At 32.7% G+C, this 113,090-nt stretch overlaps 4 protein-coding genes and 3 long non-coding RNA genes across 7 annotated transcripts in view; 6 read left to right on the top strand and 1 right to left on the bottom strand.

The window, feature by feature from the left end:
- Positions 1 to 6,355: 6,355 nt before the first annotated feature.
- Positions 6,356 to 42,703, bottom strand: LOC117693158 (serine-rich adhesin for platelets-like). Its single transcript, XM_066072425.1, has 10 exons — positions 42,253 to 42,703; positions 31,177 to 31,801; positions 30,716 to 30,856; positions 28,156 to 29,972; positions 27,379 to 27,495; positions 13,162 to 14,056; positions 12,701 to 12,841; positions 10,126 to 11,942; positions 9,362 to 9,460; positions 6,356 to 7,420 (listed from the first exon to the last, which is right to left on the bottom strand). Exons 1-10 carry the CDS (start codon positions 42,701 to 42,703, stop codon positions 7,158 to 7,160), a joined length of 6,366 nt encoding a protein of 2,121 aa, XP_065928497.1. The 3' UTR covers positions 6,356 to 7,157.
- Positions 42,704 to 45,608: 2,905 nt separating this feature from the next.
- LOC105339221 (probable cytochrome P450 49a1) lies at positions 45,609 to 80,213 on the top strand. The gene is made up of 10 exons (XM_034479806.2): positions 45,609 to 45,723; positions 49,087 to 49,244; positions 70,100 to 70,328; positions 70,713 to 70,891; positions 71,922 to 72,111; positions 73,243 to 73,423; positions 73,825 to 73,988; positions 74,822 to 74,903; positions 78,984 to 79,202; positions 79,665 to 80,213. Exons 1-10 carry the CDS (start codon positions 45,674 to 45,676, stop codon positions 79,782 to 79,784), a joined length of 1,572 nt encoding a protein of 523 aa, XP_034335697.2. The 5' UTR covers positions 45,609 to 45,673; the 3' UTR covers positions 79,785 to 80,213.
- LOC136271806 (uncharacterized) lies at positions 52,040 to 55,447 on the top strand. The gene is made up of 2 exons (XR_010709800.1): positions 52,040 to 52,840; positions 55,151 to 55,447. It is a non-coding gene; the product is annotated as an uncharacterized lncRNA (long non-coding RNA).
- On the top strand, positions 60,783 to 64,044 carry LOC136271775 (uncharacterized). The gene is made up of 2 exons (XR_010709768.1): positions 60,783 to 61,486; positions 63,744 to 64,044. It is a non-coding gene; the product is annotated as an uncharacterized lncRNA (long non-coding RNA).
- A 5,832-nt stretch (positions 80,214 to 86,045) lies between the features above and the next one.
- Positions 86,046 to 90,152, top strand: LOC117692309 (uncharacterized). Its single transcript, XR_004603742.2, has 3 exons — positions 86,046 to 86,203; positions 87,520 to 87,657; positions 87,980 to 90,152. It is a non-coding gene; the product is annotated as an uncharacterized lncRNA (long non-coding RNA).
- Positions 90,153 to 91,590: 1,438 nt separating this feature from the next.
- LOC105326181 (probable cytochrome P450 49a1) lies at positions 91,591 to 101,809 on the top strand. The gene is made up of 10 exons (XM_011426049.4): positions 91,591 to 91,695; positions 93,247 to 93,404; positions 94,730 to 94,955; positions 95,494 to 95,672; positions 96,677 to 96,866; positions 97,667 to 97,847; positions 98,212 to 98,375; positions 99,207 to 99,288; positions 100,615 to 100,833; positions 101,268 to 101,809. The coding sequence occupies exons 1-10, from the start codon at positions 91,646 to 91,648 to the stop codon at positions 101,385 to 101,387; spliced, it is 1,569 nt and encodes a 522-aa protein (XP_011424351.3). The 5' UTR covers positions 91,591 to 91,645; the 3' UTR covers positions 101,388 to 101,809.
- A 7,829-nt stretch (positions 101,810 to 109,638) lies between these two features.
- The window catches only part of LOC117692307 (probable cytochrome P450 49a1), a 14,529-nt gene continuing 11,077 nt past the window's right edge, over positions 109,639 to 113,090 (top strand). Inside the window, exon 1 of the mRNA XM_034479814.2 lies at positions 109,639 to 109,761. The gene's annotated coding sequence lies outside the window, so the exon portion shown is untranslated. The remainder of the gene's footprint in view (positions 109,762 to 113,090) is intronic.

Below are 113,090 nucleotides of genomic sequence, written 5' to 3'. Positions count from 1 at the left end.
ACGCTGAGGGTAATAGTAAATATTATTAACTGCGTCTTAACCAATCAGATTTCAGTATCTAACATGAAAGTATAACAAATTAATATAAACATGTTAATTGTAAAAACCAATGACAAATTGTAAGGGGTGTATTTTGTCTGACAGAGTTTTTATATCTCTTGTTGTATTTGTTGGACGGGGCACAAATAAATTTTACTAGACACGATTTGGTTTGAACAACAGATAAAAACATATTGGTTTCTCCTGTCCGAATATGGATGACCTTTTGTTACAATTTTTATCATTGTTTTCACATTAAATTACTCCATCAAAAAATCTAGTTTTCCAATTCTTTTTCAGATTCAAGTATTTTTGATGACAATAGAAGATAAGCTTTTGGAGTTAAATTTTGCATAAGTCAATTGATATTAACTTTTGTTTGTAGGTTTTTCTATTTTACCTATTCTACATGTATCTATTGCACCAATATTTAAATTAGAAATCTTTAATACGTATTTAGCCTTGAGATTATCTTTATACAAATAACTTTCCCGGAATCCCCGCTGCTTTCAGGGCGTGAAGTTTGCTTCCAAGTTTTTAATAATTGGTAAACTGTCGTCTGATACATACTTTCCTTGATCTATGCGCGTATTTTGCTTGATTCTTTTTGATTTGTCCCATATCAGATTATGTATATAAAGTCTCTGAACATATCACGTGTAATCTTATTCAATGTACATTATCTATTTTACCCAGAGTTTTGATTAGAGACATAATTCATCAAAGTCAGTGAATTTTCTTCTTTTCCCATATTTCAACGGCTTTTCGATGACATGGTGTATTTTCATTCAATTTTCTTTGTAGCTTTCGTCTTTTTAATGTCCGAAAGGTATTCCTTAATGCTGAACACCGCTTGTAAATAGGCACCGTCACACAGGTACCTGGGGCTCGTAACATAAAGGATACTTAAGTCTAAGACAGTGCTTAAGTAGGACTTATGTACATTCTTAGACTTAAGTCCGTAACTAGAAGAGTGCTTAGCTAAGACAATTTACCCAAAAATTAGGCGGTCGGTAGAGGTGACTTAAGTATGTCTTAAGTATTGTTTCACACATTTAGAAGTTTTATTGTTATTAATTATTTAAATTCAGCATATGATTACAGAGTATTAATCACATGATAATATTTACACAGAATGAATATCTTAATATTCACCAGTATAAAAATGTTGATTTAATTGATATAATATTAATAGTGGTCTTAATAATCTGTCACATTTTCCATTAACCGGTAGTATGCAAGTGGACTGCTGAATAGGTTGTAAACACGTAATGGTCGGTTTACAAGAAGTGCCTGCATATATAAACTCGCAAAACTTGAGAAACTATATATATAAAAGAAGGACGTTCAAAGATAGAAAAACCCTAAGCAATTTTAAAGACGACGATTGCCTCATTTCAATATATCGACTTAATGAAGGAATTATACCCAGATTATGTGAATTGCTTTATTGGTGAGGTAAGACTGATGTAGAACAAAATATAAAAAGAAATCCACTATATAATTATATCAAGTTCTACGGCATCGCAATATTACGCCACAAGCAGTCTTCGAGAACGACCAAAATAGTGAATATTCGTCAAAAATAACAAGCATCAACAATAGACTGAATATATTCTCCGAAATCCATCGCTTTGAGCTTTTTAAAAATTTTAGGCACATGTGTATATATATATTCATGCCACCTTGAATGTTGTGTGTACATTTACATCTACCCCATCTAGTATCAAAGATGTCATGCACATGTATCTATAAAAACCAATACATTCAAATTCGGCAAAAGAAATGAAAAATACGTTTCTACTTTTTAGCATTAAACATGACTTAGCTAAGACATTGCTAAGTTTGCTTTATGTTACGGTATAAGACATACTTAAGTAGGACTTATGTAGGTCCTAAGATTCCGCCAAAGTCCTACTATGACCCTACTTAAGTCAAAATCTTAGCATGCTTTATGTTACGAGCCCCTGATATATGAACCTTTCGATTTCGTTACACCCGATTGCACACCTGGAACTCGTGACCGACGTGTAGCATTCCCGTCATGGTCTTTGGATTTTCGGCAGTTATTTCTTATTTTATGTGCGAATATTGTTTTGTAAATAGTGCATTGACCAATTCATTTGATGTTAGTATTCTCCTGGCTTAAAAAAAAATCCTTAAATTTTGATAATTCCATTGCAACCGAGTAACACGGCGATGCAAGATGTACTTCCACACAGGCGAGACCTTTACAACTAAGTATTTTTCAAGAACTGTTTAAAGGTCTGCGCTTTATATAGGGTTGTAGGAACAGCAATGACGAAAGAGAAATATGACGGACCGTGCCTATTTACGAGCGGTGTTCAGCTTTAACTTGTGACAGAATTATTCGCTGCTGTGCAACCTAATGTATTATATATTAGATACTAAAATTTAAATTGAATATCTAAAGCACTTAAAACTTGTCAACGTCACGAACAATGAAAAACATATTTTCCCAGAACATCGAGACAACGAATCGAAAAAAAGGCGTGGTGTGTGTATTTTCTCTAAAGAGTTATATCTTTGAAATGTTCTCATTTTATCCTGAAAAAAATAACAGGAGAAAATTTTTTCATCCACAATGCAGTGGAGCTTCTGTACACATATGGTACACGTTTGGTTGTCTTTTCGATACTGAGTGTTCTCTGAAAACGATGGTTGTCTAGTACCAATAAACAGACAACAGAGTTGGAAAAATCAGTACATTGAAAAAATGTGTCGTGTGAGTGCAAGGTGATTATAATATTGCACATTTATTTTGATGAAGTCAGTTTGTCTTGTCAGGCTTTTGATGCTGTTTGAGTCTGACAGTCTGTATATTCATTTTCTTTGATTTTATCTCTTGTGCGCCAAATAATATTATACCACGCCGTGAACGCCAGGCAAAATTTGAAAGGCTTCAACGTTGCATGATTGTGAATACCATAAAAGCAAGCGTTAGCAAAGTTTTTACATCAAAATGGAACGTAATACATATTTTATGGTGCCAAATTTTAAGTTATTAGAACATTTACTATGGATGAAATCATCAATAAAAAGATTGAGTTTTAAAAAAGCAAAAGAGTTTCTGACCACCACGTGTAATGAAATCACATGGGGGCACTCCATATACGACCGCGGAACATTGGAAATATACAGCTTACGTCAATTTCACCTGTCACGTGCAGTCAAAACATTTAAAATGGGCGGAAACAAATTTACGCGGACGTTTGAGAAAACATTGGATTGAAGCTGTAATTATAGGAAGTTCATTTTTATCTCTAACTTGATATACCTATATCGATCGAAAAACATTTTACTTAGAATTAGCAAGGCGACTGAAAACATTTTATTTTATCAGTAGGTACATAATCAGCAAATATAAGAATATCACTACATGTATTTGGAGGTGTTTTCGTTTGGTCGATTGGAGAAAACTCGCATTTTATTTTTTTTAATTCTGCCTTTCTAGCTAAATGTACGTTCATAGCCCGAATGAAGCAAAGAAAAGGCGTTTTATTGCTTGTGTATTTACACACATTTCTAATTTTTTTGTCCAATTAAAAGTGAGTAAAACGACGTTTATTTTAATTATCAATAAGAACTTATCACACAAGAAGCTTCAAATGTTTCATGTCAAAGTTACCATAGTGACTGTACAACTTGTAATGCAATGGACATGCATGAAGAAACATGTAACGTGAAAACGTGTTTGAGGTATATCCCGAGGTATCCCGAGTGACCCGGGATGCATAGTTAATGATGTCAGATTCTCCCATTATAAAACTCCTTAAGAGAAATGATTCCGTTTTTGTAAGTTTTTCCGAGTGAAAAATTATCTGTCAATGAATAAATCTTGAATTGTGTTTCCATTTTATCAATTCGATTCAACTACACTTCATTCATATGTATGACTATTTGTATTTATAAAAAAAAATCGCCTAAATATGACGGAAACAATAACTTGGGACATACTTTTAAACATTAGATAAAATGTTATCTTTCTTTCTTTATTTCCTCCCTTAGGAGATTGTGGCATGAAATTTTACAAAGAACAATATACAAAAATCATTACACACACACACACACACACACACACACACACACACACACACACACATACGTGTATCAACCCCTTTTTGGGGACCTTGTCAAAATATCTCAAATTGGGGACCAAGAGATTTCACATCATAGTTGACATTGTTCAACTCATTTTATTCTGTTTGTATCCTGATTTGAGTAGATAAAGTGAATCGTTGTGTTTAAACGAAATATCAATGGATTTTGAAAACGGGGACCCGGAAGTGCCAATCTGAGGACTTGAGTGTAAAGTATGGGGACCCTGCTCCTTATAATCAAACAAAACTGAGGACCTTATCTAGATTAGACTAAATTCTTAAAAAAAATAATGGAAACGTTCATTGCAGAAAAAACTTACACTACCAACGTTAGCGTTTTATGTATTTTTTCTGCAATGGTGCCATCTTAATATCCCACATGGATCCCCATTTTTTGAGGATTCATACAATGATATATGATTAATTGATAATTGATCATTTCAACATTCAACAAATGAGATTTAAAACGTTTGAAAAATGTTATGTGATTAAAATCTTAAATCGCGAGGAATACTTGTACCGATAACATAAAAACCTGAAATCCTAATCCTCTCACATAACTACGTGTATAGTTTGGGAACTTAGGCATGATAAATTTATTTATTTATTTTTTAAATATATTTAACTGAGGGCCAATAACACACACAGTACACCTTTTGATATTGACATATGAATCCAATTTAAATTAAACTGAGGACAAAACACACACAGTATACACTAAACTCAGGACCTAATACACACGGTACAACTTTGGGGACTTACACATGAACAAAGTATACACTAAACTGAGGACCTAATACACACGGTACAACTTTGGGGACTTACACATGAATAAAGTATACACTAAACTGAGGACCTAATACACACGGTACAACTCTGGGGACTTACACATGAATAAAGTATACACACTAGACTGAGGACCTAATACACACGGTACAACTTTGGGGACTTACGCATGAATAAAGTATACACACTAGACTGAGGACCTAATACACACGGTACAACTTTGGGGACTTACACATGAACATAGTATACACTAAATTGAGGACCCAATACACACGGTACAACTTTGGGGACTTGCACATGAATAAAGTAAACACTAAACTGAGGACCCAATACACACGGTACACGTTTGGGGACTTACACATGAATATAGAATACACAAATTAAACATTGCAGACTTTAACAAATATTAAGCTTTATATTGAAATTATGAAATATAGACGATTAAAGTCACAATTTACTGAACTTTCAAACGTTTCCAGGGCAATTTTGCACCTTTTTATCGCCGATCCTACATTCACCACTAGAAGCAGTGTGCATTTAGAGAACATTAACATGACAAATTATGCTGTAAAACCTTCCGAGATATCTAATTCTGGTCCTAATACTGAATTTAAAAAAATCATACATGTACAATTGTAATTTCTTTTCCACTTGGATCCACGGATTGTCAACATCCCCACTTATTCATTATGCTTACAAATCTGCCTGATAAGAAACTACAGTATTGCGCGAAACTTAAATGGCAATAAAAATTATAATTTATAAACTTTTGTTCAGAGTATGTGCTAAAGGCTATTCAAGGTATTAGCTGAAAGTTGCATTATTCTTCTTCCGTATTTATTATAAAAAAAATAAGTATTTTAATGTCATTCAAATCAAAATTTTAATTGTACGCAGAATGATCACAATACAACGTTTTGGCAGCACAATAAATTTCTGAACATTACAGCTCATGTGAGCCTCGTATTAACATATTTACATTTTTGATGTAATGAATAAATTTCTTACTGCTCTACAACAAATTAACACTTATATAAGTAATCAAAATTTATTGGCAAATATTTTCATTATCTCCAAATCATCCCAAACAATCAAATACCTCGTATGTATAGTGCATGTGCATACTAGCTGTAAACGATGCATCATTCATATCATTGTCAACTCTCAACATCCACAATGAAGTAATTCATTTCAACAGTATGAAATATGTCAATATCTACTTCTCCAACATTTCATCAGTGCAATTTGTGAATTTACAAATTCAAATTATTCAGAGTTTACTAATGCTGTCAGTGCTCCAAAATGCTCCAAACCGAAATTGTAAAACACTATATATATATATATATATATATATATATATATATATATATATATATATATATATATATATATATATATATATATATATATATATATACACACACACATGTACATACAACATATTCTCTACATTTTGATTAAAATAACCAATTCTTATATATATCATTAAAACATTTCAACAAATCTACAATTCTTGTGAATGCAGTACACATTCTGTTGTTCACACAACTATCATCAATGCACATCAACAGTACAATTAATTTTTATATAGCAAATCTAGCTCATTAATATAATTTGCAGTATGCAAAGTTACTAAATATTTTCTTAATTTCTAGTACATTATATATTTGTCAAAATCTATTTCCAAACATCAAATCAAATCAATTACCAATTATTGTATAATTCATACAAATACTAACTGTAACCATAGTCATTCATACAACCAACAATGAAGGTAGATATACCGGTACACAATTTGCTCATTAATACTACATGTCCAGTCACTGTAATATTTATTCCAATCCCTCTGTATTTCAATGACAATGCTAAAATTAATCAAGGTCTATACCCAAAATATCTGAAAAAAAAAATTTTGTCATTTCAAGTTAATGTCAACTAAAAACACAAAACCATATTAGTTTTACAGTTGTATTAATCAATTCCAGCTAAAGTTATCATGGCCCTTATTCCTTAGTTATTTTACAAAGGTGAATGCTCATCACAGCAGCAAACATGACAACAGTATGTATTGGTAAAGCTATACATGGAGTATTTTCTACAAATTTGCTAATCCTCACACTTCTGTGCTTTATACAATATATGAAAATTGATGTCCACAAGCTATAATGAACTTGTAATTACTTTATTATCAAGGTAAATAAAGACAAAAAATCAGCATTTTCTTTGTTTTTTTATAAGGTTGTACACTTGATCTTTCACATTTCTCCAAGTTCTTTTGGAAAGGATTTTATCCTTTTTTAAAACATTCTCGATATCGTTCTTGCCAGGAACTTTGGACATTGCAATAAAATGGGAAAAATGCTTGTTGACTGAATTCATTTCAGATGGATTCCATGGTTTTTTCTGTGTTTTGTGACGTTTGCCTGCAGAATTTTCATCAGTAGATCTGCCATCAGAGGGTGCTTTCCTTTTCCCTAAAATTACGAGTTTTAGAATATAAATTGGTTGATGATATGGTTGGAATGTGAAAAATGCAAATAACTAAGAAGACATACAGAACCGCAACATTTTTTTTCACAAGATAAATGATTTACGCACGATAGGACAGGCTTAATGCATGATAGAACATGATACATGCATGATACAATAGGATTTATACACCATAGGAAAGGATATACTATGCATGTTCATAATTAACGAATAATCACGATATATGATCTTCACGATTTACCCGAAAATGGCATAATTTGATAAAGAAAATGTAGGAAATAAGAAATATTAAGCAGAATTTCATTTTATTAAAAAAGTCAAATTATTACGAGCTGCGTCGTTAGAATAAATTCATTGGAAAAATAAACTAAAATGATGTATGAATTATCTTTATCAATAATCAAAATACAATGCGTGTTCTTTAATAATATATATTTACATTTTCCAGTGTCTTTGCCTGTGATAACACTACTTATCGATTTTGTACTATATAACTCATAATACAAATGACGCCAAATTGAGGCACCAGCGGGGTTTGTTTATCTATATTTAAATATTTAATCGGACGATGGCTTAAAATTATATAAATATAAGTAATAAGGAATCATTCTTTGAATATTATGAGGTGATAATTTTGGTCGTAGCGTGATCAAATCTATCATAAAGCCCTTCGGGCTTTATTGGATTTGATCACGCCCCGACCGAAATTATCACCTCATAATACTCAAAGAATGATTCCTTATTCCTTATATAATCTATCTAAATATTATCATTTTTTTTTATTGAATTAAATAAACAAATTAGATGACATGCAAGTTAATGTTTACACAGTAATTCAAAACACTCTCTGCGTACGATTTAATATGTCAGACATACAGTTACATATGTTATCTTGTTCCAAAGAATTTTCGATTGTACACATTACCCTATCATCTCCAAATGTTACTTATGTCTTCTTTTTAAAAATATCTTTCGACTTAAGAACTTCAATACATATAGCTTAATATTGTTAATTTGATGGAATGTTTGATAAAGATTTGCATTATTTGTTCCAATATTATTGTTAACGGAGCGATGAACGACTTATAACTTTAAAATAAAATAGCTTGCTTACGAAAAGGCAGGATACAGCTAACACGATAGGATAAATGGAGAAACTGATAAAATATAACGATAAACCTGATAAGATTACTGTACGTTAGGATAGAACAGTTTACACGCGCGATACAATAGTATTCATACATTGATAAAGGATTGTAAAAAAAATAACTTTGCAGGTACCATAATTTCATATCTCATTCTGGCTAAATATTTTTAGAGAAGTAAAAAGGAATTTGTCATTTGCATCTATCATACATGTATATGTAATATGAAAGATACTAAGTATATAAAAACTTTCTGTATAAATTACATGGTCTTGACATGTACTTGATTTTTGACTGAAAATTCTTCACATTATGAGCAGACAGAAAATATGGTAATGCCAGTGATGAAGTTTATCAACTATATTCATGAGTCGTATTTAAGCTTTGTTTTTGTCTTGTTTTAAGAAAACAAATTAACTAAGAAAATTGTTTTTTTTTGTAAATCAGAATTTGAAATCTTTCCACTCAATTAGAAACATATTTTCTAACAAATATATTCTTGGGAAAAATGTCAGTATGATAATTAAAATAAATCTGTTGGGAACTGTTTTGTTATGGATGGGAGAGATGTAATAAGTTGTTCAAAGATGCATATTGTTCAGGAAACATTTAGTTTAAAACTATGACCCTGTGTGGACTGAAGCTTGACTGTTAATGTACCCAACATTTAATCTTGAGAACTGCTTTTTTTTTCATGCATCTAGTTTAAAGTAGAATTATAATATACCAGAAAAGGAGAATATACCAAAAATAAATGTGTACTGAAATAAGGGTACAGACCTTGAGCGCTTTTATTATGAAGACTGTCTTTATCAGTTTGGTAATTCATTTCTCCATCACTCTCATCAGCACAGGACCCGTCAATTTCCTTTACCTCCTCTAGAAAAAATAATCAAAAAACGATAAGAGTAAGTTATGAACATTAATTCTTATATCATATATACAAGAAATTAGAATTCTTACCTTCATTAACTAATAGGAGGCCTACAGGCCTTGACAGTCACCAGTGACCTGAGTACCATATCATTTAGATTAACCTGGCTGAGGGTCTCATTTTTGCATTTTAAGCTTCATTATGGAGTCTAAACCCTAATCCAAATTTTAATTTTGGTTAAAAGAAACTTGCAGACTTTAACGGTAAACTTTTATAACATTCAGTTTTGCTAATAATGCACACGTGCAGGTAATTCCTAAATTATGGCAGCAATATGTTACATGTACCCATGTGAATTAATTGACCTAAAAAAAAGTCATTCACTATACGGCCAAATTTATCTCCCCCCCCCCCCCCACGAAAAAGCCCCAACCCCTGCCCCACTCCCAGTGAATTTCACAATTTTACAGTACAACAGTCCACAATAAACATACTATACTAAACCAAATCTAAAATCAAACGTTATCAAAAGTCTATAGATCAAACATGCACAGGAGGAATAAATAATCACCATTGAAATATAACAAATGAGTTCATTTTAATAATCTATTCACAACACTGAATCCTTCCCTGTCTATATGCCTATCATCATTTAAAGAAAACAACTCACCCTGATTATTAAAGAGCATCTCTGTGACATTTTTCCCCTCGTTAATGAGCATCAACATCTTGGAGATCTTTGTTTTTTGAATGATATCCAATGGTTGCCGATAAATTTCTCTGTGGACTCTTATGTCATGGCCAAGGAATTTGGCTAACTGATCCTGACCGTTTTCACTAAGCTCATGGATTTGTGCCATTGTGGCAATGTGTTTTCTGAGGTTTGTATAGGTTATAATGTTTCCATAGCGCAATTCTATTTTCCCACATATTTCATTCAATACGTCACTTGCCCTTAGTGTTCGTGTGGAGGGTGATGGTCTAGCAAATAAATATTTTCCACATACATTTGCATCACTTCTTTTCTGCATTAAGAGATCAATGCATTTAATCATCTCTGGAGTAAGTAATATTGCAACTTTTCTTTCCTGTTTGCCTTTGAGTTCAATTCGAGTCAAAGAACGACAAAGCTCAATTTCCACGTCTGACAAACTTGATTTAAGTTCGTCATCATAGGGAACACTGTTTTGTGCTTCAATAGCTTGCTTGTAATTGTCTACAGTAATACGCTGCACATCGCCTCCACGCTTCCTGTTAAAGAGAGTTATGTGACATAGTGTCATCTTTGCCAGCTCAATGTAGAAAGCTGAATCATTCGACAATTTCATCAAAAGTTCTTTGATTTTTTCTTTTAGGTAGGAATTAAGCTTGTACACATCCTCGCATAGAGGTAACATTTTTGGCGCATTATACTTTTTCTCACTCAAAGTTTGTCGTGCACGGGAAGAGATGAGATCGTTCCAATTAGACTCATACAACTGAATGAAAGCTGAACCATTCTCTTGTTTTGTTATATCTGACTCAATAATTCCATCTGATCTATAAATCCTTGCACATCGTTGAAGACTATACCCTATTTTCAGTGCCAGTGAAGGAGTTGCATACATATGTGTATCTTCACTAAATCCAGCAAGGGACTTCACACATGACACAACATTGTTAAATTTCTCAGGACTAAAACAATCCTCAATCTTCTGGATACCCCATTCAGGTGTCTTTTTGGCTTCTCCAATTAGTCTGCCTAGTTCTCTCATTCTGCAGCTGATGTGGTTAGATGTATGTTCCTGGATGTCCTTATTTTCATACAGGCGCTTTCCAAATTTCAGTATGAGTGGATCGCGATATATATACATATAAATGTCATCTTGAGACATGGATAATAAAACATCTTTGTAAAATCCTCCATTAATATGTTCTGGAATAGGTAGTAAAAAACGACCTTCTTTCACTCCTTGATTTTTTTTATCAGTCTGCTTACTAACACATGTCTTAAAATGATCACTCAATGAAGTTTTGGAGTACAAACCCTTGCAACCACTACATGGTATAAATTCACTATGTGCTCTGGTCTTCTGCTCTCTATACTTCGGTATTAATGTTCCAGTTCCATTTTTCAGAACGTTGAAGTTGTGATCCCAGTCTCCTTCATTTCTTATTGTTTTCCAAATTTCTTTTCTTTCGGCACTGTTTTTGGGTAAGGAAAGAGCCTTAGCTACAATAACTTCATTTTTGTGCATTGTTTCCAAGTGTCTAGCCAGTTTTGGGTACAATTTTCCACAAAATTTGCATGCATGTTTTTTGTCCCATTTCTGCTTTCCTTTCTCTGTGTTGGTTTTCTGTACAGTGATAGTTTCCAAAGGGATAGATATTGGCACAACAATACTTCTCTCAGAATCATTACTGTCACTGACATAATCGGGAGGATTGGATGAATCTTTCAAATGTAGCAAGGAATGAACTGCATTGTCATCTGTATCACTAGAACCCCTATCAAAAGGAATTGTATTAATTCAATCTGACAAATAGCAAAACTCATGTTTCTATAAAGTTCATTACTGATGTACTTAAATTTAGCAAATTCATAAAAATATAAGAAATACTAGACATGATCTCATTGCGAGCAACAAATAGGTTTTCTGTTTGATTATGAATTAATGACAGGGTTCAACTAATATGTTGACATTATTTCATTTCTAAAATTTAATAAATCCACCTTAATTGGGCAAAATCATAACAAATACAATAATTTTATTAAAATCCAAAAATCTTAAGAAGGGCTTAACTAAAAGCCCGAATGATTTTATGCATTACTTAACAAAAACTGGAAATTAAAAGGCTTAATATAAAACAAATCATTTTACTAGGTACAAATTAACAATTCTTCGGAATCAGATTTGGTACGAGTTACTATATTAATTTTCTCAGACTAATTTTTGGCCCAACACTGCAGAATTAAGATTTCCAAAACTGCAGAATTAAGATTTCCAAAAAAGGTCATTTTTAAGAGGCAATATCCCTGCAATGTGTTGGAATCACTTCCAGTGACATTCAGAAGTGACGGACAACCTGCCCATAATCAAATTTGGTAAGTTTAAAACATTTTTTGATGAAGAAAAAAAATCCAATTTGAAATTTTTTTAAAACAGTTTTCCAAAAATGCCATTTTAGCAGACCAGAAGTGACGGATGATCAGGGTATTAGCTGAAAATAAGGAATCTACAGTATATTCTTGTTTTTGTACATACCTAGTTTCAAAAGGGATAGATATTGGAACATCAATACTTTTCTCAGAATCATTACTGTCACTGACATAATCGGAAGGATTGGATGAATCTTTTAAATGTAGCAAGGAACAAACTGCATTGTCATCTGTATCACTAGAACCCCTATAAAAAGGAATTGCATTAATTCCATCTGACAAATAGCAAAACTCTGTTTCTAAAAAGTTAAGTACTGGTGTACTTTAACCAATAAATTTATAAATATAAATAATATTGAATTTGCTATAGGTATGTTAATTTTTATAGTGATTACTAAACAACAAATTAAGACTGATGAACCCAATTCTGTATAAAATTCAAATCATTAATTATACTCTTATTTTTATGCAATCCTTTATAGACTTTACAGAACCTATTCTTGTAAATAATGATCAGGTAGAAAAAAAAGAATCTGCAAAATTCCATTTTTTGAAGTGTCTACTTACTGATCAGTATCTTCTGAAGGTAAATAATCAGAATCATTGGAATCCGAAAAAGAAAACTCATCATCATCACCAACAAAATCATGGTGTATAAAGCTGTCAAGTTTCTCTGGAAAATCTGTGGCATTCCCAGGTACACGGCTGTCAAGTTCCTCTGGAGGATCAGTGGCATTCCCAGGTACACGGCTGTCAAGTTTCTCTGGAGAATCCTTGGCATTCCCAGGTACACAGCTGTCAGGTTTCTCTGGAGAATCCGTGGCATTCCAAGGTACACTGCTGTCAGGTTTCTCTGGAAAATCCTTTGCATTCCCAGGTACACAGCTGTCAAGTTTCTCTGGAGAATCTGTGGCATTCACAGGTACATTGCTGTTAAGTTTCTCTGGAGAATATGTGGCATTCCCGGGTACACTGCTGTCAGGTTTCTCTGAAGAATCCCTAGTACTCCCAGGTACACTGCTGTCAACTTTTTCTGGAGAATCTTTGGCATTCCTAGGTACACTGCTGTCAAGTTTCTCTGGAGTATCAGTGTCATTCTCAGGTACACTGCTGTCAAGTTTCTCTGGAGAATATGTGGCATTCTCAGGTACACTGCTGTCAACTTTTTCTGGAGAATCTTTGGCATTCCCAGGAACACTGCTGTCAAGTTTCTCTGGAGAATATGTGGCATTCTCAGGTACACTGCTGTCAAGTTTCTCTGGAGAATATGTGGCATTCTCAGGTACACTGCTGTCAAGTTTCTCTGGAGAATATGTGGCATTCCCGGGTACACTGTTGTCAGGTTTCTCTGAAGAATCTGTAGCACTCCCAGGTACACAGCTGTCAGGTTTTTCTAGAGAATCTGTGGCATTCCAGGGTACAGTGCTGTTAAGTTTTTCTGGTGATTCCGTAGCATTCCGAACTAAAAAAAAGAATATATGTATGTCACTTTTGGACAAAAATAAAATTAATTAAGGTTGTCTAACCAATCACGATAAACAGTTTTATAAAAAAGAATGCAACATAATTATAAGATGAGGGCTTTATTTATTTAACTGGCATGGTAAGAAAAATCAAATTTAATAGCTAATTATGTAAATTAATAAAGAGGACTTATCTAAAATCGACAGGGGTCTTTTTGAGTATCCGAATATCTAAAATCGACAGGGGTCTTTTTGAGTATCCGATTGCAAAGTTGTATAGTGAAAGTTTATTTTGAAGCTGACAAAATATATTTTATTAATATTTCTATTTAAATTTTCACTTAACCAATTGGTCAATGAAGTTCCTAGTTTCACTTGTTCTAATAAGATTTTACGTGCCCCAAGCAATCGAATAGTTGTGAATATACCGGTAAATCCCTGAAGTCTTTATTCTTTATTACTTCTATTTTTTTCAATGTTATTCAATTTATTGTAAATGGACATGTATGTATGACTTCTAATAGCAGCTGTATGCTTGCAATACAACAAAGTGGACAACTGAATCTTTTTTACATGTCTAAATGGTAACTGATTAAACTGACAAAACTTAAAATGGACTGGAGGGATTTATATCAAGGGTGATAATTGGTAACTAGTTAATTACCTGGTACATAACACAGATTATTTAAGTGCAAGTCCCCATACCTGTACCGTGTGTATCAGGTCCTCAGTTAAGTGTATATTATATTTATGTGTAAGTCCCAAAGTTGTACCGTGTGTATTAGGTCCTCAGTTTAGTGTTTACTATATTTATGTGTAAGTCCCCAAAGTTGTACCGTGTGTATTAGGTCCTCAGTTAAGTGTATATTATATTTATGTGTAAGTCCCAAAGTTGTACCGTGTGTATTAGGTCCTCAGTTTAGTGTATACTATATTTATGTGTAAGTCCCCAAAGTTGTACCATGTGTATTAGGTCCTCAGTTTAGTGTATACTATATTTATGTGCCAATCCTCAAGTTTTACCGTGTGTATTAAGTCCTCAGTTTAGTGTATTCTATATTCATTGTGCAAGTCCTCAAAGTTGTAATGTTACTCAACATGATGGAAACAATTCAAAATTGAGCAATTGGTTAATCAGATAAAATAAATAAACTCATGCAAATATAATCAAAAGAAAAAAAAAAACTCTTCACAATGCTTAAAAACTTTAAATTCAGCAGGATTTAGACTGCTACTGCATATATAGCTTTCAAATTGTCATATACAGTCTAGACTGCCATAGCAACTCTCTGTCTTATGCGACCATATCAAGACTCACATAACATATTTTTCATTGATAAATTATGTCTTGAAACAAGTTATATCTTATTCTATACCAATATGAAAGACAACAAAAATGCTAAACTGGCTAATCTTATAATTGCATGGTTAATCTGATAATTTTTCTCGGGCAAATTGACTATCAGATTAAGTGGAACCCTCGGTATCTAGATTCTCATCCTGATTTGGATTAAATAATGGGGCGGGTGGGTGGATTTATTTTATATTATCTTTTAAAAACTATTATTTTCACCATTCATGTCCTAGAAATTACAACTGCTCTATTCCTGAAATATTTAAATTGTTATTGCTAATATGAGTATACAAAGCCATTTGTAATCTTTTAATTTCAACTTAACTGCACATGCAGAAAGACATTTGTATCCTTATTATAAAAACATGACTGGAATCGAACGTTTATCCATGTTAAGCAGCCATTGCAATGTTTGTAATGTACCGAGCTTGATATTTTTTCCCTGAAATACACTGGAGCGGGTCATTTTCAGAGAGGTGGGTGGGGGTGAGAATCTAAAAAGTAATTTTATGTGGCCTAATGGCCATGAATTTTAAAATACAGCTAATAATTTAATCCTTGTTCTAAGATAAAAGATACCGTACATAATATTTTATCTATTTGAAACAATGTACTAAGTTAATAATGATTAATGTTGGATTGTCACATAAGACAGTCTAGATTGTATATAGATTGACTTTACTCCAAAGGACAAGTACTGTGGAATCATTAGAATTTGTGGTGGCTAAATATTTGTAGTATTTGTGTGTAGCACTCCCCCACAAATTTACACTCTTGACGAAAACACATTTTGAAAGAGTACCTGGGTAAGTCATCATACTAAATCTGAAAACCGATGCATCTATGAAATTTCACCCCCACAAATGAGCAATAACCCATAGTTCATGAAAATTGGCCCTCACAAATTCAAATAATACCACAGTAGTCTAATGATAACGAGTTACAACCTGTAACAAAACAAATAACAGAATATAATGCACAAAAAATGTAAACGTTTTAAGGATGTGTATTACATGCACCTCTTTTGGACATCTACAGAAAAAAAATATATGTTGTCATTGGACAGCAAAAAAAGAAGGCCACATGCTATATCTGGTAGTTTTTGCCTGACTTTATGACGTCAGGCATATCAAAGGTTTAAAAGTTGCCTTCTCAGAAACAGTGCAGACAGTAAGAGCAAGCAATATCAAGATTTTCAAAAAAAAGATTGACAGACAGACTAACAGGGGTAACAACAATAACCCTGAACATTCTTTACAAAGTGTGGGTATAATTATGATTACTTAAAGTGTAAAATACATACAAATTTAAACATCAACATGTGAAAATCTTTCATCGACTATTAAATCACAAAAACTTCCACAATCAACATATGCAATGGAGTAATTACCTTTCCTCTCCAAGGATAGATGTTGCCTGGGCCATAGTCATATACCAGTTCTGTATTAGAGGATAATGGCCTTAGAGAGAAAAAACAAATGGCTGGCTTTTCATCAATCTCCATCACTTTTGGTCTACAATTTGGATGGATATGATCATCATTTAACAGACGTCCAAATGATCCATCTTCTTTTGAAGCATCAACCCTTGATGAAAATAAAATAAGCAACATAAATTTGAACCTTGCATAACTGGTATTGTCACAGTGAAAGATATGAAGACAAAATATCTAAAATTGCAAATCACTTCTTAAGTTCTACATATATATGTGTATGTAATAAAATATAAAAACAAGGCTTTATATACGTAAAGGGGTATACTGAAACATTTTTAGAGCTAGATAATCACAGTTCACTAGGGCTGTGTATTGGTAAAGATTTTCTGATACATTACGATACTCGCTAGACTTATTGAAAGCAACGGAGGTTGATGCAAACTATCCATGTAATCACTGAGGAGATCCAAAAAAATACAATAAACCAAGAGGTTTCTCACACAGCCCACAGATTTTTGCTCTCTCTGGATTTATCATACGTTTTCAGAACATCTCAGTGATTATATGGAGAATTTACGTCACTCAAAAGTAACCTTCCTATTGCTTTCGATAAGTTTGGCAAGTATCTAGTACATTTTGGAACGATGTGTTTATTATGCGACAGACAGATGTAGATAGACGATAGGGATAATTCATTTGATCATTTTCTCACCTAGATCTCATCAGAAATCGTTGGAGATATTAATATAGAACTTGTTTAAAAACATATGTTTAAGTAGTGATGTTCTAATCATTGATTATCATCTAAAACTAGTAGATTATTACCGCATTCTAAGTGCTTGATTATAAAAAGTTTCATTACAATTAATTGGTTGGGTTTTTATTTCCCTCTCAACAAGCGCATATCATATAGCGGAATATTTGAGACCTGAACTATCAATACACCAAAAAGGAGCTGCGGTTTAAAAATGGCTGATATGTCAGACGTGCGCTATCCCTACCCGTGAAATAAAGCACAATCTCTTGTTTGGACATTTTTTTGTTTCAAGAAATTGAGTGTTGAACCGTCTAGCTACTAAAGACCATCTTTTGAATACAGCATTTTTATGGCAAGAAATATTAAATAAATTGAAATATCAAAGGCCTATTAACAAGTCAGTTAATTGTACATGTATCTTGTTTCTTTACATTTTTTTAACACTTAACTAAGAAATATGACAAATTTTGATTATTATCGATAATAAGTTAGTTGCAGAGAGTCGATTATTGATTATGAAAATCTCACCGATTCCTATCACTAGCTTGAAGTGAGGACCTCCTTTAAATCCAAGACGGCGGGTGTCGTCCTTTTACTTTTCTAATTTACATTGAATATACTTTTTAACATGATTGAGACTGGGGTTTTCATTGAATTTATCTATTGCAATACACACACCTTAGATTACCAATTTTAATCAATTTTTCCTTCAACAAATATCTAGAAACTCATTCTCCAACAACCAAGCCCTTGTATTCTTAACATAAACAATTAAACATGGTGAACATGATGTACAAATTAAGCAGCAAAAATTTCTTACCAAAAAGGCTTTCCTTTGAATGTAAATTCAAAAATATATGTGTCATCTACATCTGGTTCTTTCTCTAATAACTCTCCTTCATACGGTAATAGGAATTCATTTTGTCCAAATTCTTTCTTTGTAAATACACCTCTTCCTGAAAATAAATAAAGAACTTCCATTAGGGGTTGAAATTTACAAGATATACTTGCTGTATGCAAATTAAAAAATGAAATTGTGCGCTAAAAGAGACATGTACTGGTTGCCAACTTTTGCGAGTTACAAAATAATGGTCTAGCTTTTTCGGATTTTGAGGTTTATGATTATCCATTCAGATTTTAATTCAGAAGCTTACACTCAAGAAACTGTAGATGTAGAAACATTAGTTAGGGTGTTTTGAATTATCCCAGAATTTACCCTTTTAAACACAATCAGTTGTTCTCTTCTAGCTATCTTTATCCTAAAACAAAGTCTCAATACAAACCCTCAAATCATTGAATTTCACAATTACAAACAAGTTCAAACTATACTCAGAAATACTAAATAGAATTCAAATGTTGGAATATTGACAGACTGTTTCCATGTACAAATTGTTAGGTTAAGAAATTATTTATACCTTCACAAATTAACAGAATCATGATATCACTGCATTTTTCACAGCCCCTTAGGCATCTGACAAACACTGCATTTTAACAGCCCCTTAGGCATCTGACAAACATTTTATTATTTTATGTAGTAAAATGATCAATTTTAAAATTATATACAAGAATGGGTTCCTCAAATTATACAAAAAAAAAGATTTTATTCCAATGCAACCTAGTTCAAAATCACTTTATTGTATCTAATTGTTAATGATATAAACAATTTATAGGATTGGTCTAATGTGTGGAAAACATTTTTTCCTTAAATTTAAATTATTTTGCAGAATATTTTTGTTGTACTTAATCATTAGGGCCTATATATTTTTACAAAGTTCCCAAGATAATTTCATTGTTTCCTGACTTTTTTCTAAACATTTTTAGGGTTTCTAGACCCTTGAGATCAACATGGGACCTATCAATATGTAAACCATCAAATTGAATTAAAATATTTTATCCTGCAACTACTTCTTGCATTGACCAAATAAAGGTAACCCAATAAACCAAAGCTATATTCGGTCAATGCCCCAATATAGCCTCATGCATTTAACTAACATTCAAATACACTATGACATCATTTTTCTTGCTTGGTTTACGCCATGTTGTCATGGTTTCAACTGCAGATAGGCAGCAAAATCTGACTAATTAAGCTTATTTGAGATGCAAAATGTGATATTATGTTACAGGATAAACAAAATACATGATAACGTCTTAAAATATGGGCGATATTTGGGCTCGGTCCAAAAACATGAAGAACGCTCGGCAAGCTTTCTTTTCCTTGCCCAAATACCATAGATTACTAATTAAATGGAGGAATTAATATCCGCGTAAAATCGCAAGAAGCCCCCTCCGCAGAATTTATAGTCTCGTCATTATTTTCTGAGAGTTGAGAACCATAAAAAATATATATTTATTCGTGCAATTTGATTCAAACCAGCGGGATTGGTCATGATCCATCACTTCTAGTGTTGTCAAATTGGTCGGAAATGATAATTGATTAATCGGTCAATCGGTTGTCTCTTACAAACTGATGATCGGCAAATAATTGAATCCATAACAAATTGTGTTCAATTCATTTAAATGAAGCACTAAATAAAAGCTAATAAATAGGATGTATGCTGTATTGTTATCAATGAAAGTGTTACATATCTTTTGAGATTAAAAAAAAACTAGTTCAAAAATGTAGTTTGCAACGGTTTTTATTTCACTAAATATATAATTATTTTATTTATCTCAATAGGAACTCAAAAATATTGTTAACAATGAGATTTTTAAATACAATTGAAGGTCAAAGGTGATCATTGCATGCTTTTAACATTAGATTTGTTATCTCTGTCTAAAGATATCCTTGATTCACATTTTGCTCATTTACTTGATATCTGTTAAAACCTATGGGTTCAAAACTAATGACATTCATTCAACGGTATGAAAAATTTCCAAGTTTTCTCCTTTGAAACACCCCCACTAGCTTATCAGGTTTCAACACACAGCTAAAAAATATGATGTCTGTGGGGATTTTGTACTGCAAAGTGACCCGCATGATAATGTTGAAAATTCTGTGAGGTATTTAAAGTGACTTCCGAATGGATGTCAACATTCCCCATTTGGCCCTATAATTATCTTGTTTACCATAACTGACCTTCTTTATATTTCATGCAAGAAGTAACTGGGAGGCCATTATACAATTGCCCCAAAACTTTTAGAAGTTTGAATGCAAAGTCTATGAAAGAGACACAAATTGATGAGTACCCGTAATCTTTACATTGCATTGTTTACAGACACAGTTCAAAGTTGAAAACTATCACTGCTCTAAATAGCGATTTTGTTTACATGCTGAAAAAAATACACATATATGAAAATTATATGTCAAAATAACTAAACCAAGCTATTCTGAATAGCTTTATTATCTACATAAGTTTTAGAAGCTATACTGGCGTGCGACCAATTCTCGCCAAGTACCATTTCTCGCCAGTACATTGCGACATCATTTTTCATATACCGGTATTATTTTTAGTTTTGATAAAATGACTTCACAATGTACTTGCGAGAAAAAGTACTCAGCGACAACTGTTCGCACGCCAGTATAGCTAAATCAGGAGATTGTGTTGGAGCTGTATAAGCCATAAGAAATAAGTTTTGTTCCTGTGAATTTTTCTGAGTGACAAATGATATTGTTTCAATTAAATTATCTTGACTATTTTCCCTTTCATCTATTTTAATTGCACCTTTATCACAGGTATGTGTATTTCTATTAAAAATTGTCCAAATGTACTGCATAAATATATTTGGACAAACTATAGATAGATGTGGTATGTTCACAATTTTTAAACGTTTTAAATAAATTCCTAAGGCCTATTCCCCCCTGGAAAATTAAAATTTCTTAAATTTACACAGTAAGATGACCAAATGTATGCCTTGGAACCCTCTGCCCCAACCCCAGGGAAAACTAGGCCTAGCATACAACTGAGAAAAAATCCTGGATCGCACTTGAGCGTTATGCACAAAGATATTTCTTTCATGCTTTGCAAGGGGATTTTAAAGATTATACATTGTGCATTTCTCGGAAAGTTCACTATACAACCCGTCTTAATAAGATTTTCATTTCTAATGTTATGCAAATCGTTATCATGGAAGAAAATCACCGAGTGCGAGTACCCCCCCCCCCACATCGTATTTCAAGTTTACATCACAAATGTCATCGAAACATGTAATTAACATACCTTTATTCGGAGTTTCTTTAATATAAAAGGCATCCCGGTCAATGATTCTTTGACCATGTTGACCTGGCCTTCCCCGTTCCCTTCGACTTCTTCTCGACATACTTTTCCCCCGCTTCAACAAAATGGCATTTCCGTTTTCTATACACACGCGCATGCGCATTTCGAACATGTGTATCGTCAGAGGTGCGTAAGTGAAGATGGCAACTACAATCCGCACGGTATCTGTGTAATCACATGTCTGATGAAAACCCGAAAATGGGACTAGATACTTTTCGATATTTTTTAGGTTTAGAACATTCTATTTTTTTGATTTAAGCAATAAAAAAATATGGGGACTTAAATCAAGTCCCCAGACTATTTGAGGTCCCCATTTTACGACTTGCGTATCTGAGGCAGGCCCCCAGTTTGGCAGAACCACACACACACACACACACACACACACACACACATACGTGTATCAACCCCTTTTTGGGGACCTTGTCAAAATATCTCAAATTGGGGACCAAGAGATTTCACAGCATAGTTGACATTGTTCAACTCATTTTATTCTGTTTGTATCCTGATTTGAGTAGATAAAGTGAATCGTTGTGTTTAAACGAAATATCAATGGATTTTGAAAACGGGGACCCGGAAGTGCCAATCTGAGGACTTGAGTGTAAAGTATGGGGACCCTGCTCCTTATAATCAAACAAAACTGAGGACCTTATCTAGATTAGACTAAATTCTTTAAAAAAATAATGGAAACGTTAATTGCAGAAAAAACTTACACTACCAACGTTAGCGTTTTATGTATTTTTTCTGCAATGGCGCCATCTTAATATCCCACATGGATCCCCATTTTCTGAGGATTCATACAATGATATATGATTAATTGATAATTGATCATTTCAACATTCAACAAATGAGATTTAAAACGTTTGAAAAATGTTATGTGATTAAAATCTTAAATCGCGAGGAATACTTGTACCGATAACATAAAAACCTGAAATCCTAATCCTCACATAACTACGTGTATAGTTTGGGAACTTAGGCATGATAAATCTATTTATTTATTTTTTAAATATATTTAACTGAGAGCCAATAACACACACAGTACACCTTTTGATATTGACATATGAATCCAATTTAAATTAAACTGAGGACAAAACACACACGGTACAACTTTGGGGAATTACACATGAATAAAGAATACACTAAACTGAGGACCTAATACACACGGTACAACTTTGGGGACTTACACATGAATAAGGTATACACTAAACTGAGGACCTAATACACACGGTACAACTTTGGGGACTTACACATGATTAAAGTATACACTAAACTGAGGACCTAAAACACACGGTACAACTTTGGGGACTTACACATGAATAAAGTATACACTAAACTGAGGACCTATTACACACGGTACAACTCTGGGGACTTACACATGAATAAAGTATACACACTAGACTGAGGACCTTATACACACGGTACAACTTTGGGGACTTACGCATGAATATAGTATACACACTAGACTGAGGACCTAATACACACGGTACAACTTTGGGGACTTACACATGAATATAGTATACACTAAATTGAGGACCCAATACACACGGTACAACTTTGGGGACTTGCACATGAATAAAGTAAACACTAAACTGAGGACCCAATACACACGGTACACGTTTGGGGACTAACACATGAATATAGAATACACAAAGTAAACATTGCAGACTTTAACAAATATTAAGCTTTATATTGAAATTATGAAATATAGACGATTAAAGTCACAATTTACTGAACTTTCAAACGTTTCCAGGGCAATTTTGCACCTTTTTTTCGCCGATCCTACATTCACCACTAGAAGCAGTGTGCATTTAGAGAACATTAACATGACAAATTATGCTGTAAAACCTTCCGAGATATCTAATTCTGGTCCTAATACTGAATTTAAAAAAATCATACATGTACAATTGTAATTTCTTTTCCACTTGGATCCACGGATTGTCAACATCCCCACATTCATTATGCTTACAAATCTGCCTGATAAGAAACTACAGTATTGCGCGAAACTTAAATGGCAATAAAAATTATAATTTATAAACTTTTGTTCAGAGTATGTGCTAAAGGCTATTCAAGGTATTAGCTGAAAGTTGCATTATTCTTCTTCCGTAGTTATTATAACAAAAATAAGTATTTTAATGTCATTCAAATCAAAATTTTAATTGTACGCAGCATGATCACAATGCCACGTTTTTGCAGCACAATAAATTTCTGAACATTACAGCTCATGTGAGCCTCGTATTAACATATTTACATTTTGATGTAATGAATAAATTTCTTACTGCTCTACAACAAATTAACACTAATATAAGTAATCAAAATTTATTGGCAAATATTTTCATACAATTGATAAAATTGCAATTAAAGTTGCAATTATAGTTATCATTTATCATACACTTTCAATCCATTCATGTCAGTTTAAAACTCCACTTAAACATAGCATTTAATGCTGTAAGAAGTTTAAATTTAAAAAAAAACATCTCCATCCAAATTAATTAACAAATTCTATGTAAAACAATAGACTATTTGATCATACATAAATCATTGATAAAATTGTAGTACTTAACAGTTAATTAACATTCTCTGCATATTGATTACAATACTTAAAATCAGCCAATTATTTATTTCCAAATCTCCAAATCATCCCAAACAATCAAATACCTCGTATGTATAGTGCATGTGCATACTAGCTGTAAACGATGCATCATTCATATCATTGTCAACTCTCAACATCCACAATGAAGTAATTCATTTCAACAGTATGAAATATGTCAATATCTACTTCTCCAACATTTCATCAGTGCAATTTGCGAATTTACAAATTCAAATTATTCAGAGTTTACTAATGCTGTCAGTTCACTCCAAAACCGAAATTGTAAAACACTATATATATATATACATGTACATACAACATATTCTCTACATTTTGATTAAAATAACCAATTCTTATATCTATCATTAAAACATTTCAACAAATCTACAATTCTTGTGAATACAGTACACATTCTGTTGTTCATACAACTATCATCAATGCACATCAACAGTACAATTAATTTTTATATAGCAAATCTAGCTCATTAATATAATTTGCAGTATGCAGTTACTAAATATTTTCTTAATTTCTAGTACATTATATATTTGTCAAAATCTATTTCCAAACATCAAATCAAATCAATTACCAATTATTGTATAATTCATACAATTACTAACTGTAACCATAGTCATTCATACAACCAACAATGAAGGTAGATATACCGGTACACAATTTGCTCATTAATACTACATGTCCAGTCACTGTAATATTTATTCCAATCCCTCTGTATTTCAATGAAAATGCTAAAATTAATCAAGGTCTATACCCAAAATATCTGGAAAAAAAAAATTTGTCATTTCAAGTTAATGTCAACTAAAAACACAAAACCATATTAGTTTTACAGTTGTATTAATCAATTCCAGCTAAAGTTATCATGGCCCTTATTCCTTAGTTATTTTACAAAGGTGAATGCTCATCACAGCAACAAACATGACAACAGTATGTATTGGTAAAGCTATACATGGAGTATTTTCTACAAATTTGCTATTCCTCACACTTCTGTGCTTTATACAATATATGAAAATTGATGTCCACAAGCTATAATGAACTTGTAATTACTTCATTATCAAAGTAAATAAAGACAAAAAATCAGCATTTTCTTTGTTTTTTTATAAGGTTGTACACTTGATCTTTCACATTTCTCCAAGTTCTTTTGGAAAGGATTTTATCCTTTTTTAAAACATTCTCGATATCGTTCTTGCCAGGAACTTTGGACATTGCAATAAAATGGGAAAAATGCTTGTTGACTGAATTCATTTCAGATGGATTCCATGGTTTTTTCTGTGTTTTGTGACGTTTGCCTGCAGAATTTTCATCGGTAGATCTGCCATCAGAGGGTGCTTTTCTTTTCCCTAAAATTACGAGTTTTACAATATAAATTGGTTGATGATATGGTTGGAATGTGAAAAATGCAAATAACTAAGAAGACATACAGTACCGCAACATTTTTTTTCACAAGATAAATGATAGAATTTACGCACGATAGGACAGGCTTAATGCATGATAGAACAGGATACATGCATGATACAATAGGATTTATACACTATAGGAAAGGATATACTATGCATGTTCATAATCAACGAATAATCACGATATATGATCTTCACGATTTACCCGAAAATGGCATAATTTGATAAAGAAAATGTAGGAAATAAGAAATATTATGCAGAATTTCATTTTATTAAAAAAGTCAAATTATTACGAGCTGCGTCGTTAGAATAAATTCATTGGAAAAATAAACTAAAATGATGTATGAATTATCTTTATCAATAATCAAAATACAATGCGTGTTCTTTAATAATATATAATCTATCTAAATATTATCATTTTTTTTTATTGAATTAAATAAACAAATTAGATGACATGCAAGTTAATGTTTACACAGTAATTCAAAACACTCTCTGCGTACGATTTAATATGTCAGACATACAGTTACATATGTTATCTTGTTCCAATGAATTTTCGATTGTACACATTACCCTATCATCTCCAAATGTTACTTATGTCTTCTTTTTAAAAATATCTTTCGACTTAAGAACTTCAATACATATAGCTTAATATTGTTAATTTGATGGAATGTTTGATAAAGATTTGCATTATTTGTTCCAATATTATTGTTAACGGAGCGATGAACGACTTATAACTTTAAAATAAAATAGCTTGCTTACGAAAAGGCAGGATACAGCTAACACAATAGGATACATGTAAATGGAGAAACTGATAAAATATAACGATAAACCTGATAAGATTACTGTACGTTAGGATAGGACTAATGTACGATAGAACAGTTTACACGCGCGATACAATAGTATTCATACATTGATAAAGGATTGTAAAATAAATAACTTTGCAGGTACCATAATTTCATCTCTCATTCTGGCTAAATATTTTTAGAGAAGTAAAAAGGAATTTGTCATCTGCATCTATCATACATGTGTATGTAATATGAAAGATACTAAGTATATAAAAACTTTCTGTATAAATTACATGGTCTTGACATGTACTTGATTTTTGACTGAAAATTCTTCACATTATGAGCAGACAGAAAATATGGTAATGCCAGTGTCAACTTTATTCATGAGTCGTATTTAAGCTTTGTTTTTGTCTTGTTTTAAGAAAACAAATTAACTAAGAAAATTGGTTTTTTTTTTGTAAATCAGAATTTGAAATCTTTCCACTCAATTAGAAACATATTTTCTAACAAATATATTCTTGGGAAAAATGTCAGTATGATAATTAAAATACATCTGTTGGGAACTGTTTTGTTATGGATGGGGGAGATGTAAGAAGTTTTTCAAAGATGCATATTGTTCAATAAACATTTAGTTTAAAACTATGACCCTGTGTGGACTGAAGCTTGACTGTTAATGTACCCAACACTTAATCTTGAGAACTGCTTTTTTTTTTTCATGTATCTAGTTTAAAGTAGAATTATAATATACCAGAAAAGGAGAATATACCAAAAATAAATGTGTACTGAAATAAGGGTACAGACCTTGAGCGCTTTTATTATGAAGACTGTCTTTATCAGTCTGGTAATCCATTTCTCCATCACTCTCATCAGCACAGGACCCGTCAATTTCCTTTACCTCCTCTGGAAAAAATAATCAAAAAACGATAAGAGTAAGTTATGAACATTAATTCTTATATCATATATACAAGAAATTAGAATTCTTACCTTCATTAACTAATAAGAGGCCTACAGGCCTTGACAGTCACCTGAGTACCATATCATTTAGATTAACCTGGCTGAGGGTCTCGTTTTTGCATTTTAAGCTTCATTTTGGAGTCTAAACCCTAATCCAAATTTTAATTTTGGTTAAAAGAAACTTGCAGACTTTAACGGTAAACTTTTATAACACTCAGTTTTGCTAATAATGCACACGTGCAGTTAATTCCTAAATTATGGCAGCAATATGTTACATGTACCCATGTGAATTAATTGACCTAAAAAAAAGTCATTCACTATACGGCCAAATTAATTTATCCCCCCCCCCCCCCACGAAAAAGCCCCAACCCCTGCCCCACTCCCAGTGAATTTCACAATTTTACAGTACAACAGTCCACAATAAACATACTATACTAAACCAAATCTAAAATCAAATGTTATCAAAAGTCTATAGATCAAACTTGCACTGGAGGAATAAATAATCACCATTGAAATATAACAAATGAGTTCATTTTAATAATCTATTCACAACACTGAATCCTTCCCTGTCTATATGCCTATGATCATTTAAAGAAAACAACTCACCCTGATTATTAAAGAGCATCTCTGTGACATTTTTCCCCTCGTTAATTAGCATCAACATCTTGGAGATCTTTGTTTTTTGAATGATATCCAATGGTTGCCGATAAATTTCTCTGTGGACTCTTATGTCATGGCCAAGGAATTTGGCTAACTGATCCTGACCGTTTTCACTAAGCTCATGGATTTGTGCCATTGTGGCAATGTGTTTTCTGAGGTTTGTATAGGTTATAATGTTTCCATAGCGCAATTCTATTTTCCCACATATTTCATTCAATACGTCACTTGCCCTTAGTGTTCGTGTGGAGGGTGATGGTCTAGCAAATAAATATTTTCCACATACATTTGCATCACTTCTTTTCTGCATTAAGAGATCAATGCATTTAATCATCTCTGGAGTAAGTAATATTGCAACTTTTCTTTCCTGTTTGCCTTTGAGTTCAATTCGAGTCAAAGAACGACAAAGCTCAATTTCCACGTCTGACAAACTTAATTTAAGTTCGTCATCGTAGGGAACACTGTTTTGTGCTTCAATAGCTTGCTTGTAATTGTCTACAGTAATACGCTGCACATCGCCTCCACGCTTCCTGTTAAAGAGAGTTATGTGACATAGCGTCATCTTTGCCAGCTCAATGTAGAAAGCTGAATCATTCGACAATTTCATCAAAAGTTCTTTGATTTTTTCTTTTAGGTAGGAATTAAGCTTGTACACATCCTCGCATAGAGGTAACATTTTTGGCGCATTATACTTTTTCTCACTCAAAGTTTGTCGTGCACGGGAAGAGATGAGATCGTTCCAATCAGACTCATACAACTGAATGAAAGCTGAACCATTCTCTTGTTTTGTTATATCTGACTCAATAATTCCATCTGATCTATAAATCCTTGCACATCGTTGAAGACTATACCCTATTTTCAGTGCAAGGGAAGGAGTTGCATACATATGTGTATCTTCACTAAATCCAGCAAGGGACTTCACACATGACACAACATTGTTAAATTTCTCAGGACTAAAACAATCCTCAATCTTCTGGATACCCCATTCAGGTGTCTTTTTGGCTTCTCCTATTAGTCTGCCTAGTTCTCTCATTCTGCAGCTGATGTGGTTAGATGTATGTTCCTGGATGTCCTTATTTTCATACAGGCGCTTTCCAAATTTCAGTATGAGTGGATCGCGATATATATACATATAAATGTCATCTTGAGACATGGATAATAAAACATCTTTGTAAAATCCTCCATTAATATGTTCTGGAATAGGTAGTAAAAAACGACCTTCTTTCACTCCTTGATTTTTTTTATCAGTCTGCTTACTAACACATGTCTTAAAATGATCACTCAATGAAGTTTTGGAGTACAAACCCTTGCAACCACTACATGGTATAAATTCACTATGTGCTCTGGTCTTCTGCTCTCTATACTTCGGTATTAATGTTCCAGTTCCATTTTTCAGAACGTTGAAGTTGTGATCCCAGTCTCCTTCATTTCTTAATGTTTTCCAAATTTCTTTTCTTTCGGCACTGTTTTTGGGTAAGGAAAGAGCCTTAGCTACAATAACTTCATTTTTGTGCATTGTTTCCAAGTGTCTAGCCAGTTTTGGGTACAATTTTCCACAAAATTTGCATGCATGTTTTTTGTCCCATTTCTGCTTTCCTTTCTCTGTGTTGGTTTTCTGTACAGTGATAGTTTCCAAAGGGATAGATATTGGCACAACAATACTTCTCTCAGAATCATTACTGTCACTGACATAATCGGGAGGATTGGATGAATCTTTCAAATGTAGCAAGGAATGAACTGCATTGTCATCTGTATCACTAGAACCCCTATCAAAAGGAATTGTATTAATTCAATCTGACAAATAGCAAAACTCATGTTTCTATAAAGTTCACTACTGATGTACTTAAATTTAGCAAATTCATAAAAATATAAGAAATACTAGACATGATCTCATTGCGAGCAACAAATAGGTTTTCTGTTTGATTATGAATTAATGACAGGGTTCAACTAATATGTTGACATTATTTCATTTCTAAAATTTAATAAATCCACCTTAATTGGGCAAAATCATAACAAATACAATAATTTTATTAAAATCCAAAAATCTTAAGAAGGGCTTAACTAAAAGCCCGAATGATTTTATGCATTACTTAACAAAAACTGGAAATTAAAAGGCTTAATATAAAACAAATCATTTTACTAGGTACAAATTAACAATTCTTCTAAATCAGATTTGGTACGAGTTACTATATTAATTTTCTCAGACTAATTTTTGGCCCAACACTGCAGAATTAAGATTTCCAAAAAAGGTCATTTTTAAGAGGCAATATCTCTGCAATGTGTTGGAATCACTTCCAGTGACATTCAGAAGTGACGGACAACCTGCCCATAATCAAATTTGGTAAGTTTAAAACATATTTTGATGAAGAAAAAAAATCCAAATTTTTAATTTGAAATTTTTTTAAAACAGTTTTCCAAAAATGCCATTTTAGCAGACCAGAAGTGACGGATGATCAGGGTATTAGCTGAAAATAAGGAATCTACAGTATATTCTTGTTTTTGTACATACCTAGTTTCAAAAGGGATAGATATTGGAACATCAATACTTTTCTCAGAATCATTACTGTCACTGACATAATCGGAAGGATGGGATGAATCTTTTAAATGTAGCAAGGAACAAACTGCATTGTCATCTGTATCACTAGAACCCCTATAAAAAGGAATTGCATTAATTCCATCTGACAAATAGCAAAACTCTGTTTCTAAAAAGTAAAGTACTGGTGTACTTTAACCAATAAATTTATAAATATAAATAATATTGAATTTGCTATAGGTATGTTAATTTTTATAGTGATTACTAAACAACAAATTAAGACTGATGAACCCAATTCTGTATAAAATTCAAATCATTAATTATACTCTTATTTTTATACAATCCTTTATAGACTTTACAGAACCTATTCTTGTAAATAATGATCAGGTAGAAAAAAAAGAATCTGCAAAATTCCATTTTTTGAAGTGTCTACTTACTGATCAGTATCTTCTGAAGGTAAATAATCAGAATCATTGGAATCCGAAAAAGAAAACTCATCATCATCACCAACAAAATCATGGTGTATAAAGCTGTCAAGTTTCTCTGGAAAATCTGTGGCATTCCCAGGTACACGGCTGTCAAGTTCCTCTGAAGGATCCCTAGTACTCCCAGGTACACTGCTGTCAACTTTTTCTGGAGAGTCTTTGGCATTCCCAGGTACACTGCTGTCAAGTTTCTCTGGAGGATCAGTGTCATTCTCAGGTACACTGCTGTCAAGTTTCTCTGGAGAATATGTGGCATTCTCAGGTACACTGCTGTCAACTTTTTCTGGAGAATCTTTGGCATTCCCAGGAACACTGCTGTCAGGTTTCTCTGGAGAATCTGTGGCATTCTCAGGTACACTGCTGTCAAGTTTCTCTGGAGAATATGTGGCATTCTCAGGTACACTGCTGTCAAGTTTCTCTGGAGAATATGTGGCATTCCCGGGTACACTGCTGTCAGGTTTCCCTGAAGAATCTGTAGCACTCCCAGGTACACAGCTGTCAGGTTTTTCTAGAGAATCTGTGGCATTCCTAGGTACACTGCTGTTAAGTTTTTCTGGTGATTCCGTAGCATTCCGAACTAAAAAAAAGAATATATGTATGTCACTTTTGGACAAAAATAAAATTAACTAAGGTTGTCTAACCAATCACGATAAACAGTTTTATAGAAAAGAATGCAACATAATTATAAGATGAGGGCTTTATTTATTTAACTGGCATGGTAAGAAAAAATCAAATTTAATAGCTAATTATGTAAATTAATAAAGAGGACTTATCTAAAATCGACAGGGGTCTTTTTAAGTATCCGAATATCTAAAATCGACAGGGGTCTTTTTGAGTATCCGATTGCAAAGTTGTATAGTGAAAGTTTATTTTGAAGCTGACAAAATATATTTTATTAATATTTCTATTTAAATTTTCACTTAACCAATTGGTCAATGAAGTTCCTAGTTTCACTTGCTTCTAATAAGATTTTACGTGCCCCAAGCAATCGAATAGTTGTGAATATACCGGTAAATCCCTGAAGTCTTTATTCTTCATTACTTCCATTTTTTTCAACGTTACACAATTTATTGTAAATGGACATGTATGTATGACTTCTAATAGCAGCTGTATGATTGCAATACAACAAAGTGGACAACTGAATCTTTTTTACATGTCTTAATGGTAACTGATTAAACTGACAAAACTTAAAATGAACTGGCGGGATTTATATCAAGGGTGATAATTGGTAACTAGTTAATTACCTGGTACATAACACAGCTTAATCAAGTGCAAGTCCCCATAGCTGTACCGTGTGTATCAGGTCCTCAGTTTAGTGTATACTATATTTATGTGTAAGTCCCCAAAGTTGTACTGTGTGTATTAGGTCCTCAGTTAAGTGTATATTATATTTATGTGTAAGTCCCAAAGTTGTACCGTGTGTATTAGGTCCTCAGTTTAGTGTATACTATATTTATGTGTAAGTCCCCAAAGTTGTACCATGTGTATTAGGTCCTCAGTTAAGTGTATACTATATTTATGTGCCAATCCTCAAGTTTTACCGTGTGTATTAAGTCCTCAGTTTAGTGTATTCTATATTCATTGTGCAAGTCCCCAAAGTTGTAATGTTACTCAACATGATGGAAACAATTCAAAATGGAGCAATTGGTTAATCAGATGAAATAAATAAACTCATGCAAATATAATCAAAAGAAAAAACAAGATATCTGTGAGCCAATGCTCACTAGTGATACCCCCGCTCTGATGTGAATATGCAAAATAAGCAAAGTCAACATTTAACAGAAAGCTGGCATCCTATTGGTACAGGAATATATTCCACAATATGGCATGCCTAAACAAATAGTGTTTTAAAATTTCAAGCATCTGCGATAAATAGCTGCTGAGAAATCTTTGACGAAAATTTGTTTGAAAATTTTGGCTAAAAATAAACAAAGTCGTCATTTAACAGGAAGTTGACGTCTGATTGGTACAAAAATATATCCCACGATACGGCATGCCTATACAAAGAGTGTGTAAAAATTTCAAGCACCTGCGATAAATAGTTGCCGAGATAAATGCGACAGAAATTTTTGTTACGGACGGACAGACGGACAGACAGACACACAAGGGTAAAACAGTATACCCCCTCTCCTTCGGAGCGGGGGTATAAAAAACTCTTCACAATGCTTAAAAACTTTAAATTCAGCAGGATTTAGACTGCTACTGCATATATAGCTTTCAAATTGTCATATACAGTCTAGACTGCCATAGCAACTCTCTGTCTTTTATATTATCTTTTAAAAACTATTATTTTCACCATTCATGTCCTAGAAATTACAACTGCTCTATTCCTGAAATATTTAAATTGTTAATGCTAATATGAGTATACAAACCCATTTGTAATCTTTTAATTTCAACTTAACTGCACATGCAGAAAGACATTTGTATCTTTATTATAAAAACATGACTGGAATCGAAAGTTTATCCATGTTAAGCAGCCATTGCAATGTTTGTATGTACCGAGCTTGATATTTTTTCCCTGAAATACACTGGGGCGGGTCATTTTCAGAGAGGTGGGCGGGGATGAGAGTCTAAAAAGTAATTTTATGTTGCCTAATGGCCATGAATTTTAAAATACAGCTAATAATTAAATCCTAGTTTTAAGATAAAAGATACCGTACATAATATTTTATCTATTTGAAACAATGTACTAAGTTAATAATGATTAATGTTGGATTGTCACATAAGACAGTCTAGATTGTATATAGATTGACTTTACTCCAAAGGACAAGTACTGTGAAATCATTAGAATTTGTGGTGGCTAAATATTTGTAGTATTTGTGTGTAGCACTCCCCCACAAATTTACACTCTTGTCGAAAACACATTTTGAAAGAGTACCTGGGTAAGTCATCATACTTAAACTGAAAACCAATGCATCTATGAAATTTCATCCCCACAAATGAGCAATAACCCATAGTTCATGAAAATTGGCCCTCACAAATTCAAATAACACCACAGAAGTCTAATGATAACGAGTTACAACCTGTAACAAAACAAATAACAGAATATAATGCACAAAAAATGAAAAACGTTTTAAGGATGTGTATTACATGCACCTCTTTTGGACATCTACAGAAAAAAAATATATGTTGTCATTGGACAGCAAAAAAAGAAGGCCACATGCTATATCTGGTAGTTTTTGCCTGACTTTATGACGTCAGGCATATCAAAGGTTTAAAAGTTGCCTTCGCAGAAACAGTGTAGACACTAAGAGCAAGAAATATCAAGATTTTTAAAAAAAAAGATTGACAGACAGACTAACAGGGGTAACAACAATAACATTCTTTACAAAGTGTGGGTATAATTATGATTACTTAAAGTGTAAAATACATACAAATTTAAACATCAACATGTGAAAATCTTTCATCGACTATTAAATCACAAAAACTTCCACAATCAACATATGCAATGGAGTAATTACCTTTCCTCTCCAAGGATAGATGTTGCCTGGGCCATAGTCATATACCAGTTCTGTATTAGAGGATAATGGCCTTAGAGAGAAAAAACAAATGACTGGCTTTTCATCAATCTCCATCACTTTTGGTCTACAATTTGGATGGATATGATCATCATTTAACAGACGTCCAAATGATCCATCTTCTTTTGAAGCATCAACCCTTGATGAAAATAAAATAAGCAACATAAATTTGAACCTTGCATAACTGGTATTGTCACAGTGAAAGATATGAAGACAAAATATCTAAAATTGCAAATCACTTCATAAGTTCTACATATATATGTGTATGTAATAAAATATAAAAACAAGGCTTTATATATGTAAAAGGGTATACTGAAACATTTTTAGAGCTAGATAATCACAGTTCACTAGGGCTGTGTATTGGTAAAGATTTTCTGATACATTACGATACTCGCTAGACTTATTGAAAGCAACGGAGGTTGATGCAAACTATCCATGTAAACACTGAGGAGATCCAAAAAAATACAATAAACCAAGAGGTTTCTCACACAGCCCACAGATTTTTGCTCTCTCTGGATTTATCATACGTTTTCAGAACATCTCAGTGATTATATGGAGAATTTACGTCACTCAAAAGTAACCTTCCTATTGCTTTCGACAAGTTTGGCAAGTATCTAGTACATTTTGGAACGATGTGTTTATTATGCGACAGACAGATGTAGTTAGACGATAGGGATAATTCATTTGATCATTTTCCCACCTAGATCTCATCAGAAATCGTTGGAGATATTAATATAGAACTTGTTTAAAAACATATGTTGAAGTAGTGATGTTCTAATCATTAATTATAATCTAAAATTAGTAGATTATTACCGCATTCTAAGTGCTCGATTATAAAAAGTTTCATTACAATTAATTGGTTGGTTTTTATTTCCCTCTCAACAAGCGCATATCATATAGCAGAATATTTGAGACCCGAACTATCAATACACCAAAAAGGAGCTGCGGTTTAAAAATGGCTGATATGTCAGACGTGCGCTATCCCTACCCGTGAAATAAAGCACAATCTCTTGTTTGGACATTTTTTTGTTTCAAGAAATTGAGTGTTGAACCCTCTAGCTACTAAAGAACATCTTTTGAATACAGCATTTTTATGGCAAGAAATATTAAATAAATTGAAATATCAAAGGCCTATTAACAAGTCAGTTAATTGTATCTTGTTTCTTTACATTTTTTTAACACTTAACTAAGAAATATGACAAATTTTGATTATTATCGATAATAAGTTAGTTGCAGAGAGTCGATTATTGATTATGAAAATCTCACCGATTCCTATCACTAGCTTGAAGTGAGGACCTCCTATAAATCCAAGACGGCGGGTGTCGTCCTTTTACTTTTCTAATTTACATTGAATATACTTTTTAACATGATTGAGACTGGGGTTTTCAGTGAATTTTATCTATTGCAATACACACACCTTAGATTACCAATTTTAATCAATTTTTCCTTCAACAAATATCTAGAAACTCATTCTCCAACAACCAAGCCCTTGTATTCTTAACATAAACAATTAAACATGGTGAACATGATGTACAAATTAAGCAGCAAAAATTTCTTACCAATAAGGCTTTCCTTTGAATGTAAATTCAAAAATATATGTGTCATCTACATCTGGTTCTTTCTCTAATAACTCTCCTTCATACGGTAATAGGAATTCATTTTGTCCAAATTCTTTCTTTGTAAATACACCTCTTCCTGAAAATAAATAAAGAACTTCCATTAGGGGTTGAAATTTACAAGATATACTTGCTGTATGCAAATTAAAAAATGAAATTGTGCGCTAAAAGAGACATGTGGTTGCCAACTTTTGCGAGTTACAAAATAATGGTCTAGCTTTTTCGGATTTTGAGGTTTATGATTATCCATTCAGATTTTAATTCAGAAGCTTACACTAAAGAAACTGTAGATGTAGAAACATTAGTTAGGGTGTTTTGAACTATCCCAGAATTAACCCTGTTAAACACAATCAGTTGTTCTCTTTTATCTTTATCCTAAAACAAAGTCTCAATACAAACCCTAAAATCATTGAATTTCACAATTACAAACAAGTTCAAACTATACTCAGAAATACTAAATAGAATTCAAATGTTGGAATATTGACAGACTGTTTCCATGTACAAATTGTTAGGTTAAGAAATTATTTATACCTTCACAAATTAACAGAATCATGATATCACTGCATTTTTCACAGCCCCTTAGGCATCTGACAAACACTGCATTTTAACAGCCCCTTAGGCATCTGACAAACATTTTATTATTTTATGTAGTAAAATGATCAATTTTAAAATTATATACAAGAATGGGTTCCTCAAATTATACAAAAAAAAAAAGATTTTATTCCAATGCAACCTAGTTCAAAATCACTTTATTGTATCTAATTGTTAATGATATAAACAATTTTTAGGATTGGTCTAATGTGTGGAAAACATTTTTTCCTTAAATTTAAATTATTTTGCAGAATATTTTTGTTGTACTTAATCATTAGGGCCTATATATTTTTACAAAGTTCCCAAGATAATTTCATTGTTTCCTGACTTTTTTCTAAACATTTTTAGGGTTTCTAGACCCTTGAGATCAACATGGGACCTATCAATATGTAAACCATCAAATTGAATTAAAATATTTTATCCTGCAACTACTTCTTGCATTGACCAAATAAAGGTAACCCAATAAACCAAAGCTATATTCGGTAAATGCCCCAATATAGCCTCATGCATTTAACTAACGTTCAAATACACTATGACATCATTTTTCTTGCTTGGTTTACGCCATGGTGTCGTGGTTTCAACTGCAGATAGGCAGCAAAATCTGACGAATTAAGCTTATTTGAGATGCAAAATGTGGTATTATGTTACAGGATAAACAAAATACATGATGACGTCTTAAAATATGGGCGATATTTGGGCTCAGTCCAAAAACATGAAGAACGCCTGGCAAGCTTTAATTCTTTCCCTTGCCCAAATACCATAGATTACTAATTAAATGGAGGAATTAATATCCGCGTAAAATCGCAAGAAGCCCCCTCCGCAGAATTTATAGTCTCGTCATTATTTTCTGAGAGTTGAGAACCATAAAAAATATATATTTATTCGTGCAATTTGATTCAAACCAGTGGGATTGCATGGTCATGATCCATCACTTCTAGTGTTGTCAAATTGGTTGGAAATGATAATTGATTAATCGGTCAATCGGTTGTCTCTTACAAACTGATGATCGGCAAATAATTGAATCCATTACAAATTGTGTTCAATTCATTTAAATGAAACACTAAATAAAAGCTAATAAATAGGATGTATGCTGTATTGTTATCAATGAAAGTGTTACATATCTTTTGAGATTAAAAAAAAACTAGTTTGCAACGGTTTTTATTTCACTAAATATATAATTATTTTATTTATCTCAATAGGAACTCAAAAATATTGTTAACAATGAGATTTTTAAATACAATTGAAGGTCAAAGGTGATCATTGCATGCTTTTAACATTAGATTTGTTATCTCTGTCTAAAGATATCCTTGATTCACATTTTGCTTATTTACTTGATATTTGTTAAAACCTCTGGGTTCAAAACTAATGACATTCATTCAACAGTATGAAAAATTTCCAAGTTTTCTCCTTTGAAACACCCCCACTAGCTTATCAGGTTTCAACACACAGCTAAAAAATATGATGTCTATGGGGATTTTGTACTGCAAAGTGACCCGCATGACAATGTTGAAAATTCTGTGAGGTATTTAAAGTGACTTCCGAATGGATGTTAACATTCCCCTTTTGGCCCTATAATTATCTTGTTTACCATAACTGACCTTCTTTATATTTCATGCAAGAAGTAACTGGGAGGCCATTATACAATTGCCCCAAATTTTTTTGGAAGTTTGAATGCAAAGTCTATGAAAGAGACACAAATTGATGAGTACCCGTAATCTTTACATTGCATTGTTTACAGACACAGTTCAAAGTTGAAAACTATCACTGCTCTAAAAAGCGATTTTGTTTACATGCTGAAAAAAATACACATATATGAAAATTGTATGTCAAAATAACTAAACCAAGCTATTCTGAATAGCTTTATTATCTACATAAGTTTTAGAAGCTATACTGGCGTGCGACCAATTCTCGCCAAGTACCATTTCTCGCCAGTACATTGCGACATCATTTTTCATATACCGGTATTATTTTTTGTTTTGATAAAATGACTTCACAATGTACTTGCGAGAAAAAGTACTCAGCGACAACTGTTCGCACGCCAGTATAGCTAAATCAGGAGATTGTGTTGGAGCTGTATAAGCCATAAGAAATAAGTTTTGTTCCTGTGAATTTTTCTGAGTAACAAATGATATTGTTTCAATTAAATTATCTTGACTATTTTCCCTTTCATCTATTTTAATTGCACCTTTATCACAGGTATGTGTATTTCTATTAAAAACTGTCCAAATGTACTGCATAAATATATTTGGACAAACTATAGATAGATGTGGTATGTTCACAATTTTTAAACGTTTTAAATAAATTTCTAAGGCCTATTCCCCCCCCCCCCCTTGGAAATTAAAATTTCTTAAATTTACACAGTAAGATGACCAAATGTATGCCTTGGAACCCTCCGCCCCAACCCCAGGGAAAACTAGGCCTAGCATACAACCGAGAAAAAATCCTGGATCGCACTTGAGCGTTATGCACAAAGATATTTCTTTCATGATTTGCAAGGGGATTTTAAAAAGTATACATTGTGCATTTCTCGGAAAGTTCACTATACAACCCGTCTTAATAAGATTTTCATTTCTAATGTTATGCAAATCGTTGGAACAAAATCACCGAGTGCGAGTACCCCCCCCCCTTCCACAGCACATCGTATTTCAAGTTTACATCATAAATGCCATCGAAACATGTAATCAACATACCTTTATTCGGAGTTTCTTTAATATAAAAGGCATCCCGGTCAATGATTATTTGACCATGTTGACCTGGCCTTCCCCGTTCCCTCCGACTTCTTCTCGACATACTTTTCCCCCGCTTCAACAAAATGGCATTTCCGTTTTCTATACACACGCGCATGCGCATTTCGAACATGTGTATCGTCAGAGGTGCGTAAGTGAAGATGGCAACTACAATCCGCACGGTATCTGTGTAATCACATGTCTGATGAAAACCCGAAAATGGGACTAGATACTTTTCGATATTTTTTAGGTTTAGAACATGCTATTTTTTTTATTTAAGCAATAAAAAAATATGGGGACTTAAATCAAGTCCCCAGACTATTTGAGGTCCCCATTTTACGACTTGCGTATCTGAGGCAGGCCCCCAGTTTGGCAGAACCACACACGCACACACACACACACACACACACACACACACACACACACACACACACACACAAGAAAAGAAAAACTATATTACCCTATTGCCACTTGGCATCGAAGAAAAAAAAATGACAAAGAAAACAAAAACAGAAACATATCTACATGGGGATGTCCATTTGAGTATGACTTGATGTAAACTACAACTATAACAATGTTCACAGTGTAGAAAAGTATCTTGACTATTCTTGACTATTTACGTCGTGTTTTGAATAGAACACAGGTATCGGTTGTACCATGTTGCGGTGTCCCTCAAGAAGCTGAGGATGTGCAAGGTGCGTAAATCAAAGTTAGCTGTAATGTTGGAGATAAGTCTCGACCCAAGCAAAAAGAGGTAGAGGTCACGTGTACAGAGACCACTGAGTTCAGCACTCAGAGAGATGTCGAAGTTTTCGATAACTGTATCCCACCAAGCTTCTTGAAATGCAGACGTCCCTGGACAAACGGTGGAGATGTGCTCAAAGACGTTGGTAAAATTGTTGCTGCACATAAGACAAATTTCCGGTGAAATTTCAGGAAGTGTCCATAATTTAACAATAAATTTACAGAGTTCTATTTCGAAAACATTGGATGGGATTTTCCATATAGCAGAAGGTGGTCTTCCTGCGTTTATCTTACTGAAGAGGTAAAAATCTGGGTCAGAAAACATCCGATGGCGTCTTGAGTCAATATGAGAGTTCGTTACTGCTTCTTTTACGGATTTTTTCCATAGAAGTTTCGGGGGAAAATAGCCAACTTGAAGATAAACTGTGAGGTATTGAAGGAGATTGTACTTAAGCATGAGAGCAATGATGTCGTGAATAAAGCCAAGTTGTTTGCGTTCGGGGGATTGTAGGTAGGAAAACAGTTGATGTAGAAATATCTGTTTGGTAAGGGTTTTAGTGTCTAGATCACATAATCGACCGAAAAAAAGAAGTTTTCTTTTATCATTTTCCGATGATATGGGAAGAAGTCCGAAGAGAGATTCACAAATGTCCGATCTCGTTGTTTTTGGAAGGCCCATAGCGTTTTTGCATATGGAATGTTGGAGCGTGCTGAGTGCTTGGAGATCTCGTTGCCGAAGGTCGCACCAGAGTTCGCATCCGTAGAGAATAGATGGAAGGACAACTTTTTTATACAGTCGGGATAAAGTGTCGGGATTAAGATGATCCCGTATTTTGATACCGAAATACGCTTGTCTCCCTTTTCTACATCCGTTTTCGATTTTTTGGTATGGACCAGTTTAGATTGCAGGAGGATTCCTAGGTGATTGTATGATTCCGATAATTCGACAGATTCATTTCCGAGAAGTCATGAGAGATTCGACAGGTTTCGAATTGATGAAGAGGAGAATCTAAGAACGCTTGATTTATCTGCATTGAATTTGAATCTCCAATTTGTGGAGCACTTATATGCGGTGGTAAGGATGTTTTGGATGGCTACAGGCGTCAGGGCGATGCAAGATATATCGTCTGCAAGCGTGGGGTTGGAGCTAGCGATGTTGTAGATTCCCGTATTTGAACATTGACTTTGAATTTCTTGGAGAAGGTCATTAATGAACACAAGATAGAGAAAAGTTGAGAGTATGCCTCCTTGGCGAACTCCTTGTGAGACAGGGAACCAAACAGAGTTAGTGTAGTTCACCACGACAGAGCAAGATGTACCAGTATGGCAGTCGTCAATTAGAGTCCACAACCGTCCAGAAACTCCAAGACGATGAAGCTTGTACATTAGACCGTGCCTCCAGACAGTATCAACTGCTTTTTGAGTATCTAGAAATGCAACGTATACCGGGCTTCCACGTTCAATGTTGTGGAAAATGGTTTCTTGAAGGTTAAAAGAGGCAGTGAGACAGCCGAGTTTGGGTTGAAATCCCTGTTGCTGGGCGTTAGGAAAGTCGGATGAGGATAGAACATGGGTTTTGATCCTGGTAAGTAAAATCTTTTCAAACAGTTTTAAAAGGCAAGGGAGTAAAGCTATCGGTCTATAGCTATCTGGGGATTTCTTTGGCTTATTACCTCCTTTGTGTATGGGAACAATAATGTCCCTTTTCCAAGAATCTGGGATCTGGCCAGATTTAATAATAGAGTTAAATAAATGAAGCAAACAGTTTTAGTTCTGAGCCACCATAAATGATGTGTTCGTTTTGGATGAAATCTTTTCCTGGAGCTTTTCTACGTTTCAGATCACGAATAAGTGTGGAGATATCGTCCATGCTGATGTCACCTCCAGGAAAAAAATTGTTAAGCATCGTTTCGGTCTTTAAGGATTTGTACAGGGTTTCAATAGATTGGTAAAACACAGGGTTGAACGAGTCGTTGTCCTTAGGGTTGTAAACGTCTTTAAAATGATGTGCAAATGCATTAGCAATATCACTAGGATCTGTAAATGTGTCATCACCGAGTTCTATTTCTGGATAAGAGCGAGAGCTTCGAGGTCGCTGGCGCTTGATCAACTTCCAGAAGAGTCGAACGTCACATTCAGAAGCCTCGTCAATGTCCTTAAACGCTTTTGTCGTAAATTCGTCGTGTGCAGATTGGAGTCCATTCCGAAAATCCCTTTTAGCACGCTTGTAGTTTTTATACGATTCATGACACATGCCACGGGGCCGTCCTTCACTTATCCACATTCTGCGTTTTTGACGTTCTAGGTCATAGAGATGCTTGACTTTCGGTGTCCATTCGGGTTTCAAGTATGGTCTATATTTGGAAGTTGGAATTGTTGTGGACGCAGCGTCATGTAACATATAATTTAGATCAGAACAAAAGTTTTCAATGTCATTAACACAATCAAGATGTCTATCTAATAACCAAGCAGACTCTCTAGAAACGTGCTCTTGGTATTGTTCAAGTTTACAAGATTCAGCTTTGTGCCATGCAGGTAAGCTCTTAAACGATTTATGTAAAATACGATTTTTAACATGAATATCAATATTAATTGCAACTGGGAGGTGATCTGATGTACAGCTAAATGAACCTTCCTCATACACATGGTACGAATTAACGTGCTTACAAAGAGAACTACTACAAAATATAAAATCTAGAGTAGTCTGTGTTGAGGTAAATGTATAGCCTGAACCAGATGTACTAAAATCAGCACGAGGACGTCCTATATTGTTACGTGTGAGAAATCCCTTTAGAAATTTTGATTTGTACAAATTTGTATGCTGAAGGTCTTCTTCATAAGAGCTAGCATTGAAATCACCCCCAATTACTACATCACCAAGTAATGAGTAATGAGCTACAAGATCTTCCAAAAGGTTCAGTTCAGATGCATATGGCTGAATAGCACTATCAGAGGGGAGATAAACCCCAAAAATGAACAAAGATCGGTCACATGACGTTTTGAGTTCTATTCCAATGATGCGAGTAGAATCTAAATCTGTTAACAAACATATAGACAATTCAAGCTCCTTTTTGTACATAATAGCAATGCCCCCTTTACCCAAATAGCGTGAGCACTGTATAGATGTATTGGTACCAGTAGGTTCTATACAAACATAACTAAGGTAATCAGGGTGGACAGAGTCCAGATATGAAACATTGTCACACTTAAGTTTGTGCTCAGATATTATAGCAATATCACATTTAACAAGATCAAGCATATTTGATAAACATAATGAAGAGGACATGATGCCTTTTACATTCCATGCGAGGATGCTGAGGTTATGAGACATATGTAAAACAATTGATAAGATACACAGAAAAAAAGACACAAAAAATGTCTCTTTAATCAACATCGCGGTTTTGAGGGTCCTGGTCTTCGTCGTCAGATTCGGCATCGTCCGAACGCGCAATTCTGTCCTGCCACTGTTTGTTGCTAAGCCAGGGTCTGCAGGAAATCCCTTTAGGCCAGAAATTTTCGGGCTCAATTGTAGACCCATCTTTCAGAGATACATTGATTTTAGCGTTCCGTCGTGCACCTTCGCGTTTAGGTTTAAAGAGAACACACAATGAACCGGATATTCCTCTGTCCTTAAGGAAGTTTATCATACCGAGTTGTGTAGACCGCGGACTTATTCCGGAGATGTAGAAACGTGCATTACGTCTGCGGGTAAAGCCTTCAAATATGTCAGCGTCCTCTGTGGCACCTGTAGTATTGTTGGTAAGTGTGAGAGAGGCAGGCGCTTGCTTCAAGTCGGAAGCTTGACTTTTTCTGGGAAAATAGAGTCGTTTCGGTTCAGAAGCGTTTTTAGGTCTGTCGTTGGAGATGTTGATTGTTTGCGACCTTGCAGCACCGTTTGTTGATTTAAGAGTTACAGTGTTTGGAGATGCTACATCCGCGTATGGCGTACGCGTGTCTCTAGCAACATTGTTGGCGTGAACAAGATCACTACGATCACTGCGATCACCGGGTATTTCGGTATTCTTGTATGTAGATTCTCGAGTACGGACTGCAGACGACAAGGAACGTGAGTCTGGGGTGGAATTATGTTGACCAGAGTGGTCTTCCATTGTTTTCTTGTCCGAGTGTGTGTGCTGATTTGTGGCATTTTTGCCTTTATTAACGGCAGAGTCGTTTTTGTCGGAACGATTGGACGAGTACTGTGAATTCGGTCTGATAGTTTCAGACGGGGACGGTTTGTCATTGGCGTTTATCGGCAGACGCATAACAGTACAGTCAGCACTATTTGAATAGGTACTGTTAGCATGTTCGTTCAGGTGTGAAGTCCCGTTAAGTTCCACCTCGGTTGGCGTAAGGGCCTTCTGCGGGGAAACAGATGAAGCATATATCGATCGAAAAACATTTTACTTAGAATTAGCAAGGCGACTGAAAACATTTTATTTTATCAGTAGGTACATAATCAGCAAATATAAGAATATCACTATTTGGAGGTGTATTCGTTTGGTCGATTGGAGAAAACTCGCGTTTTATTTTTTTTAATTCTGCCATTCTAGCTAAATGTACGTTCATAGCCCGAATGAAGCAAAGAAAAGGCGTTTTATTGCTTGTGTATTTACACACATTTCTAATTTTTTTGTCCAATTAAAAGTGAGTAAAACTACGTTTATTTTAATTATCAATAAGAACTTATCACACAAGAAGCTTCAAATGTTTCATGTCAAAGTTACCATAGTGACTGTACAACTTGTAATGCAATGGACATGCATGAAGAAACATGTAACGTGAAAACGTGTTTGAGGTATATCCCGAGGTATCCCGAGTGACCCGGGATGCATAGTTAATGATGTCAGATTCTCCCATTATAAAACTCCTTAAGAGAAATGATTCTGTTTTTGTAAGTTTTTCCGAGTGAAAAATTATCTGTCAATGAATAAATCTTGAATTGTGTTTCCATTGTATCAATTCGATTCAACTACACTTCATTCATATGTATGACTATTTGTATTTATAAAAAAAAATCGCCTAAATATGACGGAAACAATAACTTGGGACATACTTTTGAACATTAGATAAAATGTTATCAAAAATGAATCATAATTATTACTTAACACTTTTGTAAATGCATGCGGATAAAATCGGGATCGATGCAATTCAATCAATTTGGCGTGTTTACGTACATGTATGACCAAAATGCAGTGCCGTAGTTTTAAATTTTTTCAGTACACACACAGTCATGAATCTATGAAGGCGTATAATGTTGTCGACAACAAAGTGCTTCGCGTGGAGATTACGGTTTCCTTTTAGGTATGGTACCTTATTTTCACACATTCCGTTTTATAGATTCATAAATATCGTTTATGTATTTCCTCGAATATTATTACCATTTTTTAACAGTAAACGTGTGTACACAGTGTCAATGCTCTCAGCCGCTGTTCATGTCTTCTTTATTTTGAACAACATGCATTGCAATGTCGAAGTAATGATTAAGACATTAAGGCATTAAATCATGTAATTAATTGGACACAGTATTCTTTAAGAGTATACCCCAAAAGAGTTTTATGTTTCTCCGTATATTTTTTAATATATGTACGGAGACTCAGTGGGGCAATATCTTAAATAAAGTTTCGGCTCAGCACAAAAAATAAACTTGTGAAATAAGAAAGAAATTATTATTTTTCTGACGGTATTTTACGGTGTAACAGTCTATGTGGCTGATAATTTTTCTTTATTCCAATTGATAACAAAATGAATCTATAAATTAGGTAGATCACATAGTGTTATAGACGGCATTTGTACATACTAAGAAACGAAATCTTACTTTGAGCTTAAACAAAATTTGACCATATCTGTAAAAATTAATAGCGAGCAAAAATTCTTTTTCCTAGGTATGTTCTAAAAGTTCACCTTTGCGTGCTATTTAAAGAGTGATACCTTATATCCAACAACTGTTTCAATAAGAAAAACTTTAAACCTAAATTTATGACTGTTTTATTTATTTAGTGTAGAGTATACGACACAATTTGCAGGTGCCGCGAGCGATGTTATACACAGCAAAATGAAAAAAAAAAATAAATATAATCTTGTAGTGGTTAACTGCATTCTAAAAGATTTTTTGTAATGTTTTATTTTTCGGTTAAAAATATTATGGCACAGTTGATAAAGATACTAAGTTTTCTAACTAGATATCGCATAGTCCAAATGGCTCCTAATGCATACAAATTATATTTTGTGAAGCAACTCAAATTGAAAATTTTGAGACGCTTCTAATACTATTCTATACATGTAGCATACTAATCAGTCACCCATGTATCCATTAAAAACTTCATACTGTAGAATCATTAAATTTCGTGGGGGCCAATTTTCGTGGATTTTACAGGTTCGTGGGGACGTAATTTCGTGTATTCTCTAAAACCTACAAAGGAAATATGATTTATTACCCTAATTTATTAATTCATGAAGGATGTTAATTCGTGGGTGAGAGGTACCCACGAATTCCACGAAAATTGAGCCACCACGAAATCTAATGATTCCACAGTATTTAATGTCTTCAAATGTTTTCAAATGAAATTTATAAATTCAAATTGTTTTTTCTCTTCCGCGAAAATGAAATGTTGCCATGGAGAAATATTGTCAACTTATTTGACATTACTATCTCTATCTGACAGAAACGTAGCAAGAGTCATATGAGAACATATAAAATTCCATGTACAGTATCACGGTTACATTGTACAGTTGAACGTAAATTCAAGTACTTGTATTAACAGATTTGCAGGCTTATTTTATTTTAACATGTAATTTAGATTGCATGATTACATGTAACTTCGTTTTTATTTAACCTCCTATTTCTTAGATTACTGAATGTTGCATGAATTAACTTCATTACATCTTCGCCAGCCAAGGGTTTCTGATCCCCCATAAATCATTGTATTTCTAAATAATTTTACATCCGATAACAGCTGACTAGAATGTCTGAAATTTTTAAATGAGTTTTATATCCTATCATCTTTATTATTCATCTTCACAATGTGTGTAATTTACTTAATTATTATCAAAACATATAACCAATTTACAAGTTTTGATTTTACTGTAGTTTTATTAAGAAATTCCCATTTGACCTTACAACATTTTTACATTTTTTCACCTGCATTCCACAGTCAAGGCGAAATCTCACACATTCTTACCACTTCTCACGAATCCTTGGCATGTATTTGTCGTCATGTGATCTCCCAGCCTATTTATTAATCAGCGAAATGAGGAAAGGTGCCGTACTTCATCGTCACAGGTGCATTAATAGCAACCTCTATAGACATTGGGATTGACAAATTGAAAAAAAGGGTTTTATTGCACAATGAATTTAATAAATTGGATTAATGTGAAATGTTACATATAGATCGAATTCATTCGGAGGGTGTAAGACTGGGTAATGGGTAATTCCTTAATATATGAGTTTATATATCTATAATGATTCACAATCAAAAGTGCACTTTTTACTGCACTATTTGGGCGCTTCAGTATCATAAAGACTTGAACAGAAAGACTTGAAAAATAAGGGTTTTGAGCGATTCATGTTAGAGACACTCGTAAATAAAATGTACTAAAACATTGTCGATTATATTAGATATGCATTGTTGATCACCCGAGTCACTCAGGCGACCTAGTGCTATCTTTGTCCTTCGTCGTTCGTCGTACGACTTTTGTCGTTCGTCGGTCGTAAACTATTGAATATCTTTAGCTTCTACTTTAGATTCACTGAGCCAATTTCAACCAAATTTTACATATAGTATTTATGGGTGAAGGGGGGTTAAGATTGTTAAAATCTTCTTCTTTACTTGCATGATTGTAATAAGCATTGATCTCTACTAAAACTGTGAAATTCATGGCCCCAGGGTCATGGGGTTTGGCGCTTGGGTGGGGGTATAATAATTGTATTGTGAAAATGCATTTATTTTTTTTAATAAAATTCTTTTCCTCTGCTCCTGGGTTTTAAGCCCATAAACTAAGTACATTGTTATGATGAGGAAGAATACATCTTTTAAAATTGTGAATTTCAAGGCGACTTGGTTGGGGTTTCTAGTGTTAGGGTGGGGCTCTAATGATTAAAAATTGAAAATGCATTAGTTCTTTGAAAATATTTGCTCCTGAATATTAAGCAGATTAACTCTTACATAGGTACAGAATTATGATGAGGAAGAGTGCCTCATCTAAAATTGTGAATGTCATGGCCCCTACATGTAGGTCATAGGTCTGGTATTAGGGCAGGGCTGTAATGATTATATTGCTAGGGTGCTGTAACTTCCACCTAATATTTTGTTGTACTTAGAATTTGTTCAATTATGTCACTGTATGTTATGCTACAATTTTTTAATGTTTTGTTTTAGAATTCAGAAAGTTTTATTAGATAAAACAATCCCGGAATATTAAAACAATTTTAATATCCTTGTAATCATAATTACACATGAATATATATATTGCAAAAGCCACACTGCAGTTACTCAGGTCACCGATAGTCCCATGGGTCTCTTGTTTGATTGGTCGGTTTTTAGTACATGTAAACCCAATCAAAATCCAGGAAAATAGCACGATATGCCAAGGGTTCATGAGGAATGATGCGGATCAGAAACTCGTGGTTAGCGAAGATAACTTCATTGTTAATTTCTTATTTCTTAGATTACCGAATGTATTGTCGACAAGCTTGTATTCATCAAATCCCGCGCCCATACAGACAAGCAAACACCCGGAAGTAAGGCCGCTAGAAGATATCCCCGGAGTGTCCGGGAAATCAGCATTACCTTATGTCGGCAGTATCTTCCTTTCAAAATCCCTAGGTATGTATCCAAAACATTTCTTTTAACTGCATCCTGATTTTGTGAACAAAGTTGGCGTTTAAACTGTTACAGTACTATAATTGGGGGGGGGGGGGGTCGCGTGTCACAAAATTTGCGAATATGTGGAAAATATGAAGCATTTTTAATTTGCATCAGTAATTTTTGGCGATATTAAATGTGTCTTAAAGAAAATAATACAGGATATAATTTCTGCGTATTTAATATTTTACGATTTGAAAGAGGTCGCGAAAATAGCGAAAATTATAGATCTTTGCCAATTTTACCGGATATACGGGATTTTATTCTAATATGTTTTACGGTGCGACCGTTGGGGCGAGCACAGCATGTGATCAAACAATGAATTATAATAGATTAATAAAATAAAATTAACAACGTGAAATTTGAATGCCAAAAAATAAAACATACCTATTTTTCAGTAAATTTTCATTATTCAAAGTTTATAAGATTTGTTATAATTTATTTATTTATATGTAGAACAATAGTTTAATCTCAGATACAATGTTGTTAAATAATAAAGATTTTAATATATAAATATTCATTGCACTGCATCTCCTCTTTTAAAGTGATTGTGATTATGATTGATTGATTGATTTCCCCCCTTTTTTTTTTGCAGTAGACATTTTTTCTTAAACTTACATATAAAACTTGACTCATCATAGAGCTCCCCCCATGCTAAATTTTTTTTTCATTTTTGTCAATTTATACATAGAAAATCGACTTACCATGGATTTGCCCCTCCACTTAAAAAAAAAATAATTAATGTTTAATTTTATTTTTAATTCACGCTTAAAAATATTTGCTTATCATGTTAAAAGAACATGGTGTTCCCCCCCCCCCCCCCCCCCCCCCCCCCGCATGTAATACCGTATTTTTCCGACGATTAGTCGGTATTTTTTTTCTGTGAAGCAGAGCACTCGACTTATCGTCTTGTTCGACTTGTCGTAGGCTCAAGGCCAGAAAATTGTTAAAAATAGCATTAAAAATCTTGGCTTTAATCATCTTGAGTTGGCTGTGTGATTGAAAATTACGTTGTTGAATTCACTGTTCGTCTTTAATAATTATCATTTTCACTCATCTGTTAACACTTAAATACATAATAATAACAACAGTTATTAAAAAATGTTACATTGTCTTTAATCAATTAAAAGTTTTACCGTTCCGTTTTTATAAACACATCGTCACATGGTTCTATGTATCACTAGTAGGAAGATAACATTGCGCAGTAAAATTGAAACCAAATTTGAATGGAAGAAAATATTGCAGTAGGTCCGGGAGATGTTTTTTAAATTTAATTATTTTATTAGTAAAGAGTTGTTAGTGGAAAGTATAAATCAGAAATATTTTATGGTCAAATTCAATCTTAAAATACGTAATCGGCAATTATCAATACTACTGTTTATACAATAGGCTGACACCGGTTGTGTTAATAATCTTGTCCTAAGGCTGAGATCTTTACGGCAATTTCACTCCCTGTGTATATAAGGAGTACCGTTAAAAGAGTGATTATAGTTCATTGATTAATTATTGTCCAATTCTTTGATTATTGTTAGATAATTTTTTTAGGAAACATATGTATGTCGTATATCGTCATTATCAAGTTGTACAAATGATCGATCTTTTTCTAACAGTGTCTATGTAAAACAATAGCGTGTAACTGCATTACTGGATACAAAGTAAACAAGTTTCATCAAATCATAGTAATTGCTAAGCTTTCTGCACTTGAGATCCCCCTTTGAAGTCCGACACGAGACAGGTGCATACCTATGACACCGGAAATTGTTAAACAAACATTGACCATGCGCCGAGTCAACAGGTGGCTGGTTACGTAATTGCGAATATACTGGCGATAGTCAGAGTGGATAATTATTTTAATGCTTGGGAATAAAATATTTCTGACAAAGTAAGTTTAGTTTTGCAGTTTGCGGGAATTGTTTAAAATGCAAGCGACTTTGTAGATGTTGCCGGTATTTGAAAATATGATGCATAAGTATAAAGCGTTATTGTTTGAATGTTAATCATTAATAATAATTGGTAGCAATATCGGGGACATCGTGGCATCATACACTGATAATGTTACTGCAGTTTTATACACCATTTTGAAGCGATAAGTTCGACGTGTCGTCTGAATCGACGTATCGTAGGATTTTGTTAAAATTTTGGCTAAAAATGAGCAATTCGACGAGTCGTCCGCATCGACGAGTCGTCTGGAAAATACGGTAAATGGAAGTGAAAATAAAGAAACCATTGAACTGCTAAAGAGCTGAAGGATTAGAATTTTCATTATTAGGGTTTTCCGTTTTTCAACGGAAAACCCTTCTGTTATTCTACTGTTTCTTCTTATTATTAGGGTTTTCCGTTTTTCAACGGAAAACCCTTCTGTTATTCTACTGTTTCTTATTATTATTATTTTTTTTTTCCCGCAAATTTTGTGCACGAGATTTCTCGAACATTTTTTGTCTGATTGCTATGAAACTTTCAGGGTATGTAGATGATATTAATATCTCTAGACGTTTTTTTCAAATTTTTAAAATTCACTTCCGGTTATGAGTTATTGCCCTTTAATTGAAAATTGGGGGGTCTTTTGTCCAGAGTTGATCTCGGGAACTACAGATGATAGATGCATAAAATTTGGCGAAATTGTCGGTAACATTTTATAATTTTGCTGGCATGAAAATTTTGGTAATTTCTTTGTTAGTTTTTGAGCTATTTGTCGCCAAAGTTTAAGATTTTTTCGGGGCTGAAATTTTGTTGCTTTTTGTATTATAAACTTTAAACTAAAAATATTTTGTTAATACATATAGAGCAAAAGTTGTTTAGAATAACGAGAGCTTTCATTTAAAATTAAGAAAAAAGGGCTGGCCCCTATAATTAGGGGTCAGCAGCTCATACACGTATTTTTCTGATAGCAAAAATCGTTATCATTTTATGAAAAAAAATTAATTTAGTTATTGTTAATATATTAAATAATGTCATTTGGTATCAAATTAAACAAGTTCTGTCCTATATTTTTTTTCAAATTTCATAAAACAAATATGTAAGAATCGTACATGAACGAGTTAATATGTCTACATAGACACACAAGCGAACAAATGCCACATTAAGGCCCAGGCATTTACTGCATTACGTTGTGTTGCGTCTTAGATAAATTGTTGTGGTTCAATTTCATTTTTTTCATCTATATCATTTATGAATTCAATGAACACACATTATTTAAACGTTCTATGTGCAACTATTTGTCGGGGCGCCCCTGTTTGTGACCCCCGCGCGCGCGCGCCGAATGTAAACAGTAACGAACGGCATTGTAGAAAAGAGAGAGCCGTAATGCAGAAGAGAAGTTACAAGTGTATTCTTTCGGTGTACACATGCATTTTCAATTTGCTGTGAAACATATGAACATGCACAGGGAACAATACTACATATTTGTTTAAGGAGGATATTTTTCTCGTGTGAATCGTTTACGAGGAAATTCTGACAGCCACACTTCTGTCGACGATCAGCCGTTGATAAGCTACGAGTAATAAAGGAGAAAAGATGGACATTAAAGTGTGTGATTTATGTGGATGTTACTGAAGAAGGTGAGGCTTTTACTCCTTTTAAAGTTTCTTGTTAACTGGTTAAAATTTAGTATATAGTATAGATGTACATGTAAGTACGTGCACACTGTTGGATGTTTTTGTTATGGTGTGGGTGTTTGTTTACTAACGTGTAATTTTTACATGTTTCATGGGTGTTTAGACTCGCTCGAGGTTCATGGGGGACTGGAAAGGGTAACTGAATTTATCAATTTAAAAAAATAACAGATTGTGAATTTTCAACTCAAAATTCAAAGCAGGGTCTAATTAGAAACATATCATATATTCTTGTGCAGAGAACTCCAAATGTAGTCATGAATACCCTGTAGACATAACTTCAAGTAAATAAAATTGTATACTTCAGACTTCAGAGTTAACATGACTTTAATATCTTTATGATGCCGATCATTGTATCATTAAAGAGGTATAGCAGACCAACGGGTACCCCGTACATGTACTTGTACATGTAGGTTACAAGTTAGAACTATGCCTACCATTCTACCAGTTCACATAATTTTTCTTGTTTAGCAGTTATGATGTGTACTTAAATTGTCCTTGTTAATGTTTTAAATGTAATTTTTTATTCTCTTTTTTTAATCTGACTACTGGCAGTACTGGCGTGCGAGCAGTTCTCGCCGAGGACCATTTCTCGCTGGTGCACTGTTACATCATATTTTCGTATATAATTTTATGTGTTGATAAAATGACGTAACAATACACTGGTGAGAAATGGTACTCGGCGAGAACTGATCGCACACCAATATTGATTAATTACAGACAAAAACTGAAGGTTGCGAGTGTTATTTTTAATTGAACAACATTGTTTAAAATAATTCTTTATATATGTGACGATCAGACCGGTTTGAATACCAGTGCCAGATAGCTCAGTTGGTAGAGCACCTGACTAGAGATTCAGGGGGCCCAGGTTCAAATCCCTTCATTATTTCTCCCATCCTGTTACAATATTGGTGTTGTGACCAACCCCTGGAACTAACAGGTTAACTCGATCCTGCCAGGGATGATCTTCGAGGGTGAAGATCATTTAAGGGGGAGGAATGTGACGGTCAGACTGGTTTGAATACCGGTGCCAGATACATGTAGCTCAGTTGGTAGAGCACTTAACTAGAGATTCAGAGGACCAGGTTCGAATCCCACTTTGTTCCGTCGTTATTTCTCCCATCTTTTACATATACATGTATATCAGATATATGACAGATGATTAAGGTCATCACATGTTTTGCAAGATGCAATAAGTGTTAAAAACCTTTACTTTACAACAGAATACATTTAAGTGAATATTTATGTTTCTTGTTATTAAAAACCTTTACTTTACAACAGAATACATTTAAGTGAATATTTATGTTTCTTGTTATTATTTGGTGTGGTTTTCTTGACAGTGTCGCATAAACAATTTACCCGCTCCTAAAACACAAACTTTCTTTTTGTGGATTCAGCTTACCGCTGATTGGCTGCTGTTGCAGCAGACAAATAAGATATGCACGCACAAAACACAATGAACTTATCAGAGAATGAGTTGAGTTTATTTAAACTGTTGGAATTTGGGTATTTTTTTTTAAAATGTATACTTGTGACAAAACATATATGTGGTACATACAGCTGTAGCTTTATGAAGAAGATTTTGGTTAGACCATATATACCTATCATGCAAGTAAATGATATTTACAAAAAACTTGCAATTTATGGCGCACGAAATATACGCTAGTTTTATAAAGATTGACATACATGTAATGTACCACATTCTTTGAAAAATATCTATTAAAAATTCTTCATTAAGTTTACTCATACATGTTTTATGCTTATTACACGTAGTATTGTTTTTAAAACATGTAATTTATAAGAAAATAAACAAAAACCCTCGCTAAATTTATTTGCAAACAAAAAATACACAGTAGAATTGATAAAAAATGGTATACCAGAAGCTAATACCAGTACATGTACTTTGACGCTGTTCGGTGGGTAATATTCATTTGTAATTTACGAATTGAAATATTGACTGTTGCACTACAAGTATGGTACCGTAATAAACTCTCTCTCTCTCAAACTCTCTCTCTTTCTCAATTTGATAAGTGTTTATACCTATGAAAATTTTTTAATATTATATTATGACTTGATATGCAAATTTTTGATCTTGTACTGCCTAAATGTTATGTCATGTATTGGGATATGTCATACTTATTACACTGCATGGTCAGTGTATTTTTTACAGAAATACTATGCATATGTTAATGTAAACACAGCTATTACTAGTACATGTATGTAAACACAGCTAATTATTTTTTTTATTTATTTCAGCTCAAAACAGACTCTTGTTACCACATGGCTTTTACCGGTACCTGTTGATTCTTGTGGGTCAGCTCCTGAGATTAACCTGTCACCTCTATCCACATGCATATTCCTTGTGTTCTACAGACTATTTACTGGTAATTCAAATTAAATCCGATAATGCATGAACAATAATGGAACTTGAAGAAAGCATCATGCCATGTTGTGGTTTGTGTTTGATAAGAAATTATGAAAACAAAATTAAGGCTGTTTAAAGAAATTCATAATTGCTGTGAAAATTTGTTTTTCAATAAAAGTATACAATTATGTTTCCTTTATTTTTTATTTCATAAAGATATTTAGATGTGTTTACATAATTGAACCCCCCCCCCCCCTCTATTTAATTGTCTGCATTAAGATTACATGTAGGATATATAAATGTACATTTGACTTTGAAATAACATCTGCTATGATAATTACTTTTGAAATGAACAAGAAACAACCTATTTCTACCTTTCTAAGGTATATATGCATAAAAAGTAGAAAAACATGTCAAATTTGAACATTTTTCATTGAAATCAACTCTGTCTCCAGCTACTTGGGTGTGTTTGAATTTAATTCTAATTTAAGGCAGATGTCTAACTTGTAGGTTGTAACTTACTGTTTTAGCATGGTTAGAAGAAGACTAGAAATCAGAATAGATTAGATATTCACTAAATATGATTGTTAGCTTACTTTTTTCATGAAAACAAGAAATCACACGCAGGACAGCTGTCTATTTGTTAATTAAAATGGTACAAATCATACAATAAACAAATAAAGATCACATTTTAGAATCATTGATGATTGTTTTCAAATATGTGTGAGAAATGACTCAAGGAAATTGCCACATGTTTCATAAAATTAGGTAAAACATTTCAAACCATGACTTTTTATGAAAATCAAAAGATTGGGGGGTGGGGGGTATACATGTAAGGGTATTTCTAAGTGATGTGAAGCTTTTATCATGATTATATCATGTAGGCATATGTTGTATTGAATAGGGTTTCTTTTTAAAGGTGGTTGAACAAAAGTTGACCTCTAAAAGGTCAGATAAAAATGTTTTACTATGGAGAACCCTGTAAATCTGTGTTTACTAAAGGAAATTGGAAATGGTGGGTTCACTTAAATGGCCATATTTTTATTAAACCTCAATGGAATTGGCAATATGTGGTATTCTTTTTCTCAGAATTGCATTAGCTTTCTTATTCTAAGACAAACCGTCTTTTCATAAAAATGTTAGTGTACTAAGTTAAAGATACAAGGAACAGTTTCGGATAAAGTACCGTCAATATTTTTGTAAAATTGAGAGTGACTGTACTTGAAGGTTTATCATTGTTGCGTAGATTCATGAAATGAATTTTAATGATTACCAATAGTTAGAGGGATGTCTCTTGTTGGAATTGGTAAGCAATATTAAGGCCCCTAATTTTAAGTACATGAGAAGCAGAAATAAATTGTGAAACTTGCGGCTATGACAGATATGTTGACTTTACAGTGAAATTGAAGGTTACAAACGGGAGGTTATATAACATGAAATGTAGGTGGATAGGATATTATATGCCTATTTAGTATTTACTGGGTATGAGGACAATAGCAAGTTTATTGTCCCCCAAGACAGCAAATATTTAATGAGGCAAAGCCAAGGGAAATAGTAGCTGTTGAATGGGACAATAAACTTACTATTGTCCGAATAGTCAGTTAATTGGTATTTCATTATACAGAAGAAAACTTTATTTGTCAGCGATGCAGAATTTCTTGATGATAAACAAATTAGAGTTAAATCAAATTTTGTATTTAATGCGGCGATCTTATTAGGTCAGAGGTGTTCCGAGTTTAAGGTGATATGGGACACTTCCATGTTGTGACGTATTGTTTATCGAAATAAACAATAAAATAAAGTGTAATTATATAAGTACATGTAGTTTCTTCTCAAAAATGGTCACCTAACTCCTTAGCACAGTGGGTTAGAGGGTTTACTAGGAACCTATAAGTCATGAGTTCGAATCCCGCTGGGGTTTTAACAATTTTTACCTTTTCAAATATTTTTAAAAGCTATTTTTTGGTTAAATATTGTAAAATTTGAAAATTCTAAACCGGTGAAAAGTTTTCAATTATATAGTACTTTAATCCACATTAATATCGACAGATGTCCCATACCACCTTAAAAAGGAGGGAAATCAAATTCTGCTAATGAATGGTTTTGATGACTATTCACCATGGGCAGATAGCATGGATACTATTTTAGATAAAAAGGCATGTTTATGCGGACGCCTTCTAGTGATCAATTTGTCGGTCTGTCCATCCGAGATGGCTTGACAGGAGCATAGCTTCTCTCCCCTTGGCCCAATCTGGCTCATACCTCATCCACAGGGTTCCTTTGGTTGAAGGATGTGCAGTGACCTTGAACCATGTTTTTAGGTATAAGGTTAAGGTCATAGCAGAATTATATATTTAAAATCCTTGTCTGGGGCATATCTTTTTTCCCTTTGGTCCAATCTGGCTAATACTCACAGAGTGTCTCTATGGTTAAACGATGTGCAGTGACCTTGCATGAAATTTCTAGGTAACGGGTGAAGATCATATCGGATCATGCAAAAATCCTTTTTTGAGAGCATATATAATTTCTACTAACCCCTATTTGGCTCAGACTTCACATAAGCAGAGCTTTTGAGTAAAGGGTGAAAGGGTGTGTAGTGACCTTGAACCTATTTTCAGTGAAAAGAAACTGTGAAGGTCATATCAGAATTATATTTTTAAAAATCCTTGTCCGGAGTATATCTTCTCTCCCTTTGCTCCATTCAGCCTCATACTTTACCCACATGATGCCTTTGTTCAAAATATATGCAATGACCTCGAATGATATTTGTAGATGAAGAGTCAAGGTCATATCAGATCACACAAAAATCCATATTTTAAGAGCATAGATATACTCTCCTTTTAGCCCCTATTTGGCTAATATTTTACCTTTACAGAGTTTATTGGTTAATGGCGTGCAGTGACCTTGAACCAAGTTTGTCAATGTGAAGGTCATAGCAGATCTTTTTAAAATTAGTTTTAAATAGTAGATTATTTTCCAAATATGCTTAATCTTGGTCAGATTGAACAAAAATGCATGTATGTTAAGGGGAATGAAATTGAATTAAAAGTTCTATGCCAGCTGGAAAAATTTCAAGTTATAGGTCAAGGTCAAAGCAGAATTCTCTGAAATAACATAGGCGGGGCCCTTTGAAATGTTCACCATTTCAATGTTGTCTGGTTCATAGTAATTTTACATAGAAAATATTCACAGAAGTACAGTAAAGTAAACTTAACATCGATAAGTTTCTGACAATTAATGACGCAACGAGCACACAGTATGAAAGGTCAACCTTTTGAAAAGCAGTGAAGAGGAAAAGTTGCTCAGAATTATGTTTTAAACAAAATTGATTTTTTACATAAATTTTAATTTTGCATTCTGGGTTAAGAAAAAAGATGTTAGTTCAAGGTAAAGTAAACTTGTACCTAAAATGAAGTCAAATTTGTTAAGTCGTACTTAAACACATTGGTTTTTTTGTTAAGTCGTTCTTGAAATGGTTAAGGGTTTTTGGTTAAGTCGTACTTAAAACATTCGGATCATGTTAAGTTGTACCAAGAATCATTATACCCCCGCAAACGAAGTTTAGGGGGGTATATTGGTTTCACCCTGTCCGTCTGTCCGTCTGTCCGTCTGTCTGTCTGTCCGTCTGTCCGTCTGTCCGTCTGTCTGTAGACGCAACTTTGTCCCCCCTATAGAATTTTTTATTACTGCATGGAACAGTTTGAAAATTTGTACATATGTTGAACACCATCTGAAGATATGCACCTGCAATTTTTTTTAAGATCAGACAAGATTTAATGATTTTATGACAGTTTTCATTTTCCTTATTCTATATATTGTACACTAATGTTGAAAAGTAAGGGAGGTAATCCTTACAGATTTTATTAATTAATTAATAGAAAACACTCTAAGATATATTTATATAAATACATCCAGATGGAGTTTTTTGTCTTTATGTCTTAATTTATAAAAAAAAAAAATATTTTTTATAAGTATTCTATCAACTGACAATGCAAAGTTTTTGTTTGTCAATGATAAATTCTTAGGAGCTAATGAGAACATCAAAGACAAGTGTGGCTGAATTCATTTGTCCCAAGGGAGCCATTATCTGAGCCATGGTTCAGATGGAGCATGTGTTTAGAGGAAATTGATAATCTGTAAAATGGGTGATGGTTTTGGGGCTATTTTAAAACTGTTTCATGTAAACCAAAAGGTCTATCATTATAAGGAAATAAATAATATAATTATTAATAAAGAAGTTAAACTATTTTTAGAGGTTGTTTAAATTTATTTGTCAAGTAATTTGATGAAGTGACCCTATTGGGCATTAATTTAAATGAAATTCAAAATTACTGATATGATTGTAGTGTTTTGGCAAATTTAAAATTGTTTGTAATATTAAATTTTCTTTTTTACATATTTTTACATAGTATGGTAATTATGGTAATGTTTTGGGAGTTTATTAAATTTAACAAGCTCATCAAAGAAAATCATAGTCCTATGGGATCAATTTTCTGATATGGAGTTCAATTGTGCCATAGGAGAAAGTGAGGAAAATTTGAAACAACTAATTGCATCTGTCAAGACTCTTATTAGAAAGATATTGAAAGTTTTATCAACAGAAGAGCATTGCATTTCTATTCACTGCAAAGGGAGGGGTTATTGTCATTTTGTTGGTTTTTCTTTAAATCAATTAAATTAAAAAAATATGTCATCAAATACATACATTTGTAAATGTATTACTGTTATAGATATGTATTTACAGTGAAATTCTGACAATTTTGATTTTAATTTTTCTTTGTTAACTATTTTTTTTTTTTTTCAATTCTAGAATTTTTTTTTGGTATGTGTTCCAAACCTTAATTATTATTCAATTCAATTATTTGTCCCATTTGAAATTAGCCTAGCGGGGGTATTAGTCCCATTAGGACAGTTCTAGTTCGATTTTTTTTTTATCTTTTTGTACTTAGGTTTCTTTGTTACTAGATTAAGAACTCTGCTTCTTAGACGTACTTCTAGCGTTGCTTTCGACATTAGCGGAAAACCCACTCGTTGCTTTGCAACGAGCTTTGCTCTAGTTTTTTTTTTTTATCCGCAAATTTTGTGTAGCCATTTCTCGTACATTTGTTGTCTGATTGTTATGAAACTTTCAGGGTATGTAGACAATGTTAATATCTCGAGACGTTTTTTTCAAATTTTTAAAATTTACTTCCGATTATGAGTTATTGCCCTTTAATTGAAAATTTGGGGGTCTTTTGTCCAGAGTTGATCTCGGGAACTACAAAAGATAGTTGCATGAAATTTAGCAGGATTGTTGGTAACATTTTATAGTTTTGCTGGCATGAAAATTTTGGCAAAATGTGTTTTAGTTTTTAAGCTATTTGCCGGTAAAGTTTAAGGTTTTGGGGGGTCTGAAATTTTGTTGCTTTTTGTATAATAACCTTAAAACTAAAAATAATTTGTTAATACATATAGAACAAAAGTTGTTTAGAATAACGAGAGCTTTCATTTAAAATTCAGAAAAAAGGGCTGGCCCCTGTAATTAGGGGTCAGCAGCTCATACACGTATTTTTCTACTAGCAAAAATCGTTATCATTTTATGAAAAAAAATTAATTCAGTTATTGTTAATATATTAAATAATGTCATTTGGTATCAAATTTAAAAAGTTCTGTGCCCTATTTTTTTCAAATTTCATAAAACAAATATGTGTGAATCGTAACGTTACATGAACGAGTTAATTTGTCTACATAGACACACAAGCGAACAAATGTCATTTTAAGGCCCAGGCATTTACTGCATTACGTTGTGTTGCGTCTTAGATAAATAGTTGTGATTCAATTTCATTTTTTTCATCTATATCATTTATGAATTCAATGAACACACATTATTTTAACGTTCTATGTGCAACTATTTGTCGGGGCGCCCCTGTTTGTAACCCCCGCGCGCGCGCCGAATGTAAACAGTATCGAACGGCATTGTAGAAAAGAGAGAGCCGTAATGCAGAAGAGAAGTTGTGTATTCTTTCGATGTACAAATGCATTTTCAATTTACTGTGAAACATATGAACATGCACAGGGAACAATACTACATATTTGTTTAAGGAGGATATTTTTCTCGTGTGAATCGTTTACGAGGAAATTCTGACAGCCACACTTCTGTCGACGATCAGCCGTTGATAAGCTACGAGTAATAAATGAGAAAAGATGGACATTAAAGTGTGTGATTTATGTGGATGTTACTGAAGAAGGTGAGGCTTTTACTCCTTTTAAAGTTTAAAAAAGTTAAAGTTAAAATTTAGTATATAGTATAGATGTACATGTAAGTACGTGCACACTGTTTGTTTTTGTTATGGTGTGGGTGTTTGTTTACTAACGTGTAATTTTTACATGTTTCATGGATGTTTAGACTCGCTCGAGGTTCATGGGGGACTGGAAAGGGTACCTGAATTTATCTATTTAAAAAAATAACAGATTGTGAATTTTCAACTCAAAATTCAAAGCAGGGTCTAATTAGAAACATATCATATATTCTTGTGCAGAAGACTCCAAATGTAGTCATGAATATCCTGTAGACATAACTTCAAGTAAATAAAATTGTATACTTCAGACTTCAGAGTTAAAACATGACTTTAATATCTTTATGATGCCAATCATTGTATCATTAGAAAGGTTTAGCAGACCAACGGGTACCCGGTACATGTACTTGTACATGTAGGTTACAAGTTAGAACTATGCGTACTATTCTACCAGTTCACATAATTTTTCTTGTTTAGCAGTTATGATGTGTACTTAAATTGTCCTTGTTAATGTTTTAAATGTAATTTTTTATTCTCTTTTTTTAATCTGACTACTGGCAGTACTGGCCTGCGAGCAGTTCTCGCCGAGGACCATTTCTCGCTGGTGCACTGTTACATCATATTTTCGTATATAATTTTATGTGTTGATAAAATGACGTAACAATGCACTGGTGAGAAATGGTACTCGGCGAGAACTGATCGCACGCCAATATTAATTAATTACAGACAAAAACTGAAGGTTGCGCGTGTTATTTTTTATTGAACAACATTGTTTAAAATAATTCTTTATATATGTGATGATCAGACCGGTTTGAATACCAGTGCCAGATAGCTCAGTTGGTAGAGCACCTGACTAGAGATTCAGGGGGCCCAGGTTCAAATCCCGGTTTGGTCCTTCATTATTTCTCCCATCCTATTACAATATTGGTGTTGTGACCAACCCCTGGAACTAACAGGTTAACTCCTGCCAGGGGTGATCTTCGAGGGCGAAGATCATTTAAGGGGGAAGGAATGTGACGGTCAGACTGGTTTGAATACCGGTGCCAGATACATGTAGCTCAGTTGGTAGAGCACTTGACTAGAGATTCAGAGGGCCAGGTTCGAATCCCAATTGTTCCGTCGTTATTTCTCCCATCTTTTACATATACATGTATATCAGATATATGACAGATGATTAAGGGTCATCACATGTTTTGCAAGATGCAATAAGTGTTAAAAACCTTTACTTTACAACACAATACATATAAGTTAATATTTATGTTTCTTGTAATTATTTGGTGTGGTTTTCTTGACAGTGTCGCATAAACAATTTACACGCTCCTAAAACACAAACTTTCTTTTTGTGGATTCAGCTTACCGCTGATTGGCTGCTGTTGCAGCAGACAAATAAGATATGCACGCACAAAACACAATGAACTTCTCAGAGAATGAGTTGAGTTTATTTCAACTGTTGGAATTTGGGTTTTTTTTTTTTAAATGTATACTTGTGACAAAACATATATGTGGTACATACAGCTGTAGCTTTATGAAGAAAATTTTGGTTAGACCATATATACCTATCATGCAAGTAAATGATATTTACAAAAAACTTGCAATTTATGGCGCACAAAATATACGCTAGTTTTATAAAGATTGACATACATGTAATGTACCACATTCTGTGAAAAATAATCTATTAAAAATTCTTCATTAAGTTTACTCATACATGTTTTATGTTTATTACACATAGTATTGTTTTTAAAACATGTAATTTATAAGAAAATAAGCAAAAACCCTCGCTAAATTTATTTGCCAAAAAAAAAAACACAGTAGAATTGATAAAAAATGGTATACCAGAAGCTAATACCAGTACATGTACTTTGACGCTGTTCGGTGGGTAATATTCGTTTGTAATTTACGAATTGAAATATTGACTGTTGCACTACAAGTACGGTAATAAACTCTCTCTCTCTCAAACTCTCTCTCTCTCTCTCTCAATTTGATAAGTGTTTATACCTATGAACATTTTTTAAAATTATATTATGACTTGATATGCAAATTTTTGATCTTGTGCTGCCTAAATGTTATGTTATGTATTGGGATATGTCATACCTATTACACTGCATGGTCAGTGTATTTTTTCCAGAAATACTATGCATATGTTAATGTAAACACAGCTATTACTAGTACATGTATGTAAACACAGCTAATTATTTTTTTTTTATTTCAGCTCAAAACAGACTCTTGTTACCACATGGCTTTTACCGGTACCTGTTGATTCTTGTGGGTCAGCTCCTGAGATTAACCTGTCACCTCTATCCACATGCATATTCCTTGTGTTCTACAGACTATTTACCGGTAATTCAAATTAAATCCGATAATGCATGAACAATAATGGAACTTGAAGAAAGCATCATGCCATGTTGTGGTTTGTGTTTGATAAGAAATTATGAAAACAAAATTAAGGCTGTTTATAAAGAAATTCATAATTGCTGTGAAAATTTGTTTTTCAATAAAAGTATGCAATTATGTTTCCTTTATTTTTTATTTCATAAAGATATTTAGATGTGTTTACATAATTGAAAAATCCCCCCCCCCCCCCCCCATTTAATTGTCTGCATTAAGATTACATGTAGGATATGTAAATGTACATTTGACTTTGAAAGAACATCTGCTATGATAATTACTTTTGAAATGAACAAGAAACAACCTATTTCTACCTTTCTAAGGTATATATGCATAAAAAAAGTAGAAAAACATGTCAAATTTGAAAATTTTTCATGGAAATCAACTCGATCTGTCTCCAGCTACCTGGGTTTGTTTGAATTTAATTTTAATTTAAAGTAGATCCAGTGTTCTGTGATGTCACACATTTTTGTAAAACTTTGAATTCTATAAAAATTGTGCAAGATAGTTTTATTTATTTTATGTGAATATAATCACATGGATGTAATTAGAATTATTGGTAGGTTAAAGATATTTTCGCACTTAATTTTATACTAAATTTCCAAATTTTTATATATTTTATCTATGCAAAGGGGAAATAACTCTTTTTCTGACTTTTCTCTCAGTTGTATGTCTAAATACTATAGTTTTTCTTATTCCAACGATTAATTTTAAAATATTTTTGTAATTTTAGTTTTCTGATAAAGTTGACATTAAAATTAAACAAGAAAAACAAATTTCTGCCTACAAGATTTTACTTCTAACAGAAAAAAAAAACTTTTTTCTAATGCTAAGATATGCTTTAGTTTATGTTTATCTGGCATCTCAAAAAGTGTGATGACATGTATATTTTTTCTAACAATTGATGACATTTAAGTCTATTAAGTCGAAATCAGTTCAGTTTTTCAACTTTCCTCAGAGAATTTTACGAGTATGGAGCTACCTTAAGGCAGATGTCTAACTTGTAGGTTGTAACTTACTGTTTTAGCATGGTTAGAAGGAGACTAGAAATCAGAATAGATTAGATATTCACTAAATATGATTGTTAGCTTACTTTTTTCATGAAAACAAGAAATCACAAGCAGGACAGCTGTCTATTTGTTAATTAAAATGGTACAAATCATACAATAAACAAATAAAGATCAAATTTTAGAATCATTGATGATTGTTTTCAAATATGTGTGAGAAATTACTCAAGGAAATTGCCACACGTTTCATAAAATTAGGTAAAACATTTCAAACCATGACTTTTTATGAAAATCAAAAGATTGGGGGGTGCGGGGTATACATGTAAGGGTATTTCTAAGTGATGTGAAGCTTTTATCATGATTATATCATGTAGGCGTATGTTGTATTGAATAAGGTTTCTTTTTAAAGGTGGTTGAACAAAAGTTGACCTCTAAAAGGTCAGGTAAAGATGTTATACTATGGAGAACCCTGTAAATCTGTGTTTACTAAAGGAACTTGGAAATGGTGGGTTCACTTAAATGGCCATATTTTTATTAAACCTCAATGGAATTGGCAATATGCGGTATTCTTTTTCTCAGAATTGCATTAGCTTTCTTAGTCTTTTCATAAAAATGTTAGTGTACTAAGTTAAAGGTACAAGGAACAGTTTCGGATAAAGTACCGTCAATATTTTTGTAAAATTGAGGGTGACTGTACTTGAAGGTTTATCATTGTTGGGTAGATTCATGAAATGAATTTTAATGATTATCAATAGTTAGAGGGATGTCTCTTGTTGGAATTGGTAAGCAATATTAAGGCCCCTAATTTTAAGTACATGAGAAGCAGAAATAAATTGTGAAACTTGCGGCTATGACAGATATGTTGACTTTACAGTGAAATTGAAGGTTACAAACGGGAGGTTATATAACATGAAATGTAGGTGGATGGGATATTATATGCCTATTTAGTATTTACTGGGTATGAGGACAATAGCAAGTTTATCGTCCCCAAAGACAGCAACTATTTAATGAGGCAAAGCCAAGGGAAATAGTTGCTGTGGAGTGGGACAATAAACTTGCTATTGTCCGAATAGTCAGTTAATTGGTATTTCATTATACAGAAGAAAACTTTATTTGTCAGCGATGCACAATTTCTTGATGATAAACAAATTAGAGTTAAATCAAACTTTGTATTTAATTCGGTAATCTTATTAGGTCAGAGGTGTTCCGAGTTTAAGGTGATATGGGACACTTCCATGTTGTGACGTATTGTTTATCGAAATAAACAATAAAATAAAGTGTAATTATATAAGTACATGTAGTTTCTTTTCAAAAATGGTCACCTAACTCCTTAGCACAGTGGGTTAGAGGGTTACTAGGAACCTGTAAGTCATGAGTTCGAATCCCGCTGGGGTTTTTACAATTTCTACCTTTTCAAATATTTTTAAAAGCTATTTTTTGGTTAAATATTGTAAAATTTGAAAATTCTAAACCGGTGAAAAGTTTTCAATTATATAGTACTTTAATCCACATTAATATCGACAGATGTCCCATACTACCTTAAACAGGAGGGAAATCAAATTTTGCTGATGAATGGTTTTGATGACTATTCACCATGGGCAGATAGCATGGATACTATTTTAAATTAGATAAAAAGGCATGTTTATGCGGGCGCCTTCTAGTGATCAATTTGTCCGTCTGTCCATCCGAGATGGCTTGACAGGAGCATAGCTTCTCTCCCCTTGGCCCAATCTGGCTCATACCTCATCCACAGGGTTCCTTTGGTTGAAGGATGTGCAGTGACCTTGAACTGTGTTTTTAGGTATAAGGTTAAGGTCATAGCAGAATTATATATATAAAATCCTTGTCTGGAGCATATCTTTTTCCCCTTTGGTCCAATCTGGCTAATACTCACAGAGTGTCTCAATGGTTAAACGATGTGCAGTGACCTTGCATGAAATTTCTAGGTAACGGGTGAATATAATATCGGATCATGCAAAAATCCTTTTTTGAGAGCATATATAATTTCTACTAACCCCTATTTGGCTCAGACTTCACATAAGCAGAGCATTTGAGTAAAGGGTGAAAGGGTGTGTAGTGACCTTGAACCTATTTTCAGTGAAAAGAAACTGTGAAGGTCATAGCAGAATTATATTTTTAAAAATCCTTGTCCGGAGCATATCTTCTCTCCCTTTGCTCCATTCAGCCTCATACTTCACCCACATGATGCCTTTGATCAAAATATATGCAATGACCTCGAATGATATTTGTAGATGAAGAGTCAAGGTCATATCAGATCACACAAAAATCCATATTTTAAGAGCATAGATATACTCTCCTTTTAGCCCCTATTTGGCTAATATTTTACCTTTACAGAGTTTATTGGTTAATGGCGTGCAGTGACCTTGAACCAAGTCTGTCAATGTGAAGGCAGGGCTCGACATTAACGCTTGTCCGCTTGTCCGGTACCAGTTAAAAAAATATGCGGACAAGTGAATATTGCTGGCCACTTGTCCGACTGGACAAGTGCATTTTTTATATTAAGAAGTCTCCAACATTTAAAAAAGAAAAGAAAGTTTTGTGATAAGTTTATCCATAGTCTCGTTATAAGTTTATCGATTAGTTATTTTGAATTTCGATCCCGACATCAAATTGCAATGCAATTGAGTTACTCTTGATCGGGATTGAAGTTTACTAATTTCAAACAACTTTCAAGGTGTGGATCTTAGTTCTTACAAAGTACCAAACACATATGTTTAGAAAAAGAAAGGAAGAAAAGGTAGCAAAGATAAAGGATTATGGAAAGAAATGTAACTAATTTTAGGTTTCATTCATCATTGATAGACTATGATGACTTTCCATGTTTAGTTTAAAAAACAGCTGAGAAATCAATATAACAGTTACATGTATTTTTAAACCTGATGCTAAATTTAAGATGTCTTGTAATTTGCCATGACAAAGCTACAGCTGACAAATCATGTTTAATGTTATATAGAACAAATACATGTACATAATTATAGGAAAGACACTTTAAGTTTCCATTTAAAAAGTCAGGTTATTAATTATAGCTAGAGTATTAATCAATAAATGATTTTATTTTAGTAATAGAGTACTGTAGTTTTCAAGTTGACAATATTCGATCTTTAATATTGAAAAATTTTCGGACAAGTAAATGTTTTGGTCACTTGTCCGAATGGACAAGTAGGAAAAAAAGTTAATGTAGAGCCCTGGAAGGTCATAGCAGATCTTTTTAAAATTAGTTTTAGACAGTAGATTATTTTCCAAATATGCTTAATCTTGGTCAGATTGAACAAAAATGCATGTATGTTAGGGGGAATGAAATTGAATTAAAAGTTCTATGCCAGCTGGAAAAATTTCAAGTTATAGGTCAAGGTCAAAGCAGAATTCTCTGAAATAACATAAGCGGGGCCCTTTGAAATGTTCACCATTTCAATGTTGTCTGGTTCATAGTAATTTTACAATACAAAATATTCACAGAGGTACAGTAAAGTAAACTTTACATCGATAAGTTTCTGACAATTAATGACGCAACGAGCACACAGTACGAAAGGTCAACCCTTTGAAAAGCAGTGAAGAGAAAAAGTTGCTCAGAATTATGTTTTAAACAAAATTCATTTTTTACGTAAATTTTAATTTTGCATTCTGGGTTAAGAAAAAAGATGTTAGTTCAAGGTAAAGTAAACTTGTACCTAAAATGAAGTCAAATTTGTTAAGTCGTACTCAAACATATTGTTTTTTTTTTAAGTCGTTCTTGAAATGGTTAAGGGTTTTTGGTTAAGTCGTACTTAAAAACATTCGGATTATGTTAAGTTGTACCAAGAATCATTTGATTTTTTTTTTTTATCTTTTTGTACTTAGGTTTCTTTGTTACTAGATAAAGAACTCTGCTTCTTAGACGTACTTCTAGCGTTGCTTTCGACATTAGCGGAAAACCCACTCGTTGCTTTGCAACGAGCTTTGCTCTAGTTTATTTTTCTTTTTGCTTGCAAAGATTTTTTGGATGAGGCTGCCATCCACCCACCCCCTTTAAAAAAGGCGCTGCTACGTATAACGTTACGTTTCAGGAAATTACCGTAATTATAGTGAATAAAATATTTGTGAGCATTCATCCAAATTAGTGCAATTTACAACTGTTTCCTGTATCTGAAGAAATGTCCTTATTCGTCAGCTGTTCTTTATCTTAGCCTTTGCAAGATTTTAAGAGGATTTTGGTCATTTCAGCAGATTTACAATAACTTCAATTAGAGTAATTTCCCCTTATCAGTGCTTATTGTGACGTCAAAGCTGACGTTGGTTAAGTATCGTCTTACTCTTTAAAACTCCCCTGAGAAATAAAAGTATGCGAAGTATACTGTTTTATTTACTTAAAAAGCATGATGTTCTTAAAATTACACATCTTATAAGCTTTTCAAAGGTTTTACTTTGATTCTCGGGAGAACGTGATGTTGGAACGTGAGGTTGGAAACCATTGGTACTATGAATTGTGGGTCAAAATTTACTGACTCCGAAAAAATATATCGGATCAATGTGTAAACGTTTGTGACGTCACACGATTATTTTTAATTGAAAGTGTACTGAGGTGAACTTTAGAGGTAACATTGACTGTATGTCGCTTACATCGTTATTGTTTTTACTGTCTAAATTTGTCTTGCTCATTCTCGTGAGAGTGTGAAGTGATAAAAATTGCCATGATTACAGGGAACTACTGGGACGATTAAAACGATGCATTACTGGTCCGATTTACTGACGCCAAAAAAATCCGTTGAATGAATGTGCAACTAGTCCGAATTTTCTATTCACACACGCCTTGCCGGTAGAGCTCGCTTCGCGCCGGCGCTGCGCGCCGGCGAGCTGCGCTCGCTATAAAGTGTTTCATTTGTAATAATGAAATGTTACGATGAAAAAAAGCGCAGCAACACACAATTTAAACTTGTCAATTTTTGAAAGCCATTTGTCGCTTTGAAAAAATTTTTTTGGAACAAAACTAGTAGTGTAATCCGATCAAGAGCGCTGATATTCATATACCTTCAACTTACCTGTTTAATTACATTCATTTTACTTATTACTGGGGATTACTTACAATGTAACTTACTTTATATAGACCGTGTTTGTTAGAGACATGAAATTAATGTGTATTCGATTAAGACGTCTTGTTTCTTCTGTAATATTGTAGATTGTAAGTTAGATGATTTCCAGGTAAAGACATTCTGTTCTAGTCTCCAGAAGAAATATGGCGATATAGTCAGGACCCGAATCAAAAACAATTGGACAGTGTTTATTTTTGACCCGGATCTTGCTAAAGAGGTTTTGGAAATACAATTGAAATACCCCTACCGTCCACCAGTTGACATCCTCAGAGTTTACAACGACAAACATAAGCTCAGTCAAAGCCTTGCAACATTGTTAGTCTCTCTCTCTCTCTCTCTCTCTCTCTCTCTCTCTCTCTCTCTCTCTTTCCTAAAAGTAGAAAAAAATTGATAAGCAATTTCTTCTCTGTCAAAACAAAGTTAAACATGCTGAGCATTGGATTGAAAAAAAAAATTATGGCTTGTCTCCTATATGTACTTTTAAAGGTAATGATCCTAAGAACACATGCAATTCTTTTGATATGTTTGATTTAATATTTTTAAAATAGAATTCAGTCATATAGATATTAGTGCTCGTTATTTATTTAGATCATATGATTTTTGTCGTTGGTATTAATGAGAATACAGTCGTAAGATTGAGTTTCTGAAGAAAAAAAAGTAATTTACTTGTTTAATATCTTTCATAACTCTTATTTAAAGAAATGGCGAGGCATGGGCTAGATTACGTAAACCCGCACAGCAGCTGATGCTAAGACCATTGGCCGTGTCTGCCTATGTAGACACTCTGTCAAAAGTAGCTGAGGACTTCGTACAGAAATACAAAGATGGCGGAACCATTGAGGATCTCCGACCAGTTCTTGTCGACTACGCAACTGAAAGTAATAATAATATGTATTAAAGTAGTCAGAAAAACCTTAAGGAATACGTAACGTTACTTGAAATATTTCTGAAATACACAATAGAATGGCGTAATTTTTTTTGGTAAAAGTTAATTTCAATTGATTATCTTATTAAGGAAAAAATATAAATTATAAACCCCGTTTTCTCAAAACAAAAAAAAATCGAGTTTCAGCGTAATTTCATAATTTCAAAACAACTTGCATTCGAATGGCATTTGTTTGATCTTTGTGCATTTGGCCTTAAATCATTTAATATTGCATTACTTGTGTTTCATCATATGATAGTAAAAACCCGATTTGGACATAGTCATAATTTTAAGTGTTTAGACTTTATTCTCTTTTCCGTTAAAAAAAAGTTTAAACTTTGATTATTCTAAATTTCACGATAATTTTTTTTTATATAATTGATATTTAAATAATTGGGGTCATGAAGCAATACTGTTATGTTTTTTTTCTATTCAAGTGATACAAGTTCTTTTAAAAGGTCCAATACCATGATAAGTATTTCAAAGTCACAAAAAGGGATTTAACAAAATCTATTTTATATATTATGTTATTTTCATCACAATCTACTTAAAGTTATCAGTTTTAATATAATTCATTTTTATTATTAATATGTTTCAGTGTATTTAAATTACTAAAAGGTCCCCGGTATAAATGAAAGTGCATACACATTTGTTCTATCTATTAAAAAAACACACCAGGCAAATTCAAACAATGGCTATTTCATTTTATCCTCCAATGAAAGGAGATTCATATAGTAATTTCAAAACAATGTGGGCAAGGTTTCATTTCAATTTCAATTTTTTGAGAATTTTACAAAAAAGTGTCGACCTTAATAATGTTTTGATTTCATTTTCAGAATATACAAATGAATTTTTATTAAACAGTTACAAATAATTGCACACCGATTCATGCAAACATTTCGACGTTTGGTACATAAAATTTTAAAAATAAAATTGTGGTTTTTTTTTTGTCTCAGTGACATTTATATTAATTTCTGTGTCAGGTGTAGGGATGCTTTGTTTCAATCGACGGTTTGGGTGCATGGATAAGACGAGCATCATTGACGTCAAATTTATCGAAGACATATTTGACGCAGTTGATGTGGACGGTAAAAGTCTTGGATTTAAGCCATATCTCTACGTTTCAACTCCATTGTACAGAAAATTCAAAAGGGCAATAGACCATGTTTATAGGTTCGATATTACTCGTTTGATTCATTGTTTTAAAAAAATATAACATTTATCTAAATATCCTTTTCATACATGTATCAAGCAAAGCAAAGTTATTCTTCCTTTTAAGCTCGCTCGCTGAAATCTTATTTTCATCATTTCTAAAACCAATTTTTATCGGAAATCTGTAACTTTAACAGCAACCTCATACATGTACGGTGTAAATTAAAGTTTGTCAAATTTATTATTATGATTTTCAGACAAGGATTGGGCTACACTCGATGGTCGGATTTTTACATAAGAATTTTTTTTAAACTTAATCTCAAAACCTAAAATGTTTTGATAAAAGTCCGTAAAACTTAGTTCAAATTTTAACTAAGTTTAATTTCATAAGGGTATAACAATATATTTGATATTTTTCTGTAAAATTATCATGCTCTATTACGGTGAAAGTTTGTAGACATTGCCATATGGGTAAAGAGATATCTTGCTACATTCGTTAAGCTAATTTTCATCATGCAGTATATATTTACATCTACCAAGTACGATTCCCTCTACTTCTTACAGAAACTTATAGTCAATTCATAGCTCTATAGAAACAGCTAGACTGAAATCTAAAAGTCCCGTTTATCGATTGGTCGAAACTTACAGTGGCTGAAACTGACAGGAGTGAAATCGACACGTCCTGTTTATCGATTGGTCGTAATCTACAGCGACCTAAGAAAAATCACGGACTGCACGAAATAATCATGATGATGTTAAACTCAAAGTCTCACGGGAGACGATTTGGCTGTTGCGTTTTGCTAACGTACTTATCTACATTAACAGTAATTTAGTGAATTTTACTTTAGTTACTTTTTATAATCAATATTTTTAATTAGTTAAAAGAAAGATGTAAATATAAATAATAAAATGCTTTCTATAATGATTCATGCGGGCTACATGTATGAAGGTAGCGATTATTGCAGAAAAAAAATTACATAAGCCTTATGTATTTTTTCTGCAATGTCGCCACCTTCATATCCCGAATAAATCACCATAGAAAGCATCTTTTTGTTTAATTATACAGTGTATGTGTGTGCGTGTTTAACTGTGATTTCCGACTCCACAAAAGTAAACAGAGAAACATAATACATCATTGATGTTCTCTTTCAGTGTATTCCAGGTAGAAATCAAGAATGCATTGTCAACTTTGGAAAAAGTGAAAGCAGAAGGAAAGCTGGAAGAGTATCTTGAAAAGCCGAATCTACTGTACTCGTTGTTGAGTCATCCCAAAATGACCCCAGCCGATGTGGACAGAACCCTTCTTGACCTGTTCATTGCAGGGATAGAGTCAGTGAGTTATCTGTTACAACAATTACATGTACATGATGCACAAAAATTACACATTAAAACAGATTAAATCTACATCTGTAGGCATAGTTTTGAAAAACAAACACGAAAAACAAATAGCAACAAAAAAAACAACAACTAAAAAACAACATATAACAAACAACAAACATCAAAACAGAAGGAGACTGCATTGATATTTTTGTGGTTTTTTTATTGCTCTGTTTGTTGGTGGGTTTTTTTCTCTGTCTTTTTTCGTTTTGTTATGTAAGTAATTAAAAAATATTTTTATATGCCGATATCATCTTTTATATTCTTAATGTATGAGTCTATAATTGCTCACTATCATTCTTATCATATCGTGTTTTTCTTGATTATAGAAATAGTCTGACGTTAATTTTTTTCTAGACTTCAAACACGTTAAGTCTTTTGTGGTTCGAACTGGCGAAGAATCAAGATAAGCAAGAAAAACTTTACAAGGAAATTTCGTCGGTTTGTGGCAATGGTGACGTCACAAAAGAAGCTCTGGCCAACATGTCGTATCTAAAGGCATGTGTGAGAGAAACAATGAGGTAAGAAATTTTTTAAAAAGTTGTGCGATTATACAGTCAATAAAAACCGAACTTGTACAACATAGTCTAAAGTATAGCATATAATTGAAGTTTCATACGTACCATAGCATTCTACTCTCCACATCACAGCATTGAAATATCATACATGTACTATAGCATAAAATCTCATGGCGCATCATTAGATTTTAATTCATCAGAGCATAACATAACTTAGAATACAGCATAATTTCAACTTTATTTTGATGGGGATTTTTTAATGAGCAAATGTTTTTACATTGCAGATTAGTGTTAAATTTGTTTATTAAATATTTTACTTCTATATACATGTATTTGTAACTTTTTTTGTTGAGAAGACGGTTTATTCAAATCTTATAGCCAAGCATACCAATAGCATTATGATACCTCTCATTTCGATTTCTTGTAGCATAGCATACAAATCTTATAGTATTGCATAAAATTCTCAAAGCATATCTGATTTATTGAATCGCATACATAGCACAGCATAAAATTGTAAAAGATATGTCGATTGAATGAAATGGCTGAGGGTACTATAAGCTTAATTAATATGTGAATTATATTTTCCTCTCAATTGTTATTTGAATATCAAATTCGGAATTAAAATTACATGTTTCATGCTTAATATACCTGTAATTTATGATGGTGTATTTGCTATAATTCAATAAGCATATTCTATGCAGGTCGTCTTCTTGAAGTAAAGGTAATGATTGGTCATTGCCAACTAATGCAATCTTTACTATGTAAAACATTTTGATATATCATCTTTGTGGACTAAACTGTTGGCAAATTTTCTGACATTTTTTTTATTGTTGAAGGATTTATTCCCCAACGTCCCCTGGGTCTTACCGCCGCTTTGACAAAGACGTGGTTCTGGGTGGATACCATATTCCAGCAGGGGTAAGTCTACCCCTTTCTTCACTCCATATCTCTAAGCAATATATTTTAACATATTTCTCGCTTATCATTTCTATAATGATGACTGTCTTTTCTGGTTTTCGACTTGTCAAATGTAAAATTGATTAATTGTCCATAAAATCAAGATGAAATAACCTTGAAATAGTATACTTTTCTTTTTTTATTTACTATCATACAATTTGGGATAAAAATGGTAATCAATGTTTAGATTCTAATAAGGACTATATTTTTGGCGGGATATCGGCGTAGGAAAATATCACATGTTTATCACATGTTTCGCAATTCTGAATTGCTGTAGATTATATAGTCTGTATTAACATGATTTATTTAAAACAATGTTGGATTTTTTAACATATGTGAAGTAATGATATCATAATGATACTTGGGTTTCAGATTCGTTTTTAAAATAAGATTTCCCTATCAAATTTCTAGAAGCTTTTAAAAGTCACGCTGCCCATTCTATACATTGATTTGTGTGAAAAAATCACTAGAATCAGTTTTCTTCTTTTATTAAATTGTCAATATGTTAGATATTTAATTTACATCTTTATATAAAGTCTTCATTATACCTAAAAATCAGAATTTTTTTTTATATTTGAAATATAAAAAAAGAACAATCAAAATATCTTCAAAATTCAAGAAAATTAGAGGAAATGCGGGCTAAGCAATATCAATTTTAGTTAAAATATTTATTCCAATTTAGTAATATAAGCTGTTAGACAATCTGATATCCTATCATTTCTCTGAAGAATAGAAACTTCATTTCTTAAACAGATGTCTACATAACTGCAGCTAACTACATTTCTTTTTATGATCCTTTAAGTTGAAGAAAAAGGTAGTCACCTTGACTTGACCTTCATGTGAAAACAAGATGGTTAAATTTAATAAAACTGATAGAATCATTTGGTTATGTGATCTGTTTGACTGTGTCAAAATTTCATGAATTTCTTATTATCAGACGTATGTTTGATAACGAAAAGACTCCGTCCTTGATAATCAATAAGTTTCATAATCAGAAGTATGCGCTGTTAATTTAATCATCTAGAAAAGATCAAGTTTTAGGTCAATATTCAGTTATCTTGAACAAAGATTTCATTTTGTTTTTAGCTCACCTGAACCAAAGGCTCAAGTGAGCTTTTCTGATCACAATTTGTCCGTTGTCTGTCGTTGTCGTAGTCGTCGTCGTTGTAAACTTTTCACATTTTCATCTTCTTCTCAAGAACCACTGGGCAGATTTCAACCAAATTTGGCACAAAACACCACTAGGTGAAGGGGATTCAAGTTTGTTCAAATGAAGGGCCACGCCCTCTTTAAAGGGGAGATAATTGAGAATTATTGAAAATTTGTTGGTATTTTTCAAAAATCTTCTTCTCAAAAACTAATCGGCCTGAAAAGCTTAAACTTGTGTGGAGGCATCCTCAGGTAGTGTAGATTCAAGTTTGTTCAAATCATGGTCCCCGGGGGTAGGGAGGGGCCACAAGAGGGGGATCAAGTTTAACATAGGAATATATAGAGAAAATCTTTAAAAATCTTCTTCTAAAAAACTAATAGACCAGAAAAGCTAAAATTAAAATGGTAGCATCCTCAGATAGTGTAGATTCAAGTTTGTTCAAATCATGGTCCCCGGGGGTAGGTCGGGGCCACAATTAGGGGATCAAGTTTTACATAGGAATATATAGAGAAAATCTTTAAAAATCATCTTTTAAAAAAATTTATTAGGCCAGGAAAGCTCAAATTAAAATGGAAGCATCCTCAGATAGTGTAGATTCAAGTTTGTTCAAATCATAGTCCCTGGGGGTAGGGTGGGGCCACAATTAGGGGATCAAGTTTTACATAGGAATATATAGAGAAAATCTTTAAAAATCTTTTTTTCAAAAACTATTAGGCCAGGAAAGCTAAAATTAAAATGGTAGCATCCTCAGATAGTGTAGATTCAAGTTTGTTCAAATCATGGTCCCCGGGGGTAGGGTGGGGCCACAATTAGGGGATCAAGTTTTACATAGGAATATATAGAGAAAATCTTTAAAAATCATCTTTTAAAAAAATTTATTAGGCCAGGAAAGCTCAAATTAAAATGGAAGCATCCTCAGATAGTGTAGATTCAAGTTTGTTCAAATCATAGTCTCTATGGGTAGGGTGGGGCCACAATTGGGGGATCAAGTTTTACATAGGAATATATAGAGAAAATCTTTAAAAATCATCTTTTCAAAAACTATTAGGCCAGAAAGCTAAAATTAAAATGGAAGCATCCTCAGATAGTGTAGATTCAAGTTTGTTCAAATCATAGTCCCCGAAGGTAGGGTGGGGCCACAATTGGGGGATCAAGTTTTACATAGGAATATATAGAGAAAATCTTTAAAAATCTTCTTTTCAAAAACTATTAGGCCAGGAAAGAGCAAATTAAAATGGAAGCATCCTCAGATAGTGTAGATTCAAGTTTGTTCAAATCATAGTCTCTGTGGGTAGGGTGGGGCCACACTTAGGGGATCAAGTTTTACATAGGAATATATAGAGAAAATCTTTAAAAATCTTCTTTTAAAAAACTATTAGGTCAGGAAAGCTCAAATTTGAGTGGAAGCATCCTCAGATAGTGTAGATTCAAGTTTGTTCAAATCATAGTCTCTGTGGGTAGGGTGGGGCCACACTTAGGGGATCAAGTTTTACATAGGAATATATAGAGAAAATCTTTAAAAATCTTCTTTTCAAAAACTATTAGGCCAGGAAAGCTCAAATTTGAGTGGAAGCATCCTCAGATAGTGTAGATTCAAGTTTGTTCAAATCATAGTCCCTGTGGGTAGGGTGGGGCCACAATTGGGGGATCAAGTTTTACATAGGAATATATAGAGAAAATCTTTAAAAATCTTCTTTTCAAAAACTATTAGGCCAGAAAAGCTCAAATTAAAATGGAAGCATCCTCAGATAGTGTAGATTCAAGTTTGTTCAAATCATGGTCCCTCGGGGTAGGGTGGGGCCACAATTGGGGGATAAATTTTATACAGGAATATATAGAGAAAATCTTTAAAAAAATTCTTTTAATAACTTTTTGGCCAAGAAAGTTCAAATTGGTGTGTAACCATCCTCAGGTAATGTAGATTTAAGTTTGTTCAAATCATGGTCCCTCTGGGTAGGGCGGGACCACAATGGGGGATGAATTTTTATAAATAGAGAAAATCTTTAAAAATCTTCTTCTCAAAACTATTAGGCCAGAAAAGCCCAAATTTGAGTGGAAGCATCCCCAGATCATATAGATTCAAGTTTGTTTAAATAATAGTCCAGGGGTAGGGTGAGGCCACAATGGGGGATGAATTTTTACATAGGAATATATTGAGAAAATCTTTCAAAATCTTCTTTTTAAAGACTATTTGGCCAAAAAAGCTTAAAGTTGTGTACAGGCATCCTTGGGTAGTGTAAATTCAAGTTTTCAAAATCACAGTCCCTAGTGGTAGGGCGGGGCCATGATGGCGGTTTGAATTTTTACATAGGAATATATAGAGAAAATCTTAAAAAACATTCTGGGAAAGTTTTCAGTACAAAACTCAGTACTATGTGTGAAAGCACAGGTTATGCAGATTTAAGTTTGATGAAACCATGATTCCCTAGAGAAAAGTGGGGCCACGAAATGGGGGGTAGGGGTATATAGGATAGAGAAAAATATTCTTACAGGTACAACAACAAAAGGGGCTTGGTATTTACCCAAAAAAAAGAGGTGGATAAAAATTTGCAGATTTTCAATTTTTTTTAGCAAGATCTACTGTACTTAGTTGTCAAGATATGTTGATACTGTAATGCTAATTTGATCAGAATTAAGGCAATTGTTGCTCAGGTGAGCGATGTGGCCCCTGGGCCTCTTGTTAAATCCTACTTTGTCTTGTTTCGTTTTACATTTATTAAATGTCTTTTATCTGAATTTAGTTTGTCTAATCATGTATTTTCAAATGTACAAAAAATGAAATAAAATTGAGATACTTCCATGTATGCACCCCCTTACACGGTAACGCTTGTGTTAAATACCAAAATCATACAACATAAATTAGTATAATCATATTTAAACCAATATTTCAGACCGAGTTGGTCCTCTGTTTTCAACAAATGTGTGAAGATCCTCGGTTATTTAAGAGTCCTGAGAAGTTTCTGCCTGAGAGATTCATGCGTGACGACACCACATTGACGGAAGAATACAAAAACACCAACCCGTTTGCTATACTTCCGTTTGGCTTCGGTCCAAGAAGCTGTATTGGGCAGCGCTTTGCAGAAACGGAGATGCATGTCCTCACTGCAAAGGTAACATAAAAGACTGATTGGCAGAAAGGATTAATTATTTTATAATCTTTCTGAAAAATGATACAAATTGAATGAGAAATAAAACATATTTAATAAACAAAGCATGAAGTTGAATGAGCCCATCAATTAATAGTAATATATGCATTTGTTAGATAAGTTATAGTGTTCATGCGCGAATTTAGGGAAGGCCCCCTTTTGATCCTTCTCCCCGTGAAAATAAAAAAAAAACACTTACCCCACCCAAGCCCTGACAAGCAGATTTCCTTTTCTACCCCTCCCCCCACCCCCGGAAAAATTTCTGAATCCGTTCATGACTTATAATGTCATTTTGCATTAATGGCTTAAATAACTTCCTCTAAGGATTACCAATGTAATAAATATGTTTGTTGCTGCTTATCTCGATATTGTTATTTATATTCATTCAAGATAGATTTCAGACTCTGGTCGGGTTTTTTATTACAGTTTTTTCGTCGGTTCAAAGCCTCGCTTTTGCCGGATACAAACAAGACAATGGAATACAAATACCGGACATTTGCTGTTCCTAAAAACGCCGTACCATTGACAATTACTCCGAGAGTGTAGAAAGGTTGTACCTCTGACTTGAAAGTGTGTCTTTTATTCAAGTACGCATATGATTAGGTAAATGACTATTAAATATTCTGTTGATTAAAAAGTATATCTGAAAAGAAAACATTTTTAGAAAAGATATATGTTGATATATGTAATAATTTTTTTTGTACGAATTGACCAGATTTTCTTTCATTCTTTTTAATTTTTTGTTTTTGTTTTGTTTTGTTTTGTTTCGTGTGTGTTTTTTTTTATAAAAGATTGTAATGTAGCTTTGACCTGAATGAATTTAAGGTTATTTAAAGTGTACATATTTTACAATTTTTTTCTAGTACATTCATGTAGTATTATATGATATACATCAGTATGTTTACATATAAATGCAATGTTACTGAATACTTACTACATTTTTAAACTTTAAATAAAATGAAGTTTATCACAATTGTTGGACAGTGTTTTTGTTTTTACCGAATGATTATTTGTGAGTAAACACTAATGAACATGATTTACTGCCTTGGGGAACTGCATGGAGACAACTAAAGATGATACCAATTATCTGTAAAAAAAATAACAATTATGCCAACATGTATAGCAATTTGAATGAAAATTGTATACAAAAAATCTTAACAATGCATCTAAATCAGCGCTTAAATGTTAAACGAATGCGTATATTCCTACGCCGACAATTAGGTCTTGCGTCGAATTGCGTAGATTTTTATCTGGTCATGCATGTATGAAATACAATCAATTTTGTAAAAAAAAAATGCAAGGAAACATATAACCTGTACTTTAAGTGGATTTAAATATAATACCACATTGCCAGTCGTAGGTTACTAGAAGTTGAATTTGCACTCTCAAGGTAAGCACTTGTTATTTGATTATTTCAAAATCAAATTTATGAACGATCTACCTAGAGTTAAGTGATCATTCTCTGCTTCAGAAGACCGGACATTTTTTTTATTTACATTTTGAAAGCTTTATGGTTCACCATGTCTGTCGTTTGACTAAATAAATGCCTCTTTGTGGTGGCTCTGATTGAATGCATTGTATTTTTTGGCCATCGACGTTTTTGAGATGTTGCTTCACAGTAGAAGCGACTAAGTTCTGGTAAGGGGGGGGGGGCGTGGAAAAGTGTTTGGTTTTTAGCTTACCTGGCTGAAAGAGCTTAATTGAGATTTTCTGAAGACATTACCTAAATTCTGTTTATCAAAACAATATGATCTTTTATAAGACCAGTGCGGGAAAATTAACCCACATTCTAATGCTTATTTTTTAGTTTATAATAATTTAATGTTTGTTAATGTTAATATTATTTTATTGAAGTGATTTATTTGATTAGAATACGAGAAGAGGGTTAATGTTGAAACACATAGATTCTTTAAAATACCAATGGAGAAATTATTGTTCGGCCATTTTTTCAATAACACTGCATGTACTTATACAGAGCATTTTTTTCCCGATCTTAAATGTTTACCCAAAGTTGCTGAATACCGAATGTTTTGGAAGGAAAAATGAGTGACAAGGGACCTTCATCTTGTAATCAATTAAATGATGCACTGGTATTTGACCTGTACTAAATACGGTAGATTAGATTCACGAGTGTTAACAAATCATCATACTATCAACAAATTAGAAATTCAGTTCCAGACTTTGTGATATAAAAATATTTTTTCAAAGTGCGTTAAGAGTGTCTTTACTAGAAAAATGTTGATGTATTTTCATTACGCACTTTGAAAAAAAAATTTCAAAGTGGGTTAACTTGGTCCAAAATTTAACGCACTTTGAAAATGTTTTTTCAAAGTGCGTTGCAACAGCTCACACATAACGTTTCGAACTATCTTTTAAACACACGTTGACAGCTTCATCAAAATTTTTGATTAATAGTGTTATAAATAAGGACTTTATTTTGATATATTTGACTTTTAAAAAAGATTTAAACATTGATACAGTTACATTGATAATGCTTTAAATAAGTTTTTTTTTCTTTACATGCGTAAGAAATTCGTTTTGAATTACACTTTTTTCTACTAAAAGTATTGAATTCGTTCCTTGCTTAGTTCAAAACATTGTAGTTAACAATTTCTGTGTAGTGATGACTAAGTCACACAACAGAGAGAGCTTGCTGAAACGTTTTATTAAAAGAATTTTATGTTTCATTATAGCCTATAGGAAATGTTCATAATTGATTGAATTGAAATGTATTTCTTTATTTTTTTTTTTTTTTTTTGGTCGTTGGTTTTTTGTTTGGGGGAAATGGGGGGGGGGGGGGGGGGGGGTAATCGATATTAAAAGAGTGATTTCACAATGCTTTGGACAGCCTTGGAATTCTCTTGCAACAATTATGGTTCGAGTATAAATAGAACTTGTTTTATAAATTGCTGGTCTTCCCCACGCTTTATCATTGAAAGAAAATGGGTGAATTTCTTTAACCATAGAAAATAATTTATAAAGGAAATTAATGCAATAATATTATTATTTATCGTACAAGCATCGAATACATTAAATTTTATAATTACGACATTTTCTTACTTCGTGCAAAAAAAAATCATAGGTTCCGATAAATATATATGTTTATAATGTAATATCAAGATTTGTGGCATTGAAACGTTTGTAGCAAAATTGGCCTTAGGCTAGGAATTCATTGATGAAATTTTTAATTCTAACTTTTTACCACAATTTGCTTCAAAAAGCAGGGGTTTTTTTTCGAAGTATTTAAGTTCAAAGGGTACTTATTGACATTCAAATACCCAAATTCAAATAATGCTTTTGTGTTAAATGTGTGTAATTTAGCGTTTAATGATGGCGTATATTACTTTATTTTACGATGGCTATATTCATTTGCTGTTTGTTCTTGATAATGATGAATTCACCAGTACTAACTCATGAATATATGAAACAACACAAAAGCGTGTATATATATATATATATATATATTGAATAGGCTTCATATAAATTTTAAGTTAAGGTCAGGCGGCACGTTCTTCAATTTTATATTTTATATAACCTTTTCCACGAATTTGTTGATGGTTTACTACTATTTTGACAAGCTTTCTTTCAAAAAATTAGGGTACCTTACCAGGCATTTCTGCCAAATACTAGAATATGCAATTTCCTACATTATCTTCTTGAAAATACACTAGAATGGCTGATATAAAAATAAATACATATTCAGCACAGCAAAATTCACTATTGGAACTCTATCTCGAACTCACTACCTCTAGAACCTATCCGCTATTGGCAGTGAGCGGCCACGGTTCTAACCACTCGGCCATCTAGACACATAACCACATCAAATTAAATTTTAATCATTTTTAAAATAATTAAAAAATTAATAATTTTTATTGGAACTCTTTTTACGAGGTTATACTAAAAAGATTATCGAGGAACGTGCCATCTGACCTTAATATAGAGTAGGTTTAATATGTAACCTACTAAAACAATATTTTTCTACTGATACTGAAGTCAGTGTTTTGCATTATTTTTATAGTACTTTAAAAAATGAAGAACTTTTCACAAGTCTGAAACACAGTTGGAACTTTCATTTTTTATATTTTTTTGTACATTGTATTTTTATTTCAACAATACTGTAGAATGATACATTTAATTGTGACTTATGTAGCTATATCTACCTGCGTATGACACCATTCACACATCAAGGGGACGAAGCCGATAAATTCATTGAAAATATGCCGTTCACAAACATTTTTCGTTGGAGAAAAAAATAAAATCAACACATTTCTTATACAAATATACCTTTGCATTACGTGTACATCGTACATGAATAATTTCTACATTATTCATCAGATAATCTACTAAAATATGAAAAAAAATCTAATTATTGAATACAAATAATCTAATGAAAATGATCGATTGTTTGTCTAAATATGACATTTCAACATGTATAAGGCGAGTGCAAGTATAAACAAGCATTCTGAGATATTGCATGAGCAATACACGTTCCCTTCCGGTTTGTATTATTCTATGAAACCTTTGAAGCATACAAGTATTTCTGAACTATTATATACTAGATATTATCTTTTAATCAGAGAAAAAAGAACAAACTTAAGGAAATTTTAACTATATAATTGATATAGAAATTAAATACAAAGTGAGCAAAATAAATAAATACTCTATGTTTTATCTGCTGTAATTTCGCCAACCCCATCAAGTATTCGCTCGTAGAAATTTGTGAAAAAATGCACTGTTATGCACACTATCATTTCTTACCGTCTTCTGTACCACAAATCAAATTAAACAGTTAAACAGCCCGACCCGATTACGAACCCGATTGAAATAGTGCCACAAAAATACTATTTTACAAAACTTATTTGTTGTAGAAATGATAAAAGGAATGGTACAAGTAACGCACGGTATGAATTATTGACTACATACTGGCCTCGTTTATCCAATACAAACCAAACCCGATACCGAACCCAAAAGTTAAAACATTTGATTATAAAAAAAATGTTCTCGAAAATATGTCAACCAGACGCTACCAGAGTGAAAACTTGATCTGTAGTTTGACATTTTGAAGTTGTACAGGAAGTTTCATATTATTCCTCAAATGCATAAGAAAGTGTTGAAATCTGAAGTGGGAAAGACAGACGGACGGAAGGACAGACAGACGGACGGACTGACGGACGCAGAGGAAAGCTATAGTCTCCTCTGGTGAAATCTGTAGGTGACTAATAATGTGTATACAGCATGGTAAGAAAGTTTCTATATGAGAATTGATGCTACACTGTACCTATCAAAACATTCTATTTTCCTTATTTCATATGAATTTAATCAAATATACATGATAAATAGTAAAATTTATCATGTATGGCCAACAAAGAAATTCTCAGAAACAGATTTAGCATTTTTTTATAGTTACGCCCAAAAATATGGCTACCTTTGCATTGGCTAGGCGTAGATTTTTGGCTTAACTAAGGTGGCACGGGACAGTTTTTCTGATACAATTCTAGTAGCCAAGGGACGCATTTCTTTGGAAACTCTGTAACTATAATTTCCTCAGTTCCCATTCAGCACAAATACCTTTAAATCAATCTTTATAAGGCCAATCACCAATTTCTGAAGAAAATTACTAGTCAAAACCTGTAAAATTCTTTACATACTGGTTTTTATGAGATTTTGACCCATTCATATTTTTCATGATTTTTCAGCTTTTTATACCTCCCCCAGCTAATTCCCTGCAGATGGTTGACCTTCCGTATTGCGTGCATGTTGCACTATCACATGTCAGAAACTTACCGGTGTATAGTTTACACCTACTTTTCGTGTTATTTTACCTCCCGTCTGTAACTTGCAATTTCACTGTTTAAAGTCAACACAACAGTCATAACCGCAGGTTTCGCATTTTACTTATGATTCTCATGTACCTAACATATGGGGCCTACATATTACATATCAATTTCAACAAGAGACACCCCTCTAACTAATGTTAATCATTAAAAATCATTTCATGAATTTTAGCAACACTCATAAGCCTTCAAGTACAGCAACTCTCAATTTTACAAAAATATTGGTACTTTATCCGAAACTGTCCCTTGCTACATAAGAGCAGGCCCAAAGTTACGCCTTTTAATGAAACTTTATGTCAGTTTTTAGGTTACATGTACGCCGGGCGTACGCCTTTTAACGAAACGAACCCCTGGCCTTTAAAGAAGGTCAATATATGAGTCTCAACTGGCCTGTAATACATGCCGTTTATGTTGACAAACCTATAACCGACTAAAACTGGTTTTAGACAATAAGATTTAAATGTGCATGAGAACATTTTCAAAGCTTTTCGAATTGCCCTATTTTTTTCCATAATACACATTTCAAGGTTTCTTAAAAGGGTAAGAAAGAAATTAGATGGTTTTAAATACATGATAAAAAGATCAAATTTATAGTGGAAAGTTCAACTGATCCATTTTGCTGATAAACGACAAGACTATAGGAGAAAACAAACACTAAATTATTGTTTATGAGTATGTTTATTCGGTACAAAGATACAGTAAATGTTTAAATTTCAGGAAGAATATTTGAATTTTTTAACTAATTTAAAATAATCAAAATCAAATCATCTGCATGGTTTTGAACTGTGTTGCTTTGAGGTAAAAACGCCTTCTGTGAATTGGTTTATATATATATATATATATATATATATATATATATATATATATATATATATATATATATATATATATATATATATATATATATATATATATATAAACGCATTACGCATTCATATATGATACTCGTGAATGTAACACACTGCAGACGATTCCTTATTTATTTATTAATTGCAGATTGTTCTCCGGGGTATGTGGGTAGCGATTGTACGGAGCAATGTCGCCATCCGAACTACGGAACAGATTGTCAGGGACTGTGCAATTGTAGTAAAGAGTTCTGTGATATTGCCACTTGTTGCTTTTCACCTAAAGGTATACTTTTTGCTCTTTTGTTTTTTGTAATGTTCGTTTGTTGTCCTTTTTTTTTAATCTTTGAAGGAGGAAGGGAAGGGTCATTTACATGTATCTCCTAATTCTCGTCTACTTCAGATTTTTAAACGCATAGCTGATTTATAATGACTGATTCTAATTTGATAAATATTGTGTATTTTCGTTCATATTATAGCAGATATACGAAAAGGTTTGATGTAAACATTCGATTTACAATGTTACAGTAAAATATTTTGAATGCAGTGCATTTTCAAATAATTTTAGCTAAAATGACTGATAAAATGGGATTTCTGATGGGAACAATGAAAAACAAAATGAACGTGTAAAACAATCGAAAAGTCATACCCCTCAATCTTACAGGAAAAAAACTATTCAATAGGTATTGTTTAGAGAACGAGACAGGTTCTCTATGGTTCATACAAATTTGGGGGTGGACGAGTGCGTAGCACTAGTCTACTCTCAAATTTGTATCAAACAAAGAAAAACTGCCGAGTTCTCTAAATGATTTGTGACACGATTAAATGAAAATAAGCATCTGACACATCTAACTGATCAGAAGTGTCATGTAAATTTCATTTCTTCTTAAATCGAAAAACAGGTTCGTTACCGGGTCTATACGTGTATTTGGGTTACACATTTATTACACATTTTCAGAAGATCAGTTTAGATTTGACCACAGCTAGGTAAGACGGATATGAGCTGTCTTGATTTTTTGACGGACGAGGTAGACGATATTACCTTGTTGCAGATATGCAAAAATATAGAAGACAGAACATCAAGTATTTGAAGGGCTTCAAATTCTTAGGTTTATAACAACTGTCAGTTTTTGTTTTCGTTTGGACCTAAATAACTGTAAATAACAGTGGAATTAAGTGTACGTGTTCCTGAATGTAAAAAAAAAAATCTTCTAATATATGGGAGGTTTTATTGAGATGTTTAAGAAGGATCCCTATTCCTTTTCTTGCTATGTGTTTTTTAATAGATTTGAATATTATTTGCGTAATGATTTTGCAAAAAAGGAAATTGAAATTAAATACGTTGTGTTGATTGTTGCATTGATTTATATAGCATATTTAGATCGTTCTGAATTTAAGATACAAAACAGAACGGTTTGTTGGCTAATAGAGCACGGTGTATCAGCTAATACAGTACAGCATATAGCTCCGCCCCCAGTAGTCTTATACTGTGTTGCTAATACAAAATGGTAAACTTTAAAGAAAAACACCGCCATCATGTCACAAATGATACTTATAGTTTTTAAACTTCTTTTAAAATGTCAAAATGAATATTTTTTGCAGATGGATGTAGAGCTGGCTATTATGGTGACAGATGTATCAACAAATGCCGATATCCAAACTTTGGGAAAGCATGCCAAAAACGTTGTCAGTGTACCCAGTCCTTATGCAGTTTTATCACTGGATGTGACGCCTCTGGATGTACGCAAACCTTTTCAATTAGTGTAGATCCTTTTTTAAACAAGAGAAATTAATACCCTCGAGGATTTTAAAATCTCGCTTTTATTTTTTAATATAGTTTTGAACTTTTTATAATTTTAACAACAAATTGGTGCTCACGGAATTAAGTACCCGTGTAAAATAAAAAATCAACAGTATACAAAAGTCATATTTTAAAAGTTATGTAATTGGAATTTCATGAAAACCAATTATATTATATTGTCAAATCAGATATGGATATGATCTTTCATAGGCAAATGACAATATGCAAATAGAATGAAAAATGTACTTTTCTATATCTTAGATGTAAATTTGACGTCGGACACAATTTCACAATCCATAACGCAATACACCATAGAAAGAACTGCAATGGGGGTTATAGTTTCAGTATCTGTCTTGTCTTCCATAATAATCTCGGCTGTCATCTCCTTAATCATCTGGCGACGAAGGGGTCCATATAGATCTACCAGGAGAGCATCGCAAAATATTCCAGAAAAAGTGCAACAGAAAACAACCAAACAAACGACACAACAACCTAACCATGCTTCTTCAAAAACCAACAATAGAACAAACGTGTACAGTTCCTGTGATATTGCCGGGCCCAGTCAGTTAAAAACTGTCTCCATGGAGGTCTATACCGATCTTTTACAGCTAGACTGTGATCGTACGGCGCAACAGCGCGCGAGTGAAACAGACACTATACTATATGATATCAGTTCTTGTACGTATGAGCCCATGATGAGCTTTGTCAAAGAAGACAACTTGACACGGGTTTAACATACCTCAAAATAATCCCGTAATACAGTACAGGCAACGCCGATCCCTTATATTCTGTGCACCCTTACCGTCAAATTGCAACGCGGTGTTTCATGAAAACCACATACCGCTGTGGTAGGGTCGTCCAGAAAGTCAAAAATCAGTTCTGGAGGGAAAAAATATCGGACTCAAAACGCGAGTTATCTTCCTCGATTAAAAAAATAATTGACAGCTAAACGTTAATATATATCATGTTATTCGTGGAACAATCTAATATAACAGATGATATTTTAATTGTTAAATGCATAGCATGTGTTTAAAAATCATACAGCAATGCTATTTCATTCAGTTACTTTACGGTGTTTTTTACAACAACAAAATCAAAATTGACGTAGCCTATTCAAAAAGTGGTGAGCGTGCTTGGCAGTCGGGTTTTCATTTCTATTTTTATTGTCTTTAAACTTACTAGATTGTGAAAATGTATTGTGACATTTCTGTTTAATCTATGCAAACTGCATACATACAATGTATATGTATTATTCAAATTAATTAATGCTCTCCGTGCGATCGAGTTTTAACAAACATTCAGCCTGTTTGCAATCGTATTATTTAGAAAGCAAAAAGTACACAGTCATTTACTTGTATGATATTGATTATATGTGTATTTTGTATGTAATTTAAGTTCTTAATCTACTTGTTTGTAGGCAAGGTTTTCTGTACAAGTGATATAATATGCAGTCTGGACCCGTTTCACACAACTATCCTATGACTATGATCTACAACTAGACCAACTTTAACATGCCGAGAACCTATATTTCGGGGATTTTCCCTTGGACATTTTGGGGAGGGGGCAGTATATGGACACATTTTTCTCATCAAAAACTACTAAAATATTATTGTGTTTTGCTTTAGATCAAGGGAAAAAAACCGATAAAAATGCACTTTTCATGACGTCACAATTACCCCTTTCTATAACCCTTTACCCTTTCGAATATTTTGTGAGGCAATTAACGTAAATCTTCGTAATTTGTTATTCATGTTGTAACAAATATCAATGCTACGTTTTTTATCATTATTTAAATCTGACAAAATCATCTAATCAAATTCAGTTTTCAACAGTTTCCATTTGAAACTTTATAAATAGCATTTTTGTACTGTAAATGAATAAAGATACAAGTTTGAAATAAGTTTATCCTTAATAGCAAAAAATAATTACGTCTGAAACTGATTGTCTACGGAAACAAATCCACGTCTCGCCTTTTCACAGACCGACAAATTTTGGTGGAATTTCACATCTGGCGTATGATAAGTCAATGAACATGTCCTCCATAATTTCCTTAAGTTATATTTTTGGATTTTTTTGTCAGCATTGCTAATTAACAGTGTTATAGCGCAGCGAATATATATATTATAGAGAGCTAAGTATCGGGGAAGTAGAGGCCACAATGATATATCCATGTTACGTCATTTTGTTTTTATACTGTCACGTTTAATGACTATGTTGTAATATAGTCACGTCTAAAGGTTATGAATATGATAGGCAGTAAAATGTACATGTACATCTATCAAATTGATCATACGCAAACGATTTAACGGCGGCTTTTAATTCAATTTCTTTATTTTATTTTAACTGTATAAACATCAAAAGATGTTGTGTTCTGTTAAAATACTGTACAACTTTTTGTCATAAATTACGACAGAGAAATTTGTCATAAACTTTTTGATTTTGTATGTTTTTGATTTTTTTTAACATGTTTCCCACTATGCTTAATGTATTATCACAAATGCAATTAAGTCATAATTAAGATGGACTGGGCAGTTCGGGTGTTTTATCTAAACAATAAAGTTCTTTCTCTGCTGCTTTATGCAGGTACTTAATTATGCATTTAGCATTGCAGAAAAATACATGACCCGCCCTTGTTTTTCTGTAACCTCCTAACCTGAACGAATTATTAAACAGAATTTTACTGCTTATATATTTACATCTAAGATTAGATTTTTTTATTCAATTAAAAGTGGGTTAGCGTACATAAATTATTTTTAATTGTAAATAAGAACGTTACACAAAAGAAGCATCAAATGTTTCATATGTAAAAGTAACCATGGTACATGTAACTTAGTATACATATTCTGAAGTCCGTCCTTGTAATTTCGTGGAGTTCGTGATCTCAATAGCTACTCAATGCAGTTTAGTTTCGATCGATCGAGAGATAATCCACGTTTAATCAACGGCAAAAGTTGAATTCGTTATAAAGCGCACATTTTTAAACTAGAGAGTTCTAATTATATGCAGTCCATCTCTTAACTATTGGAATAACATTGTAGTTACATATTAATTAAATCATTATAAGAATAGATCGTTTACTAGTAGTATTAAAATATGCTATCTAGATCTAGAGTATAGCATAATTAATTATTACATCCAACATATGTTTTTTTTTTAAATAAAATAAAAATATTTATAAGACTATGTGTTACTTTACATTTTTGTAACTAAATGCAGATAGAATTTGAGTCAGTGCAATTTGGCGTTTGCGTATGACCAAAATGCAATGCCGTAGTTTCTTTTTCAAGTAAGTGTGTGTGCAAGACGTACGAAGGTTGATCCAAAAGTAATATCCCAGATGCGATAAAATCGTAAAAAATCCACTTAAAGTGAGAAAAAATCGTGCTTTGAAATATCTACCTAATTCAATTTAGACTTGAAAATTTTAATGCATTATTATAAATATTTGTGAAGATGATATATTTTGTAGAGCGTGAGGTAAGGATAGTCGCCGCACGCTAGTAGAATTATGTAATTTAGTACTCGATAGATATAAAAAACTGTTTATTTTATATTTTTTTTTATAAAGAATCTAATTAATCTGTTTGTAATCGATGGAGTAGTATATTGGATTTTTTTTATTTTATTTTGAAGCATGTAATTTATTCATATATACAAACTTTAAAAAAAAATGTAAATTCATGGTGGGGCGATGTCACGTATAATCATGCTATAAAAATCAATATCTTGCAAAGGGTTCAACGAAATTGAATAAAAATTTTAATTCGAATTAGAATTTTGATAAGAAAAATTTTGATGTATCAGTTTATACAATACAGCAACAGTGTGAAACGCGCGCGGTGAAAAGTGTGACATAACTTTTGGATCAACCTTTATATATTGCACGACCTATATTGCACGACCTATATGTAAAAATGAAGGCGTAAAATGTCGTCGACAATAAAGTGCTTCATGTGGAGACCACAGTTTCCTCTTAGGTTTGGTACCTTTATTTAACCATATTGCGTTTTACAGATTCATAGCCTAAATATCCTTCACTTATTTCCTCAAATATTATGCATTACGGTTTTGTTTTTGTTTTTTTTTGTGGGGTTTTTTATCCTTTTTTTTTTTTACAGTAAACGTGTATACACAATGTCACTGAGCACTGGACTCTGTTCAATTCATGTCTTCTGAATTTTAGACAACATGCATTGCAATGTCATAGTACGTGTTATGATTAAGACATTTAAACTTGTAATTAAAATTGGAGACAGTCGCTTATATAAGGATAAGAGAATGAAACGGTAACCCTCAGAACAGTAACCAAATTTTCATGCTTTTATATAAATATTATGGTGACGCATGAGGGCAACATCTAAATTACAAATGTTACGTCTCGGCTCAGAAATTTAAAGAGAGATAAGAAAAATAAAATGGCTGTATAAGCTAACTTACTATATTTCTCGCAAAAATGTTTACAGTGCAACAAGCTCTCTTGCAACCAAATTAAAGGTCTCTGGCCACCGACACAAAACTTCACCTGTTTTAATTGTAAACGGATGAATTCACTCATCAGGGAGATCACACGGCGTAATGCCCAGTATGTGTATTCTCTCGGAAACGGTTCCCCACGCATTATACCCGATGACTGCTTCAATAAACAAACTATATCTTAAATTTATGATTCTTTTACATTTTGTATGTACATGTACGTAAATGTATGTACTACGAGCGATCTAATACACAGTGAAGTCAACTGCAGTGGTTAATCAAACTACTAACTACAATGTAGATATCGGATAGCTCAAACGTCTTCTAACGTTTACAAATTAGTTTTGCTGATGTTGTTGGGTAAACCAATTTGAAAATTCTTCGATGTGTCATGTTGTAAATTTTGAATTAACCGGGTGGCAGTAAATACAAAATTTTGTATTTACTGCCACCCGGTAAATTCAAAATTTACAACGTGACAGATGCTTGAGATATTATTATAAATGTAGTATTCTGAGCAGTCGTCCATGTCTCATAGAAATTTTTTATTTCTTAATGTCCTGAAACGTATTCAAACGAATTTTAAATCACTTTCGCTCAAGAGAAGTAACGATCTAGTTAAAATTCGTTTGAATACGTTTCAGTTGTCATTAATATTAAATATTGTCAACTTAATTTTGAAATTTTTACCTCAATCTGACAAAACATAGGGACTTTAGGAATAAGTTCACCCATGCTTATCACGATAACATTACTCTAAATATAAAGTACTTGTATTATTTTTTTCATTATTTCGTTGTTAAGTATATCCACAAAATTAAATGTTCATCAAAGTGCAATTTCTATTAACATTGTGCATTGATAGGGTCATTGGCCATGAATTCACCTATCCTTGAAACTGTGTTTTTCACTTCATCCACGAAAATTGATACCCTTGAATTTTAATGAAACCACAGTATATCATTTTTTGATTATTAAGTATTGCTTTTATTTGTTTGTCTTATACATACATGTATAATCAATATTGCATGATTTATTTACTTCTTATTTCTTAGATTACCGAATGTATTATCGACAAGCTTGTATTCATCAAATCCCGCGCCCGCACAGACAACCAAACACCCGGATGTAAGGCCACTGGAAGATATCCCCGGAGTGTCCGGGAAATCAGCATTACCTTATGTCGGAAGTATCTTCCTTTCAAAATCCCTAGGTATTTGTCTATTCCGTTTCTCTTCTTTACATTAGTAATATCTTCCTGACAAAATCACTATACTCTGTTCCAAGTTTCTAATACCGGTCACTCTTTGTTTGATATTTCGATAATCAAATAAGAAGACCTTTGTGTCAAAATCAAATTAATTCAGTTTAACAATTCAGTTTAACAAAGCTATATATTTTTTTTTAATTTGAAACGTCCTAACTACATGTCCTGCTTCAGGTTTCAATACACGTTCAAAAATATCAAGGTTATGAAAAGTACCCGGATGATAATGTTAAAAATAATTGTACGAGAATGTCTGGGAACTTCGGAATGAATACTAGTAAATTCTTGTAATGTATGAATTTTCGCTCCTTTACATTTTTTCGGGTATTTTTGGGAACGTGTAAAAGAATTCTCGGAATAATTGCCATGTAATTTATACATTCCTATTCCAACACTTGCAAAACAGTTTCGCCCAGATATAGATGTGTTTTATTTTAGACATTGGAATTTGCCCAGTTTTAAATTCGCCCGCTGACATCAAGGGCGAAAGGTGCGAAAATAAAACGGAAGCAAATATTTCTTTGTATACAGTATCAATTTCAATCGTATTTCATTGACAAGTATTATTTATATGTATATTACTTTTATTAAAAAATTCACGAAAAAGTGTTGGAAACAGTAACTTGAGACAAACTATAAGTATTTCTCTCATCGTAATTTATTTAGTCTGGTAGTACAAAATCCCTAGGTATGTTTCCATTTCATTTTTTTTTCACCTGCATGCTGATTTCGGGTACCAAATTGGCGCTAAAATGCACTAGTATTAAATTGCGTGGTCGCAATCAGAGCTGATTTTCATTTTTTATGAATTTATATTTTCACAGAATATATCTTTAAATCAGGTTAATAGATGCAAGTCCCTGCGCAACGGTTTAAATAAAAAGGTTTTTTTTTTTTTTTTTTTTTTTTTTGTACGGATGTAGCTTTACGGTTCGTCAACCCACATTGCCCGTACTGCTACGGTTCTGCAGTTAATATTGACTTCAAGTTATCTTCTACTGATTGTAGAGACTATTTTACTGTATAGTGAGCTACCTTAAATCGTAACTTTGCTTCTTAAAAACTCTGGTTTTTCATTTCCCTGTATTGTTTTTTTGCGTAAAGTTTTTATCTGTATACATACATGTACATGTTAAAAAAATACAATACCCGATCGAGAGAGATTGCATAACCTACCCCATACAGAGCTGTTACAGCATCCGCCTGTAATACATGTATATAATTATCTGGAAGTCTGACTAACACGCCTTGGTTATTTCATAATGTTGTAGATATCGGGGCTGATTTCCAACTACAGACATTCTGTTCTCGTCTCCAAAAGAAATATGGCGATATAGTCAGGACCAGAATCAAAGACAAATGGGCAGTGTTCATTTTTCACCCGGATCTTGCCAAAGAGGTTTTGGAAATACAAGTGAAATACCCTTATCGTCCTCCATTAGATATCGTCAAAGTTTACAACGACGAACAGAAGCTCAGCCAAAACCTGGCAACATTGCAAGTCACTGTTTAACTTGAAATTTAAAAGACTTTTTTTTTACGGAGGGGGGGGGGGGGGCTTCTCTCGTATATGTACAGTCACTTATAATCATTTTGAGAAATCATAAACTTTCAAAGGGCAACTACACAAATTTTTAAAATTATTTCAAAGGGCAACTACTCCAAATAGTTTAAGAACTTATGGTACGCTGTTTTTGTACCAGGTATATAAAAATATTATGAAATGTCGAGATGAATAGTCGAAGCGTCGGCCATATTGCCGAATATTAATGTTCACCAGACGGACATAGAGATATATCGTGCAGTCACGTGTCACGTTTAAACCAATGAAAGTGTGATATTTCAGTCGAAGGAAAAAACAAGTCATAATTATAATTATATAAGATTTTATAGTAGATGTTTGGTGATCTTTTTTCATTTGGTTCATACAATTCATAGATAATTTTATATGAGAGAATACGGACAATATCAAATGTTTCCAACAAGTGTAAAATAAATATAGTTGCTTCATAATTTCCAAAGCTCTTATTTGCAGAAATGGTGAGGCTTGGGCTAGATTACGGAAACCCACACAGCAGCTGATCCAAAGACCATTGGCCGTGTCTGCCTATGTAGATATTCTGTCAAAGGTAGCCGAGGACTTCGTACAGAAATACCAAGATGGCGGAACCATTGAGGATCTCCGACCAGTTCTTGTCGACTACGCAACTGAAAGTAATAATAATATGTATTAAAGAAGTCAGAAAAACCTTAGAGAATACGTAACGTTATTTGAAATATTTCTGAAATACACAAAAGAATGGCGACAAAAAGTTAATTCCAATTCATTATCTTTATAAGGAAAAAATATAAATCATAAACCCCATTTACTCAAAACAATAAAATTCGAGTTTCAGCGTAATTTCATAATTTCGAAACTTGCATTCGAATGTCATTTGTTCGATCTTTCAAAAATTGTGCAATTTGGCCTTAAATCATTTAAAATTGCATTACTTGTGTTTCATCATATAATAGTAAAAACCCGGTTTGGACATAGTCATAATATTAAGTGTTTAGACTTTATTCTCTTTTCTGTCAAAAAAATGTTTAAACTTTGATTAATCTAAATTTCACGATAATTTTTTTAATATAATTTGATAATTAAATAAATGGGGTCATGAAGCAATACTGTTATGTTTTTTTTCTATTCAAATGATACAAGTTCTTTTTAAAGGTCTATTAGCATGATAAGTATTGCAAAGTCACAAAAAAAAAGATTTAACAAGAGCTATTTTATATATTATGTTATTTTCATCACAATCTACTTAAAGTTATCAGTTTTAATATCATTTCTTTTTATTAATATGTTTCACTGTATTTAAATTACTAAAAGGTCTCCGGTATAAATGAAAGTGCATACACATTTGTTCTATCTATTAAAAAAAACACCAGGCAAATTCAAACAATGGCTATTTCATTTTATCCTCTAATGAAAGGAGATTCATATAGTAATTTCAAAGCAATGTGGGCAAGGTTTCGTTTCAATTTTAAATTTTTGAGAATTTAAAAAAAGTGTCTAGTACCTTAATAATGTTTTGATTTCATTTTCAGAATATACAAATGAATTTTTATTAAACAGTTACAAATAAACATGCAAACCTTTCGAAGTTTGGTGCAGAAATTTTAAATATAAAATGTGTGATTTTTTTGTCTCAATGACATTTATATTTTCGTGTCAGGTGTAGGAATGCTTTGTTTTAATCGACGGTTTGGGTGCATGGATAAGACGGGCATCATTGACATCAAATTTATTGAAGACATATTTGACGCAATTGATGTGGACAGTAAAAGTCTTGGATTTAAGCCATATCTCTACGTGTCAACTCCAATGTACAGAAAATTCAAAAGGGCATTAGACCATGTTTATAGGTTCGATATTACTGGTTTGATTCATTGTTTAAAAAAAAAATAACATTTATCTAAATATCCTTTTCATACATGTATCAAGCAAAACATTTAGTTATTCTTCCTTTTAAGCTCGCTCGCTGAAACCTCATACATGTATGGTGTAAATTAAAGTTTGTCAAATTTATTATTATGATCTTCAGACAAGGATTGGGCTACACTCGATGGTCGGATTTTTACATAAGAATTTTTTTAAAACTTAATCTCAAAACCTAAAATGTTTTGATAAAAGTCCGTAAAACTTAGTTCAAATTTTAATTAAGTTTAATTTCATAAGGGTATAACAATATATTTGATATTTTTCTGTAAAATTATCACGCTCTATTACGGTGAAAGTTTGTAGACATTGCCATATGGGTAAAGAGATATCTTGCTACATTCGTTAAGCTAATTTTCACGATTTGGCTTTTTTTTTTAGCTAACGTACTTATCTACATTAACAGTAATTTAGTGAATTTTACTTTAGTTACTTTTTATAATCAATTTTTTTAATTAGTTAAAAGAAAGATGAAAATATGAATAATAAAATGCTTTCTTTGATGATTCATTGTGGTTTTGAAGGTAGCGATTAGTGCAGTGAAAAATTTACATAAGCCTTAAGTATTTTTCTTGCAATGTCGCCTCCTTCATATCCCGAATGAATTACTATAGAAAGCATTTTATTGTTTAATTATACAGTGTATGTGTGTGCGTGTTTAACTGTGATTTCCGACTCCACAAAAGTAACCACAGAAATATAATACATCATTGATGTTCTCTTTCAGTGTATTCCAGGTAGAAATCAAGAATGCGTTGTCAACTTTAGAAAAAGTGAAAGCAGAAGGAAGGCTAGAAGAGTATCTTGAACAGCCGAATCTACTGTACTCGTTGTTGAGTCATCCCAAAATGACCCCAGCCGATGTGGACAGAACCCTTCTTGACCTGTTCATCGCAGGGGTGGAGTCAGTGAGTAATTTGTTACAACACTTACATGTATATGATGTAACATGAAGCACATAATTACATATTAAAAACAAATAAAAAAAAAACGAAAAAAAACATATAAAAACAACAAAAAACTACAAAACCAACAAATAACAAACATCAAAACAGAAGGAACTGCATTGATTTTTTTTTTTTAGGTTTTTTTATTTCTCTGTTTCTTGGTTTTTTTTTCTCTTTTGTTTTGTTATGTATCTAATTCATATTTCTCTTATATGCCAATATCATCTTTAATATTTTTAATGTATGAGTCTATGTTTCCTCTATACCATTCTTATCATATCGTGTTTTGCTTGAATATAGAAGTGGTCTGACTTTTTTTTTTAAGACTTCAAACACGTTAAGTCTTTTGTGGTTTGAACTGGCAAAGAATCAAGATAAGCAGGATAAACTGTACAAGGAAATCTCGTCGGTTTGTGGCAATGGTGACGTCACAAAAGAAGCTCTGGCCAACATGTCGTATCTAAAGGCATGTGTGAGAGAAACAATGAGGTAAGAAATTTTAAAAAATGCTCTAAGTTGTGTGATTATACAGTCAGTAAAAGCAGAACTTGTACAACATAGTCTATAGTAGAGCATAGAATTGAAGTTTTATACCATATCATTCTACTCTTCACTGATATATCATATATGTACTATAGTATAAAAGCTCATGGCACATCATTAGATTTTTATTCATCAGAGTATAACATAACTTAGAATACAACATAATTTCAACTTGATTTTGATGGGGATTTTTTAATGAACAAATGTTTTTATTGCAGATTAAATTATTGTTTTTTAAATATTTTACTTCTAAATACATGTTCATGTATTTGGAATGGAACTTTTTTTGTTGAGAAGACGGTTTTGTTCAAATCTCATAGCAAAGCATACCCATAGCATACCTTTCATTTCGATTTCTTGTAGCATAGCATGCAAATCTTATAATATTGCATAAAAATCTCAAAGCATATCTGATTTATTGAATCGCATACAATAGCATAGCATAAAATTGTAAAAGATGTGAATGAAATGGCTGAGTGTACTATCAACTTAAATAATACGTAAATCATATTTTCCTCTCAATTGTTATTTCTATACTGTTGGAAATATCAAATTCCGAATTAAAATTACATGCTTCATGTTTAATATACATGTATTGTATGATGGTGTGTTTGCAACAATTCAATAAGCATATTCTATGCTGGTCGTCTTCTTGAAGTACAGGTAATGATTGGTCATTGCCATCTAATGCAATCTTTAATATGTAAAACATTTTGATATATCGTCTTTGTAGACTAAGCGGTTGGCAAATTTTCTGACATTTTTTTATTGTTGAAGGATTTATTCCCCAACGTCCCCTGGGTCTTACCGCCGCTTTGACAAAGACGTGGTTGTGGGTGGATACCATATTCCAGCAGGGGTAAGTTTACCCTTATCTTCACTCCATATCTCTAAGCAATATATTTTAACATATCTCTCGCTAATCATTTCTATAATGATGACTGTTTTTAAGGAAGGTGTCTTTTCTGGTTTTCGACTTGTCAAATGTAAAATTGATTAATTGTTCATAAAATCAAGATGAAAGAACATTGAAATAGTATATTTTTCTTTTGTTTTTACTATCATACAATTTGGCGTAAAAATGGTAATCAATGTTTAGATTCTAACAAGGACTATATTTTTGGCGGAATATTGGCGTAGGAAAAATATCACATGTTTCGCAATTCTGAATTGCTGTAGATTATTAAGTCTTTTTGACATATTAAAGACAATAACATAAATGTTGGGTTGTTTAACTTATGTGAACTAATGATATGATACTTGGGTTTCAAAATTCGCTTTTAAAGTAAGATTTCCTATCAAATTACATTTTTAGAAGCTTTTAAAAGTGCTCATTCTATACATTGATTTGTGTGAAAAAATCACTAGAATCAGTTTTCTTCTTTTATTAAATTGTCAATATGTTAGTTTTTTCTGTCAATTTACATCTTTATATAAAGTCTTCATTATTCGTAAAAATCAGAATTTTTTTAATATTTGAAATATAGAGAAAAATTAGAGGAAATGCGGGCTAAGCAATATCAGTTTTAGTTAAAAAATGTATTCCAATTTTGTAATGATATCTCATCATTTCTCTGAAGAATAGAAACTTCATATCTTAAACAGATGTCTACATAACTGCAGCTAACTACATTTATTATTATGATCCTTTAAGTTGAAGAAAAAGGTAGTGGCCTTGACTTGACCTTTATGTGAAAACAAGATGGTTAAATTTGATAAAACTGATAGAATCATTTGGTAATGTGATCTGTTTGACTGTGTCAAAATGTCATCAATTTCTTATTATCAGAAGTATGTTTGATAACGAAAAGACTCCGTCCTTAATAATCAATAAGTTTCATAATCAGAAGTATGCGCTTTTAATTTAATCATCTAGAAAAGATCAAGTTTTAGGTCAATATTCAGTTATCTTGAACAAAGAATTCATTTTGTTTTTAAATCCTACTTTGTCTTGTTTCGTTTTACCTTTATTAACTGTCTTTTATCTTAATTTAGTTTGTCTATACATGTATTTTCAAATGTACAACAAATGAAATAAAATTGAGATATTTCCATGAGTGCACCCCCCCCTCTAAAAAAACAAAAACAAACATGAACATATTAACATGGTAACGCTTGACAATGTGTTAAATACCAAAATCATACAACATAAATTATTATAATCATATTTAAACCAATATTTCAGACCGAGTTGGTCCTCTGTTTTCAACAAATGTGTGAAGATCCTCGGTTTTTTAAGAGTCCTGAGAAGTTTCTGCCCGAGAGGTTCATGCGTGACGACACCACATTGGCGGAAGAATACAAAAACACCAACCCCTTTGCTATACTTCCGTTTGGCTTCGGTCCAAGGAGCTGTATCGGGCAACGCTTTGCAGAAACGGAGATGCATGTCCTCACTGCAAAGGTAACAAAGGACTGATTGGAAGAAAGGATAAATAATACAAATTGAATGAGAATAAGACATATTTTATAAACAATGCATGAAGTTGAATGAGCCCATCAATTAATAGTAATATATGCATTTGTTAGATAACTTATAGTGTTCATGAGCGAATTTAGGGAAGGCCCCCTTTTGACCCTTCTCCCGTAAAAATTAAAAAAAAACCACGTACCCCGCCCAAGCCCTGACAAACAGATGTCCTTTCAACCGCTCCCCCCACCCCCGGAAAAATTTCTGAATCCGTTCTTGACTTATAATGTTATTTTGCATTAATGGCTGAAATAACTTCCTCTAAGGAATACCAGTGTAATAAATATGTTTGTTGCTGCTTATCTCGATATTGTTATTTATCTTCATTCAAGATAAATTTCAGACTCTGGTCGGGTTTTTTATTACAGTTTTTTCGTCGGCTCAAAGCCTCGCTTTTGCCGGGTACAAACCAGACAATGGAATACGAATACCGGACATTTGCTGTTCCTAAAAACGCCGTACCATTGGCAATTACTCCGAGAGTGTAGAAAGGTTGTACATTTGACATGAAACTGTGTATTTTATTCAAGTACGCATATGATTAGGTTAATGAATTTTAAATATTATGTTGATTAAAAGTATATCTGAAGAGAAAACATTTTTAGAAAAGATATATGTTGATATATATAATAATTTGTCATTTTATGTACGAATTGACCTGATTTTCTTTCATTCTTTTTGATTTTTTGTTTTGTTTTGTTTTGTTTCGTTTTTTTTTTTGGGGGGGGGGGGTTCATAAAAGATTGTAATGTAGCTTTGACCTGAATGAATTTAAGGTTATTTAAAGCGTACAACTTTTTCTATTACATTCATGTAGTATTAGATGATACAGTATGTTTGAATATAAATGCAATGTTACTGTATACTTACTACATTTTTATATTTTAAATTAAATGAAGTTTATCACAAATGTTGGACAGTGTTTTTGTTTTGACCGAATGATTATTTGTGAGTAAACACTAATGAACATGATTTACTGTCTTCTGGAACTGCATGGAGACAACTGAGGATGATACCAATTATCTGTAAAAAAAAAAAAAAATAAGAACAATTATGCCAGCATGTATAGCAATTTGAATTAAAATTGTATACACAAAATCTAAACAATATATCTAAGACAGTGTTTAAAAGTTAAACAAGTGCGTATATTCTTACGCCGACAATTAGGTCTTGCGTTGAATTGCGTAGATTTTTATCTTGTCATGCATGTATGAATTACTGTAACACTCAATTTTCTTTAAAACAAATGCAGGGAAACATACCTGTAATTTAAGTGGATGTAAATATTATTATAATACCAAATTGCCAGTCGTAGGTTACTAGAAGTTGAATATGCACTCTCAAGGTAAGCACTTGTTATTTAATTATTTCAAAATCAAATTTATAAACGATCTACTTAGAGTTAAGTGATCATTCTCTGCTTCAGAAGACCGGACAAATTTGTTATTTACAGATTTGAAAGCTTTATCGTTCACCATGTCTGTCTTTTGACTATATAAATGCCTGTTTGTGGCGGCTCTGATTGAATGCATTGTATTTTTTGGAACTCGAAGTTTTGCGATGTTGCTTCACAGTAAAAGCGACTGAGTTCTGGTAATGGGGGGGGGGGGCGTGCAAGAGTGTTTGGTTTTTAGCTCTTAAAAATCTTTAAAAACCTTCTGCTCGTAAATTAATCGGGCAGAAAACCTATTACTCGCGTGGAAGCATCCTCGGGTAGGGTATATTAAAGTTTGATAAAAATCCAGATCGTAGATTAATATTTGATAAAATCATGGTCCCCAGGGGAAGGATTGGGCCACAGTATGGGGTCGAATGTTTGCATAGGAATATATCGAGAAAATCGTTTTAAATTTTTTTCAGAAACCAATCGGCCAGAAAAGTCGTAACTTCTGTGGCGTCATCCCCTGATGGGTTGATTCAAGGTTGTTCAAATCATGGTTCCCAGGGGTAGGGTTGGGGCGCAATGGGTGGGGGATGGGTTTTTTTTAACATAGAATTGAAATACAATGTATGAAAGAAAATCTTTACAAAACATTTTCTAAGCACAATGTGCCTAGAAAAGCTGTAACTTATGTCATATCAATATTTGTCAAAATCATATCTTTAGGAGTTGGGTTGGTTCACATGGGGGAAGGGGTCTTAATTTTACAAAGGAAAACATGTCAATTATTCACAAAAACTCAAATGTTATTATTTATGATTTTACTTATATTCAAGCATATTTACATTTTGTTCATTCCTTAAAGTTATTTAGACTCTGGCCACTAGGCAATTCTTTGGCCTCACAAGGGGTTCAAAGTTTGACGTAGGTTTATAATCCATTTACAGAGTTGTTTAAGATCTTCTCGAAAACTGCAATGCGTTATATGACTTTAAAATCGTTCTGTTACAAGGTGGCTCAGTAAAGAATATGCATGTGGCACGTTGACATCTTGTTTTTAGTGGGTTTTTTCGGGGGGTGGGGGGGGGGGGCAAATCCCTTTCGTCTACCTCAGCCAGACCTAGCTATAGGTGGAATCTAAAACTTTCAATAAACAAATCCAAATAGAATACGCACAAATATGTTTTTATTGCCAGTTATTTAACAAAAATTACAGCATGATATTGGCTGTATTTGTTTGCGTTCAATTACTGCAATTGTACTTTTTTAAAGGAATGAACCGTACTTATAGGAACTTAGACACGATATTAGCTCAACATTTTGAGTTTTATTTTTCCATTTTTAATTTGTAGAATGGTTAATAGCTTGGCCAAAATTTGAAAGCCAATTTTTGAGTTATAAGCAAAATGCAGATTTTGAAATTCTTTTGTAAACAAAGCTCGAGCCTGGTTATTGTTTATATATGTCTTTCATTGGTATAAGTTTCATTCTAATGTTGCTTTCTTCTGTTGATAATATTATCTATAAACACATTGAATAAGTTTAACTTGTTTTCAACGATTCATTTTGTCATATAAATGATAATTCCATACTTTACATTATTTGTTTAAGACTTTTTACCCCTGTATCTCTCTTGAAACTTAAATTCTAACATTCACATTTTGGTCAATCATTCAACATGTGCTAGTAAACCATTTCATATATAAAAATTTAAAAGAAGAAATTGATCTAAAATCGTGTCCAAGTCCCTTTAAAAAATCTTAAACACCAATTTGCGAGACCCTGAACCTCTATACGTTCGTCTTCGTAAAGCTTGTAAAAATAGGTACTTAATAGTGTTTCTAGGGCTGGTAATCCGGGATCACCCGATTTCATTATCAGTTGGATTAAACTTTAATCGATGTCCGAACCGTCAATTTTGAAATAAAAATTGTCAAAATCTGAATTAAACTGAACGCTTTTTATTTAAATTTGGACATTATCGAAAATCGCCATATTTTACCGCATGGGTCATTGTCATTCTATATTTAGAGGTCGCGTCATCAAGCTAAATGTGAGGATCACGTGACCTGGTGTACACATTGGGGTCATTGTAACAACTTTTGATCGTTTTTAGAAATCAGTTCATATGCACACAGTCGTTACATACATGTATCTATAAATTTTATTTTTAAATTTTCATGTTAATTCTAATACATTTTGTGTTCAAGAAACGATATTTCGAAACCCTCATTTTTCGAAGTCGATCACAGTTTTGTCCTTATGAGACATCCGGCAAACTTCACTACCGTCCTTTCATCAATATTCGTTGAATACCAATTTTCGTGGATTTCGTTATTAAGTTGAACCACGAAATTGAGTGTTCATTGAAGGGCAATTTTTATTAATATTTTGTATTGATAGGGTCATTTGCCACGAATTTACGCGTCCTTGAAACTGGGATTTTCACTTTATCCACGAAAATTGATACCCTTACACGTTAATGAAACCACAGTATTTGCCCACACATAACGCTTCAAAACTATTTTTTAACTATACGCGTTGACAACGTCATTTAAAGTTTTGATTAATAGTGTTATAAATAAGGACATTTTGATGCATTTGACTTAAGATGAAAACATTGATACAGTTACATTCAATGTGATAATGTTCAAATGATTTTTTTTTCTTTTTCTTTACATGCGTAAGAATTTCGTTGAAGCATTGTAGTTAACAAATTCTGTTTAGTGATGACAAATTACACAACAGAGAGAACTTGCTGAAATGTTTCATTAAAAGAATTATATGTTTCACTATAGCCTATAGGAAACGTTGAAAATTATTGATTGAATAGAACTTTTTTCGGTTTGTTTGATTGTTGTTGATTTCTTTGGTTCATCGATATTAAGGGTGATTCCACAGTGCTTTGGACACCATTTGAATTCTCTTTATAATCATGCAACACTTACGGTCTGAGTATAAATAGAACTTGTTTTATAAATTGCTGGTTTTCCCCTTGCTTAATTATTGAAAGAGAATGAGTGAATTTCTTTAACCATAGAAAATAATTAGGGCCCCGCAAGGATTTGCGGGTGCCCTATAGTAATCACTTTGTCCGTCCGTCCTTCTGTCCGTCCGTCTGTCACTCTTCCGTCCACAAATTTTCTGTTTTTTTCTAATACCTTTTTTTATGGTAGCCCAATCAAGTTCAAATTTGGTATGGTAGTTCAGTAGACAGAAATACATATTTTGATGCTAAGTGTGGTTCTCTATGTCTTTTGGTTTGGAGCTGGGGTGGTGGGGTAGATTCCTTAACTATGCATAAGAATGAATGGGCAAAGAGAGATAACTTCTGAGAATGTTACCATTGTATACTTGGAAGGCTGTGCAATATTTGTCCTTTGGGATTACATGTAATTAACCTTCCACAGGAAGAAAATCCTAAGCTTTATCTTTATCTGTCACATTGAGATTAATTACTGCACTGCCTGTGTCTGCAAAGGAACTTTGTTTTGAAGTTAAGGTCAATTTTGAATGATGTGTAGTATTGTGTACATTCTTTGAAATATGGATTTAAAATATAATATTCATACTTTATTTTGGTTAAAATACCGTACACAATGATTTATGATAATTTTATTGAATTCTAAAATCAAGATGTATATTAAGATATCCTTTTTCACTATTTTATTTTTTAATTATTTATTTTATTTTTTTCTGCCTTAATGCTGTTAATTTTAACAGGTAATCAGATAATAACCACATTCTGTCATTTCTGAAAAAAAAATCTTATTGTAAATTTTGAAGAAATGGATGAGAGAGCAGAACAATTAACCCCCTGGGATTTATTATCTTGCCTGCTGCAGAAAATTTAGAGGCTTATCTCTATCTGTCATATGAAGATTAATGAACACCTTTGTATGCAACTGATGTTTGCTTTGAAGTTGAGGTCAACCCTGGGTGATACAATGTATTTGCATTCACTGAAGGCTTGCATTTTATAAAACACCTGTTCAAATCTTTTTTAAATACACATTTAATTTAGTTTTTTTTTTATAAGACATGAGGTTATCCCTGTTTTATGCAGACATTCAGGAATTATCTTGAAATTTTAAAAATACAGTTGTTACTTATAATTTTCAATTTTTTTTTTTAAATGTAATCAAATTAAACTCTCATTCCATGAGCTGCACCCTTATATTTTTACCCCTCAGTTTAACACTTTAATTGTTGGATGAAAATCATATCCAACTACAAATCATGAGATCCTATATATTGCAGTTCTTTACATCTTATGCCGGGCATTTATTTTTCATCATTGTTAATATAAAGAGGATGAATTCAAAGTTTTTTTCACTTCTCTATATTAATTGTCATAGCGGGGCCCTTCCTGACTGGTCAGTTTTCTAGTTTATAAAGGAAAGTAATGCAGTAATGGGCTATATTACCATTTATCGTACGATATTAAGCAAGCATCGAACAACCATACATTTAATTTTATAATTACGACATTTTCTTACTTCGTGCAAAAAATAATCATAGGTTCGGATAAATATAATATGTTTTAATTTGATATTTAGATTTGTGGCATTGAAAGGTTTGGAGCAAAATTAGCCTTGGAAATCATTGATGAAAATTTTAATTCTAACTTTTTATCACAATTTGCTTAAAAATTATGGGGTTTTTTTTCAAAGTAATTAAGTTAAAGGGTGTATCTACCCTTATTAACATTCATATGCCCAACATTCAAATTATGCTTTTTGTGTTAAATGTGTGTAATTTAGTGTTTAATGATGGCGTATATTACTTTATTTTACGATGGCTATATTCATTTTCTGTTTATTTTTTATAATGATAAATTAACCAGTTCTAACTCATGAATATATGAAAGAACACAAAAGCGCATCCACATTAATTTGTAAATGTTTATAAAGCAAACTTGTCCGATCCAAGGTACAAATATACAGTATGTGTTTGATGCATGGTAAAATCACCATAAACTGTCCAAGTAAACATAAATTTATGTTTAATATATTGAATAAGGCTTCATATGAATTTTAAGCTAATATAGAGTAGTTTTATGTAACCTACGAAAACAATATTTTTCTATTGAAACTGAAGTCAGCGTTTTGAATTGTTTGTATAGTACCTTAAAAAACTTTTGGCAAGTCTGAAACACATTTGGAACTTTCATTGTTTTTTTTGGTACATTGTATCTACATTTCAACAATACTGAAGAATGATACATTTAATTGCAATTTACCTAGCTATATATACCTGCGTATGACACCATTCACACATCAAATATAAAATAAAAAGGGGGATGAAGCCGATGAATTCTTTGAAAATATGCCGTTCACAAACATTTTTTGTTGAAGTTGGAGACAAAAACTAAAATTCAACACATTTCTTATACAAATATACCTTTGCATTACATGTACATCGTACATGTATAATTTCTACATTATTCACCACACAATCTACTAAAATATGAAAAAAATCTAGTTATTGTATACAAATAATCTAATAAAAAATTATCGATTGGTTGTCTAATTATGTCATATATAAGGCGAATGCAAGTATAAACAAGCATTCTGAGATATTGCATGAGCAATAAACGTTCCCTACCAGGTTGTATTATTTTATGAAACCTTCGAAGCATACAAGTATTTCAAAACTATTATAAACTAGATAGTATCCTTTAATCACAGAAAAAAGAACAAACTTAATGAAATTTAAACTATATAGTTGATATAGAAATTAAAATATAAAGTGAGCAAAATAAATAATTACTCTTTATTTTATCTCCTGTAATTTTTCCCCAAGCCCAATAAGTATTCGCTGGTAGAAATTTGTATTTAAAAAAATGCACTGTTATGCACACTATCATTTCTTCCCGTCTTCTGAAACCCGAATCAAATTAAACAGTTAAACAACACAACCTGATAACGAACCCGATTGAAATAATACCAAAAAATTCTGCCGATTAAATTTACAACACAATGCTTGACCCTATTTTACAGAACTTATTTGTTGTATAAATGATAAAAGGACAGACGGACGGACGGGAGGACAGACTGACGGACGCAGAGGAAAGCTTTAGTCTCCTCTGGTGAAACCGGTAGGTGACTAATAATGTGTATACACCATGGTACATGTAAGAAAGTTTCTATATGAGAATTGATGCTACCTATCAAAACATTCTATTTTCCTTATTTCATATGAATTTAATCAAATTTACATGATAAATTGTAAAATTTAACTTTATGGCTAGCAAAGAAATTCTCAGCAACAGATTTAGCATTTTTTTTTATAGTTACGCCAATAAATACGGCTACCTTTGCATTAGCTATAAGCGTAGATATGTTGGCTTAACTAAGGGCGGGCGCAAAGTTACGCCTTTTAGTGAAACTTTACATCAAGCTTTAGGTTACATGTACGCCGGGTGTACGCCTTTTAGTGAAACGAACCCCTGGCCTTTAAATAATGTCAATATATGAGTCTCAACTGGCCTGTAATACATGCCGTTTATGTTGACAAACCTCTGACCGACTAAAACTGGGTTTAGACAATAAGATTTAAATGTGTAAGAGAACATTTTCAAAGCTTTTCGAATTGCCCTATTTTTTTTCTCCATAATACACATTTCAAGGTTTCTTAAAAGGGTAAGAAAGAAATTTGACGGTTTTGAATACATGATTAATAGATCAAATTTATAGTGGAAAGTTCAAATGATCCATTTTGCTGATAAGCAACAAAACTATAGAAGAAAACAAGCACTAAGTTATTGTGTATGATTATGTTTATTCGGTAAAAACATACAGTAAATGTTTAAATTTCAAAGCTAGAATATTTGAAGTTTTTAACTAATTCAAAATAATCATGGTTTTAAACTGTGTTGCTTTGAGGTAGAAAGGCCTTCTGTGAATTGGGTATATATATATATATATATATATATATATATATATATATATATATATATATATATATATATATATATATATATATATATATATATATATATATATATATATATCAGTTTACAGGCCATAAAAGACAACAATCCAATGCACTAGTATGTTAAAAATATCCTTACAACGTGGCAATGGAGAATTTTTAGAACAAGATACACAATACCTTTTTAAAAGGAAAACCAGAGAAATCCACTTTGAATGAACTTTATGAACACACATTACTCACTACACGTGACCTTGAAAGAGTACCCAGGACATGTGCCGATAAAAAAATGTTTCGAAAAGAATGTCGCTCCCCCCCCCCCCCCACGTCAACAATTTACCCCAATAATAATTTTTAAATAGACACACAAAGACAGGTATAAATAAATAGGTTCTTAAAGAAGAAAAAAGGATTATTTATTCAGATCTGAATTTTAAAAGTCGTCTGATTCGGAATAATGTCACGGGTCAGATCCGAAATGTAGTGCTATTGCACTCATTGAAAGAAATGAATTTTTTGCACTTGGATTTTTTTCGGTTGTAAAGGTAGGTGAATTTATCAAATTATGGTTATACGAAAGAAACACATTTTTAAAACTATGTAATATATGTAATTGTATCAACAGGTTATTTTTGATTGATAGTTTCTAAAATATCTACCAAAAAATTTGTTCATTGATACTCCTTTTAAAGGTGACCCGCTTTTTAACCCAGGTGTAGCATTTAAAAATGTATTTTTTATTCGAGCGAAATTTATATAAAATTACAAGGTATATATAACGAGATGCGCTTCTAGCGATCTTACACAAACATTAATTCCTCGCTATTAATTAGGAATCTACAGTAATTGAATTCTAATGCTTGTATTCTGGAAAGGCGGTTTGCAAAAAGTTGAATATACAATTATGCATCTTTGCATGAGTTCTTATATTATTGACAATCAAAATGTTTCTTATTTGTTAAAGAGATAAATCCAATGTGTGGTGTAATACCTACTAAGTATATGTACTTAAAAATCAACATTCACAAATATTTCGCATAGATGGGCGCGCATGAAATCTTATGAATTTAGTTATCTTGTTAAACATTGAAAATTCCTGTAACATTTAATTCGTCCCTTTTTATTAGAAAGTTCTTTTTTCCAAAAAATCTAAAAACACGCTAATTAGTAGTAAAATGAGTCAGATCTCTCTCTCTCTCTCTCTCTCTCTCTCTCTCTCTCTCTCTCTCTCTCTCTCTCTCTCTCTTGTAATTGGTTTTTTAAAGAAGATGAGTGAATAAGGCGTGCAATCTGCCCATATGGGGATAGATAAGATAAGATACTATAAAATCAAAATATGAACAAATCTCATAATTTCTTTCTAAATTATTAAAAATAACGTATATTTACCATAACATCGATTTATAACCTTTAAATATGTTAAATATTTAGAATAGGTTGATTAAAACTGGCGTATGCGTGTCAAAACCTCCAAAATAGTGTCATTTTTTGAACTTCAATATCTTTCCTTTTATAGAGTGGGTCGATCTGGACTCCTTATTTTTGTCGTAGTCTATACAAGGTTTAAAGGAATTCTAACCGATTTCAATCAACAAAAACGTGGACAGATGACCCACTATAATTTAAAAATGTCATTTTGTATCCCAACAATTTAACGTTTTAGAGAAATACTACAAGTCCGTAAACTCGTGGTTGAAGTTCCATCTAGCATTTCACAGGGAGATTTATTGTGACTGAAATGGCTCAGTGGTTAGAGCACCAGACATTAGGTAAATTTATAGAGCTAGGGTTTTTGGGTTGTCGGTTCGATACCACCAAAACTTTAAAAAAAAATTCTTATCGTTTGTTAGAATATTCAAAACTGAATATAGTTAGAAATTGTGCTTTTGAAACTTGTATTATAACATTATCAAGAATATTTGGTTGGAAAAAAATTAACTTGAAATTGTTTTTTACGATAAAACCAAATGGGCATTTGCGCTATCTTGTTCCCCCATCTTCAAATTTGACACATAGATACATTTTTAATGCATTATAAACTCTATCATAATAGATAAAAATTGAAAGCGTTTTCTTAAAAATTCAATTCTTTTATTTCTTTAAGCTTTACAACTTTATCAGTATAACATACATATAGCATGAGGTAGTAGTCTATTTACAGGAGAACTTGTGCACGTAAAAAGGATAACATATAGGCCTACTGCTATATATACAGGTTGAGAAAACAAATCAAAAGCAAAAAATTAACACCTAGGCATAACAGTTGTCTCTTAATAGCATCTTTTTTAAATGAATTTACCAAGAGATGTTTTAAAGGGATCTTTAACATTATCAATATTAAAAAGTTGAATCAATATATTAAACATAGAATGTTTTTTATATTCTTTCATGTATAATTTGCGTAATATTCCGTATCAAGGACAAAACATTAAAAAAAATGAAATTCATCTTCAATACTAGTTCAACAATGTGGACAAAACCTATTTTCTCTATGTGTGTGTTTATGTCTACCAGTTTCAATAGCCAGGCGATTAAACTATATTAAATGACATTAAAACCTCGGTTGTTAAATGGATTAACCAACCAATAAAAAGGGTATTTTACAAAATGTAAACAAATCCATACAGGGTATCACATTACGATACAACGCTTTAATTTTCTATTGAAAGTTTAAACCACAAATTTCGTCTATCAACAGAGTAAAACGCTTTTTTTGAAATCGATAAACGCACAATATTACCTCTTTTTTTAAATAAACTGTTTATAACAATAGAATGCATGTAATGTGAAAACAACATCACGTGTACCATAGCTTGGTATAAAATAAAATTGTGCATCAGTTTTATCATCATTGTATTTTGCCCATTCCAATAACATATTGTTTAAAATTGAAGAAAATAATTAACACAGATTACGGACAATGCCCTTGTATTTACAATGATCTGTAGACTCACCTTTTTAAACACTGCATGGAACTATATTTGACGAGGACAACGTATTAGGAAAATTACCAGTATTTAAAATACAATTAAAAAAATTATGTAATATTGGTAAAATATAGTCTTTGAATTCAATAAAATATTCATTGAGAATTCTATCTTTGTCAAGGGATTTTCCAAGCTTTAGATTTCCGATAGTCTCCTTAATTTCATTAATACTAATAGTTTTGTCTAGCTTAGTTTCGTTAATTTCTCCCTTAAGCCATTGGCTCACCAGAAACAGAGAATACATATATAATATAAGAAATAATACGTAGCAATACGCGTATCAAATGCATCAAAATATTATCTATTTTTTTTTACTTCAAATTTCTGAGTGTTTCTGCTCTTTGTAGGTCTATATGTTCCTAGATTAATTAATTCAGTAGTATTTTACTGAAATGGGTTTTAATACATACGACTGTGGACACGGCATGTTTGTAAAACATCTATACAAAACACAACATGATGAAAAAAATGTATTACAATTTCGTTGAAAACAGTTTTTGCTATAAAATATCTAAGAGCAATCTTTTGTTTGTAACATTTTGACAATACTAAAGTTTACAAATCCCTATGGAAATAATTTATATTTAAGGTCAGACGACACGTTCCTCGAGCATCTTTTTATTTAAAATCATTTTTAATTTAATTGAAATTTTATTTATATAGTGATAAATGCCTAGATGGCCAAGTGGTTAGAGCGGTAGCCGCTCTGTGCGGGGAGCACAGTTTTCATACGTCGTGAGTTCAAGCCCCGGCCCCGGTGAAGCACCAATACAGTGAATTTTCCTGTGCTGTATATTTTTTTTTCTATATCAGCAATTCAAGTGTATTTTAAAAAAGATTACATAGGAGATTGCATACTCTAGTATTTTGCAGAAATGCCTGGTGAG

This window comes from Magallana gigas, chromosome 9 (assembly GCF_963853765.1).
Source record: "Magallana gigas chromosome 9, xbMagGiga1.1, whole genome shotgun sequence".
Lineage (NCBI taxonomy): Eukaryota > Metazoa > Mollusca > Bivalvia > Ostreida > Ostreidae > Magallana > Magallana gigas.
This window is presented reverse-complemented; position numbering and strand designations above follow the sequence as displayed.

What these genes read in the sequence shown, in the direction of transcription:
- LOC117693158 (XM_066072425.1), bottom strand. Translation starts at nt 42,703, where the DNA reads ATGTGGATAAGTGAAGGACGGCCCCGTGGCATGTGTCATGAATCGTAT. An exon ending in AGGTCTGTACCCTTATTTCA is followed by an intron (nt 14,057 to 27,378) that starts GTACACATTTAT and finishes TCTTTTTTTTAG; the next exon opens with TTCGGAATGCTACGGAATCA. An exon ending in TCATAATAAAAGCGCTCAAG is followed by an intron (nt 7,421 to 9,361) that starts GTCTGTACCCTT and finishes TCGTAATTTTAG; the next exon opens with GGAAAAGGAAAGCACCCTCT.
- LOC105326181 (XM_011426049.4), top strand. Translation starts at nt 91,646, where the DNA reads ATGTCGTCGACAATAAAGTGCTTCATGTGGAGACCACAGTTTCCTCTT. An exon ending in AGACCACAGTTTCCTCTTAG is followed by an intron (nt 91,696 to 93,246) that starts GTTTGGTACCTT and finishes CTTATTTCTTAG; the next exon opens with ATTACCGAATGTATTATCGA. An exon ending in TGTGTGAGAGAAACAATGAG is followed by an intron (nt 98,376 to 99,206) that starts GTAAGAAATTTT and finishes TTATTGTTGAAG; the next exon opens with GATTTATTCCCCAACGTCCC.
- LOC105339221 (XM_034479806.2), top strand. Translation starts at nt 45,674, where the DNA reads ATGTTGTCGACAACAAAGTGCTTCGCGTGGAGATTACGGTTTCCTTTT. An exon ending in AGATTACGGTTTCCTTTTAG is followed by an intron (nt 45,724 to 49,086) that starts GTATGGTACCTT and finishes CTTATTTCTTAG; the next exon opens with ATTACCGAATGTATTGTCGA. An exon ending in AGTCAAAGCCTTGCAACATT is followed by an intron (nt 70,329 to 70,712) that starts GTTAGTCTCTCT and finishes TCTTATTTAAAG; the next exon opens with AAATGGCGAGGCATGGGCTA.